General features: G+C 48.6%; 1 protein-coding gene across 1 annotated transcript; it reads left to right on the forward strand.

The window, feature by feature from the left end:
- The first annotated feature begins 1,547 nt into the window (after positions 1 to 1,547).
- RFX4 (regulatory factor X4) lies at positions 1,548 to 121,411 on the forward strand. The gene is made up of 18 exons (XM_081128166.1): positions 1,548 to 1,959; positions 25,724 to 25,810; positions 41,122 to 41,179; positions 48,757 to 48,880; positions 62,624 to 62,685; positions 66,722 to 66,935; positions 67,927 to 68,004; positions 71,568 to 71,731; positions 79,301 to 79,401; positions 81,381 to 81,439; positions 83,657 to 83,801; positions 88,094 to 88,188; positions 88,597 to 88,714; positions 97,136 to 97,255; positions 97,582 to 97,740; positions 109,359 to 109,521; positions 111,302 to 111,440; positions 119,865 to 121,411. Exons 1-18 carry the CDS (start codon positions 1,917 to 1,919, stop codon positions 120,135 to 120,137), a joined length of 2,202 nt encoding a protein of 733 aa, XP_080984292.1. The 5' UTR covers positions 1,548 to 1,916; the 3' UTR covers positions 120,138 to 121,411.
- The last annotated feature ends 1,054 nt before the right edge of the window (positions 121,412 to 122,465 follow it).

Raw genomic sequence — 122,465 nt, forward strand, 5'->3', positions numbered from 1 at the left:
AGGGAACAGCAAAGGCTCAGCTCCTTTCACATCCACGGCCTCGGTGGATCTCTGTGCGGGGACATCTTGGCCAAATCTGCCATTTTGCAGACGAGCGAGTTGGGGCCCAGAAAGATGAAGGAATCCGCGGAGTCTGGCTGGATTCGAACCCAGCGCCCCGGCGCACGGGCAGCGGGCTCCGTGCAGCCCGCGTTGCGCGCCGCCGCCTCCCCCACCGGGTACGGTGACCTGGGCTCGGCACGTGCTGGCCCCTCGCTACGCCCCCCCCACATTGTCCCCCGCAGCCCTGCTCGGGCAGGCGGGCTGGGGGGCTTTGCGAGGGACTGCGGGGGGCCGCGCCCAGCCGGGGCCGGGGTTAGAGACCCCCCTCGCCCGCCCGGGGACCCCGCGCCGCCCCGCCCCTTCCGCGCGGGGCCGCGCTGCCTCTGTCCATGGTCGCAGCCCCGCGTAATCCGCTTTCTCTTCCGCCCGCCGGCCCCATTCATATTCTAATCACAGCGCGGCCGGCCCGCGAGCCGCCGCTCCCCCGGCCCGCGGCGCGCGGCCCCCCCACTCCCACTTCCAGCCCCCAGCCCCTCGCCCCCTCTTTCTGCACTTTAAACTCAGCCGAGGAGGGGGTCCCTGGGAAAAGCGCGTCCCCACTTGGCCGCGCGGGCTTCTCACAAACTTCGCTGCTGGCGGGAGGTGGAGGGGGAGGTGGGGGCGGGAGGGAGGGGCTGAGACGCAGACAGACTGACAGACAGAGTTACGGGAAGAGGCGGGCAGGGGGGTGTCGGAGTGACCAAGGGGGATAGAGACAGAGAGGGACAGAGTCCTGGGGAGAGACAAAGAGAAGTGGGGGCAGGGGCTGGGCCGAGAAATAGAGGGACCCAGAGGACAAGGGAAGGGCAGAGGCGGAGAGGGGGAGACGGGGGCAGCGGGGAGACGGGGAGACCACGGGCCTGCAGGCGGCGAAGTTCTGGGGGAGCGGAGTCGGCCCCTCGCACCCTCCCTGCCGGGCGGCCTTCCCAACCCCCAGGTTGGGGGGGGGGGTGTCGTAAGGCTGCAGTTTCCCTCCCCCGCGTCCCCTCAGCTCTCTGTAGTCCACGCGTGTCCGCGGGCCCGCGTGGGAGGGGTCCAGCCCTACCTCCTCCCGCATTCCCAGGGCCCCCACTTAAATCCAACCCGGGAGCCAAACCGGGGGTGGGGGCACAAGAGGAGCGGGAAAGGATCGGGGCCCACTCGTGGCGCGTAGGCGACTCCCCAGGCTCCCCGGAGTCCGCTGCCCCCCCCGTTCCTGCGCCCCGCCTGGCCGGGTCCGGGGAGGGGTGGGAAGGAGAGAGGGGGCCACATCTAAGCCAATTTTGATTTCGCCTATAATGAGCGCGGGGCGAGGGCTGGAGAAGGCCTCTGGAACTTTAAATAAGAAAAACGTTGCTAATGCTATAATAGAAGGGGGAAGTCGGAGGGCTGGGATTGCGTCGCTCCGAGCCCCCCTTTTCGGAGGCGGCTTTTCTTATTCAAAACAGGCCCACAATGGGCTTCACAGTGCGCCTCGCCACGGCCCCATCTGACGAGCGGCCATTCATCAGGCCGGCTGGCCTATCAATGACATTGCTCCCATCGGGGCTCCTATAAAATGATGCTTTTTCCCATGAAACATCCGCAAACATTTTGACGGGTTTGGCTCTGCCCGGCTGGCCTGCCGAGTGTCCCCTCGCCCGCTCGCTTCCCTCTCCCCCTCGGCCGCGCTCTCCCCCTCCTCGCGCTCTCCTCTTTCTTTCCTGTCTGTCCCCCGTTATCCGTTCGCCCCGCTCTCCCCGCGCCTCTCGCTCCTTCTGCCCTGCTCGGTCCTTTCCTCCCCGGGCGGCCCTAGCACAGGGGATCCCCAAACATCAGGACTTTTGGGGGGCGCCTGTGCTGTCCATGGGAAGAGCATGCATTGTGGGTTACTGGAGGAACCCGACATGGATTCCACAGGTTAGTCCTACTGGTGGGGGTTGGGGGGAGACCTCGGGAGGGAAAGAAAGGGAGACGGGGAACTTCGGAAAGAGTTTGGAAAAGTTCAGAAAGGTCAACTTGACAGTGGAACCCCAGGAAATAACGGAAAGCGTGCAGAAGTTCTCAGCCCGGCACGATGTGTGCAAGTGGATGCGTGGAAGTGTGTGTGCAAATGTGTGAGTGTGTGTGCACGCGCGCACGCGCCGAGGAGCGCGCTTTCGCTCGCCCTGCACACAAAGTTACGTAAAGATTCGCTGGCTCGCGGCGAGCTCGAGGTGCCACTTGCGGCAACTTGGCGAGCCGACTGCCCCTTCCGGGCGCCGGGCCGCCCCCCAGGCGGGGGCCGCGGGACGGCCGTGCGCTGCGGGCTGGAGGCGAGGGCCGGGAAGCCGAGCGGAACGCCCGAGAGGCGGGGTAGGGAGAGGACTTCGCGCAGCGCCTCGGAGGCGGCGACCGAGGCTCGGGCTGGCGGAGACCCGCCGCTGGAGGGAGTGGCGACGGCGAACCCGGTGGTCCCGGGGAATCCGTGTCGGGTCAGGAGGTGGAAGCCCCGGGCTGTCCGAGGCCGGGTGTGGCCTCCCTGCGGGGAAGGAGCCCCCGAGGATGCGCGCGGCTCCGCGGTTGTGACTCTGCTGGAGGGCGCAGCGCAGCGCTGCGCAGCGCGGCCCGCGAGGCCTGGCGGCGGGGTCTGCAAACTGCTCGGCACTTGGGCGGCTGTTGGCTGTGGGCTGTTCGTTTTGGGGGTCGCGGCGATCTGTAAAAACTGAACAAGCCAAGAAATCTCTTTCAAAAGCCCGGCGCCTCCGTTCTTTCTCCAGCAGAGCCTTCGCCACCTCCCATTTCTAGCACCTTTGAAGAGCCGCCAAACTTCCAGACCCGAGTTTTGCTCCCGATGTCCCTTCCAGGTGGAAGGAGTCAGGCCGTCTACTCCTATCCGGGCTCCGCGGCGGGGCGGCAGCCTCGGGAGAGATGGGCTTGGGGAGGGGCAGAAACGGGGCGGTGAGCGAAGCCCGGGCCCAGGTAGCAACGTGACGCCAGGCTTGGGAGGGTGCGCGGAGCAACAAGTGCCTGGCAGCCTCTGCCTGCCTCTCACACACGCGCGACCCTTCCCTGAGCAAATAAACAAACACCGCACGGATGTTGCCCCACCTCCGCCCCAAAGCAGCTGGAAATGGGTGTGGGGAGGTGGAGGGGTCATCCGGGCATCGCCCCACACGGTCTTTCTTTGGTCCCTGTAGGCAGATTTCCAGCCCCCCACCTCCACCCCAGGCTTCTGCCCGGGCCCTGGTGGCAGGGACACCCGCACCCTTTGGGCCCCCTTTGGTTTTCCAGGGCAGTTGTCTATTTCTGATCCCAAGAGCCAAGTTCCTCTTCCATCGGGCACCCCCAAATGGGTGTGGACCCCCTGGGAGTGGGGACGGGCTGAGCTCCGCAGTCCTTCCTGTAGGCGACAGGCAAGGAGAGGGGTCTCCTCTGCGGGTGCGGGGCGGGCCCTGCCTGAGTTCTCTCCGCTGGCGGTAAAGGAGGCACCCAGGGAGGAAAAGAGCCCCTCCCTCCACGTTTTCAAGTCAAGCGCTTTCTCCACTGCGCACCTCCTGAGCACCCCAACTTTAGAGGCAAAGATCGTTGAACGAAACTAAACCCATGTCTGCACTGTTGGCGGCCAAGTATTTGCAACGCGGGGACTTGGGGTCTCCCCTTACCCAACACCCGACACGGCCCAGCCTGGAGGGTTAGCCGACCCTTCCACAGGCCTGGAGCGTTTCCGTGCGTTCTTGGGGCCGTGGAAACGTTCTGATTTGTTTTCCACGCAGCTGATGGTCGTGGGGGAACCTGGTCACTTCGCCTCAACTGCAAACGTCCCAAGTGGGGAAAGCGAAATCTCTCCCCCATCCACTCTCCTCTCCCTTTCGAACAACTGAGACATCTAGATGGCCATCCTGAACTCAGAATCAAAAGCGCTGGTAAACTGTGCCCTGGAGAAACGGCACGAGGCGTACCCGGGGGCATTTCCCTCGGGCTCGCAGGGCCGTCGGCCTGGGCAGCGCGGCTCGGCGCGGTCCGGTCCCGGCGCCTCCGCTCACCTCCCTTCGGAGAACTTAATCCAATTAGCTTTCCCCGCGAGTCTCCCTTGTTATGTAAAGGTCCTTGCGCCCCGGCTCGCGGAGGCTGGCGCTGCCTGGGGCGGTTCGATTCTGCTCCTTTTACAGCAGGTCGCGCGCGACCAGAACCACGAATATCATCGCCATCACTTCATTCCGAAAGGGCCCGAACCCCCGTTTCGCAGCAAGTGCTGGGGCGAAGTCGGGAGCGGGTAGGATCAGAGAGGCGGGCGAGCCGGGCCTCCGTCGCCTGCTCTTAAAAGGAAAATCCGCGCAAAGTGCCTGGGGCGCGGAGAACAGTTTTGCAGGGCCCGGGGCTCTAGTGGTGTGCCTCGGGGCCACTTCAGCTTGACCTGAGGAAACGCGCCCCTTTGTTCGGCGCACCGAGCCGGTAATATATTCCTCCAGTTTTCCCAAAATACTCAAGTGTGGGGCTAAGACAATGGCCCCGTCGGGGGAGGCCGGGGAGCCGGCGCGCGCCTCCCGGGCCGTCCGCTCGCCGGCCGCAGAGCCGGGCCCGGCGCACGGGCCTCGCCGCCGAGCAGGCGGTCAGGCCGCAGGGGCGCGTGGGGCCGTCGGGCCCGGGCGTGCGCACGTCTCACGCGGCCCGCGCCGCGGCCCACGCCGCGCGAACGCGAGCGCGCAGCCCCGCGTGGCCCACCCCGCCCCGCCCACGCGGGCCGCCCGCGGCGCCGACGTGTCCCCGCCCGGGAGAGCGTTGCTCAGTTACTGAAGGTACCCGAAAATTCGAGAACGGAGGGGAAAAGTAGGTAGAATTTTAGGTCCCGCAGAACTTGTGCGAACCGGGCCGGGGCCAGGTCGGTCGCCTACGCAACAGAAGGGTCGCGGCCGGTTAAAGGGGACGGCGCGTTAGAGGGGCGCGCGGGGCCTGCGCCGGGACCCCCGCCTCTGCCCGCTTCCCGTCGCTCCAGATCCCGAGCGGGGCGGCTGCAGGACCCCTGGAGCCGGATTTGAGCCCCGCGGGCCGCGGCGGCCCGAGGGCCGGCTGGCTCGCGGGCGCCGGCTCGGCAGGAGGCCCGGCCCGGCCCCGCGGGCCCCGAGGTGAGGACATTCGGTGGCTGCGCTCGAGGCCCGCGCGGCGGAGGAGCCCGGCTGAGAGCTGGGCCCGGCCCCCTCCGTCCTCTCCCAGGCTCGGCCCCAGGCAAGGAGCCGCCTTCCCGGGCCCCGAGACCAGGGCTGCGGGCTCCGGGGATCAAGGGGCGGCGGGGCGGGGGGTCTACGCTTTGCTCCCGCGCCCCAGTTAGACTGACTCTCCCTCCAAGTGTGTGTGTGTGGCCAGCGAGGGGGGCATGCGCGCCCCCACCCTCGCCACCTGCCAAGCGCCGGCGTCTGGGCTCGGCTGCAGGGTCAAGTGAAAGTCGCCGGGTCCCGGGGTCCCCCAGGCCCAGTGCTGCAGCCTTCGCCAGCGCGACACGGCGCGCAGGCCGGGCCCGGGAGCCCCGCACGCGACCCCGCGCGGCTGCGCTTCCCGACCGGGCCTGCGGGTCGCGGGGACCCGGCGGAGTCCGCAGGGGCCGCGGGGCCCTGGCGTTTCCGTGGCCGCGCCCGCCCCTCCCCGGGGCGTCGCCATGGAGACTGCTGGAAGTTGGTGGCGGAAAACAGACCCGGCGCAAAGCAAAATATTATGAGTGCAGTTGGGGTGACTTCAGAGGGGCGGGGGGCCGCAGGGCATGAGCGGGAGCCAGAGGCGGGGGCCGACAACAAAGGGCCGAGTGCGAGGAGCGAGGAGCTTGCAGGGGCTTCCCGGCCGCGCTGAGACCCGTCGGCTTCGCGGGGCGCGGAGTCTCATTTCTCTCCAGCAGCCGCACCTTTCCTCCGGCCCCCGCGCGCCCTTCCCTCCTCCCCGGTTCGCTTCCAGCCGCTCTCCCGTCTCGAGGTTGGAGGCCAGCTGGGCGGGGCGCCCGCCTCCCCCACGAGCCACGGGCTCGCCGGCGCGAAAGGTTCTGGCGTCTCTCCCCACGGCCCCGTGGAGCGCCCGGGGTGAATTCCTCACCCCCGTGTCCAGGCGGATCTGAAAGGCCGAGGGGACGGGACAGGGCAGGAACATCTCGGAGGGGCTGGTGGAAGGGAGAGCCTGTCCGACTCCTTTCTCTCCTTCCTACGGTGGGAAAACTCCGAGGTAGGACTCGGCTCGGCCAGTCATGCTCCTGCAGGAAACCCAGCCTTCCCAAGAGTGCTTTTCCTGGCCTGAAAATGCAGGGGAAGACAGCTCAGAGCCTGGGTTCTCTGGCGCGTTAAACATGTCCCTCTTCACTGCAGAATCCAGGAGGCACGTGTGAGCTGGTCACCACCCTGTGAGCTGTGGTCCGCTGCACAGTCAGTGAATCTCTCCCCAAACTAACGGTAAACTCAAATATTAGAAAATCAGTTAGGATTTTAAGAATCAAGAACCTTGGATAACCATTTAAAAGGGCCCATTATTTCCTTTCTCAAGGGCACCTGAGGTACATTCCTGAAGTCTTTGGTCAACCCCTTGTATCCCAAAGGAACTCACTATAAGGCCCTAGATTTCATGGGGCTGTATCCAAGTCAATTTAGGAAACACTGACATGCCTGTGGATGCTGGAGAGGCATAAACACTGGCCAGTGTGACGAAATGATGCCATCAAAGGAAAACCAGACTCTGTCCCCTCTCGCTCAAGCTTTTAGAAGAGGTGAGGCTGTTGTCACACTCAGCCACCCCTCCTGGTGATCATTTCAGCAGAGACCTCTTGCCTTCTGCCCTGTCTGTAAATGAATGGATCGGGCGCGATGATCCTGATGGCTGTGGCCTACCTAAACCACTACCGCTCATTTACATCTCTGCCTTCCTGTATGTCTACTGGCATATTTGTGAATTCTGCCCGGTGCTTTGTTTATAAACTAGTTTTATGGTCCGTGGTCCTCACAAGTGCTCCACGAGAGAGGCCTTACTGTGACCTGCATCAAGCACAGGGTTTCTCTTCCATTTCCAACATTGTAAGATCATGATCCTAAGTCAGGTTTTGTTTTGTTTTTTTGCCGTGGTGTCCTTGCCAAAAGGGCTGAGATATAAACTGATGGCATCACAAGTTGGGATACCAGGTGGCAGGTCTCCGCTTGCATAGGGCCCTGAGAGTCTATCCCACGTGTGTACAGGTCACTGGGGACACTTCACCCGTCTCTGCACGGCTCCAAGGCTCAGTGGGATAGAAAACACAGGAGGTGTCTCTGAGGTGGTTCTCACTCTTTTCACTCTATTTTACATGTCTTTGCAATTTTATTAAGGTTTAGGGGACCCAGAATGAACCCAAGACAGATTATTTGGAAGTGCCAGGTAAAAGTTAAAAAAAAATTCTTTGGGTGAGTTTATCAGAGGTATTTTTCAGTCTTACTGTCTGAGCACCTGTTGGGTGGTAGACCTGGGGGATGAACACCACCGTAGTCCCTACCATCAAGGACTTTAGAATGTGTCTGATGAGAGAAGATGGGGGCACATTGAGAGTGATGAGCACTCCAAAGGACATAAAAACTGTCCCCTTGGAGCCTAGAAGAAAGGGTGCTCTCTCTCGTCGAGTACCCACCATGTGTCAGCCCCGGAACAGGCACTTTGTCACACACTGGCCGTTTAAGCCTCACCACAGCTCTGTGTTGTCCCTTCCTCTGAGTCGTGCCTGGGTCACAGCTTGTATGTGGCAGAGCTAGACTGGAGACCAGACTGGGGGAGCCTGTTCCCTCGCTCCACCCAGTGCACTTCATCTGGGCACTGCTGGAGTGCCGGCTGGGCAGGGCTGAGGCGTGGCTCGGCCCTCAAGGTGGGTTTGAATCCCACTTGCCGAGAAGGGGAACGTGTGTCGTCTTTGGGCTCCGGAGAAAACCACTTCGATGTCATGTGATTCTGCACTTGAAGAGGAGTTTAAATGATGGCAGTGATGGGAGGTGGTGCATCATAGTGGCCGAGCTGAGATTTTGGGCAAATTTTAGCTACATTTATTCATTCAAGGAAACTATGTGTCTCCTCTGTGCCCAGCATTCTGCCACCTCTCTTCCTCCAGAGCATAAATTCTAGACAGACAGACAAGAAAACACACAAAAATAGGTAATTTCAGTTCATGAGCACACGAAGAAAATAACCGCCACCTGGAGCAGTGAAGACAGAGCACTGATGGGGAGGTGCTGCCTTTCACAGCCGCCCTTGCGCCACGTGAAGCTGCGGGCCTTTGGTCTGGAAGCTGAGTAATTGCTGAGCCTCAATTTTCTAACGAAACTGATATAACCACCTAATAGGGCCATCGAGCATGAAATGTGAGTGTGGTAATAGATTACCGTATACTCAACACTTACTGTATGTCTTCACTTTGCTAATAAGCATTTTTAATTTAAACACATTTTTTATGAAATGCCCACCTCAGTCCTATCGAGAAGGAACTGTTGTTAGTTACAGTGCAAATGGGCTAAAGGCAGAAATGAAAGCCAGTGAGGTGGTCCGTGAGTTTCGGGCTCCTGCGGGTGGGCTGTGAAAACACACCTTGGTTGCATGGGAAGCAAGATCAGTCTTAAGGGTGTGTGCCTAATTTTCCCAAGATAAAACCCAAGTAAAGTTATTTGTATTTTTAAGCTAACATTTATTAAATGCCTTTCATGTATGAGGCATGTACTCAGTGCTTTAAATACATTATTAGTTATATTTTAAAGTGTGTTATGGGTATACCATTATCCATTTTGGGCAGCGGGGAAACTGAGGAAGATGAAGCCCATCTGTGAAGGGGGCAAGTGGCCTCACCTATTCGAGGTCTCTACCCTTAGTCACAAGAGTGTATCTTCGCTACAGACATGAGGGTGCTGTAGCCTTTGGGATTCGTGTGAAGTTCAGTCAACATTTGACTCATCTGAACTGTCCTTAACATTTGCTTGTCTCTGAGGGTGCTGAGGCGCCCTTCATTCTTGCTCACGTACAGACACCTCGGTGAGAAAAACTAATGAGGCAAGAGCATGATGTGATGTGACAGAACGTGTAGCTGTTAGGTAACTCAACAAACTATAGTGCAGCCAAAGTCATTGACAGAGATGTGTTAGCATGACTTCCGGTGAGTGTGGTGGGGCTTAATGCAACAAACACCAGCTTAGCCACGAAAGAGGCCCGGGTTTCAACCCCAGCTCGGCCACTTTCTAGCTGTGTGGCCCAGGTGAGATCTCTAAGCCTCAATTTCTTTCTCTGTGAAAATGTCTATTCCTTACTTTCTTAGGTTGGTTTAGAGATTATAATGAGAGTGTGTAGGTTAAACTAAGCCCGGCTCTTAGGAAGCGCTCGGTAAATGCAGGTTTTATTATTACTACTAATAATTACCTGGTATTTCTACGCCTAAGCCTAGGTGTCTAATTGGGGAAAGGAGATAAGAATCCTGAAAAAATAAACTGTTTTTGCACATCTAGGTGTTTTCTGTTCGATGGAGGCATAGCCCCAGTTCTAACTTCAGGAGAAATCACTCTTTTCTACAGGGTTCAGGCTGAAGGATTAATTTCATTTCTCAGCCTTTCCCATGGAGAAGGAATTTGATGTGCTCCTGTTTGCCACGGTTTCATCCTCGTGTTTTCCGGGGTTAGAGGGAGTGGGAGATGTGTCTTTGTAGAGGCGGCACCTGTTGACTGGAATGGGAACCCGGGAGAGGGGCCCATAGATCCCTCAGAGGACATATGTTGCTCACCTCTGATGGGGGCCCCCCACAGCTCCTGAGGCCCTCCCAGTTCCGGAATGTGGTGGCCCTCATCCCCCACCCCCCAATACTTGTACACATCCCCGTGTTAAAGACTTGACCATTCATTTTACACTTGATTTTCAGGAAATGGAAAACTCAGTTTCACGTGAACCATTCTCTGAAACGCCTTTTAGCAGGATGCAGAGAAAGTGTCTCGTTCACTTGTATTTCTTGCCTATTTTTTAATGTTAGGAGAAATTTGTTTTGTTTCTGTCTTTCTAACTTGATTTTTTACCTACATGTGTTTTTTGAGTTTTTGAAGTGTTAGCAGCTTCCTCTGAGAGAGAGAGTGAAAGAAATCATAAAAAGCAGAAGAGAATTTAATTCAGTCATTATGTTTTCCATTGACTAGGGTCCAGATTTAGGCAACTAAGGCTGGATTGACCTGTGCCAGTCGATTATGTGGTTTCTGTGTGTCAGATCTGATCCGCAGAGCAAAATTACTGTAAAATATGTAATTTGTTTCTATTTTTGTGGTTGGTTAATCGTCAGTAAAACTTAAAAGCATAATCTGCCGTTGAGCAATCAGTAATTATTAGTTGAGAGGTGAACTTGGACATGTTGCGTTTATATTGTTGTGGTTTCTTGTTTGAATTTGAAGGGATAGTAAGAAAGTCTTTGAAAAGGCTGCAGCCCAGTGAAGGTTAGTTGGCACTTTGAGTCCTGAGTGTTCTCTGGCCGCCCAGTTGTCTAAAGGTCAGCGTTAGTTAGACACAACCTAAATGAGATTGCTGAACTGAGCGGACTTTTATTTTCTCGGAATGGAGAATTAGCACTTCATAAGCTCTGATCCCCTGAACCCATCGTGTTGGAGAAAAAGCACCATCAGTCAGTACAGGTGAACTGCTCTAGAAGTAGATTTTGAACTGTCATTTGAATATCAAACGTGATTAGTGATTGCTAATTACACCTCCGGCATTTCATTTTTTGAGGCACAACTGCATTTTGTTATGTCAAGGTGTTTGTTTGGACTCTTGCAAGTGCCGTGAAATCGTTTCAAGCTCATATGAAACTTTTGAAGAAGGGAGTATTTCTTTGAAGGTTGCAATTCTGGAATTCATCATCTTTAAAAATGAGCAGGAGTGATTTTTAGTTCCACATCATCTTTTTCTGAATGATTAGTCTAAATTCGGGATGTTGATACATGTAACTTATTTATAATTTATGAATTCTAGATCTCATGGGTAGGTCAAGTTCCCATTGAAATCATTAGGATTTTATAAAGTTTCAGAACTGGGACCATGACAAAGCGCAAACCTATTTCTGATGGAACTGAGTGGTTACTTTCAACATTGGCCCTGTTTTCTTTGTGGTGTCAGGTCTGCTGATAACACATCTTGAGTCAGGTTGGACTTAGGGACCCTCTGTAAGTTCTTCAGTCCACCAAAAAAATCAACTAATTTTACATCGTATGTAGATGACCATTAAAAAGGCTAAGTTTCTGTTTCTAGGAGTTTTATTTCCTTTACTGATGACTCCTTTTCAAAAGCAAAACAGTTTCTCCCTTCAGTGTCATAGAAAGTAAATAACGTTGGCTGAGAAAGCCCTGGGAGCGTACAAGAAGAACGGCTCCAGGGGCTCAGGCCCTTGGTTAAAACATTGCAACTTTTAAGCTTTGGAGGGACGATTTCTAAAGCGCTGGGCGTCTGTTGTGAGAGGGCCTTTGGTCTGCATGAACTTTTATTTTCAATTCATGGGCAGAGGTTTGAGGTCGCTGTGGTTGGGTAGGGGAGCTTTTCAGAAATGCCAGGCTTTTAGAAAAAACACACCAGCTTTTCTTCTCATCAAGCCTCCGTTTTAAAGTTTGAAAACTTTGCTGTGATTAGAAGAATAAATTATTTCTCGGCTGCGTTTGAGCTTCCTCCGTGTGCCCAGGCTGCAGGGCATTCTCCCTCTCAGCCGCCGCACAGGGCACAGCCGAGGGAGCCCGGGGAGCGGGAGAGCTGCCCGCCAGGGCCTGGCCCCTCACATCCAGGCGTGGGACCCGCACAGCGCCTGGGTGAGCCAGAGTACAGCCCAGAAAGCATGAAGGGCAGAGGGGTCCAGAAGGTGCAAGAAATGAGGAACCTACGAAAAGGATTCCCTGTGGATCTCGTGTTTTGTTCAAAGTTTTCCTTGGTATTGAAAGATATTTTAAAAGAGAAAGAGAAATGGAAACACCAAAACTATATGATTGTAGATGGTTCCTATTTAATTTAATAACAGTTTCAGGTGTACAGCATAGTGGTTAGACAATCATGTACTTTACACAGTGATCCCCCTGATATTTCCAGTACCCACCTGGCACCATACACAGTTATTACAATAATATTGACTATATTCCCCTTGCTTTACTTTATATCCCCGTGACTATTTTTTAACTACTCATTTGTACTTTTTAATCCCTTTACCATTTCATCCAGTCTGTTCTATGTAGATAAATAGATCATTTTTTAGAAGGAAGGAAGGACAAATAGGAAGGAAGGAAGAGACCCAGAGAGGATGGGACAAAGGAGAAAACAACATTGAAATCATTTTGGTATAATTGATGCCAGATTGACTTAATGAGTTATTTTCAAAATTATTACTTTTTAAAAAAAGTAAAAGTGGCTCCCTTTTAAAATTGGGTAGTGGGGATAATGAAATTTATAATCTTTTCCAGGCACTGTGCTAAATGTTAATGTATGTTTTACCCCATTTCATTCTCATGCCGAACCAATGGCATTATTGTCCCATTTTACAGATGAGGAAACTGAGATTCAGAGAGCCTAATTAACACGTGCAGGCGAAATAGCTGGTGTCAAACCAGGCTTTGAACACAGATTATTCTAATTTTGAAGCCAGGCTGCCTCCTTGCCTCCTAAAACTTGGAACTAGAAGGAAGGCCTTAGCGATGTCCTTCCTAGCTCACCTGCTCTACTGATAAAGACAATCAGGAGGTCAAGTCATCCCTGATCCTGGTGGGAGACAGCAGCTCACACTGCAGATCTTTGGAGCACACTGCCGCAGGTGTCAGTGGGCATCTGGCTGCCACAGGGACCCCGATGTGATTTTGGCAGCAGGCTGCTGACTGAGGATGCCCTCGGGCACTCCTTCCTGCTGGGGCACCTTCACGCAATGTGTGCCTTTCATCTGTAATCATTCTCAGAGCTTCTGAGTTCAGCCTGGCACGACCGCTGGGTAGTTCCCCCCCACACACTCCCTGCCAGTTACTCTGGCAAATTTGACATCTTACATCATCAAGGGATTCATATCTATTTACTTACAGACATGACTCTCCATCAAATAAGTTCAACACGAAAACCTTGGTGATAAAATAACAGTGTCTCCCGTTTGCATAGCATGTTGGCTTACAATCACTGTTACAGTCATTACTAGCAGGGATTTTGCCATCAGTGATAGACTCATTAACAGCTCTGGCCTCCCACAGGAGGCATGGGCTAGGTGTATGAACTCAGCACATTAGGTAACCGCTCTGAGCCTAAGTTTGCTTGTCAGTAAAGTGGGGCCATGCACAGTGCCCACCTTATAGGGCACTGTGAGGATTAGTGAAGTAATTCATGTAACGGCATCAGCATGGCGCCTTGGCACGTTGTCAAAGCTCAATAAACAGAAAGTGCTCCTGTGTTCCCCTCCTAGCTTCCAAGACCTGCCGTCTTCCCGCCCCCCACAAGGACCGCAGAGAAGAAAGCAGAATTTATACATCACTTCTGTGCTCAGTCTTTTTTAAATTTTATTTTTAAATTACAGTTTACATTCAACGTTATTTTGTATTAGTTTCAGATGTACAGCATAGTGGTTGAACAACCATATGTTTCACAGAGTGATCGCCCCAATATTTCAAGTACAAAATCTTACCATTTGTGACAGCATGGATGGACCTATAGGGTATTATGGTAAGAAAAGTAAGTAAGTCAGAGAAGGACAGTTATCATATGTGGAATCTTAAGAACAGAATAAATTAATAAAACAGAAACAGACTCACAGATACAGAGAACATTTTGATGGGTGCCAGAGGGAAGGGGGTTAGGGAGGCTGGGTGAAAAAGGTGACAGGATTGAGAAGCACAAATTGGTGGTCACAAAATAGCCGCCGGGATGTAAAGCACAGGTAGGGAGTATAACCAATGATACTGTGCTCGGTCTTTTCACAGTCAGTGAAAATGCCCTGCAGCGGGATCGAGCCTGACTGTCCTGGCGCCGCGTCCCCCGCGTCCAGTCCATCCTCACTGCGCGTGTTTCCTTGGCGCGTCTTCCTTTGTTCCCAGCGTCCCACCTGTGCCTCTATTACCTGCACAGTGCAGAGCACCCACTGGTGTCTCGCACAGGCCCGTGCTCCATGAATATCCACGGGATGCGAGTCGCTCCGCCTTCCGATCAGGGAGGGTGCCCCGGTGCAGGAGGCCGGCTCGAGGTCCACGCAGACGGGCCCTTCATAGCTCCGCAGGTGCACTGGCTCCTTCCTCCCTGCTGAGAGCCAGGCGTGGCGCGGGGCTTCATTCATTCGTTCCTTCCCCTCCCTTTTCTCCATCCTTTGCTCGCTCCTTGCTGGTCTGCCCTGCTGTGCCCAGCACCGTCGGCATGCAGGGAACAGTGGGTGACTAAGGTGCAGTCAGCTCTCAGGTGCTTATGTTATTTCTCCTAATCCTCACAGTAACCCATGGGGTGGATTTTTTATGATACTGTATCGAAGGGAATTGAGACCCATGTGGTTGAGTAATTTTGCGAAGGGTTGCAGAGCCGACTTAGTCACCTGTAAGGACAGGATTCGAATTAGTGTCCTCCTGGCTTCCAGGGCCACGTTCTTTTCATTGCACCAAGAGACCCAAGAGTCAAACAGGAGGAGTGACAACAGGGAAGGGACTAAGTGGGATGCTTTGTGGGAGGGCATGATATAAAAATGAAAATAGCTGAGAATCGTAGTGCTTATCACGTAAGCACTCTCTCTGCCTTCTTCACCTAATTCTCATGCAAACTCCATGAGGAGCTGTCTTACTGCCCCCATTTTGCAGATGAAAAAAACCAAGGCTCATGGAGGTTGAGTCACTCGCCCACGGTCATACAATGAGGAGATCAGACTTGAACCTGGCAGTGGAGCTCCAGAGTCCATGCTCTTGACTGTGGCACTGTCATTAAAACAAACAGAGTGCCCCTGTCATAGCGGGTACCTGGGAATCACAGTGGTTCCATGTATCTAGACCTGGCTCTGTGCCAGGCACTGTGCGTAGAGCTTTCCATGCCTCTGTTCTCTGAAACCTCGCACCAGTAGGATGAGGCAGGCACCCACCTTTTACATGAGGGGACCCTGAGGTTAGAGACTTTGCCTGGAGTCATTGAACTAGCAAGTACTAAGACTGGGATCCAGACCATTCATGTGCAGCGAGTTCCTGGACTCACATGCTTCTGTTCCTTCTCCTAGATGTTCTCAGGAAATGACTCAAAAGAGAGAAAAAATGATATACACCAAGTTGTTCATTGAAGCGTTATAAAAACAGGGAGCAGTGGCCCAGTGGGTCACTGGGTGTCTATTAAAGATACATGTGAAGACTAGCGACATGGGGAAAATCTGCACGATAGAATGTTCACTGGGGTCACAGTTCACATGTTAGAAGGGTGGGCTTGTGGGCAAATGTTTTTCTTTTAAATGTTTTAAAATATAATTTCTATGATAGATTAACATAGGAAAGGCAAAAGAGACGGATATCTTGGTGATTTATCTCAAAAGTTCAGGCTGGCTTGAAGTCTGTTTGGAGAAGAGGTAAAAACAAAAACAAAACAACCTAGGAAAGAAATGATGTCAAGAATCAAATAATATCAGATGCACAGTGGGTAGTCTTGGCTCCAATAATTTTTTCAGATTTTTATGTGTTTTAATAATATTGTAATAACAGAGAAACAAGTCCACTGACATTAGGAAGTAGTAGGTATGCTCCCTGCCAAAGTCAAGGGAAATAAAATTTTTGCCACCTGGTTATGCAGTTATGTACCTTACTCTGGTGTTCCCAGGGATATTTTCAGAGCAGAGCTCTGCTGTTACATTGAATTCATCTTCGACAGGAGATGGCACTGAATACCTTAGCATTAACCTCCTCTAGCCTGCAGGGACTGTGGTGAGCTCATGATCTGTGAACTAATGACATTGGTGTCCCCTCGGGGTTTCCTCGTTAATTCTTGTATTTTGTAAGCAGTGATGCCTTAGCTAATCTCTCTGCCCACTTTAGAGTCTTATATATTGAGTTTTTCTAAAGTGAGAAAGGGCAGTAACGTTACTGAGCACCTACTATGTGTTTGGTGTTATGTTAGACACAGCTTAGTACTCACAGTGAGACTTTAAGGAGTATGTAATTATGGGCGTTATAGCATATGTAATGATTAGGTTAGAGTCACATTCAAATCCTGTCCCAGCTGCTTACCGTGGTGTGATCTTGGGCAAGTTGTGCTGATGCTGTCGATGAAGATGATGGTGCTTGTATTACGAGGCTACATTCTAGGAGATGTCATTAGTGTCACCTTGGGCTCACCTGTATCATCCCATGGTTGAGACTCCAACTGGTGAGGAAGAGACACAGGGACACTAGCCACATGGATTGGCCAGGGGAGTGAGCACAGTTAGCCAGAAAGAGGGCAGGGTTCTCATCTTCTCTCATTCAGGCCTGTCTTTCTCTCTGGGCCTTGCTTTCCCCATCTATAAAATGGAATTATAATACCTACATATGAAGTAGTTACAAGGAAAGGTATGAAAACAGTTTGGTACAAAATGGTGGTTCAGAAAATGGTAGTTATTGTAACTCTAACAGACAAGGAAACTGAGGCGCAGTAAGGTTAAAGTATTTGGTCAAGTTCACAGAACTGGTGAGGCAGCAAGGCTTAGAAGTCAGGTCTTCTCGTTCTTTCCTCTGTATTGGACTCCCCCTAACCAGGGGGAGGGGCTTCCTCCCTGTGGTCAAGAGTTAGATTGGTTCGGGTACCAACACTTGCTAGTTCCTGGACCTGCGGGAAAGATTCCCCAGGATATGAATGTCTGTCGGGACAGCCAGCAGGGACACGTTAGGGGTCTAGAGAGGCAACTAGAAACAAAAAGAGTGACTGGTTTGGGCAGGTCAGAGAGCACTGAGGAGACAGGGCTGTTTAAAGAATAGTAATAAAAATAATACCACCTTGTGTTTAGTTAGCACGCTAGCCTTTATACAGAATGTGTTCCTATATCACCACCACCACCACCACCACCACCACCATCATCATCACCATCACCACCATCATCACCACCACCACCACCATCACTATCATCACCGTCACCACCATCACTATCGTCACCATCATCACCATCATCATCACCACCACCACCATCATCATCACCACCCACCACCATCATCATCACCACCATCACCATCATCACCATGATCATCACTACCACCACCACCATCATAACCCTCACCACCATCATCATCACCATCACCATCATCATCATCATTTGAGTCTCACTATAGCCTTATGAAGCAGATTCTTATCGGACTGATGTGGAAACTGAGCACAAGTAAAATGGGAGTTTAGGAAGGGTTTTTTTTTAAGGATTATATTAGAATTGGGAAAGAGATGGAAACAATGCTCAGATTTTTAAGGAAAAGAAAACTAAGAGGCGGCAAACCGACAAGGGTACTTTTCCTCTCTCCTGTAGCGCCCCGGGCAGTGACACCTGCGTGTACCATGCATTAGCTGACTCCACAGTAAACTCTAACCTCCCGTGAAGACAGAAACTGCGCCCTCTTGTTCGCCGCTGCTGTGTGTGTAGCCCAGGGCCTGGCATGTGGGACTCCGTGAATAGTTGATAGACAAATAGTGGGACGAATGGCTGTAAATGCCCCAGGAGGCTACCCTTCCTGAGCCGATGGAGTTCCCATCACCTGTTTAAAGCCCTTCGATAGCGTCTTGGCACACCTGGAATAAACGCGAAGTTCTCACTATGGCCAGCAATCCCCACAAACAGGGCCCTTCCCAGCTTCCCGCCTCATTTCCAACTTCTCGCCCCTCCCTGTCCCCCTCCCTCTCCTCCTCACGCACTCCAGGCCTGCTCCCACCTCAGGCCTCGGTACTTGCTCTGACATCGTCTGCCCCGAGAGGTCGTCAGTGTCCCTGTCACCTGAAACACCACCCCATCCCCGCCTGTCCCGTGCCATGGCTTCACGTCCTTCATTCTGAAGTCATCTTGCTTGTTTGTCTCTGTCTGCACCACAGAATCTAAGCTCCCTGAGAGCAGGGCCTTGGCTGCCACGCCCATCACCAGATCCTCAGAGCCTGGCAAAGAGTCGGTGCCCAGCCCATATCTGATGGGCGAGGGGAGGAAAGGAAACGGGCAGGGTGGGGCTGCCCCTGGGAGGCAGAGCAGGGGCCCCTTCCTGGAACCCAGTGGCCTCTGGGGCAGGGCCTGTGGTGTCACCATGGCAACCCACTGACCTGGGTTCTCCCCAGGAGAGGCCCCAGCTGCCCACCGCCAGGGCCCAGACTTTCCACCCGAGCCTGTGTGTCCCGTGTGTCACGCCCTGGGGAGAGAGGAGAAGGGGCTCAGAGAATGAGCAGGAGGAGAGCACCCCTTGGAGCGGGGGGAGACAGGAGCTGGCCACCTTGGGGTGGCCCCACTGGTAATGACCAGGGCCCCGGGCGGGCGGGGCGGGGTGGGGGAGGGGGGAGAGGGGCCTGGGGCCTGGCCCTCCCTTGGTAGCTGTGTGTGGGGCATGTCAACTCTCTTACATAGCATTTCTCAAGCCGTAGGTTCCTAAGATCGGCCCGGGCATGGCCCGGAGAGACTGTTGATAGAACGAGTGTGACTAACGCTAATGCCTCCTATTAAAACCGGGCGACACTTTCTAAGTCAGGCAGCGTCGTCTTCAGGTGTTGCATAAGCCAGGGGCTCCCTGTTCTCGCCAGCTGCTCCCCTCGGCTTGAAAAGCCCTTAGACTCCCGCTGCTCCCGCCCTGCAGGCGCTGGCCTGGCGCGGGGCCTCGCAGCCCGCTGACCTCTCCCGGGCCGCCGCCCCACCTGTGGCCCACCGCTCCGTGGGCCACGGGTCAGCGAACTCTTCACCTTTCCCAGGACCCACTTTGTGCCTTTGTCCCTGACGACGGCCCCCTCGTCCAAAACGCCCTTCTTTCCTCCTTGCTCCGGCAGATGCGGAATTCTTTAAGGTCCAGCTGAAATGCCACCCGGTGTGAGGCGGCCGGGCCGAGCCGGAAGCCCCCTTCTCTGTGTCCCCACAGCACCTTCTTGTAGTAACAGATGTCCCCCTGTCACCTGCCGGCTCCTGAGCAGGGTGCCAGGAGTGCAAACCAGCGTTGGAGGCAGGCAGACCTGCCCCAGCTGGGCCGCCAGCTAGCTGGGGGCTGCGCCCGGCTGCTCTGAGGCTGTCCCCTTCCCTCAGACCCGAGTCGTCAGTCCGGGGCTCTGCCGCTGGGAGGAGTAGAGGCGAAGCATGGGAAGGGGGCAGCCGGTGTGGGGACGGTGCGCAGTGAGAGCTGGGCAGGGCGGTGAGCCCTGGAGGATAGCCACGCTTTCCTCGCCTTTCCATGGCCCACAGAGCCAAGCGCCAAGGGCTCCCCCTGTGTTATTTTAATCTTCAGAGAACCCGGGAGGTAGGGCTTCAGGAAGGTTCAGAACCATCCCGATGTTACATAGCTGGTAGGCGGCAGGGCTGGGATTTGAAGTCCAATTGTTCTAACTCCAATTGTTCTAACTCCAAAGCCCACATCTTCCCGGCCTGCCTCTGTCTCTTTCATCTGCACCGCCGCCCCCTCGGTCACTCCACATCAGCCACCGGGCCTTCTTGCCACTCCTTAACTGGTCACGCATGATCCCTCCTCGGGGCCTTTGTGGTCCCCGCTCTCCAAACCTTTGAAGGCCTTGCTCCCTCACTGCACTGTTCCCCAGTGCTGTTTTTTCTCAGAGGCCATCCTGGGGCAGGGGGATCCCCTGTCTCCTGCTCTCTGTTCCTTCGCCCTACTTTACTTCAAACCATCACCCCAGCTCTGCGCCTGTCACTGTTCCCGGCTCTTGGGGAACTAAGCACTGAACAGGATAGACAAGGTTGTTAGAACTCACATTTTTAAGATGGGGACAATAAATAATAAAGAACACACAAGCATATAAGATATTTTCAGGTCCTGAGACCTGAGTCCACCAGAGATACCTTGCTATGAGCCCACACTCATAGCCATCAGTAAATCTTGTGGGGCCCTTAGAGCAAGCTTGATCCTTGTGAAAAGGTCAGATGATTTTTATGGATCCAGAATGAGGCTTCCGGTTAAATAGCATTTGTCCGTCTCTTCTGTTGGAACTTTACACTGAAGGTACTCAATCATCATTTGCAAGATGGATGGATGGAATGGATGGATGGATGGATGGATAATCTAAGAGAACAACTGGCCTGTGCTCGATATGAGGCAGCAAGAAGCAGTAGCATAGGCTTTGGAGACCGAAGACCTGGGTTTGAATTATGAGTTTAATCCTTCTGCCTGACCTTGGCCAAGCCACTGCCATGTTCTAAACCCAGTTTCCTTATCTGCGAAGTGGGATGAGTTTCCACCTCATGAGGTGGGCTGTGAAGCTGGGATCAGGTTCTGTGTGTCACTGGGTTCTGTGAACTTCAAGGATTACCTGCCCTTGGGGAACCATCTTAGCCGGCTCCTCCCGCCAGACCCATACATACACGTGAAGCCCTGCTGGGCCTCGGACTGCCTTGGACGTGCCATGACCCTGCTGCAGCTGCTTCCTGGTTGGTTTTTGCTGCTGCTGCAAAGGGAACCAAGCCGCCTGCAAAACCCAATAACCCTGTATGGCTCTGTTCAACCTCATTATATGAACTTGAGAAAGTCACTCCAAGTTCAGGTTTCCACATCTTCGATCCAAAGTGGGGAGACAGGAAGATCTGCTTCCGAGGAGTGTGGGTGGAACTCTCTGCAAAGTGAAAACCAACCAGGTATCATCAGCATCCTGCTTCCTGCCTGTGATCCCGGAGAGTCAGGCACAGGGATGCTTTGCAGCCCAGGAGCCCACACTCATAGCCATCAGTAAATCTTGTGGGGCCCTTAGAGCAAGCTTGATCCTTGTGAAAAGGTCAGATGATTTTTATGGATCCAGAATGAGGCAACTGGTAGCAGGAGGTTATCCAAGTATGAACTGAGCTCTCCTCCTACATCCAACACAGTGCCTGTATTATAGAATCCAGCACAGTCTGCCTTGTGTTAGGACTTTTGCTTCAAGCCTCAGTTTTCACCTCTATAAAGAGAGATATTAAAACATACCACATAACATTGTTCTGAGGTGTAATTTAAACTACATATGTGAAAATACCTTGGGTAGTACCTGTCACACAGTAGGAACTTAATGTTTTTTGAAAAAAGTAATGCATTCAATAACACATTTATTCTGCAACATCTATGGGGGCAGGCCCAGGGCTGGCCATGGGGTACAAGGTAGTGAACAAAAACCAGAGTCTGTGCACTCATGAGCCTGGAGAGCAGCATCTGCCTTACTTTCTTGAGGGCAGAACCCACTTATTCATGTCTACATCACTCACAGCTTCTCTTTGCTACAGCTTCTTATATCTAAAAGGCACAAAATATATGCTTGTCAAATTTTGCTTGTTTTATTTAAGCCAGGGGTAGGGAATCTTTTTTCAGGGGCCATTTGGATATTTATAACATAATTCACGGGCCATACAAAATTATCAGCTTAAAAATTAGCTATGAGAAAAGCTCCTAGAGTTATTGAATTTCGAGTCCCTTCTGCAGTTGCCTTGGCAGGGCCAGACCAAATGATTTCTCTGGCCAGATGTTCCCCACCCCTGATTTAGACAGTTGCCTTTGACTTGTACTTTTTCATGCCTATGTGGTAAAAAAGAAAATGATTAGGACGTCCTATAGATATGTGGACATATCTATCTATATGCTGTGCGTTCTTTGATATCACGTGTGGCAGTAATGTAACATTTATTGGGGCCAGACTCTGAGAAAAACTTGATACCAGGCACTAGGGGAGAGTCAAAAGAAATAGAATGAAATGGGCTCCATTCTACAGCTGTTTCAGTTCTAAACTGAAGAGCCTGCTACGTGTAACAAAAGCTGACAAAGAAATACATAAACGAATTTAGCAAAAGTTGTCATATGTGGGAGTTTTAGCAAAAATTCTAACGCAAGGCCGACTGTGACCAATGCTGCCATATTGGCACTGTGTTCTGGAGACTGTATGGGACATGGGAGGAGAGCTCTGTTCGTGCAGGGAGAGAGCATGGTGGTTAGGACCTGAGTTTGAATGCTGGTCCTGCCTCTTGCTAGCGGGGTGACTGTGGACAAGTCACCTGATCTTTCTGAGCCTTAGTTTTCTCATCTCTAAAACGCACATATTAATAGCACCTGCCTCATAGGGTTGTTCTGAGGATTAAGTACAATGGTGATGTAATGCATTTGCCTAATGCCTGGTCCACGGGCTCAGTATGTGGTGGCCTTTATTATTAAATCACATAATCATAAATAAATAAGACAGATGAACACAGTGTGCTATTAAAAGTTCAATATAAATGTCATTCCAGTTGAGTGATTCTTAATCTTTGCAAGACCCAAATCCATTGTTAATAGTTTTGAAGTATATAAAGGTTACTTCAGATGATCTAAATAGGGGCCTTCCAATCATGGAGCAGCCTGATTCACGGGACACGAGTTGCAGATACCACTGTTGAGGGTCCTGGGAGGAAGATGACAGAGGTCGAAGGGCACCTGTGGACCCAAGGCCCTGGCCATTTGGATATTGCAGGGTGCCAAGCCCACGCACTCTGGAATGCAGGCCTTTGGATGCTCTGAGAACTCCAGGTCTCCAGAACAACAGAAGTGATGGTTCTGCCATTCTGGGCACTGCTCAGATCAACCTCCACACCCTCTGAGAGTCCATGCTGGATGCTGCATGTTCAGGTGGACAGGATTAGCTAGAAGACAACCAGAAGCAGTGCATTGGGTGGCAAAGAAGTGGGATCAGTTTCTTCTACCAAAGAGCTGAAACGGGGGGTACTTTGACCAGAAAAAAGGAGACATGATGGCTGTCTTCCTATCTCTCTCATGTGCAGAAGAGACCAAGCTTATTCTGTGTTGATCTCGGGAGCAGAGCTGGGTAGCAAAATGCCTACAGGCATAGACCACGGAGTCAGAGATACCTGAGTGGGTGCAATGGGATGCGGAAAGGATCCTTGGTGAGATTTTTTTAATGGCACTTCCAACCCTCTCTCCCTTCTAGTAACCTTGCCTTCATCTCTCCAGTGTTGGGTTGAGCAGCGTGGAGGAGAGGCACAGCCATCAGGGAAGTTCTGACTTGAACTCTTGTGGGGGCGTTACCTTCTCTCACCCACCGGTAATAGTCCAGCTCCTCTCCACAATGTTGCCAAGAGTTCTTCAGAGAGTGCCCACCAGTCACTGGGGGGTGTCCCTGCAGGAATAGGCCCTTTTAAGGGCTCCGATTTTAACAGGCCTAATCCTGGCATAGGCAAGTGGGTGAGAGCGAGTGAGCGAGCATTTCTCTTAGTTCCCTGTTTCTGCTGGAGGGGCTGGGGGTGGTAAGTATGGTGATGTGCCCACACACTCAAGGGTAAGTAGGTATGAATACCTCGCTAGCAAGGCCAGGGACTGGCCCAGAACAGTAGACATGGCTGTTGGTGGGCTGGTTTAGTGAAGGAAGAAGCACATTGCAGTGGATGCCGTTTAAAATCAGCTGTGGCTGCTACCAGGGAAAATGTGCCAGGACCAAAGGGATTAGACCTGAGTGGAGGCATTTTGAGTCCTGAAAAGAGTTCTGAAGACATGTATTCCGATGCATCTTTCAATATGATGTGATGACAGACGCCCACCTTGCAACATCACGGCTCTAAAAACATGACAGGCCACGTGTTTCTAGGCTGTGCGTTTGATATCAGGAAGGGGCTGATATGTTGAATTTCTCTGCTGCTTAATGCTTCCTTGGAAATAGCAGATTTCCACCTCCTCTCAGCAAGCTGGTTCCTGTCCCTCCCCTTGGATATTCCCCCTACTTATCTACAGTTTTAGAAGCAGCTTTTAAAAGAGCAGTTTGTTGGAACATAAAATACAAAACAAACACCTGACGTTTCTCCCTGCTGTTTGAGTTTGCATGTCTTCCCCACCTCCACCCCAGTTTACTCGCCTGCCTGGCTGCTTTTTACAATATGTTAGGAAGGTGTTAACTAATGATCTCTTCCTTGGCTGTTTGAATTAAGAGGAATCATATTACTTAATCTCTCTAAGCTTCAGTTGCTTTCTAGGAAAAATGGAGATTAAAACCTTTGCTTTTGGAGTTGTCAGAATTCAGTGAGAACATATATAAAGGGTCTGGCATGTTGAAATAGGGGTCCAATAAGTGCCGGTTCCCATGTTATACAGACGGCAACAGGAGACTGCACTGCGCAAAAGCACAGCCATCGCTCTGGTCAGTTCTGCTGGACACTCCATACGCATTCCTAAAATCACCGCCACTCTGCAGAATCGCACGGTAAAAACCACAGAGTCGGCTGGGAAAATAAGCTAGGGCCACAACACTCAGAAGCTTTGTCAGTGACTCAGTAAAAACAAACTGATAAAAATGGTAGCACAGTTTTGTTAAATGGCTTAGAGATGCAGAAATACAATAAATAGGACACTTCATGTTGGAAAAGACCTGAAGTTTGCTTTTGGAAGTGGGCGTGGGAAGGGCTGCAGCTTGAGTTACCGGGAAGTGGTGTCAGTTGTCCGGACAGGTGTGGCTGGTGGTGCACTTAAGGTAACCGGCAGGTGCGTGAGGAGTGAGAGTGTGAATTTTGCATATCCCTGTGGGGCTCCGTTCAGCTATGTGCAGTTTTCTGCATCCACCTGCCCACTCTTACAGAAGAAATCCAGCGTAAGCAAACACAAAGTACGCTCCGTGCCCGCATCGTTCCCTAACATATCACTTGCGTTGGAACCCACTCTTATTTTCAGAACAAGCATTATAGGAGAGCTGCCTGCACTTGGCTGATGTTGCTGAATGAATGAATGAATGAATGAATGAATGAATGAATGGCGGATAGTCTGGAGGGTGGAATAGCATTATGCTACATTACAGAAAGTACACCTGTAGCCTTTGGGATGGATTTTAAAAACCATAGTCTTTTGGATTTAGAAGTGCTGCACAGCTGCCCTGGCCGGGTAGCTCAGTTGGTTAGAGTACTGTCCCGATACGCCAAGGCGGTGGGTTTGATCTCTGTCAGGGCACATGCAAGAAGCAACCAGTGAATGCCTAAATAAGTGGACTAACCAGCAAATCGATGTCTGTCTGTCTCTCTCAACTCAATCAATAAAAAATTTTAATAAAAAGATAAAAGTACTACACTACTCTCAGAGCTCATGCAGTGGCCCGTGGCCTGTGCGTGAAGGGCCCGTTCGGGGCTCGCTGGGCACAGGGAGGAGAGCTGCAGGCTCCTGCCCTCCTCCACTCCCCCAGCGCAGGGCTGCTCTGCTTTCCTCTCTATCTGTGTTTAGGGGGAGGGTTCTGCTGCTCATTTACAAGTCTGCAAACCACCACCAGGGATTCAGTTGACCAAATTTGGTTTTTCAAACCACTTCTCAAGAATGTATCTTCTTTTCAAAGAAAGATAATCCTCAGTTGGTACCACTGGGCAATGAATACTCCAGAATTAGTAGAATCTGACCAAGAATTACTCAAGTGGGGCCTCAAGTTACCATTTTGCCTTCATACCACCCAGCAAGTGGTGCACGTAGAGCTTCTTGTGAAATGCAGTTCCTGTTGGAGCAGTTCTCAGACGAAAATTGACGGGCGATGAATAAATCTAATGCATTTATGGTTTTCCTGCCTCTTCACAAATACCAGCAGCAAGTCTGCAATTTTGTGATTTTCTTTCTTTTTTCAGAGAGCTGGATCGAAAGATGTCTCAACGAAAGCGAAAACAAACGGTATTCCAGCCACACATCTCTGGGGAATGTTTCTAATGATGAAAGTAAGTGCTTGAAATTCAGTTTTTCAGGACGTCTAGACACGCCAGTGTCCTGATGGGAGAAACAGCGCTTCTAGAGTGCAGGGCTGGGGCAAGTCCCCTGCAACCACAGGCTCTCCGGGCATTGCTGAGGTGCCCAGGCCCTCCCTGTAATGCTCTGAAACAGGGAGTCCACTTAGGTGGATGTGGAAACGGAGGCCACTGCAGAAACTTTCTGGGACACATTCATACTGTCTGAGACCCCAGAGACCCCGTTACAGCGATGCTCAACTTGGGCAGATGTGGCCCCTAAATGGGAAAGGCCATTCTCTGTGTCACTGTAGGTGTGTGTTTTAGGTAGTGTGTCACAGGACTGTTGTTTTAGAGCTATGAAGGTCTTTGCTGTTGGAAAGTAAAAATGTCTCCTGGATCATGGACGAGAGAATTAGAATAAATGGAAGGATATGAACTGCTGTGTTTACACCGTCCCCAGGGTTATGTCAGACTGGGGCTTCTGGGTGCTTCATATTAAGAGCAGAAGACTACTGCCCTGGCCGGGTGGCTCAGTTGGTTGGAGTGTTGTCCTGTGCACCGGAAGGTCACAGATTTGATTCCAGGTCAGGGCACATACCTAGGTTGCGGGTTCAACCCCAGTCAGGGCATATACAGGAGGGGACTGATAGATGTTTCTCTCTCACATCGATATTTCTCTCTAAAAATCAATCAACATATCCTTGGGTGAGGATTTAAAAAAAAAGAACAGAAAACTACCTGGGACTTGTTTTTGCCCCTTAAGAACTACAAAAGGGGGACAGCTTATAAATGTGATTTCCAGCTGGGACAGAAGTGTCTTTCTCCCTTGGTTGGTAAAGTGCATCTCCATAGTTCAATTTTCTCAAAGCATGGGCCAGTGACAGCCACTCCATAATCCCCAAGGGTGTTTGCTGGATATTCTGATCAGCTTCCTTCCAGAACCCCTTCTATCATCACTATTTTGCTTCATTTGATAAAATTGAGATAAATTGAACATAAAGTACGTAAAACATGTGAATAGTTTGATGAGTATCTTTTTTGTTTGTTTGTTTTGTTTACATTTTGTATCCATCTGTGTAACCACCACCCAGAAAAGAGGTAGCAGCTTGGGAGGCTCCTTCATGTCCCATCCCTGTCAATAACTACTGTCCTGACTTTTATCAGTCTAGTTTGATTTTGCCTGTTTTTGAAACATCATGTAAATGGACTCATAAACTCTGTATTCTTTCATATGTAGCTTTTTTCACTCAATATAATGACTGTGATATTCATGCATGCTGTGTTATATAGCAGTTCTTTCTTTTTTCATTGCTGTATAGTATTTCACTGTATGCATATACCACAATTTACATATCCATTTAAATGTTGATCAATATTTAAGTTGTTTCAAGTTTTTGACTATTTCTTAAGCATCTCTGAACATTCTTTTTTAAATTTTACTTTATCGTGGTTAATATATATAACAAAATTTACCTTTTTAGCCATTTTAAGTACACAGTTCATTGGCATTAAGTACATTCACCTTGTGCACCCATCACCACCATCTATGAACAGAACTTTTTCCATCTTTCCAAACTGAAACTCTGTACCTATTAAGTAATAATTCCCCATCCCTTTCCTCCCAGTCCCTGGCAACTACTATTATACTTTCTGCCTCTATGAACTTGACCACTCTATCTCATAGAAGTGGATTCACACAGTATTTGTCCTTCTGTGACCAGCTTATTTTACTTAGCATAATATCATCAAGGTTCATCCATGTTGTATCATGTGTCAGAATTTCCTTCCTTTTTAAGTTTGAATGGCATTCCATTGTATGTATAGACCACAGTTGGTTTATCTGTTCACCCATTGATTGGCACTTGGGTTGTTTCCACCTTCTGGCTGTTGTGAGTAATGCTGCTATGAACTAGGGTGTACAAATATCTGTTCAAGTCCCTGCTTTCAGTTATTCTGAGTATATACCCAGAAATGGAATTGCTGGGTCATATGGAATTCTGTGTTTAATATTTGAGTAACTGCCAAATTGTCTTCTATAGCAGCTGTACCATTTTACATTTCCACTAGAAATGCACAGGAATTCCAATTCCTCCACATCCTTGCCGATACTTTTTTTTATAATCGCCATCCTAATGAGTATAGTGAAGTCTCATGGTTTTGATTTGTATTTATCTAGTGACTAGTGATATTGAGCATCTTTCCATGTGCCTATTGATTATGTATCTTCTTTGAAAAAATGTCTGTTCAAGTCTTTTGCTCATGTTTTTTAACCAAATTGTTTATTTTTTGTTGTTGTTGAACTATAAGGGTTCTTTGTATATTCTGCATAATAACCTCTTATTAGATATATGATTTTCAAATATCCTCTCTCATTCCGTAGGTTGCCTTTTACTCTGTTACTGTGCCTTTGATGCCCAGATGTTTTTAATTTTGATATAGTCCAGTTCATACTTCTTTGGTTGCCTGTGCTTTTGGTGTCATGTCTAAGAAATCCTTACTAAATCCAGTATCATGAAACTTTTCCTCTGTGTTTTCTTCCAAGAGTTTTATAGTTTTATCTCTTATGTTTAAGCCTTTATTTTTAGTTAATTTCTGTATATGGTGTAAGGTAAGGGTCCAAACTCATTCTTTTGCATGTGGATATCCAGCTTGCCTGACACCACTTGTTGAAAAGACTGTCCTTTCCCTATTGAATGGTCCTGACACCCTTGTCAAAAACCATTTAACCATATATGCAAAGGTTTATTTCTGGGCTCTCTGTTCTATTCTGTTGGTCTCTATATCTGTCTTTGTGCCAGTACCAAACTATTTTGATCACTGTAGCTTTGTATTGAGTTTCGAAATCAGGAAATGTGAGACCTCCAACATTGTTATTCTTTTTCAAGATTGTTTTGGCTGTTCAGGATCCCTTGAGATTCCCATATGAATTTTAGGATGGATTTTTCTATTTCTGCAAAAAATGTTATTGGGATTTTGATAGGAGTTTCACTGAATCTGTAGATCACTTTGAGTAGTATTGACATCTTAAAAATAGTAAGTTTTCTAATCCATGAACATAGGATGTCTTTCCTTTTATTAGTGTCTTGTTTAATTTCTTTCAGAAACATTTTACAGTTTTTCATGTGCAAGTCTTTTGCTCCCCTGGCTAAGGTTACTCCTGAGTATTTTAGTCTTTTTCATGCTATTGTAAATAGAATTTTCTTAATTTCCTTTTTTGGATTGTTTATTGTTAGTGTGGAGAAATGCAGCTGATTTTCATGTGTTGGTTTGTATCCTGCAACTTCATTGAATTTGTTTGTTAGGTCTGACAAGGTTCCTGTGTGCACATGAGTGGTCTTCTTGTCTAATTGCTCTAAGTAGGCCTCCCAGTACCCTGTTGAATAGAAGTGGTGAATGTGAGCATCCTTTTCTTGTTCCTGACCTTAGAGGAAAAGTTTCAGTCTTTCATCGTCCAGTGTGATGTTTGCTGTGGGTTGTTCATAAAGCCTTTTGCTGTGTTGAAGCCATTTTTCTTCTTTTCTTATTTTGTTGAGTGTTTTTATCATGAAAGAATTTTGTCAAATGCTTTCTCTGCATCAACTGAAAAGATCACGTGGATCTTGTGCCAATATGGTGCATTACACTGACGGATCGTTGTATGGTGAACTGTCCTTTCATTCGGGGAATAAAAAAAATCCCACCGTGTCATGGCGTATAATCCTTTTAACACACTCTAGAATTTTGTTTGCTGGTATTTCACTGAGCATTTTTGCATCAATATTCATAAGGGATATTGATCTCTAGCTTCCTTTCTTGTCGTGTCTTTGTCTGGCCTTGGTATCAGGACAGGGCTAGCCTCATAGAATGAGTTTGGAAGTGTCCCCTCCTCTTCCCCTTTTAGGGAGAGTTTGAGAAGAATTGGTGCTCTGGACATTCTGGTGGATATCTTCTTTTATGAACTACCTGTTCAGATCTTTTGCCTGTCAGTATTTTTAAATTTCTTTATTAAATCTATTGGGGCGACATCGGCCAATAACATCATGTAGGTTTCAAGCGAACAATTCTATAATACATCATCTGTATACTGCATTGTGGTAACCATCCAAGGTCTAGTCTTCCTCCATTTTTTAAAATTGCAGTTTGTCTTTTCCTTAATGACCTGTAAGAGTTGCTTTTATATTCCTAATAGGAGCTGTTTATCAGATAAAAGTATCACAAACATCTTCTCTCAGTTTGTGGTCTGCCTCTTCATCTTCTTAGTGGCATCTTCAGATGAGCAGAAATTCTTAATTTTAATACAGTCTAGTTTACCAATGTTTTCCTTTACCTCTGTGGAAGTCATAAAGGTATTTTTCATGTTATTATCTAAAAGTTTTATTATTTTACCATTTATCCTTATATCAGCAGTACATCTAGAATTTTTGTCTATGATGTGAAGGAGGAGTCATAATTCTTTTTTATTTTTTATTTTTGACTGATAGAGCACCTTTTGTTGAAAAGAACCCCTTTACCCACTGGCTGTAAGTCAGGAGATCATAGGCACGTGGGTCTATGTCCTGACCTTTATTCTGAATCATCTGTGCGTCTCTGTTTTGGGTCAACACCACAGTCTTTATTATTTCACTTTTATCATACGTTGTCATATCTGGTTGCATAAAACCCCTTCTTCAAGACTGTTTTGGTTAATTTAAGTTCTTAACATTTCCATACAGATTTTAGAATCAGCTTGTCAATTTTCACATGCACAAAAAAACCTGCTAGGATTGTCATTGAGATTACATTGAATCTGCAGTTAACCTGGGAAGAACTGACATCTTACCAACCTCAAATATCCAATCTATGTCTGTGACATTAGACCTCCATGTATTGAATGGCCTTTAGTTTCTCTCAGCAGTGTTTTGTAGGTGTCAGTGTAGAGGTTTTACACAGCTTTCATTAGCTTAATTCCTAGGAAATTGATTTTTTTTTCAGTGCTATTGTAAGAATTATTTTAAGAGTTTTAAAAATTGTTGCTAGCATGTGAAAATGCAACTGATTTTTTAGATAATGATTTTGTGTCCAGCCACTTTGCTAAAATTGCTTATTAACTATGAGTTTGCTTTTTAAATTTTTTTCTATGAACTGAATCATGTCACCTGAGAATAATGATAGTTTTCCATCTTCTTTCATTGTCTTTATATCTTTATTTCTTTTCCATGCCTTAGTGCACTGGCTGGGACCTCTAGTGTAATGTGTTGAAGTGACAGTAGACATCCTTGTCTTGTTCCTGACCTAAAGGGAAAAAACATTTACTGTCTCACCATTGAGTAGATGTTTGTTGTGAATTTTTTGTAGATACGATCAGATCCCTGGTTTGCTGAGAATAAACTGCACTTAGAAGTATTTTTAAAATTCTATTTCTATTGTCAATCGACTGTTATTTTGTTAAGAATGTTGGTGTCTATGTTCATGAGACTTTATTGACTCATGATTTTTCCTTTCTTACAATGTCTTTGTCAGGTTTTGGTCACAGTTATATAGACCTCATAAAGAAAAGAGGTGGGAATTCTTTTTCATTTTTTCTGAAGACTTTGTGCAATATTGGCATTATTTACTCCTTAATTACAAGGAAGCATTCAACACCAAAGCCCTCTGGGTTTGGAGTTTTCTTTGAGGAAAAGTTTTTAATGATAGATTCCGTTCTTAAAATATCAATAGGATTATTCATATTTTTTCTATTTCTTGTTCTGTTACTTTTAATAGTTATTTTTAAGAAATTTATTTCATTTAGATTTGCAAATTTATTTACATGACATTGTTTAAACTTCCCTTTTATTACTTCTGGTCATGTTTTTAGCATCTACAGTGATGTTCCCCTTTTATTTCTGATATTAGCCAGTTATGTTTCTCTGTTTTTCTTGGTTAGTCTTGCCAGAATTGATCAATTTTATTAATCTTTTCAAGAGTCTAACTTTTGGTTCTGTTATGTTCTCAATTTAAGCCTTTTTCTATTTTATTTATTTCTGTTCTTATCTATCCCGTTCCCTTCCTTCTACTTTCTTTGAGTGTAATTTTTGCCTTTTTCTAGCCTTTGAGATATCACTTAGATCATGGACTTGCCACCTTTTCTAAGATAGGAATTTAAAGTTATGAATTTTCCTCTAAGCGCTGCTTAACTGTATCCCATAATTATTCTGATACCATACTTTCATTATCATTCAAACTCATTTTCTAATTTCTATTGTGATTTCTTCTGTTATTCCTGGTTGTTGTTTTTTGTTTAAAGAAATCTTTTAAGGAATGTTATTTTCCAAACATTCTGTTACTTCCCAGCGATCTTTCTGTTACTGGTTTCTACTGTACTTCCACTCTGGTCAGAGAACACACTCTATGATTTCGGTATTTGGAATTGCTGAGACTTGCCAAGCAGGTGACAGTGCTTTCCCAGGTGATTCGAGAGAGGTCGTAGCCCCACCTGCCATAAAAGGTTCCATCTGCTGGCCTGAGTGAGAGCTGGACATTGGCATCAGGGAATCCTGGTTAAAAAGAAATGGAAAAGGAGAATAATCCGTATCCAAGACTGGGAGATATTTATAAACCCTCTTGGCCCACTCTGCTATGTTACAGATGAGGAAACTGAGGCTCAGAGAAGGGAAACTATTTGTTCAAATCGTGCTCAATCAGAACTGCTACCCAGGCCTCTTCCTGTTACGCGCCTTTTAGCGGGGATTGGTTAACGGGAGCTTCGGTGAGCGGGAGGAAATGGGGCATTTTGATGGAACGAAGTTTGGAAGGGGAGTGACAAATCTAAGTGGCATTTTCAGAAGGTTGATGGGCAGGTTGTCTGCAGGCGGGTTAGAGCCAGCAGGACACGTCGGGCCCCACTAGTCTGGTGAGGGGCCGGGGCTGTAAATCCAGGGCTGTGTCAGTGGGACAGACGGAAGTGGAGGGCCTGGGGTGACAGGATGGGCCCGAAGAGCAGGGACCCAGTGGGCTTCCTTGGGATTCCTGTTGCCCCACTTGGGAAGCAGAACAGTCAAATGTACCCAGATGGCCCACGTCCTGTAGCCCTCAGGTCGCTGTTTCCTTGCGGATTTGATTTATTTATGATTTATATATCCTGCATTCGGTGTCCTAGGTGAGAGCCCAGGGTCGCCCCTTTGCCCCTAACGGTTATCCGATTCCGTGTGCAGGGTGGAGGTGTGGGAGGGGGCTCTTTTCTTCTGAGACAGTCCAGACTGTGTCCCGCTCCCTCCGCTCTTTGACACCTCCTAACAGCTGCCGCGGTCCTCCTGTCCCGCCTGCCTCATTGAGAAGGTCGCTCTTCCTTTGCCCTCCCCAACCCTCCGCGGGCTCCTCGTGGCTGTGCCGACTGGTGGTGATGAGAGATACTTACAGCACAGGGAAGGGGAGAGTGGGAATCCAGTGGCGTGAGAGCTTAGACGTGGGGTCACAGTGGGCCGCACTTACCGTGACTCATCATCGTATTAAAATCTCATTGCACCTCGGGACTACGTATATGAATATTTGCTGTACTCAGCTCGCCCAGGTTATTATCCAATTTGGGGTCTTGTAACTTCACAGGAGGGGGTTCCGGAGAAGAGGAACTGTAGTTAAACGGTTTCACGTTCCCATCGCACAGCGGACAACCCCCACCCCCACCCCACCCCGCCAACCGCAGAAAGGTGTGCAGAGGGCTCCTGGAGCAGGGGCAGTGACTGAGAGTGGGAAGCCCAAGGGGAGCCCACAGAGAGCCGCCCACGATGGCCTCACAGATGGGGTTCCTGTGCTGGGTGAATGCTGCCCGTTTGGTCCTGGCTGGGAGCCGGGTGCAAGGCTGCTGCTGGCTGGGGGAGGCAGGGCCGTGCTCAGCTGGGACGAAAGACAACCCCAGGCCCCTCCCCGTCCTCAGCCGGCACTGCTGCCCTTTCTGTGCCCCAGAGTGTCTGTCTGTCCTCTCCTCTTGTGGAGAACTGGGGAGCCCCTCCTCTGCGCTTGGAGCCCGCGGCCAGGGCCCCTCTGCACCCCGAGTCCCTCGGTGGCCACAACTCCCCAAGGGAAGGAGCCCGTGTGACCGGCAGTTTCGCCAGCACTTGGCATGCGAGAGCCTGGCACACAGCAGGTGTGTACTGAGTAAAGGGACGTCGGAAAAGCAGGACACACTACAGCCGTGCCAGGCACAGGTGTCTGTAATTCGCTTTCGGGCTTTGGACTCCAGGACGGTGGAACCCTTTGAGTACTTTCTTCCTGCAAATGTTCCCTCCCCACTTGGGTCTGTAATTTGTTAAAACTTAGAGTATTTTTGAGTAGCTAATACATTTACAGGGTTCAGAAATCAAAACATTCCGTGGGTTCTCATGGAGAAGCCTGGGCCCCACCCCACCTTCCCACGTCAGCTCCCGAGTGGGGTGCACTTTTACTCATTTATTGCGTGTTTTCCCCGGGTTTATCCTTCTGGTATTTTATTTCTTTACGCAAATGCAAAATCCAGATGTGTTTTTTTCCACACAAAAAATGTAGCGCCCCATACACATTGTGACTTGCTCTTGTCCCTCAGCGACGAGCCTGGGATGCTCCCTGCCGGGCGGAGCACGGCGAGCACCCTCGTGCTTTGCTCGCTTTAATCTTCTCACGGCTGTGTAGCCTGCCGCTGCGGGCGTGAAGGGCCCCGCGAACCAGGGGGGCAGCGACTGGGCTGCCCCAGACCTTTGCTGGCACAGTCAAGCTGCCCCCGAGAGCCTCGCGTCGGGCGGTTCCCGCCAGGCCCGGGCGGGGCTGCGGGGCGCGGGCCGTGTGGGAACCCGGTGGATTCTGCACAGTGACCACACGGGCAGACGGCGCTTCGCACCGGCCCGCGAGGCAGGAGGCCGCCGGTTCCCACGCCTCCACACGGAGTTGCGTTGCCGTGGTTTGGGTTTTTGCCAATCTGATAAGTGAGAAATAATATTTTAGTGTCATTGCCATTCTCCCCGATGGAGAGTAATCGTCTTTCCCCATTTCAGGAACATTTGTATTTTTTTCATCGGCTGTGTGTCATGTGTTTTGCCTGTTTTTTCCTCTTGGTTCTTGGTCTTCTCCTCTCAGTTTTCTGAGGTGTGGAGCAGAGACCATTGTTCATGCTACGATTGCAGTTTTCCCAAGTGGGTCTCTGTCTTTGTATTTAGGGCGTTTTCCACCCCTCATAGAAGCCCTGGGTGTTTCATGCAATGAAATTTATCAGCGTTTTCTTGTACGGCTTTGGGGTCTGCATCAGTTAGAAAGGCCTCCCCTACTCCGGAGCGGGGAAGGAATTTACCCAGAGGAGGCGAAAGGCGGCAGGTGCGCAGCCCGTGAGAGCAGAGCTGCCAACATCGCAGTTTTGTTTGGGACGCAGCCCCGTTCCCACGGGGAGAAGGGTTTGCTGCCAGGGGCTGATGCCCGCTGCCAGAGGCCTGGGTCCAGCACCCTGACGGTCGGCTGGAGCCCTTTGCAGGGCCTGGGAAGGAGGTAGATGAGCGGAAACGAAGTGTTTGGCAGCCCCATGTTCACAGGTGAGGTCTGTCCAGGTGCAGCCAGGTTAGCATAATGAAAGGAAATAGAATTAAAACTTTGAAGTGAAACTCGAGACTGGCATAAACCTGAACCTTTTCTGGGATTTGAAAAGAAGTAATTAATTTAGAAACTTTCTCCCCCAGTGTGAAACTCTGCCACACGGGTTCCAGGCAGGAAATAGCCTAGAATAGGTTTCCAAATACGGTGAATCCACTCAGCATAGAGGCAGGAAAGAAAGGGTTAGGCAGAGAGCATGTCTCCCAAAGTCTTCAGCCCAGCACTTCAGGTGAATTAGGATGGAGAGCCATCAGGTAGGAGGGCCAGGCTTGGGTGTGACACGCACACCCTTTGGGGGAAAGAGGCTGGGCCTTCAGACCCTGGGCACGAAGTCACTGTGGTCTAGAAAGGGGCCTGCAGAGGTGGAAGGCACGTGTCTGATGGCTGAGCAGAGGGTCTGTGTTGGTACTGGGTGCACCAGTTCTTATCTAAATACTACCAGTAGCTGCCATATGCTGGGCACCAGGTGAGTCCAGTCCACCCCTCGGCTGTGCGGCCTTTGCACGTTAGTCAGACCTGCCAAAGCTCTGCTTCCTTATGTATAAACTCAGGATAGAAAAGGTCTCAGAGCACCGCGGAGAAACAGAACGGATGGCACAGGGAAAGCGATGCCTGGTGCCTGGCCAATATGCTATTATTATTGTTACAATACTCTTAAAAATGTATCTAGTTTTTAACGTATATCATTACATTTAATCCTGAACCCACCCTTGTGATGTAAGGACCCATTCTTTTAGGTAAGGACCCCTCAACTTGGGTGAGTCAGGCTCCCATACTGAGTTAGGGGCAAAGCTGGGCTTTGGATTCAAACCCAGGCCTGCCTGCCCTCAGAGCCAGTTCACTTTCCACTCCCTGGTGTCAGAAATGGGTCAGAACAAAGTTTAGTTGGGAAAAAATGCGACACAGTAGAGACAGGCATCGCCTGAGTTGAAGGCACTGTGATGGGGTCCCAGAACGAGAACCGTTTCTGGCTTCAGCCAAATGGAGCACTTGTGCTGTCCCCCAATCCCCAGGGTCCCTCCTCCACTCTTTCCTCATGTTGCTTCCCCCCCCCCCCGGAGCCCCGTCCTCCTCCCAGGGTCTGACCTGTGCCTGCGAAGGTGCGTGAAACAGGTTACAAGCCAGGATGTGCTGTGTGGCCCTCACTTGTTTGAAGTGAGGGGTCCATGTGTGTGCTTGGGTGTGAAAGAGAACATTGAAAAAGATGGGTAAATAGGACAGAAAGTTAACAGTAGTTCTGTCTGTTGAAAGGGGTTTGGATAGCCAGAGATTTCTGTTTTCTCTATATTTTCCAAATTTAAAAAAATGGACACGTATCAGTTTTTGCAAACAGAAAACAAAGTTCTGTTAAAAAACCCGACCATCTCTTCCAGGCCAGCCCAGGTCCCACCTCCGCTTGGGAACTGTGATGTCCCCGGTGTGTTTGCCTTGCGGGATCCCCATCCACCTGGTTGTCTTGCTCCCCTAAGTCCCCTGGAGCAGAGAGGCGCCCCCTCATCTGCTTCCCCAGCAGCTCCCCACTGAACGGAATTGCCCCAGGCCTCCCGCCCGCTGAGCAGCGGGGCAGCCTTACCAAGCAGCCCCTGCAGCTACAGTTTCTGAGCCCGTAGCCTCCGGTAAATTCATTTCACTTAATCTTCCCAGCCACTGCTCAAGGTAGGCATTTTATTATCCTCAGTTTAGAGAAAGGAACTGTCTTGAAGGGTAAACAGGATCGTGGGACTGTCAAACAGCCCCTCCCCAGCTCCTTTGCTCGCCCACCACACCCACCAAGGACCAGTGCCACAGCCACCTTGCTTCTGGGGAAGGTGGCGTGATCTTTACAGCCCCCACGTCTTCGTCTGTCTCTTGCCTTCTCCACCCTACCCCCTAACTTGGTCCCACCTTCCTTGTCATTTGGTTCCCATCTCTGGGCTGCCCTGGGACTCAGCTTACTTACTGCTTCTTCCAGGAAGCCTTCCTTCACAGGCCCTGCTTTTTAAAATTATTTATTTAATCCTCACCTGAGGATATATTTTTTCCCCCACTGCTTTTTCAGAATAGTGGAAAGGAGAGGGAGGGAGGGAGGGAGGGAGGGAGGGAGGGAGGGAGGGAGGGAGGGAGGGAGGGAGGGAGGGAGGGAGGGAGGGAAACATTGATGTGAGAGAGACACATCAATCAATTGTCTCCCACATGAGCCCAGACCAGGGCCGGGGATCGAGCCTGCAACCTAAGTATGTGCCCTTCGCTAAATCAAACCCAGGACCCTTCAGTCCGTGGGCTGGTGCTCTAACCACTGAGCCAGACCAGCTAGGGCCAGGTCCTGCTTTTTCATGCCACTTGGGTTGGCAGGCTCCTCTTTGCCCACCCATATCTCAGCATTTACCACTTCTTATGGAACTTGGCCTCTCTCTCCACTGTTGGTCTTTCTCTTTCCCCAACCAGAATCAAGGACAAGCATTTAATTTCTTTATCCCCAGTGTCTAGCTGGCACAAATCAGGTATTCAATGAATATTTATTGAATTACTTAATATGATCCCTACAATAGCCCTATAAAATGACCATTTTACAAATGAAGAGAAATGCAGCCAAGAGTTGAGCGGTTTGCCCAGTCATGGCACTAAGTTTTCGAATTGATTTTAGAACATGGGTCTTTGAAATCTAATCCAGGTTGGCTGAAATGCTGAAATTTAAAGAAGCAAGGGGTTGGGGGGACAACAACCCAGCCAGTTCCAGGGGGGCCCAAAATGTTAATCATGTTCCAGCATAAGCTAGGCAGAGGTATATTTAGGTTGTTTATCTACTTTTTCTTGTGTGTTTTTTTTTAATTCATCATGTTTTCCAATATAGACTGTTCTTTCTTTTCGATTATTTGCTTTATATAATTTCTAGGAGTTGGCTTGTGGGGCCAAGTGACTGGACATTTTAGATGGTTTTCAATATTATTGCCAAACTGCTTACCAAAAACATTGCATCAATTAACACTACCCTCAGAGAAGCATGAGGCTGTCAGTTTTACCATTTACACACCAGCATTGCGAGTTATCATTGTTTCAGATCTGTGTTCCCTTCAGAGATGTGAAGCTGCGCCTCATTCTTTCCTTTCTATTTCTTTGTGAACAACTGAGACTGAGCGTTATTCTTTGTGTCCATTTATCTACATTCTCGTGAGACTCATGTGTTTGTGCTCCTAAATGTACTATTTTATTTGAAGATTGTTGAAGACACTTGTGGAAGATGCTTAACAATTTAATTGCCAATTGGAAGGCACTGGTGGGAGGGAAAACAAAGTTAACTGAGATACCTGCCCTGCCTTCTTTAGTAGGAGCTTATTAAGTAGGATACTTAAGTCAGAGAGATGGATGTGTACAGAAATAATGATCTAGGCGGCTACCCTATTCAACTGAGAAATAAGTAATGGGCTGTAGAACAGAGTTAGGACCAACAATTCCTGACTTGGACTGCAGCAGGGAAGGCCTCAGAGAGGTGGTGTCATTTATCCTAGGCTGGAAAGGAAGAGAAATATTTAGAAGGAACTCCAGGTTGACGAAGCAGCATGAACAGGTACTGAGCCCACGCTGTACTGGGACATTTTGTCTCTGAGAACATTTAGTGTGTTTGTATCAGTTAGAATGGTTTTGGAAAATACTCAATTAAAAACAAGTTTTATTAACTAAGGAAAATGTCTTAGCTCACAAAACAAAGAGGCAGCTCTTTTTAGGCTTAGTTAATCTGAAGCACAACATGACATTCAGGATCCACAGTTTTCCCCCTTTCCTTTCAGTCTGCCTCAGGGTTGACTTTGTCCTCCGCTGCCCTTTCCCCGGTTGAAAGTTTGTGGCCTCAGTGCAGTTATCGTTCAAACGCAGGCAGGCCAGAATCCCCTCCCTCCCTCCCTCCCTCCCTCCCTCCCTCCCTCCCTCCCTCCCTCCCTCCCTCCCTCCTTTGTAAAACAGCAGACATTTGTTTTTTCAGCTTTGGAGCCCGAAGTTCAAAATCATGGCCCCCGTTCTTTTTTAAAAATATAAATATATCTTTATTGATTTCAGAGAGAGGAAGGGGAGAGAGAGAGAGAAACATCAATGATGAGAGAGTCGTCATTGATCGGCTGCCTCCTGCATACCCCCCGCTGTGGATTGAGCCCACACCCGGGCATGTGCCCTGACTGGGAATCGAACCACAATCTCCTGGGTCCTAGGTTGATGCTCAATCGCTGAGTCACGCCAACTGGGCCCCGTTCCTTTTATTAGGGAAAATATCTTTCTCCTAAAGTCTGACAGGCCAACCATGCCACATGCCCCACCTACTCCATCAGTGGCTAGATGACATAAAATTACCATGAAAGATTTAATCAGCATTCACCTCTGTAGGATTTGTGAGGGGATCCCCCTCCCTGAATGCATGGTCCCCTCTAAATCGGGGCTCCATTAATGTGGGAGCAGGTGAGTATGCACAGTTGTTGAGTAAGCAACAATATCTGCCACAGTGTTTAAGAGCAGACATTTTAAGCTGAATTATACCAATATTGATAAACTTTCATCAAGAAAATATATTCTGAACTCAACTTTATTAAGCTAATTTATTTAAAAATTTTTTGATACATCTTATTTCATTTTCTTTCATTTTCACTTTTGTTTTACTGAAATTATTTTCATGAGTACAAATTCTTTTCCATATAACATTTATACCACAGATCTATTTCAATAACCATTTTATAAGTCCTTATTAAATTCTGTTGATTGTATTTGTAGGTTTGGACATTGTTAATTTCCTTTTGAAGATATATATGTACGGGTCTTCTTGGGTAAAAGTTTGTGGATCAAGAACTTTTATTTTATATTGACTATCCCTATCGGAATCTTCATTAGGAATTGGGTGAGACTCTATGTATTTCTCAGCTCACCCCTGATAAAATTCTTCTTAGGTATGCAAAGATTGATCTGTTGTCCAGATTGCTGGGTTGCAGAGGTCAGCAAACTAGGACCCCACAGGCAGATCTTTCCTGATGCCTGTTTTCATAGTGCTGTTCGCTAAGAATGGTTTTCAAAGATGAATATTTGTAATCTATTTGATGATAGGGATTGTGAACTTTGAGCCCCAATTAAGAAAAAAATGTTACTTATTTCCCCCAAAATAATATCATTCTTCTCAGTAATAGACCTGTATTAAAAATTGTACTCAATTACTATTATTTTGAATTTTGTCAATAAAGTTTTGTGGAATTTGTTGTCTCTTACTATATAAATATTATGTAATATTCTTGATTTTTGCCCCTTGGCCTCCAAACCCTAAAATGCTAGCTATCTAGCCCTTTACAGAAGAAGCTGGCCACCCCCTGCTCTGTTCTGCGATCCTGCTTCTTCTGAGCACTCACGCTCTCCCTGCCTTTTCCTAACTTTCTGTTCCGACGGAGTTACAAGGGAAACATGGTTTGTGGGGTGAATAGGTTCTTAGGGTCAAAGCCATTGAGTCCGATCACCTGGGAAAATTGCCAGTTGGAGGGGTGCAGCCCTGGTGTTCAGTGGGGAGAGAGAGCCCCTCAAACTGTAACACGTTGTGTCAGATAAAAATACAAATACAAATCGGTGTAAGAGCTTTCTGTAAAAATCTGTTTCCTCCTTTTTTCTCACTAAAGTATATAATAAGTCTAAACTGTTGAAAAGGCCCACGTGTCATTGGCTTTCCAAGCATCAGTGTTTGAGGGAAACGGTGCCTTGAGAGCTGAGCAGCTTTCCGTGTCCCTACTGAGTCAGCCCCTTCTCCTTCCCTTTGACAGATGACGAAAAAGAAAACAGAGCGTCCAAGCCCCACTCCACGCCGGCCACCCTGCAATGGTAAGTTCCCTTTCCAGCAGGTCTCTCCACGGGGTGCTCGCCCGACTGCATCTCTCTGCCGATAGGAGGGCACGTCGGTTGGCTCTCTGGACATTGTCATGATCCCGTGACACCCAGTAGCCCGCCTGCAATCTATTGAATCTGCAGGTATGTGTAAAATACCCAATCTGGATCTAGTCTGGAGATTTGAATTTTCACATTTATTTTATTTTCGGGTAGATCCCCCCCCCATCGTTTAAACACTGGCAAGGGCCGAATTCCACATGGGTGCTATTAATTGATTTTAATGGAGTCCGTACTTCAGTTAATAATGTTGCAGCAGACGATGTAGAAACATAGGTCTGTGCACCCCACCAATCAGCCTTAGTAAATTAACACTTACTTGTAACCGCACTGCAATGATTTTTAACATTAATACGAATTATCTACTAGTGTGGCTTTCTCTTTAAAGTTTGGAATTCCTGGACTTGATGTGACATTTAGTGATGCTGTGTTGGCTGCACTCGTGTTTGACATTTACGGTAAATTCTCCTCTAAGAGCTCTGCTTAGAGATGTTGTGGCTGTAGCTGTACCTGAGAGTCACCCCTAGGAGGGTCCTGTCAGTTAAGGGCTATTTTTCCCCTAGCAGTGGGGCCCAGCAAACCTGAAGGAACTAAGGAATGAAGGGGAGGGAAAGAGAAGAGGGGAGGGAAAGAGACTGAAACCTATTTTGTGGCAGCCTCCGTGCTGGGCACATTGTACATGTGCCTCGCTTCATCCTCACAATTCTGTGAAGCTGTATTGCTATGCCCATTTCACAGATGAGGAAAAGAAAGCCTAGACAGCTAAGTCATCTGCCTGAATGTCCACACAGCCATAAAGTGTAGAGACAGGAACCTGGCTGGATCTCTTTAACTGCAAAGCCTGTGATTTGGAAGAAAGGCAGAGAACTATCAGGAAGGATGGAGGAGAGAGAACAGATCAGAAGGGAAAGCAGATGGGCATTAATGAGCAAATCGTATTAGATTCTCTAGTCTAATCCAGCCACAGGTGAGGGGAAAACAGCATTGGGAGAGAGCACTCAGGAACGTAACTCAATCTTCTCTAACAAGGGTCTCAACCGTCGACTTGTTTTGCTCCAAGGGTAGCCAAGGTTGTTTTCACGAGCTCCATTGCCAGCCTCTTGGCTGGTTTCCATCGGTTTGTCCCTATATTCTGTTTTCATTGCTTTCATTGCTGTTTTGCTTTATTTAAAATTCTACTCTGCGTCCCTGGTCAAATCACCTCTCTACGCTTCCCCCGGAATTATGGCTGCGCAAATTCCCATGATGCCAGGACAGCAAATGAGGCATCAACGTAAAGGACTTTGGGAGTGAGAGTTTCTAGAAATGCAAGGACTTGACAGACACTCTTGCTTTAGTAACTGGAACACGTTGTACATTTTAGAATAAAAGATTTGAAAGGGACTGTAAGAAAATCACCTTGTTCGTGTCTGTTTCCCTGTGATTCTCTGGCATCTGCCTGGTGACACGAGGCTATAGATGGTGTAGCCTCTTAAGTCAGACTTGCCAGGAATTAACTCGCAGCTCTGCTGCTTTCCAGCTGTGGAACTGTGGACAAGTCCCTAAACCTCTCTGTGCCTCAGTCTACTCCCCTGTGAAATGGGGACAGCAATGGTATCTACCTCATGGGGTAGTCATGAAGAGGAAGTGAGTTAGTACAACTGAGCTCCCCAGCCAGGACCTGCTGAAGCTATCCGAGTGAGCAGTTTTGCAGTCCCGTTAACATTTTAGTTTGTGCATCCAGTAATTCCACTTCTTCATGCTGACATGGAGAAGTACCCCCACAGGTGTGTAAGGGGCCACAGGTGACGATGTCCTTGGTGGCCCTGTTTGTAATGTACAGACAGGGAACAGATGGGGAGGGAAGGCCGAAGGAGGCGGTTTAGGACACTGAATGATGTCTCTGACAACTTCAATCATAAGTTATGACATTCAGCAAAATTTTTTTGTTTTGTTTTTTGAATCCTATTGTCTTTTCTTTTGGTAAAATACAGGAAAAAAATTTTCTGTTTTAGACATGTGTGCAAGGATGAGAAGTGGAGACTTTGAACCAAAGGCCCATGTGTACTACAAATAAGAAAACAGGCGTAAGATGAGAACAGAGGGGGCGATTATGCTAGGTGCCCCTGGCTCTCCTTTAAGAAGGGCTAATGCAAGCCTTCCTCTGTGTGCCCTCGATGCCACACATCGAAACCTTGCGAGGAGGCCTTGTAAAAATGTACACGCAGTTAATGACTCGTGCCGGCTGGCAGACCGAGTTCATTATCTCCGTAATAGCATCGGCTCAATTCAAATATGACCAGGTCGTTGAATAGAAGATCAGAAAATGGAAGAAGAGGGGAATTTTTTTGTGATCATTAAAAATACCCAGGTATAATGGAGTATTGTTCACCATGTCAGACTAATGATGTCCTCTAAAAGTGAGGAGGAAAGGGGGAAATTTCATCAGATCTGAGGAGAAATAATTAACTGCCTTTCTTTCCGCCATGCCTTGGTCGGGAAGCGGGCATTCCAGCTAGCAACGTCAGCACACGCAGGGACCCCGCGGACCTCGTGAGGTTTGGGGAGAGATGTCATGAAGCTATTCCTGAGAGCAGAAACTCATCAGACATCAGAGTTGCCCTTAATGCCAATTACCTCTGCGTCCTCGTAGAGCTCATTAAAATGCTTTACCCAGGCACCTTGAGGCAGAGCAGCTCTGGTGCCAGTAATAAAACACGGGGAGAAATGGAGGTATTTAGAAGGCGCTGGCCTTTGGCAGGTCGCTGCTTAATTAGCGCAGCCTGTGTGATCTGTGACTTACACCCATCTGACTCAAATAGTTGTTGCTGCTATGGGTTCATTTAATGAGATGTATTTTAATCTTGACCTTGTATTTTAACCCCGATCTCTTAGCCAGATTTAATGAGCAGATAAGCCACAAGAACAGCAAATAGAAACTGAGCTCAGGGGGCATAGGTAAGGTAACTGACGCTGGGGAGTCCGGGAATCTGCCCGGGAGCCTGTGCTCTTTGACACGGGATTTGGCAGCATTGTCCTTCCCCACAGCTCACCACTCCTGCATTCTTTAATCTTAGGGAGTGAAGCCCCCATTCATCCATTCAGCCTTGTTAGGAACCAAGAACCTGCCCTGGTTGCTCCTACCCATCTCCCATCTGACAACAGGAGACCCACACCCTAATGTTCTCTCTGCCCCTCGGCCTCTCCTTCAGTTCATTTCTTACCTGGACTGTTGTAGTTGCTCCTAATTGGTCTCAGTTGTTCATTCATTCATCCATTCATTCATCCAACAAATACTAATTAGCCACTGTGTGCCAGGCCTCACTAGTCCACCTAGTCCACCCACTGTAGCAGTGTCAGAGTGACCTTTCCAAAAAATGACTTTGATTATGCTATTCCCGTGCTTAAAATCTTAACTGCCACCCTGTCATTTTAAAGGCTCTTATACCTTTTATAATATGAATTCTGAATGGTTTGAAATGCATGTTTGTTGCATGTGCCTGTGGATTTTTCTCGCCAAAATTAATTTTAGGAACTCATTAGCAAAAACAAGCAAAAAAAGGCCATGGCCAGTGTGGCTCAGCTGGTTAAGTATCGTCCCATACTCTGAAAGGTCTCTGGTTCAATTCCTGGTCAGGGCACATGCCCAGTTTGGAGTTTGGTCGCCGGTCGGGGTGTGTATAGGAGGCGACCAATCAATGTTTCTCTCTCACATAGATTTTCCCTCTCTCTCCCCCCTCTCCCTTAATCTCTCTCAAAAAAAAAAATAAATAAAAACATGTATTTTTTAAAAAAGATTTCAAGATGAACATCACTTTAAAAAAAAAGCAAAAAAGGGATAGTTTCTCCCTCCCCACAGCTTGTCGTGCACAAAGTTCCTGCTGCCCACATTGTTGGTGTGTGTGCCTTCAACTGGAAAATGTTCCACCACAGTCTAAAGAATTGAAGTCAAAGCTTTTCAGAGAGAGTGATTAATGGAACTGTCGATAGTCTAAGATGAAACCTATGAAATGGATCTTTTTACACTCTTTTAATATTCAAGCCATTGCTGGCAAAAAGAACATTCTGAGCTTTACATTAGTGTTAGTTACTGTTGTTATTGATGGCATTATTATTATTCCTACAGCATCCTGGAAACACTCGGGCCTTCCTGCCTCTGAGTCTTTATTTTTTTAATTCTCTGAATATCCCTTCATTGCCTTCTGAAAATAATACTTTCATAGCAACTCTTCAGCTCCAGGGGTTGCTAAACTCTTATGCCAGGCCATATCCTCCACGGGCATTTAAAGCCTCTCCATACCCCTCCCCATGGTTCTTTCCTTTTAGATACTCCTTCACAAGCTCCCTTCTGCGCTCAGACCAGTGTCTCCATCACCCAAAGCACGTGCCACGTTGCCTCTCTTCCTTGCTGGTTCTCTTGCCTGACGCCCTGTCCCTCTACCTTGGATACCACAGTGGTGTAGTGAGACCAGCTCTCCCACTTACTACCTAGCTGCATGGCCATGGGCAGATGAGTCCCACTCTTGGAGCCTCAGGTTCCTCATCTAAAACATGGGTGTAACGCTTACCTCATAGGGCTCTTGTGAGGATCGAATGAAATCCTGATACCCAGAGCATCAAGCCCACCAGAGATTGGCTGCTGCTGTTGTTACAAAGTTGCAACCCCAATTCACCCATGAAACCTTAATCAACTGCTGTCACCTACCACTAACCTGCTTTCCCACCTTCCACTGTGCCTGTGGTCCACAGCTGGTAGAGCTTAAGCATTTTCAGTTCTGTGCATTGTCCTCTCCAGTTAAACTGCAAAGTGAACTAGGGTGTAGATTGTGTCTTACGTCACACAAGAGCCAACAGAAGCCAGACCAGGAATAGAAGATAGATTGGGTGTAGGAGAAGCAGGGAGTGGGGACTCTGGCCAGTTGGAGGGCACATGTAACTCTGGCCCATTGTTGTCATGCGGGAATATGGGCCCAGTGTTGCCAGATCTCAGCCTTTTCAGAAGAAGCCAGGAATTCAGATTCCAGTGTGAAATGTCCTGAGTTTTCAAAGCTGGGCCAACACTGTCCAGGCCAAACAAAGCTTGCCTGTGAGACCCCAGCTTGTGAGAGCCGTCTTATTCAGGTGGCCCCCGCGAGTTTGTGCGTATGCTTGTTGTTTAGACCTCTGAGCTCTCTTTTAGAGAGAGACAATACCATGAGTGGCACTTAGGGGTCCAAGTTATGCTAGAGGGCTGGTCCCCATTCACAGCAGACCTGTAGTTCAGGGTCATCCTAAGGAACCTAATCTCTGCATGAAACCACTTTCCTACAAAAAACACATTTCGAGTTCTGAGTTACGATGTTGGGGACACATGCTAGAATGGAAGCCCTTTCAGGACAGAGCCTTTGTTTTGTTCACTGCCTTTTCCTTAATGTTTACAATGCTGCCTGGCATTCAGTAAATATTGTTAAAGATTACCGGCTTCTTTATCCACCTGTCCACCATTGGCCTGTTTTCTGTGTGCAAACAAGGACCACATTGCTCATGGTGGCTTCCCCAGCACCAGGCAGGTGATGAGAGATCAACAGATATTTGTTGAATGATTATATGACTGAAACAGCCTATTCATCAGACACTCACTGAGCACCTGCTGTGTGCCAGGAATATGCTGGACTCCAAGGATGCAGAAGTGACTCAGACTCAAGGAATTAGGTTGCCCAGAAAGGGCTGCACAGAGTATTTCCTGAAACACTTAAAAACTGTCAGGAGTTACTCAATGTTCCCCTTCCCAGAGAAGGAGCAGGGGTGGGTGAGGGGACCAGGGACCATTCAGCACCGGGCTTCCTCATTCATCTGAGCGTCCGGGGTTTGTATACGTCCATGGGGTCTGAATACGAAAAGCAGAACTGACCTTCTTTCAGCCACATGTCAGAATGAGCCAAACGAGCGCTGCCCTTTTGAGTGGGCACCTCAGGAGGCTGTGTCTCATTCCACTCCAGTTACGACAGCCCTGGACCACTTCCTTGGCAAGTGCCCTCAGACAAAGTTAGAAGCCACTTGAGGACATTTGTATCATTGCTTTAGAATCATGCCTTATTTTCGATCCCTCACCCCCCCCCCCAAAAAAAAACACGTTTGGGAGAAAAGAGTTATTCCAGTCACTTTATCCCTCAAACTTGACTCCAAATGCCTTTGGGCTGTTTCCTAAAGTCCAGTTCATGATCAGAGGAGAACTGTTTTCTGTTGGTGAGTGGATTGGACAGTGTGTGCCCGGGCTCTGAAGGCGTCAGGGCCCAAGGAGAAGCCCAGCGGCCACGCGCCCCGGCAGCTCCACTGGAAGAAGTGCTTAACCTCCCGGTGCGTCTGTGGCAAAGGAGGCAGGATTCTACCTGCCGCCTACATTCTGGTGTTTGGGCTAAAGGGGAAAAGATCTAGTTTGCTTTTATGTTTCTGATATCTAGCACCCATTCAGGGCCTGTAGGAGCCCAGAAGCTTTTCGAAGGAAAAGTGGATGATGGTGAGGTCTAATATCTACTTACCAGCCTGGCCTGCGTGGCTCAGTGGTTGAGGTCGACCCGTGAACTAGGAGGTCGTGGTTCGATTCTGGGTCAGGGCATATGCCGGAGTTTCAGGCTTGATCCCCAGTAGGGGCCGTGTGGGAGGCAGCCTATGGTTGTTTCTCTCTCCTCATTGATGTTTCTCTCCCTCTATCCTGCTCCCTTCCTCTCTCTAAAGTCAATAAAAACATATATTAAAAGAAGTACTTACCGGTGCCAGGCACCATGCTGGCACATGTCACACATTATACCCGACCATCACAACGCCTTGTGAGGCAGTTATAATCTTCACCTCCAAAAGGAAACTGAGGCCTGAGATTGAGAAACTTGCCCAAGGCCACCAAGCCAGCAAGTGACAAAGCTGGGATCTGACCCAAGTTGAAAGTCCCTGCCATGAACCCCTGACCTATATATACTCATTAAGAAGGTAATAGGTGTAGAATCGTAGAATCCTTGTACAGCCGAGAAGGCGATCCTAAAGGAGCCAAGAGGTTCAGCTCCCTGCCCTGGGTAGAAAGCCTCCCTTCAGTCAGCAGGTGAGTGACTGTCCAGCTGCTTCCCCTGGCCGTCCCCACCCACTGCTCTTGTCAGCCAAAAGCGCTCTGTGATTGTGACACCCGTTAGAAAGAGCTACAGTGAGTGTGTGGTTTGAAACTTGGCTGAGCGGGGCACCTGCAAGGCCCTATATCATTTTTGGAGTTTTGGGGAACCTGATCCACCCAAAATGTAGCCAGGCCAATGTCAGCACCGAGGAGGAGGACTGGGAATTTGGGCTGAAAAAGTGACCAGCGGTCATACCCACAGCGGCCAGGAGTCCGATCCTGCTAACCTGCTGACTCCGTCGCGACCTTGGGCAGGTTGCTTTGTCCTTCTGAGCTTCGGTTTCCCCATCCGCAGGAAGGGGGCTATTTCTGAGGTGCGCCCGGCTCTGGGGAGGACCGGAGGAACCGTCCCTGTCTTTCTTGGGTTTGGCTCACTAGGCACTCCTTCATTCCCCAGGCTGGAGGACAACTACGAGATCGCAGAAGGGGTCTGCATCCCGCGCAGTGCCCTCTACATGCACTACCTGGATTTCTGCGAGAAGAACGACACCCAGCCCGTCAACGCTGCCAGCTTCGGAAAGGTGAGTCCTGCCTCCCCAGGTGCAGCCTCCCACCCTCCACGCAGTTCCTGCAAGTTCATCACGCGAGCTGGTTCTTTGTAAGTTACTTAACTTTGCTGCAACGCTTCACTGTAAAAAGTTTAAACACTTGTTAACAAAGAAACGCCAAACCACATCCCAAAACAAAATAATACCAACATATTAAAAACTTCAAGTAATTCAGGCAGGTGAGAAAGGAAAGAGTGAATGTCTGACTTGAATTTTCGCAGCATTTAATTTGCACGAAGGAACTTCTGTCCTCTGTGAGGGAGATATTGAACTCGCAAGTGTATGCCAGTGAGCCTGGGATGGGCAAACTGCTTGGCTTCATAATGGGTATGCCTGGAAGAAACTGGGAAATGGCCTTGGCTCATTAGCTTGGATGTCTGGGAGGTGACCACTGGGTGGGAGGCTCATTGTCACGTCACTGCAGGCCTGGCTGTTCTCTATCCATCTTATGATAAAAAGATATTCCCCACTCAGGGCTATATCTACAAAAAAAAGTTATCCCTGGTCATTCACATTTACCAGACCAAGGAAAACTGTCGGAGCACTCTAAGACTGATTGTGTGATAGGTAAAAATCTAGATTTTTACACTTCCAAAAAATACCCAATTTAGCTTGAGTCATTACTTCCCAATTATTTCTCCTTTTATTAGCTTCTTTTCTCTATGTCTAATTTTTACTGCTTCTGATAAAAAATAGGCGGACCTGTTCCTTTCCTTACCTGTGTTCTGAGTGCAGGCATAGCCACGACTGGAACAGCAGAAAGAGGCCAGTGTGTAAGGAGGTCAGAGTGTCAGGAGTTCCCTTTGCAGTCCCCCAACAGATAAATCATCAGCAGGAAAAAAAATCATCAGACCTTAGCCAGCCTCCCCGGAGAGTCTAAAACTGAGTGGCTGAGAACTGGCTCCCCTCAGTAAATGCGAAGATGCTCTGGTGTCTTAGGGAGGGGAACATGTTTTTGTGATGCACTAACACTATTTGTCCGAAGTGAAAAGAATTTTTTAAAAAGTCAATGGAGAAACCACCTTTGCCGGTTCATTCATTCACCTCTCCGGTCCATCTGCATTAGCTGAGATGGGCTGTGTGGCAGGCACCCTTAGGCAGCAGAGACCCAGCAGTGAACCCAGCATGGGTCCCCGTGTGGAGGGGCTCACAGGCCAGGGAGGGAGACCGAGAGCCCCTCAGCAGGTGGGAGAAGGAAAAGCAGACCAGGGGGTGCGTGGGACCCTGGAGCTTTCTCAGGTCCATGGTCCTGGAACTTTCATTTGAGTCTCCTCGCTCCCTCGTAGTGGCCACAGTGGAGAGTCCAGATCGGGCCTCTTAGATGGAGGGACAGGCTGGGTGAATTGAAAGACCCTCCTGGACTTATCCTTGAACCTCTCTGAGCCTCAGCCCTCTGCTGGGAGTGGGAATCAACCCCTCCCTTCTTCAGGGGGATGTTGCAGATACAAATAACCATTTGTTAGCTTAAATTCTGAAAAACAACAAAAACACCTCACCATTTCTAGAAACTCCAGTTTGCCTGTGTGAGGACCCTCTATTCCTTTTTCTCAAATGCTTTTATAACCCTATTGTCAGCTCAGTGTTTCTTTGACCTCATGATCTAGGTAAAATTGATTTAACTCTGTCCTTCCTCCCTGAACCCCACTTCTGTTCCTAGTTTAAGTCTCAAGCCTGCCACTGAGATTTCAGCAGATCCCAGAGCGCTTGCATTCTCGGGGTCACCTGGAGTTGGGAGTCTTCCTTCTGCATATTCCACCTCTCTCTACACCTGTGCTGCTCAGTACAGCAGCCACTAGCCACATACAGTTGGTAACTTAGTTAAATAAAGTTAATCTTTCAGTCACACAAGCCATATTTCGAATGCTCAATGGCGATGTGTAACCTGAGGCTACCATACAGGACAGCACAGACAAAACATTCCCATCATCAGAGAAAGTTCTGTTAGACAGCCCTGTTCTGGACCATTGTGAACCTGGGATGAACTGAGGGGCCTCTTCGCTTTGCACAAGACAGCCCTTGTGATCCTGGTATACTGGAGCTTGTAGGAGGGTTTACATCCCAGACTGTCCTATGGAACTTTTAACTCCAAGCAGGCAGCATTCAATATTTCAAATTGGTTTTTAGGGGGAAATTAGATTGGTAATGGTCTCCCCACCCAGCCTGTACTCGGGCTGAGGTGAAAGAGACATCAGTGCTGAAACCCCTCCCCCAACATCCCCGTGTCCCCGGCTGGGGTACTGTCCTTGACAAAGTGGACAGCAGCGACTGCTTTGGTGCAAGTAGGAGCTGAAGCAGAGAGCCTCTTCCCAGTGCTGTGGCCCGGCTCCGTTAGCACCGGCTTCCAGTAACAGTGTATTGACTCAGTCCCGGAATTAATGCAGGTCCCCAGAGAGTGCTGAGGCTCCTAGCCGCCGGGCTTCTCCTGCTCTTACTGTTGGCAAGGGTCATGGGAGGTGCCCGCCTTGGACTCACTTAACTTTCCTGAGTGCTCATTTCTTTATCTTTAGACCAGAATAGTCCCTCCCGAAATTACTCTAGGGATAACGTGGGACAGGGCTTATGAGAACATTTTTTTAAAACTGTAAAGAGCTCTACCAATGGAAGAAATCACCATTATCTAAAATTGGCCCCACTCCATCCTGGCTCCTCTATTTCCTCAGCATGCTTTATTCCTCTTTATAGCACTTGTCACTGTCTGAAGTTTTATATTTATATATATATATGTGTGTGTGTGTGTATACATACACACACATATACATATATACATATGTGTACATATATACGTATATGTATATGTTATCACTAATATATAGTGTATATTATTTATATTATATTGCTATATATTATAGTATATTATATATCTATATATCTATATATAGTATATTATATATAATTGCAAATATTATACTTCCCTATTAATGTAATATAATATAATAATATAATATAACATAACATAACATAATATAATATATAATATAATATATATTCGTTGCTGTGTTTTGTCTGCCTCCTTCTCTAGAATGGAAGCACACGAGGATTTTTTCGTTCACTATAAATACCCGGCTCCCAGAATAGTGCCTGGCACATAATAGACCCTCAGATATTTGTTAAAAGTTGAGTGACTTTTATGAGTAGTATTTGCCAGGGGCCACAGGAATCATCTGACATGTGTGAGTTTGTTTATCTCTACGGTACCGATATGAAACTGGCATTGTGCCCATTTTGATGAGCCCGTTTGCTGAGTAGGGGTGACCTTGTTAATGTACAGTGGCAACTGGCTGCATTTTTACTGACTTTGAGGAGCCCACCTTGAAAGCCCTGTGTCTGACCTCCCTGCCCCGCTTCTGATGGCATCACAGGGAAATCCCACAGCATCAGGCCGTACTCAGCCATCAACCCCGGCCTCGGTTAGATAATTAAAACTCATTAATGAAAAACTCAGCTGTGGAAAAATCCAGTTTGGTCCAAGTTAAAACTTCCCTCTCCCATCATAGTCAGAGCCTCTGTCTCCCTCCCGTTTGCTCAGAATTTGCTCAGTGAGCGGGTGGCCAGCCTTCTCTCTCTCTGGCTGCTGCAGCGCAGGGAAAAGGGCGCTTGGAGGCAGACACTGAGCCATTCAGTCTCAGACCAGCAGGTGCTCTCGAAGCTCCCTCCCAGCACTCAGTGCCCTCCGCTGTGGTCATCTTCCTGGGGCTGGGGGAGAGCACGTCCTTCAGCCAGTGGGGCTGAGCTCCCAGGGGCTCCTCCAGAGCCCACATGCTGCTCCCCTGGCGCAGGTAGAGTTTTTGTTTCAGAGTTTCCAAAAGACTAGTGGGAAACAGAAGTAATTGGTGGAATTAAAACATCCACGTCAGCTCCTGTGGGTGTCCCAGGGCTGTGGGTTGGGAGAGAACAGTGCTAGGTCCCTGGGGGTTTCCAGGACTGACCTGCTCCTACACCAGTTACCCTTGTGGGGGCGCATCTGGCATCTCCAAGAACCGGGGTAGAACACTAGGTGTGCGGCGAGCTGGTAAAATCTTGCAACACAAGAACAGAGCCACTGGGCGACTCCAGATGAGATTAAGAGTCAGTGGGAGTGAGTGGTTTTCCCAGGGTCCCGTGCTTAGTGGCAGGGCTGGCTTGGAAGGTTCAGGAAGAGCACTGAATGCCCACTCTGGAGCAGAGACACCAGTAACAGGTCAGAAGGTCGGAGCCCAGGAGGCTGGGGAGACAGAGGTCCTTGTATGAATTGAATTGATTTGTATCCTGCCTTTTCCCCATGAGGGCTTGAGGGTCATAGGCAGTTTGGGCTGTGGGTGGCTCTTCCTTGAATATCTGGCTTCTGCCTCTCTGCTCGCTAGGCTTGAGCAATGCAAAAACAAACAAACAGAAAAACACCAATTGCGTTTTGGGGATCTGTGCCTCCAGTACCCACGGATACCTGGAACGGAGATGAAGCTATAGAGTCCTCTCACTTCCCGTGGCTGCCCACTCCCTCGGAGTCCTTACAACCCCCTGCGCACGCCTCCCTCCCTGAGCTAGAGTCCCGTGCACGCCCTGGAGGGCCACAGCCGAGGACAAAGGAGCACCCTTAGGCTCCTTCAGGGATGGTCCTTTTCCAACTTTCAAGGAAAAAAATAAGTACATGGAACGTACCTATAACATTCGTACATTTGTTACTACTTTTTAAAAAGATTTTTAACTGATTTTTAGAGAGAGAAGAAGGGAGAGGGAGAGAGAGAGAAACATCCACGTGAGAGACGACCTTTCGGTGCGCAGGCACCGCCCAGCCAGCCGAGCCACACCGGCCAGGGCTTGCACGTTATTCTTAACCTTCAGTGTCTGCTGTGCGGTGTCCACATCCGAATGTCTCTGCGTCTTGTTTCAGGCGTCCTCAGCGTCACGCACTGTAAAAACTCTGAAATCAAATCGTTCAGGCTTGAGTCGCATCTCTACTGCCTAACAGCTGGGTGAGCTTAGGTGATTTCCTGATAGCTCAGGGCCTCAGTAAAGTGGGAAAATGATAGCAGCCACCTGAAGAATTGTTAGAATGGTGACTGTTAAAAGGACGTCCTTAGCACAGGGCCCGGTAAATATGAACACTCAATGCTCGTCAGCTAGAATTATGACTTCAGTTTATCTTCGCAGCATTTCATGACTCTAATACCTGGTGTTTTTAATATATCATCCCTAACATCAATTTTCGGCTCTTCTAGCTGCTCTTCCTTCTGAACAGTTGTGAGAACAATTGTTCTAAAAATGTCCTACATCACACACGCTGCCATCACCACCCTCACCCTCTCTTATTACTGTCTTCAGAATTATTCCATTTTTGACTTAACCTGCATCTTATGTAACTCACCTCATTCTAGCTAAATCGGTGAGTGATGACTGCCTTTCCTCAGACGCACGCATGTGACCGTCTTCCAGTCAGCTTAAGGACAATCCTGGGCTCACATATGGACTTTTGGACTCCTTGGAATTGTCATCCACGGCACCCCTCAAGGGACAACAGATTAACTGTTACCTTCCTAGCCCAGAGGGTTTTCATCCTTCATTAATCCATATGCATGATATGAATTTCCATTTCTCTCTCATTGTACTAGATAAGAATTTCTTGGAAATTTTGGAAATTTCTCTTGGGGAATTTCCTATGGAACCTGCAGCACTTTACCCTGTGGACCACCAGTGCCTGGCCCCCAGTAGGTGCTAGCAAAAAAACAAAATCATCCAGTGGCCCTGGCTGGGTGCCTCAGTTGGCTGGAGCGTTGTCCCGTACACCAAAAGGTTGCAGATTGGATTCCCAGGGCAAGGCACCTACGGGAGGCAATGGGTTGATGTTTCTCTCTCACATCAATGTTTTTCTCTCTCTCTCCCTCCCTCCCTCTCTCTAAAATAAAATAAAAATCAATAAACATATCCTTGAGTGAGGGTAAAAAACTTATCAGATGGATAGTTACATCAGCATAGTGAGATTATTTTGGCAAATATCCATTTCAGGATGGTAGCATTGAGGTGTAGGGTGTTTTAAAAATCCTTATTCATACCAACAGGCTTAATTAATTTTTCTTCTCTGGGAAAGGGGCTAGGTTCGTTGTCAACAAAGAAAGGGAGTATGCCACTTTCAGACTTAAAGTTGTGACAGTTAGAATCCCTTTAACCAACCTCTTTCCCTAATCGTTTCTCTCTCTCTCTCGCAGAAAACTGCGTTTGCTTTTTAAGAGCAGGCACAAGACTCCTCCAGTACAGTGTCGTGAAACAGTTATTTGATGTTGTGTGGATTTCTAATTTCTTGCTTTTTGAAAAGCCCGTCTTCTTTTTCCACATTCAAATGACCTCTCAAATAAGACCCACAGCTCTTACGTTTAAATTGTTTTAAGCATAGTCGACTCTCTATATACACAGGAGTTTGTCTTCTTCAGAGTACAGGAAGGTCTACACTTTCCACTACTTTGGAACTTCTTTGGGATCAGTTCTTGTTGGTGCAAATCTTTGCTTGCCGAGGGTAGATCGAATTTTTGGAAGCAACCAAAAGCCTTTTCTCAGAGCCGTTCTGATGACTAAATTTACATCTCACTCTGGGTGAAGGTCATATGATTTGGGTCAAAATAAAACAAATCCAGTCTGTAGTCGTGAGACCGAGGGTCCCTCCTGTGTGGCTCTGAAGATTCTCTTGAGGCGACACTAGAGAGTACGTCCAGGGTCTCCTGCACAGTCAGTGGACAAGTCTCTGGCTCCCACGGGTGGCAGCCAAAGTGAAGAACAGGAGAGAAAGTGGAACAAGATTCCTGCTTCTCCCACTGGCCGGAGTCAGTGAATCTGGGAGCCTCGAATCAGTCACCTTGGAGCCCAGCTTCTAGCCTGTGAAATGGGCTCATCATACGCTCCTCCAATGCTGTTTTTAGGATAAAATTTTAGAACCAAGTGTAAAACCCCTGGTCAGTGCGTTGTGCCTGGTGATGCCCAGTGGGTGTCAGTCCCTCCTCTCCCTCTTTCCCTGTCTTATCTTAAAGGAGGGTGGTGGTTTGAATATACCGGTTCAGGAATGTTTACCTAAAACGCGCTCATGCTTTTTGAAAACTGAACCCACAGAATTATGTCAGGAAAGCCTGCATGCTGAGTTTCCTTCAGCCTGAAGCAACAGACGGGGGGGGGGGGGGGGGGGGGGGGGCTCTGAATAATGTCCCCACCACCTAAAAAAGAAACCCAGCGGCTCCAGAGAGCGCGGTTCTCCTGGGATCCCCCACGCCCCACCCCAGCCCAGGAGCCCCAGCGCCTCTGCGGGGCTGAAAGGAGAAGGGTGGGATTCCCGAGTAATTAAAGGGCATTTGGGGGGCTGGCTGCTGCGGAATGTTAGATCACTAGCGAGAACAGCATGTGGCGTTCTTTAGGCAGCTTCATTGAATCCGCACACAAAGAGAGGGGCTGCCTGCCGTCTGCTCATTTATCAAACAGCAAAGCTCCGCGCCCACAGCCCCGCAAAAGTGTTGGACTGTTTGCCGAGTCCTGCTCCAGAAATTAGAAGCCGAACAGCCTTCGAGGGGCTGAGCCGACCCTGCGTTTTGAGACTCAAACTAAGTTGTGCTGGGCTTTCAGATTCCGGGACCAGTTGATTATTTGGTGAAAGGACAGGAGAATACTTTCTAATCTGCAGCTCATAAGAAACAGTTAAAAAGAGAAAAAAAAAAAGCAAGCCCCCGTCCCACAGGGTTGGTTGGGGCTGGAAGGAGGGGGCCTGTCTGGGAAGAGTCCTGACCTCCATTTAGGCAGAATGGATGCGGTTCCGCAGAGCCTCCCATCCCCCACCCCGGCCCGCCACAAAATTCCTGTCCTCTGAGCTCTTCGTGTGGAATTGCCGTTTCTCTTCTGCGGGGAGGAGGGGGGCATTTGGCCATCAAATATGTTCAGATCAAAAGCATTTTTACAAACAGAACTGAATATTCTAACCGCACAAATGTATTGCTTGGGACACCATACCCTACCCCAGAAGCCTGAAAAGGAGCTTAGTGAGGATCATCTGTGATGCCATCAAAGGACTGAGTATAGAGCGCTGGGTCTGTCGGTGAAGAGAGTGGGCTAGGAAAGGATGGTGACCAGCGGAAGACATAGTAAGGGAGGCAGGGAGGCGCTGACAGGTGTGGCCTCCTTGCTCCAGCCCCTCCCTGGCAGCTGGTCACCCCCCACCCCCCCATCCAGTGACAAGCCAATGAAAGCCCCGTTGAGACAGAACTTCTCCCAGCCACCCTTCCTCTACTTCTGGCTAATAAAGCCCAGGAGACAAGCCTGGGCCCCCTCCCTGACTCCCTGAATCCCAGACATGCTACGAGCCTGTAAGCTGAGCAAGTGTTAGTGTCCCCGTTTTAGACCTCAAAAACCTGATGTTCAAATAGAAGAAAGAGGAAAATATTTTTTTTGGGGGGGGCACTTTCAGTTTAGCACACTTTCAAAAGCGATAATACCCTTCTGCACTTCATGGAAAGCATGTGATAGTATGTTTTAGGAACCTCGAAATGTTTCTCCCCTTGAATCAGGCAGCTCCACATTTGAGAAACTATTATGAGGGGGTGAAACCCCAGCAAAATATCAACAATAAAAATGAAAATCATGACACAAGTGGTATTGCTTACAGCATTATTTATGTTAGCACAACGCCGGAAACAACTTCAATGGCCAACAAAAGAGGAACGATGCATTTATTGGCTCTCATTTATTGAATCAATGAATTAATGTACTGAGCCATAGTACCTCCTGCCTGGACTACCACAGTGGCCTCTGACGGGGCTCCCTGCTTCCACCCTTGCCCCCTACAGTCAGTTCTCCACACAGTAGCCAGAATGATTCTTTGAAAGGTAGTCAGATCTTGTCCCTCATGTCCCTGCTCAAAGCCCTCTAAAGTCTCCCCATATTATTTAGGGTAAAAGCAAAAGTGCTTACAAAGGCCCACAAGGCCCTCCACTAGCCATGCTCATCAACCCCTCCCAGCCTCTTGACCTCATCTTCTGTCCTGAGCACTTGCTCTGCTCCAGCCACATTGGGTTCCTTGCTCTTCCTGAAACATGTCAAACAAGCTCCTACCCCAGGGCCTTTGCACTGGCTGTTTCGTCTGTTTGCAGTTTTCTTCTTCCAGGTATCCACAGGTTTTATTCTCTCACTTCCTTTAGGTCATATGCCACATTTGATCACTGGGTCCTTTTCACCCTAAATAACACCCCCGCTTCCACATTCCCTATCCCCCCACCCTGCTTTTTTTGTTCCTCTTTGTAGCACTTATCTGATATAAAACGTGTTGACTTTTTATTTTTGGTGTTCTCCTGCTGATGTGATGTAATGTAAGCTTTCTAAACAAAGGCTGTTACTGTTTTGCTCAGTGTTCTATCCCTCAATGCTTGGCAAAGTATCTGGCCCATAGTAGAGTTCAATAAATATTTGCTGTTGAATGAATCTAGGCTATGTCCCATTAGGCAGCCTATGTGGTTACTGAGGCTGCAGCCCCGCAAACATGGGGAAGAAGAGTAGGAAATGAAGCTGGAGATCTGGTTTGCGTAGAGTCTCGTGGGCCTAGGCAAGGACTTTGTAGGGCTGAGCAGACTATTGACTAGATATGAGGATTGTGCAGACCACATAACTATCGTCACATAAACCAAACAAGTGGCCCAGGGAAGATTTCTGGGAGGAAACAGGTACAAGGTAAGATTTGAAGGATAGCCCAGCCGGGCGTGGCTCAGCGGTTAAGCATCGACCTAGGATCCAGGCGATCAGGGTTCGATTCCCGGTCAGGGAACATGCCCAGGTTGCGGGCTGCAGCCGATCAATGACTCTCTCATCATTGATGTTTCTATCTCTCTCTCTCTCCCTCTCCTTTCCTCTCTCTGAAATCAATAAAGATAATTAAAAAAAAAAAAAAAGATTTGAAGGATAAATAGACATTATGCAGACAAAGGGCATGGAGAGAAGGTTCCAGAAAATGAGAAGAGCCTGTGGGAAAGGCCAGGGCAAGAGAGAACACAGTGTGCTCATAAGCTTGAGAGATGTCGCATGGCCAGAGCATGGAGACTAGGAGAGGAAGATGGGGAGAGATGAGCTAGAATGAAGGCTGGGCCAAGCGGTGGGACCTGGTAGGCTTGGACTTTATCTAGAGGCTTCATAGAGGCGTGATTGTGTCGGGGCATGACTGGACACAGAGGCAGTGAGAAGACCATTGCAGTGACCCAGGCTCGAGAGCATGACCCTGGGACTGGTGGAGATGGGAAAGTGCGGGTAGAGTCGGGATACATTCAACACAGAGGAAGAATGGAACTTAGTCACAGACAGGACTATGGGGACAGTGCTCTAGCCAGCTGAGCTGCTGGCCAGGGCAGACTTGGATTTTAGAAAGATCCTGCTGGTGGGGCAGCAAGACTGGAGGCAGGGCTACCAGTTGGGAGGGCATGTCTGTGGTCCAGGAGAGAGATCCTGGGTGGCTAAGGCCGTGGCCGGGGAGAGAGCAGAGGCTGGGTTCAGCACATGCTCTGGGCATAGTCAACAGGACACAGGTGGTGCAGTGTCAGGAAGAGAGGGGAGCTGCTCCTGGTTCTGTCTTGGGTGACTCAGTGGAAGGGGATGCTGGCGGCAAATATGGTGAAATTGCATGTACTGATCCACACAGTATTCAAAGGGACTAAGTGAAACCCGTCAGCTATGGAGGGAATCATAATTAAACTGATCAGAGAATTCACAGGTGCTATTCCATGACTTGATAACCCTGCAAGATCACAGAGCAAAGGGCTGCAAACACGCTGATCTTACGTTTTATTGCCTCACGGAGGTAGAACAAGCAGTTCCAGCGGCCTGTCTCATATCCAGACCAGAGTCTGTGGCCCCTGGTACCTGAGCCGTGGGCCAGGCACTGCCTTTTGCTTTGTGGACACTGCGTGAGACACCATTTGTGGGACACCATCTGGATAAACACTTAGAAAGATTTCAGAACTCTGCTCATTCTCTTCAGTCAGATAACATTAAAGCTGGGCAACCAAATAAATGCCCCTTTTAAAAATTATCTACATATTGTTTGCAGGGTATAGGGATTGATTTATTTTTTAAAAAGAAAAAGAAAAAAACATAAAACAACCACTATAACATTATGGTATATTTTTGGTTCTTCTTTCAAAATTAGCTTGAACTGCCTTTGACAATTAGGAATATTTCTAGTAAGAAAATCCATTCTATTTGCATAAAAGTTGCTTTCTTGCACAAATGGTATAGAAACCCTTTTCGTTCTCCCCGGCAAACATCCACTTTTACTTGCCCATATTCCCTTTCCATTCCTATATTTGTACAAACATAAGTCACAGCCACAGCATAAGTGTAGTTCGAGTTCTGCTCTTTATTTAACACTGTGTCATAAGCATTTTCTGTGTTGTGACATAGCTTTGTTACCATCATTTTTAAAGCCTGTATCATATTTTATTGAGTATCTATCTAATCATTTATTTAGCCAGTTACCTACCACTGGGCATTTCTTTTTTTTTTGCAATTTTTCACTCGAATAGTCCTGCACATAGCTTTTTTTTATTTTAGTTTATTTTCTTGGAATTAATAGATCAAAAAGTATGAATATTTTTTTATTGTAAAAATGCTTCAGGAAAGGATCATACGAATGAACAGTGTTATCAGCCATGTATGCGTATTTCCATGCCCTAGACAGCACTCAATATTATCATTTTCAAACTGTCCGCTAATTCCAGAGCACTTAACACGAACGTTATTGTTGTGCCCGTTTGCATCGGAGAAAGTGCCCAGACTGAAATATAGGAAAACCTCTGCTTTTTCTCAGCAACTAGTGTGCGTCTGTCTCCTAGATACAGGGACTCTTGTAACTGTATTATCTTCTTTGCTTGGGTAAGTAGGAAACTCAGAACCCAAATCCTAACCCACTTTTAACCAAGAGAAGAGCCCCCGACCCCATATTTACATGCTTCCAGTATTTACCCTCAGTCTCTGTTGGCATCTCGCTGTCTGTCCGTCATTGTAGCTCTGTGAACAGCTGCTGCAAATCTCGGATCTGGAACCAGTCATGTGAGGAGAGTCTGGAGGGCTTACTTGGCCAGAGGTTAATAGCAGTGGCCCAGGGTGATGCGGCCACTGGACCTTGGTGTGGTCTTAGGCTGCATAACCAGACTGAGCGCAGAGAGCCCTGTCACCGACCCAGGTCAGACCCCATTCTCAAACTGCGTTTTCCTTGGGTCCCCTAAATGAGAGAGACATAGACAAAGTGAGGAGCCCAGGCCCTTAGCTTACAGGAGTTAGGACTGAAGAAACCAGGGGTGTGTTGCCTACAAAAGTGACACCATTAAAGAATTCAGAGAATTATGGCATTGACTTGTTCACCATCCTCACTGAGAGAGAACATTTTAGAAGCCCCTTTTTACCTTTGAAGTGGTCTCTGATGTTATCCTATTAGATCGATCCTCTAACCATTCTAATGGGGAATGCAGATTTTTTTTTCACCCATTATTGAGGTCTTACTAAGTGCCAGGCACTGTTGCAAATTATTTACATACATTTATTTACTTTTTTAGATTTTCACAAAAATTCTCTAAGGTAGGGGTTATTTATTCCCATTTTTCAAATGAGGAAATTGAGTCACTTGAATGTTAAATAACTTGACCAAGGAGCGTCCTGCTGACAAAAGGCTGAGCTTGGATCTGACCCAGGTGGCCCAGCTCCAGGGCCTTTGCCCAGAACCTGCACTATCCTGCCTCCCCAGACACCAGGGCTGGGGACCCCAAGGACAAGGACCCTTGCTGGTGTTTTCGCCTTGGCAGACGGCCCCTCCTCCCAGACTTCTGGCAAATCTATGTGGTCGTCCTGGGCAACACATTACTTTCTTCCACTCTGCAGAGGAATAGAGGGTGCCCTTGGGGACAGGGGTCAGGTGTCATTCATTCATTCAGCAAATAAGGATTGAGCTCTTGGCATATGCCAAGCCCTGCACCCGGTCCCTGCTCTCATGGAGCTTCTGGTCTACTGGGGGTGAGGATGGGGGTGGGGTGGCAAAAATGAGCTCTCAGAGGGTAAGTGAACAAGTTCACTTCAGAGAGCTAAGTGAGAAGAAGACGTACAGCAGGGCCCCGTGATGGCCAGGGACTGCCTTTGCGACCCTGCATTGGCTGGGCAGAGGGCCCGCACCCGGAGGCCCGCATGGTGTAAGAGAAGGAGCCCGTCTCGTGACTGAGGATCCGAGGATTGGGGTGAAATTACAACTTGGGCAGAGGAAACTGCAGTGCGAGGGCCCCCAGTGGGGAGCCAGCCCGGCTGTGTTTCGGTAGTAGGAAAAAAGCTGGGCCCTGGTGAGTAAGGGTGAGAGTGGGAGGAGACGAGGGCCGGGAGGTGAGCAGGGACCAGGTTGCAGAGGCCGGGGTGGGCTTTCATCGCAGGGGTGATGGAAGCCAGTGGAGGGCTTTAAGCAGGGGAGGGTCAAGTTCTGGGTCCACCGGCACCATCCCTACATTGAGTAGGAGGGTGAAGCACAGAGCCGCCCAGTGAGACCCCAGCAGGAGCCAGAGCCCCACCATCACTCGAGTGCTCCCCTCCTCACTCCCTGACACTGGTCACCTTCTCGGGGTCCAAGGGGCTCCTAATAAGTCATTGCAACCAAGGATATGTTTTCCTCCCTTCTTCAGATTGCCATTTGTGAAACTCGGTCACTGTGCTCCCAGCTCTTCCTGTCGGGTAACTGACTCTTGTGTTGACTTACAGATCATAAGGCAGCAGTTTCCTCAGTTAACCACCAGAAGACTCGGGACCCGAGGACAGTCCAAGTAAGCACCACGCCCTTCTGTCTGCCGAGGCCCCAGCCCAGGCCTTTCTTCCCCAGCTTTGTCCACAGGCCCGGTGGGAAACTCATGCCTGGTCAGAGCTCAGAGGAGCTTTGGACAGCCGGGCCTCTCTCCCAGGACCCCTGAGAGAGGCTGTCCAACGCCCAGGGCCAGCTGGCCCAGCTGCTTTAAGGAATCCACCATTTAGCCACCCTGCCTTTAGGCGTTTGTGTAAAATCGGCTTGAGCATTAGTTAAAGGAGCACCTCGTAGCTTTTTGGGCAATCTCCAGGCTACTTGGATTGTTGTACTGAGCGAACTCTCTGCCCTCACAGCATCCAGCAGCCAGAGGAGCAACCTGTCCTAATAAACCCTGAGGGGAGATCGAGTACGCAGGTGCAGCCGTGGGGTGCACAGAGCATCCTGCTCGCCTTTAAGCAGTTCTGTCGGCCAACTAACCACTGTTTGCTTTGCGCTTAGTGTGTGTCAGATGGAGGGCACTGAGCCAGGAGTACGGGAGCAAACAGGCCATGCCTTCATGGAGCCTATGTTCCGGTAGGGGAGGCAGGCAGGGAAAAGACAGTTCGGTTGCCACAAAGAGGGTTGTCATAGAGAATAACACCAGGGGAGTGGCCCAGGACAGCCTTTCTGAGGAGGTGACCTGAGGAGTGCGTGGACACCTGCCTACTAGGTGTGAGTCAATGGGAAGGGAATCTCTGGAGGCCTGTACTGCTCACACTTTACTAAAATCTGGATTTATAAGACTTGCCTCAGAGGGTGTTCACAAATTGTTGGACTTAAATAGGTGGTCCATGAAAAAGGTCTGGTGGCCATGTAAGTCTGATAAGCGCTGAGTTTTAAACAGGTTCCTTGGTGCAGGACTTCTCAGAACCTTTATTATGCTAATGTGCACAGTGACTCCACTAGAGGGTGCCTTATTATGCAACATTTCTAAGCGTTTTGACATGAAGTTGCAGGTCAGCACATACTGACTTAATAAAATACTGAACCTTCTTAAAAAACAATAGCAAGTACATAAGGCTTATAAGACTTGTGATGGAGATGATTCAAAGGCAGCATGTCCAGTACTATCCCCTCACTCCAGTACTGTCCCCTCTCTCCCCCTCTCTGCCATTGCTGGGCAGCACAGTCCCATCCTCCCGTGCGAGCTTAACTTTGGAGCCAAGTTAAGGGAAGTGGACGACCAAACTGGGAAAAACCGTTTTTGGTAAAGTTCTGAAAATACCAAGACTGATTTATTTGTGGGGCTCAAAAGCTTTGGGGGTGATTTCCAAAGAGACATACACAGAATTTTTTTAGCCAGGGACATTTTGGAATAAGTTTCTCGTAATCTTCCAAGGTGCCTGCTCTGGAGAGCAACTCTTGTTAATAATGAGAATTCCAGCGTCTGTTTTAAAACGAGGTTTCAGCCTTGGGAAAGGCATAGAAAACAAGAGCCAGATTCTCCCTTTCTCGTTGGCCGGTAAGCACAGCTGCTGGCACCCAAGGGGCAGCTCACACCGTTGGTGGGACATAGACAAGTAGATGGACGGAGAATGCTGAGTGCGTGGAAATGAATTCTATAGAGTCACTGGCTCCAGTGCATTGTTGCCCATCTCTAAGAGTAGAAATAGGTCGTGAAGAACATAAAAGTTTCCCGTCCTACATACACTTGGAGAAAGATTCCCTCTGTCTACCTCTGAGAGCCTGGGGTTTTTTGTTTTCTTTAACCCCAAGGTTGGCAAATTGGTCAATAGTTCTTTAAAAATTCCATATAATCAATTTCATTGTTTCCTCTCTGTAAGGATCCTCCAACCATTTGAAAGGTAGTAAGAAGCTCTAGTCTCCAATCTGCCGCTTGGTCTTACAGGAAAAAAAAATCCCTTAGCAAATGTACCTGGACAGAATAAATAGGGGTGGGGCCGGAGGTGGGGATGGCCAGTGGAGGGTGTGTTGACCTGCCCCACAAAGCTGAAATATATAGAAAAATTAAGAAGTGATCAGAGCAGTAACTTCCTGTAGTTGTGGATTTGGGCAGCATACACTCTGCAAAATCAAGAAATGGTCTGATCTGAATTGTGATTGCTCTCTTGGTCTTAAGAAGTCATGAAGGGGAACTTTGTAAAGTCAGGGAGGCTTGTCCTAACTGCCCTCCCACTGCAGGGCGCTTCTAGATCCCACGGAACCGTCCCCTCCCCCTCCCGCTGGGCCAGCTTGGAGCCAGAGAGGCAGTTATGACAGTTGGGAAGTAGAAGGTGCAGGAGACAGATCGGCTCCCCACAGAGAGAACTTTCTGAGAACTGTACCGACCTAAAATGAACTGGGCTGCCTTGGGAGGGCCTGAGTACCTCGTCCCAGGAGCCATACAGATAGAGGCGAGATGCCCACTAAGCAGAAATATCACAGAATGGTACCAGGGGGGACAGGGGTGGGAGAAGGGAAGGTTGTGTGTGCTTGTCTCTCCCCCCCCCCAGAGAAGCCTGTCCCACAACTCAGATGCTCTCTCATTTGTATTGTGTTGTGACTACCACCAACCATACTTCTATGAGTAGAAAAGAACAGTTAATATGTTGTTGTGTTTCTGAAAGTGAGGTCCATGAATTACTTAGATTAGCACTGCTGTGTGATTGTAAAAAATCTCTAGACCTAAATCAGAACCTTTGGGGGTGGGCCCAGGAGTCTGTATTTTAATATGTTCTGTCAGTGATTCTTACTGTCAGTAGTTTGAGAACCACTGGCGTGGTGGTTAAAAGCACTCTGGAGGTTCAAGTCCTGCCTCTGGCTGTTACTCGCTGGGTGATCTTGGGTAGGTTGTTTAAATTCTCTGGGCCTTAGTTCCATAGTCTATACAATGGGGATGATCATTAGTTCTAGCCTCAAGGGGTTTTTGTGAGATTAAATAAGGCAGTTTAGCACCCTGTGAGCTGCTGTGATGGGCCCCCCACTTACAATGGCAGTAACAGCAGCCCCTCCATGGCTGGGGGGCACAGAGCTGGAATGTAATGCAGGTGCTTAACGCAGCTGGCCAGCCGACCTCCAGCTGCTGTGCGTGAGGATTACCTGTGCTGCTTGGGCCCCATTCCCATGCTTTGAATCCGTCATTCTGGGAAGGGGCCCAGGAAGCCGTACTTTGGTTATGCTCCAGGAACGGCTCTGACACACACCCAAGTTTATAATAACGCTGTGCAGTGGTGTTAGCACAGCATAGCGGCTTCGCAGGGGACCAGACCTGTGTGCAAGAGCCTGTTCTTCCCGAAACAGCTGCATAGCCCTGAGAAAATGAAGCTTTCATGCCTTCATTTCCCCATCTGTAAAAAGACTGTAATAATCCTCATTTTGTAATATTATTTTACAAATTAATGTGGGTAAAGCACTTTGCAAAGTGCCCGACACAGAACAAGTGCTCAACAGTTGTAACTAAACTCTAAAATCTATAATCCAGACAAAACGCAGCCTCCTTCCATTAGTCTTCGTGGAAAATATTGCTACCATTAAGCCCATCTCATGTTGATAGAAAGCCCTGGTCTTTGCTTTATATTCAGTGTCAATAGAAGCACTGAGTTTATCTTTTTAAACATGCAGTTCTTTCAGACCACCATTTATTGATTAAGAAAAACAGGCCAAATGAACTCCTGTTGGTGGTTTGCAAGCATAAACACACCCTTTTTCTTGGGCCCTTGTAGAGAGGGAGACTCCTCTGCCGTGTCCCTGGGACCACGTTTATCTAACATTTGGCTAGGTAGACGAGACTAGGTACAAATGGAAATTTTTTTCATCCCCCTTTTCTGCTCTGCAAAGTATTTGACTTAACATTTTCTGTAGGAGGCAATTTTGGTTATTTTTACCTGTGTGATTGATGGCTGGCAACCTGGAACTCTGGTTTAATTCTAGACTCCAGAGATGGCAAGCCTTGCAGGAGAGTTAACTCTTCTCGCCCAGGGAGGATGGGCCCCGTCACCCCGGCCTTGCGCACCCCTTGCTCAGGAGATCCTGCCTGATAACTGCTTGGGCCTTTCTCTCTCTCTCTCGCTTTGGCCCAGGTACCATTACTACGGCATTGCTGTGAAGGAGAGCTCCCAATATTATGATGTGATGTACTCCAAGAAAGGGGCCGCCTGGGTGAGCGAGACGGGCAAGAAAGAAGTGAGCAAACAGACGGTGGCCTATTCACCCCGGTCCAAGCTTGGAACGCTGCTGCCGGAGTTTCCAAATGTCAAAGACCTAAACCTTCCGGCCAGTCTGCCTGAGGAGAAGGTGACCACATGCGAAGTGTTACTGGGAGAGGGTGGTTTTTCTCTTTCTTTTCCACACAACACGCGCACGTACACACACACACACACACACACACACACACACACACACACTTTCGTTGCCAAATGGTGAGTTTAAAAATACAAAGCTAGAAATCTAAGTCAAGTATGGACTTTCGTTAATAATGATGTATCAGTTCATTAGCTATGACAAATGTCCCATACTAATGTAAGATAACAATAGAGCTCACTGGGCGTGAGGCTAAATGGGAACTCCCTGCACTATCTTCAGAACTTTACTACAAATCTAATATTATTCTAGAATAAAATGTTTATCTGTCTACCTATCAACCTACCTATCTACCTACCCACCTACCAACCCACCAACCTACCCATCTATGATGTTCCTGTCTCATTTCACAAAGGAAGGGCCCCTCTCCTCTAGATGGCTTTTTTATAGGATTAAGCTTATTTTCCTATGTGCTGCAGAGAATATGGTGAAATCATGGTCCCACAGACAGAGAAGATTGTATAGGTATAGCGACTCAGTTTGAGCCACAGGGTGTCTGGAGGAAATTATTGGAAACACACATCTGGGGACTTTCCCCTGAGTCGTCACATCTCTCACCTGTGGGGCTTCTTCCACCTGTGACCCTGGGAGCTGGGATGTGGTGATGAACGACACATGCGTCCTTTCCTCAGGAAGCTCACAGCAAATGGGGACAGAGAGAGCAACCTGTGTTTTCCATACAGAGAGTGAATGTTCTGAGAGAGAAACACTCTCTGGTGCTGTGTGAGCACAGAGGAGGGAGCTGAGGGTCGGCAAACATCACCTAATGAAAGTGTGTCTCACTGGGGTCCTGCAGGATGGGTAGGAGTTGGGTGGACTTCATCCCCTCCACAGGGAATAAATGAGTTGAAAATTGGAATTCCAAGGGCAGCAGTAACATGTACTAATGTAGTCCTTTATTGTTGGTCCCTCCCCACCCCCACAGGTTTCTACCTTTATTATGATGTACAGAACACACTGTCAGAGAATACTGGACACTGTAATAAGAGCCAACTTTGATGAGGTAGGTCAACACCCATTGAGCTGTGGACACTCTGTGTTAAAATAGTATAATAAAACTGGCTCCTGTTTCATGAGCTCCTGCGAGGTGCCAGACCTTCTGGAAGCCCCTGATGCACATTTTCAGTTCACTTAATCCTCATAGTGATCCTGGGAGCCAGGCACCATTGTTGTCTGGTGACTAGCAGTTGGCATGGCCTTTTCCTTGATCTGACTAGTGAGCTGCATCCTGCCCAGTTGGTCCACTAGGAAGACAGTTTTGTCAGAGTAGCATTACATCCAGAATTATAGATTCCGAAAAACTAAAGGAAACCTTTTCTGTATTTTGGATTTAATTTCTCCTGAGGCTCATCTCCTGCGGTGCATTTGGAGCTGGTTACTGGTATCCTCCATTCTCAAGTCTGGTCCATGTGTCTGTCAAATCCCCCCAGTAGGGGACTGAAGTGGTAATCTAGGAGACTGACTTTAAATAATCACTTTCAGTCACTTCCCTCTGATTATTTTACCACTCACGCTTGCAAAGAGTCAGAACTTCTTCCTTCTGCCTAATAATAAGTTTCCACTTGGTAAATGCCTACATGATGCCAGGCATTTTATATAAGTTATGTGATTTCCTCCTAACAATAGGTAGACACCATTATCTCCATCTTATAAAAGCTGGAAGCTCACACATATTTAGTCTTGAGCTCCAGATTCTGTTGGCATCTAATTAGCCAGAGTGCTGATTTTCTGCCACAGATCTGTTTTCCAAGTCTTAGCTCACCACAACCCACCTGATCGCTTAAGCCACAAACCTCGATTCTTCTCTTTCCCTCGCCCCTCCTGTCCAGCCTGTCGGGAGGTCCTTTCGGCTGTACCTCCCGATCGAAACACTGCCTGTCCATTTCACATCTCATGTCCAAGTATCAGCTCTTAAGCTTCGCACTGTTCCCCTCCTTCCTTTTTCTTCTCGCTCCGAGGGACCAGTACCGTTGGACATTAAACGGTCTAAAATGCAAAGAGTAGGAAGGGAGGTCTGGATAAAACACGCCCTACAAAGGCGGCTCCAGCGACGGAGTGCTGATCAGGGCTCCCTGTGCCTCGTGAACAGATGCCTGCGGCAGACACTGCTTTTCCACAGATTTGTTTTACCACACACAGCCACTGGTCTTTTCCAGAATTTCTGCTAGGAACTGACTGCTCATATACTAGAAGGGTAGGGCTGCATGCAAGGAAGGCTTAGAAAGGCAAACAGATTCAGAATCTGCCAAGTCTTGGGAATCAGCTGGGCAGAGCTTGGAGTGGGAAGGGCAGGCAGGGAGGCCCAGTACCAGTGGAGGCCAGTGCCCAGGGACGAGCTGGGATTGAGGGACAACAGAAGGCTCTGTGGAGGGCAAGCTCCTTGTCCAAGAGATGTGGCTCTTTCCAGGCCCAGCCAGACCCACAGTCAGCTACCAGGAGTCCTAATGACAAGTGAGCAGAGCCACAGTGGGGATTCTGGCTGGGTGACATTGAGAACTTGGCGAGGGTGTGTCAAATGCCTAGGACAGTGCAGGGATTTCTTGGACCCAGTAGTGGTGGTGCCTCCATGATATAACAGTAATAGCTAACCTTTATTAAGCATCTACTACATGCCGAGCGCTATAATAAGTGCTTTTAAGGAATCTTTACCAAAACCTATGCAGTAAGTACTACCTCTGCTCCCGTTTCCCATGTAAGGAAACTGAGGTGTAGAGATATTATGCACCTGGTTGGTAGTGGGGCCAGGACTGGACTCTGGGAAACAGTCTTCACTCATCTGGATTGTCTGTTTGAATTTTCAACCTGGATGGAAACTTTGCTGTATTTTCACTGTCATGGAATTAATGGAACTGTGACTTAAGTTTCACAATTTACAAATATGACTTTATTCACATCTTTGATCATGTTTTTGGTGATTACCATGTTCCCTCTAGGAAGTCAGGGGACATGCTTTCCCTCCCATTCCCTGCTCCCCAAGCCTCTCATCCAGTGTCTGCACCACGACGTCCAGGCAGGCCATGGATGTTGGAGAAGTGAGATCAGGTCACCAGGTTGGGGTCAGGGTGGCCTGGTGAGAGGAAAGCAAGACCTTACTCCTCAGAGGGGCCTGAAGGACACTATATGCAGGTCCCTAGGGCAGGGGCAGAAAACTGGGAAGTAGGCAGAAGTTGAAGGAGAGACGGGTCTCAGGAATGGGGTACTGGGGCAGAAGCCCATTTACCATGTGAAGAACAAACGAGCCACAAGACTGATTGGTGGAGAGACAAGCAGACATGGGTCTATGTCATCAATTCCCTGACTTGCTGTTTGGCTTGGGACAAGTAGGTTAATGTCTCTGCAGAATGGGAGTAATGATTCTCAGCTGTAGTAGTAGTATGAGTGTTAAATGTGAGAACCTGTGCAAAGTACCTGGCATATAGTAGGCACTCAATAAATAAAGCTAATGCCAATAATAGTACCACCTCCAAAGTATTGGGCTGGGTACTAAATTACCTCCTGCATTGGGTCAGGACTGACATGGGGAACCAGGGATGTGGTGATGCTGTAGGTGGGAGAGCGCCCGTCTGTGGAGAAAATAATACAATGGTCCAGGAACCAAGTGGAGCCCATGAGATCACAAAAATTCAGTTATTCCCCAACTTCAAGATGAGCCACTCCTCAATGTTGGCAGAAGTCTAGATATTTTTTAATGTTACTCTATATACAGCCTAAGCGTCTTCTGCCATTTCTCTTCACTTCCCTTATCTTGTCCCACCCCTCTACCCCCTACTCTACTTTCTCCCTGACCTTCAAGTCACACACTGAAAGACACAGGGGTCGGCGCCCTCAGGGGGTTCTCTGCTTGGACATTCCCTCTACCACTTGTTCATCAACAAGGCAGCCTGAGTTCCTGCTGGCATCGTATTAATAACACCCCCCTGTCAGAGTGCCTGCCTCATTTCTGTTCTGTGCCAGTGGTTGGGGTTGGAGTGCCACGTAGCTTACCCACCAGATGTGACCATCTAGCATCCCATAATGGCACCAAAGGGCCAGGGCTCTTTAGGGAAATGGAGGAATTTGGATATGAAGAGGGCCTTGCACTTTCTCCAGTTTTTGGCACGCAAGTTTGAATCAGGAGATTTTTGCTTGTGGTACCTACTCTCTTCCCTTCCAGCCCGCATTCCTCTTACCAGCAATTCACAGCCGTCCCCTTTCTTTCCGGAACACCCAGGGGGCCCTGGGGCACCAGTGGGCCCAAAGAATAGTGAATTCAAGTAGTCTGAGCTTTTTAAAAACAATATCCCACCTTCCCTTCCTTAAACTCTCCCCAGACCACAGCAGGCATGAAGGGGCCGACGGGCTCACCTGCTAACCCTCTCCCAGGCAGAAGAGACCCCAGGCTGCCAGGCCACGTGGTTCTCCAGCAGTGGGCATGCGGCACACGTGGGCAGGGGGAGCCTGGGACAGGAGGGCCGTGCAGGGCATCCTGAGCCACACCGGGCTGGCCGGCCTGGCCTTGGCCGAGTCCCAGGGTTCTGCTGGGGGGGCCCTGTGTGACCTCACGCTTCTCTCTTTGGGTCGATACAGGTTCAGAGTTTCCTCCTGCACTTTTGGCAGGGAATGCCACCCCACATGCTGCCCGTGCTGGGCTCCTCCACGGTGGTGAGCATCGTCGGCGTGTGTGACTCCATCCTGTACAAAGCTATCTCGGGAGTGCTGATGCCCACGGTGCTGCAGGCGCTACCTGACAGGTGGGCACGCTCCTCGTCTCCCCCATGGCTGGTCCCCAGCACTTACTGGTCCGCTTCTCTTTTATTGACTCAAATCATGCACTGTCTGGGGGTCCTCCTTATAAATACTATTAACATTGTACTTTTTAAAATGAAATTTAGAGAAAAATGTTCAGAATTCAAACTGTATAATATGATGTACAGTGAAAAGCATCCCCCACTCTTTTTCTCCAGACACTCAGGTCCCCTCCCCAGAGCATCAAATATAATCTCCTTGGGGGTCTATCCAGATCTGCTATGCACATGTAACTGATACACATAATATACTTTTTCTCACCGAAACAGTGATACACTATCTATACTGTTCTGTACCTTGCTTTAAAAAACAAATATCGGTGATCAGGTTGGACTTGCCCATCCAAATGCTCTCTCCACTGTGCTGCTTGCTGCCCTCTGCCCTGGGGGCGGACCACATGGAGCTCTTCTCAGGGCTCCCTCTCCCCAGGCTGCCACCTGGGACCAGCTAATGGGGGGAGTCTGGTCAGGAGGGAGATCAGAGAGAGAAAAGAGAGGGAAGGCAGGAGACTGACTCTGCCTCCCTCTGTGTGAGGCTGCCTCAGGCTTGTCATGTCTCGCCTCCCAAGGGGCTCTGCTGCCTTCCAGGTTGTCCTTTGGGCGTGGAGGTGGGTCAGAGCCCTCTACCCCAGGTTGAAGCAACCTCCTTTATGGGTTCCTCTTTGCTTGTCTACACCTTTATGACTTGTCCCTTGTAAATAAACTCTCCTATTTCTAGTGGCATTTGTTTTCTGTTGGGACCGTTACAGAGAGCATCCCACATCAGTCAGTCTATAAAGAGCCTTTTCCCCTTTTTCATACCTGTGTACTGTTCCACTGTATTGAATTTAATCAGTGGTCTGATATTCCTAGTCTTGTCCTACTACAAGCAATGCTGTGATGAATGATATTTGAAGTGCATTTTTTACGTGGTGAAATGCATTCATTTCCTAGGACTAAAAGTGCCACAAACCAGGTGGCTTAAAATAGAAATTATTCCCTCACAGTTCTGGAGGCCAGAAGTCTGAAATTCGGGTGTTGGCAGGGTTGGTTCCTTCTGGAGATCTTGAGGAGGATCTGTTCCAGGTCTTTCTCCCAGCTCCTGCTGGTTGCTGCGAAGCCTTAGTGGGCCTTGGCTGTAGACAGATCACCCAGGTGTCTGCCTCCAGTCTTCACATTGGCTCCCACTCTGTGGGTCTCGCTGACTCTTAAGGACACTTATCATCGGACCTGAGGCCCACCCAATTAATTCAGGGCTTCATCTCAATAAGATCCTTTATTTAATCATGTCTGCAGAGGCCCTTTTTCCAAATAAGTCACCTTCACGGGTTCTGGGTAGACGTATATTTGGGGGACCACCATCCACCCTACTACATGGAATATATGTATGTGTAGGATATATTCCTGCGGCTGAATTCCTGGTTCAAAGGACATGTGACTTAAACTTTTCTCAGTAAACTTTTAATTTGCATTTCTCTTACGATGAGTGAGGTTGAATATATATATCTTCATATCTTTAAGAGTGATTTTCATTTTCTCTCCCATGAATTCTCTGTTGTTACCCTTTGACTGTTTTTCTCTTTGGTAGTTGATATTTTTCTCATTGATTTTTAGGAGCTCTTTATTTATTAGGGATATTAACCATTTATCTATAATAACAGTTTCAAGTATTTTTTGTTTGTCTTTGCTATACAGAAAATATGTTTGTGTAGTTGAATTTGTCAGACTTTGTTTTTATGCCTTCTGGATTTTGTATCATAGTTTTAAAAGCCTTCCGCTTTCTAGTTATAAAGTAACTTCCCCATGGTTTATCCCCTAACTTTATGGTTTAATTTTGTACTTCTGAATTTTTGTCAATTTGGAATTCAACCCGGTGTAAGATGTAAAGTATGGCTTCATTTTCCCCCCCAGCAGCCATCCTGTTGTCCCAATACCAGATGTTAATTATTCCAACTTTTTTTCACAGATTTGAGATGCCTTCTTTTTTCTATAGTAAATTTTATAGGTATTTGGGGCTATTTCTAGACTTCCTATCCTATACAGTGTCCCAGACCAACAGTATTTTCTGCCCTTCCCTGGCCACTTGAGGCTTTTGTTCCATAAGGGAGAGCCATCCGGGTAGGGCTTCATGCAGTGCCTGCTGCCCTCCTCCAGGCCTGCACCTCAGAGACGGGCTGTCTCCTTTCTCCTCTCCTGCCCCAAGTCCTTCTGAGCATCTGGCCAGCTCAGACCCCCACCCCTTCCTTTCCAGCTCTGTAGAGCATATTGAAATATGCTTTCCGGTGAATAAGTGACAGTGTCATAGAGATAACCATGAGTCATGCACTCTTACTTGTAAGAAACGTAGATCATTCTCAAACTTGGGCTTTTTGCCTCTCGTGACCTCCCAAGGGATGCTGGAACAGTGGTCGTTAATAACGACTGGTTTAGCAGACGTAAGAAGCGTGTTTGGTGGGGAGGGTGTGGGAGATGGGTGGGCAGGGAGGGTAAGACATCAGTGAAGCAAAGAGAAGCCTGAGATTCTAAACCCATGGCCAGGCCCCTGACCTTTCAAGCAGCAGAAGGCCCTGGTCTGGGCACAAGGAGTCATGGCGTCTCAAGGTCATGCGCTGTGTGGGCATTTTCATCACCTGGTCTGCAGTAAGGTAGCGGTGGTAACCCTGGGCTCTGGGACCAGGTAGAGCTGGACTTAAACCTTGGCTCTTGCACTTACTTGCTGCATCCCCTTGGGCAAATAACTTCTCTGGGCCTCAGCTTCTTACCTCTTTGCTGGGAATGTCAATAGCACCTACTTGCTAGCGAGGAGTAAATATAAAATGTGTGTGAAGTGTTCAGTGCAGTGTCAGTTGTGCTCGTTAAAAGGTTGCTGTATTGTCACTGCTTTGCTGTTGTACCAGCATCACTGCTGGAGGTCATTCAGGCACTTTCAAGTGTGGAATTAGGATGCAGGAGGAGGGCGGAAGCTGGAGCCACAGATGTGGGAGCATCTGCTCCAAGGTGAGGAGAAGGGGTGTCAGCAGGAGTGCAGGGCGGGCCCCGGGAGCACCAGCCTGGGGAGGGGCTCAGAGGAAGTAGAGCCGGGGAAGGAGACCAGGTAAGTCAGCAGGGAGAACGTCAGGCCGTGGGGTGTACACTGCTGGAGGAGAGCATGTCAGAAAGCAGGGTGTGGTCAGCACCACCTGCTGCTGCAGGAAGGTGGGTGGGCTGGGAGGCACCTCTCAGACCAGGTGACCAGACAGGCCAGCTCCTTCTGCACTCGAGCAGGAAAGCCTGAATGTTTAGGTTACTCCTAAAAGTCCCACAGTCCCACGTCTGAGTCCCAAAACAGAACCCTTTCCAGGCCGAATCCTTCCTTGCTTTTCTTCAGCTTAATAAAGTCAAACAATTGCACCTAGTGAAAGGCCCCATCCTGCTGCTTACTTTCTGCTCCTAGACAAAGGCCAGCTCCCCCATTCCAGCAGCAAGTAATTCCTCCTGGATATATGTCGTGGATGGAGAACAGCAAGTCCCCCATCCCTGACGGTCCAGCTGCCGTGGGAGGCTCACTCTAGACACACCCTAGGTTCTGACCTGTGTTAAGAGCTTCCAAACGTTCTGAGATGTCTCAGAAGTTGGATCCAATGTGCAACTAACTGATATCATATTTGAACCTTTGCTTTATTTTTTTAATTATTGAATTTATTGAGGTCACACTGGTTCAAGGATTATACAGGTTTCAGGTGCACAGTTCCACCACATACCATCTGTACACGGGACTGTGTGCTCGCCACCCCAAGTGAAGTCTCCTTGAACTTTTGCTTCACTACACGGGCAGGGCTTTGGTTTCACTCAGAATTCGACATTTATTCAGCACCTCCTGTGCCTCAGGCACTCTGCTGGGCATGGGGCGCACAGTCCCTTTCCTTTCAGGAAGATGTACTTCATTCTTTCCTTACACACCCACATTCACTCACCAGGAATCCTGTTGGTTCTGCCTTCAAGATATTTTAATCTGACCATATCACATTATTTCCAGTTAGCACCCTCACCCGCCCTCTTGCCTGGACTATTGCAGTAACTCTGCACAGATCTCCCTGTTCTGTCCTTGTCTTCCTACAGTTGATTTTCATCACAGGAGCCAAAGTAATCTTTAAAACATATGGCAGGATGGAGAGTGCTGAGATAGTGGGGGAAGCTGAGAAACTGGGGACAGCGGCAATTTCACATATTGTAGTCAACACTGAACAAACCTTTGAAGTTGGCAAGGAAGGGAGCCAGGCTGCTATCTGGGGAGCAGCTTTCTAGGCAGAGGGAGCAGCGAGTGCAAAGGCCCTGGTGAGGCTGGCAAGGGCCTAGAGAAACAGAGAGGGGACTGGTGCCCATGGGAATGGAGTGAGCCGGGGGCAGGGGACAGGAGCTGAAATCAGAGAGATAAAGGGGGACATTTGGGTAGGGCCTGATGGGAAATATATCTGAGTTCTGTGTACCTGGGGATTGGGAGCCATTCATTCATTTGTTTCACTTAACGAACATTTCTTATGTGCCTGCTAGGTGTGTGGCACTATGCCAGGTGCTGAGGATACAGTGGGACATACAGTCTAGTGGGAAAGATGGACATTGATCAGATAGTCACACAAGTTAGTGTATGGTTACCAACTGTCACATCTGCAGTACCCTCGCAGAGGAGTCATTGGGGGCTCTGACCTGGTCTAGGGGATTCAGAGAAAGTTTCCTGTGGAAGTAACATTTGGTCTGAGATCAGGTGTAGGTAAGGAGGGGTGGGATGCTCTTGGATGAAGGATGCCAAGGACACGGGCCCTGAGGGGGCAAAAACCTGGGCAGAGGCCAGTGGGCCTGAAATGCGGACGAAGGGAGGAAATGCTCAGTGAGGCTGGAGAGGAAAGTAGGCTAGAATGTGAGCTTTGGTGGTCCTAGTGAGGATGTTGGCTTTTACCGTAAAGTAACGAGAAAGCTCTGAGGAGTTTTAACCACCGGGGAAATAGGTCAGGATTGCAAGTGCTGGGCAAAGCCCTCTGGTGCCGTGGAGGATGGGCTGGCGGCCTGAAGGTGAGCAGGCCAGGGGAGACTCTGGAAGCTGTTGTGGGGGCCCCGGTGAAGGATGGGGACAGCTTAAAGTGGGAGACAAGGGAGGAAGCTGGGTGAGGCTGCGAGGTAACTTGAAGGTAAAATCTGTGATACCCGTCAGTGGGAAGAGAGACTATTTGAGTCTCAAAGTAGTTGCACTAAAAGAAGAACAGCCAGATATTATAAGCTTCATAATGTGATGCAAGGGGCAGCCACCTACCAAGTTTTCTTCCCTACAAAAAATAAAAATCGTAACTGAATGTAATCAAGTCTTTAGACCTAACTGCTAGTTTATAGAAAACACATAGGTTAAATGCACCACGAGGAGAAAATCAGAATGTGAGACATTGCAGGGAACAAAGAGCGTGAGGAAGCCCTAAACCAGTGGCATGGTGTAGACTGAAGACATAGGAAAGGCAATGTTATGTGTTTTATGCAATGTGTGGACCTTGTTTGGATCCTGATACTAACAAGCTAAAAGATTTCTTTGAGATCGAGAAATTTGAGTGCAGACTGGGCTTTAGAAAATGTTAAAGAAATACTTTTCATTCTGTTAGGCACACTAATGGCATGGTGATAAATTAAAATGGCAAAATGTTGCTAATTATTAAAGCTGAGTCATTGATATTTGGAGGTTCATTATGCTTTCTCTCTATCCTGGGGTATGTTTGAAATTTTCATAATAAATGAAGTTATTAAAAACAAAACTTCATGGAAAGTGGAGTTCCCACTGACGTAGGGAACACGAGGAAAGAGCCGGTTCTGACGGGGAAATGATGAGTTCAGTTTGCACAGGTTGAGTGGGACGTGAGTTTGGCGTGGGACTTCTGAATGGAGGGTCCTGCGTGCAGTTGGTGGGAGTTTTGAGGACCTCTGCTCTGGAGATGTGGCAGTGAGTAGATGGTGACTGCCGTGTGGGCTCGGAGAAGCTACCCAGGGCAGGAATCAAGAGTGGTAAGGGGCCCAGGCCTAGCCTTGAAAGAACTGGAAGATGCAGTGGCCAGGCAGAGGGGGCTGAGCGTTGTGACTGAGGAGGAGCCAGAGGATGGGGTCACACATGCCAAGGGAAGTAGATGTTTCCAACAGGAGGAAGGGCTAACAGAGCCTGATGCCGCCAAGATGCCAGGCAGGACGAGAGCCAAAATGAGTCCATTGGGTTTGCGTCATGGATGGAGGCTGCCATGTGGTTGAGGGACAGGAGTGAGGTCAAGAGTGAATGGGAAGTGACGCAAAGGAGACGGGGTGTCTAGACGAGCTTGAAGCCGTATGTCTGTGAAGAGGAGGAGAGGGTGGTGGCTTGAGGAGTGAGGAGATGAGAGGGTTTTTGTTTTGAAGGGGAGCCACTGTAGGGTGCATTAGGATGGAGAGAGGAGTGGCCCAGGCCGAAGGAAGAGGTGGGCGTTAGGCAGAAGTGGTGGCAGGAGGGGATGAGATAGGGGCTTGACCCCTTGATTCTGTGGAGAAGTAGGAGGTGATGCCGCCTGCTGGTGGAGTGGGAGGGTTTGGGGGCTGGAGGTGGGAGTCTTGGGAGAAGGCTGGAATTTGCCGCGGAAAAGGGTAGAATGGCTGAGCAGAGAAACATGGTAGGAGCACCCAGTGGGCGGGGGTGCTGATCATGGTGTGGCAGGGGAGTCGGCAGGAGGCTGAACCAGGGCAGGGCAGGTGGTGCTGGTGGAAGGCAAGGATGGTGTGGGTGTCAGCGTGGGGAGAGGTCCCTGTGGCCCTCATGACTAAGGAGGACTTCACGGAGGACCCTGGACCTAGAGCTATGAGCACGCGATTTTGATTGTGGGACCCTGAAAATGGTGCCCAATGTCCTTTCAACTCCAAATTTCCATCTCATATTATAACCTACTCCCCCCCTACACACACACACCTTTTACCCCTCTAGTCCCTTCCCACCTCCTGCTTCAGAACAGCCCTTCACTTTCCAAGTCTGATATGAGTTCAAGGTTCATGTCAGGGTTGTCTGCAAGTTTAAAACTCTGCTGTTGCTTCCCAGTCCCCACCAAAAAGCAAGCAGTTCATTAAGCCTGGGCCCAGACTGGGTGGCAGATGACCGAATGCTGCTGGGTCCCCGTCTGGCTGGGGAGCTCAGGCAAGACTGGGCAGCATGCGGAGGAGAGGCCAATGGCAAATCGGTGCTCTGAGGCTCACTCGCCACTGTCTTCACCCCTCACCCGAGGCTCTTCAGAAACACAAAGGATGGTGCTTTGCTCACAGAGAGTCCTGGATGCCTCCCAGCCTCACAGTGGGCTTTCCCCACTCGTGCCTGCGGGGTCCCTGTCGCCCAGCACTGGCACCAGAGCACATTCCGTTCATGCCTTTCTCAGACCCACCAGCTCTCTGCAGGGCTGGGGCCACCAGCCTCATCTCTGAAGTTGCTTCTGTGAGTAGTACCTATTGCTTACAGCCCAGTGGAAGGACTGGGCAACACACGAGGCATTTAAAATGTATCCTTTGTCTTTCTAGCTTAACTCAGGTGATCCGAAAGTTTGCCAAGCAGCTGGATGAGTGGCTAAAAGTGGCTCTCCACGACCTCCCAGAAAACCTGCGAAACATCAAATTTGAATGTAAGTACTGAGCATGGGAGCTGCGGTGAAGGGGGAAATCATTTTCATTCCAGACACATTCATAGGTTGTTAATAAAGTCATTACAACAATAGCAGCTACCATTTACTGTGTGTTACTACAAAGCACCAAGTATGCTTAGCGCTTTCCATACATTAACTTATTTAATCCTTACAAAATGTTTATTGCAGGTGGCACACCTATTTTCATAGAAAAGGGGACAGGCCCACAGAGGTAGTGAGGAGCAGAGGCAGGATTGCTCCCAGCTCTGTCAGTTACACCAGAGTTTCTGCTCATCACCTTCATGTCCTATCTCGCCTAGTCCTCATGCCACTTCTGTGGCGTAGGACACAGTGTTCCTGTTCTACAGATGAGGCTTCAAGAGGCAGAGAAATGTGCCCACAGCCACACAGCTGCCAGGAGTGCAACTCCAGTCTGTCCGACCCCCAGACCCGGAGATTTCCCCTGAGCTCCTGCCCACAAAATGAAAATGGTGATATCAGGAGACAGAAAATAGCTCAGGAACTCACATATTTAATTTTCTGCCTAATGAGAAAGCCAATTTAATATTTCTCAAAGGGGGTTGGGACTGCGAATCTTCTCTTTGCTGAGCGTCACCCCGCATTGCCCAGCATTGGTTTTGCCTGAGGAAACTAGTCCGATTTCTGTCTTGATGTGTCTGCACTTGTAGAAGACTCACGTGCTGTTAAACAAAGATGAAATGATTTTCAGCAAATAAAAGTTTTAAGATATATGTTTCTTAAAGCCCCATTTGAACATAGCTTGCCATTCTTGCCCCAAATCGGAGCCCCCAGGAAAATGAAGGGGATCAAATTACCCTCGCTCCCCGGGCGCAGGGAGCCCTTTCAGCCGCTCCGCGGCCCCTGCCGCGCCCACCGCCTATTGATAAAGCCCGCTTTATTTCACGGCTCTCAGTTCTTTTCTTTTCCCGGGCACTAAATTCCACATCACAAAGTTAAAGAAAAAGTAATTAAGGGCAAGGATTAACGATTGATCAGCCTGGAAAATTAGAAGTTCATCTGCCCCCCATTCCTCCACCCCACGCCCTATTTTTCAAGCCAAGCTGGCTCTGAGTACAAATTACAATAATCCCAGTTCCACTTCTGATTGTTTCTTGACCAGTTCAAAAATTAATGAGAGAATGCCTGTGCTGGTTTTAATTATGCTGACAAAACAAACCTGTTGAAAGTTGGCCGTGAGGAGCTTTCTTAGACCTTCCACCTGTGGGTTCCTGGAGACACCCACTCTTCCCTGGGAGCCTTGGGGTGCACCTCAAAAGCCGGCAAGGAGTGGAAACACCCACCATTCCAAATAACTAAGAATGAAGACCCTGGGCAGGCACGTGGCTTGTCTGTTTCTAAATCCACGGAAACAAGATCACCCCACTGCAGATCATCAGTTACCGCATCAGTGTGGGAAACAGAACCATCAAACACGCAGCAGGTCCCGGAGCGCCTTTGATGAACCTGACAGAGTATGAACGCAAAGCCACGTTCAAGGTGCAGCCGGGCTCCAACCTGGGAGCAACCCCTAGCAGCGCACCGCCGAGGCTCAGTCAGGTTCCTATTGGATGGACCACTTTTTAAAGGGCCTTGTTCAAAGCTTCCACTGGATTCCTGCAATTATTTATGGGGAGAAGTGATTGAGCTTGCAATTAGCTAAATGAAAGACAAGTAAATAATCGCTTTTACTCACGGTTGATTGACATCACAGTTTCTCACACCTGCTAGTGTGACTTTGAAACGTATGCCCCAAATATCACCAATTTAGGAAACAGTTGTCCAAATGGGAAAACAAAGAATCCAGAGCCGGGTTGTGCCATGGGCACCTATAATGGGGTTAGGCAATGAGACAAATTCAGGTAAATAAGAAAGTTACTTTTTTAAATCTGCTCCTGGGAAATCCTGAGTAGGACCATAAAGCCAGCAAATATTTCAAACCGCCTCTTTTCTTCTTTCAGTGTCAAGACGGTTTTCCCAAATTCTGAGACGGCAGACATCACTGAATCACCTTTGCCAGGTATGTGTCCTGAGCTTTGTGCTCTAACTATCTCCAAGTCACTACAAATGAGGGCAGATGCACAGGACACCTCCCCACAGGATGTCGGGTGTGGCTGGGTTATCTCTCACTGTTATCTTTAATTTCTACATACAAGGAATAAAAATGTTAGCCAATCACTAAGTAGCTTCAACTAACACACAAAACCATTTCTGACATCAGTTGCCTCTTAACCTGTTCTAGGTTCTCAAGTTTGTATTTTCCTTCTGTAAATTGGGTTTTCTCCGCCACTGTTGACTTGTTGGGCTGGATAATTCTTTGCCGTGAGGAGTTGTTTTGTGCATTGTAGGTGTTTAGTAGCATCCCTGGCCTCTACCCACCTGATGCCAGTAGCACCCCCAACCCCCCAAGCCCCACCTGGATTGTGACAATCAGGAATGTCCCCAGACACTGCCAGTGTAGCCTGGGGCACAGTATGCCTGGTTGTGACCCACTGAATCAATGATTCAAACAGATATGGAGGATGACTTGTTTGTAGTTTTTGTGTCATCCAAAGAAGTTCAAAGCCACGAAGCATATTAAATATTTAGCCAATTTTATTTCAGCCTGCCTGTTAACATTCATTAAAATATTAATGATCTAAAAGCAGGAGGAGCAAGCTGGTGGCTACAGGTCAAATCTGGCCCTCAGATGTGTGGGGTTATTTTTGTTTGATTTGCATATGTTCAAAAAAATGTTTTACTCAGTCACTAATAATTGAAACTTGCAGATGACAGCTGAACACCCAAACTTTCTGTAGAGCTGACATCCCCAGAGCTGCACATCCCAGGACAGTGATCAGCTGGCCAGGCTGAGCTTCTCTCCAGTGGCAGGGTCCTCATCTCCCCCGCATTCTGTTACACTTCACTCATGTGTCACCTGCCTGCCTGCTTAATGTGTTTGGGTTTGCAACCCCTCCTTTCTAATCTTGGTTCTGGGTTGGTGCCAGCTATTGAAGGTCAAGGTGGGTGGGAGGGAGGGGCTTGTAGTTAGAGTGGCCTGAGGCAGCCTTCAGGCTAGGAACCAGAATGAATGTATAAGCCGACACCCACACACCTCACTGTTCATGCTCTTCCCCTGGTGTAAACAGCACAGGGAGTGATTTAGAGACCCAGGGAAACCCTTCGAAGCTCCTGCAGGCAGGTGCGGAGGCCACACCTGCCACTGTTCTGGGACGTGGCAGAGCCTGACAGATTAATGGGATTCAGTGAAGAAAACTAATACTGGCAAATTAAAGACACACTGCCCTATTTCCAAGGGTGCACACCTTGGGTCACATCAGGGAACTAGACTTGGTCTTGGTGCGTACCTCAGGGCTCAGAAAGTTTAGGAAAGCCTTTGGCCCTTAACGCACAGGAAGGTAAAAGCACCCACACTCATGCCTATGGGTGAACATGTGCCCGAGCGCGTATGCACACACACATACACACATTTATTTATATGAAAAATATACGCTGTAGAATTCCTGGGGTCAAAGCTATCCTAGCCCCAGGGTCAGCAGGACCATTCCTGGGTCTGGGACTGTCACTTCTCAGGCTCTAGAGACAGAGAGCTACTGAGCACAGAGCTCCCGTCCCGCAGGCTTGCATGGGAAAGCGGGCAGGTCTCGGCCTCATCCCATTGTTCCGCGGGGTCAAGACCCAAGGGTCTGTGAACAGGGGTTGGGTCTGGCCCGGCGGAGTCTGGCCAAGGCCACCTTGAGGTCATTTTTGTTGTTGTTAATCCTCAACCTGAGGATTTTTTTTTCCATTGATTTTTTTAGAGAGAATGGAAGGGAAGAGACAGAGAGAGAGAAACATAGATGTGAGAGACACATGGACTGGTTGCCTCCCGCATGCGCCCCTACTGGGGCTGGGGAGTGAGCCTGCAACCGAGGTATGTGCCCCTGACCAGAATCGAACCCGCAGCCCTTCAGTCTGCAGGCCGACACACTAACCACTGAGCCAAACTGGCTGGGTCATGAGGCTGTTTTTTAGCGAGAAAGGGAAGTCAGTGTGAGAGAGCCACAAGAGAAAACAGTGTCCGGATCTTCTGAGTTATGGGCTCACCTACTTATTTGCTAAAATTGAGTTTTCCTGAATTTCAAAGTAGTTTGCAAAACGCCATTGGTAGGTTCATTTAAAAGGCTTAAAGGAAATAAGGTTCAAGGGTTCTCACCCACCAACCCTGAGCTAATGAGCTGACTGGATTGGATCGCAGGCCTCGCGAACAGTGATCCACAGCGCGGACATCACCTTCCAGATGCTGGAGGACTGGAGGAACGTGGACCTCAACAGCATCACCAAGCAAACTCTGTACACCATGGAGGACTCCCACGAGGAGCACCGGAAGCTCATCATCCAGCGTAAGACGAGACACTAGGCCTTGTGTCTTTTTTATTTTTATTTTTTTAAAAGAGAAAGTATCCTTGATATTTGTGGCATTCCCACCCTGCCCTTCCCCCTAGGATCCCCTCCCTCTCATAGTGTTCCTGTTAAATGGGCCGGCCCAGATGGGAGGGCTAATGGGCGTAGGACACGTGTCGGTATTGCTGGGGAACACGGGTCCTGGTGCAGCTGGGCAGCACAGTGTCAGCAGCAGGCCTCCCATGTGGCCCTCAGTGCCAGACATAGCCCCACAGGTGGCATGAAAAGTGAGAACAAAGCTCTCTGCCTCTCTCAGTGTATGTCAGCCCGACCCAGCCAGATGAGTCAGCCTTCGTACTGGCAGGTGGACCTTTTGATCACCTTAAATGTTTGAGAAGGGGATGGATGGGGATTTGCTTCTGCGAACATATGTTCACGTCCATGTGGGCGAAGACTGAGGAAATATTGCTCCAGATACTATCCTGATGTGGTCAGGTGGTTCTCAGTAGTAGTGGACATGGGAGGGGCAGAGAACACCACCATCACTACCTCATCCTTGCTGTTCCCCAAACACCCATCACAGCCTGGGCTCTGGGCACCCACAGCCTGGGAGCCTAGACCAGGGTCCTTGCTATGACCTCACTTTGCTCTGCCTTCCTTTCTCCTGCCTTTGCGGAAAAGGGAGCGTGAGAGAGAGAAGGGTGTCCACACTCCTCGCAGCTCTCAGAAAGGTTGGTGCTGAGTGTGTCCAGGTGGTGGGGATATAGCAGCTGCTACACCCTCACCTTCTGAATGGGGTGAGGCCCAGGATCCTGATACTGACATCGTTCGAGATGCTGCAGAGTGGCTGTCCCCTGAGACAAGGGGCCTGTTCTCCCGAGAGCCCCTGGCCCCTCGGGTTCCCAGTATGTTCCTTCTACACTAATGTCAAGGGAAACTTTTTTTATCCTGTCTAAGCGTGTGGTGTTGATAACCAAATAAAGTTCCCCAGATAGTCCTACTTAGAGACTGTTCCCCCGTTCTGAATGCTTTTCAAAAGCAGATGGAGCAGGTGAAACGTTGGACCATGTGGACCTTCCCTGGGCTTCTTTCCTCGTCAGCCCCAGAGCTCCTCTCAGGCTCTTCTCTCTCCCCTGTGCAGCCCCTGCCTTCTTTCCCCATTAAGAACTTTAGAGATAAAGAAATAATTCAGCTTATGCCAGGTCCCGGGTCAGACCCACCATGCGCACGATCTCACTTGCTCTCCACATCAGCCCCATGCAGATGTTCTCTTATCACCCCCACTTCACAGATGAGAAAACTAGCCCCAGGGAGTTAGAGAACCTCAGCCAAGGGATACTAGACTTGGACCTTGAACCCAAGTCTAGTCTCAGGTTCCCCACCAGGAACTAGCACTGTCACTTGGCAGAGGAGCTGAGGAGACAGAGGAACGAGACGTGGGCACATCTCAGAGGTTCCTGGATCTTTCGAAGTTCTTCAGTCGCACTTCCTCTTTTTCTTTTCCCTGCTCCCCTCTAGAGGTCCATGGAAAGCATGGCTCTGGGCATCTAACAGTGCCAGCAGTACCTCTGATGGCTGGGTCCCCAGGGCCGCCTCCTGGGCCAGGCTTGGAGGAGGTGCCGGTCATGTCTGTGCAGGACTCAGCAGATGAGTGGGGACCAAGAGCATCCGACTTCGTCATCCTGCTAACCATCCTTAGAGACATTATACTCAGCTCTCCTCCCCTCAACACCTTTTGTGGGGAAGGAATGTGACCCAGACTCATAGGGGAAACAGTCAGCATCACTTATATTAGGGACCCGCAAGGCTCTGAGCCTTTGCCGCAGTCCCACAGAGGTCCTGGTGGTCTCTCCAGGAAAGAACCGTGTGGGGCTTTCTCTTCAGGCTCCCTTAGACCTGGGGTAGGACGATGCCCTTGAAGGGTGTGATTGCATTCTTCTAGAGGACAGGGTAATGCCTTTCCGTAAAAGCCAGTGGGTGCTTGCCAAATGCCTGTCCTGGGCCAGGCACTGTGTTAGTTGCTGGGCAAAGCACAGCGAATGCGATGGGCAGTGCCCTTCCATGCAGGGCTTAGAGCTAATAGCACATTAGAAGTTGAACAAGAAATTGACGTGTTGCGTCTTACCAAAGAGGACACGCTATGCGATGCAGTGCCAGGACAGGGGGATGGAGGGAGGGCGCCATGTCTGCAGGCAGATGGCCTGGCACAGGGGCATCACCCCTGCACCCCCAGACAGCTGGGAAGTAGGCCCCTGAACACAGTGAGCTGGATCCAAGGTCAGCTTGAGCAGGGTTAGGGGCAGCTGTGTGCTGCACTCCCCTTTCCTTGCAGGCAGGTGATGACAAGTCTGTGGGTTCTTGCTTCAGGGGTCACCGTCACCCCGGGATGTCAGTCATGCCAGGGAATGAGAGTCTGCTTACTTAAATTAAAAAGCACTGGGATTTGCGGATGCTGGTGCAAATGAATAAGGGGTGCTGTGGTAAGAGCACGGGGTTGGGATGCCCAACAGACTTGGATTCGAACCCTGGCTCTCACACACTGACTTGGCTTCTGAATCTGTATAAAGGGGCTAATGCAGAGGGATTAAATGGGAGAGTATGTGCCCTGTGCCTGGTGCACAGTGTAATATAATTATATGAAGTGGTTAGAAGGCAAGTACTTGAGTCAGACCATGTTTTAAACTTGCCTCTGCCATTCTCTAGCTATGCAACCTTTGGAATGTTACTCATAACATGGAGCCTTGGTTTCCTCGCGTGTAAAAGCTGGGTAATAATAGTACCTACCTCCTTAGGTTGCTCATCCATTCATTCAACAAACACTTGAACACAAAAGGCACTTGAGTAGCTACTATGTATCATGCACTGTCCTAGGCTCTAGTCTCACTACATTCACATTCTAGGGATGGTCTGAGGTTGAATGAGTGTGTCCACGTACGTCGTTTAGAGGGTGCCTGGCGCATGGCAAGCACTGGATGACTGTTAGCATTTTCGCCGCCGCCGCCACTGACTGAAGCACAGTCGCTCAGACACACAGACAGTGGTACAAAGTGAAAGAACACAACCCACGAGAAGCTCAGAGACTGGGCCCAATCCCCTTTCCGTCCCTAACGTGCCCTCTGACTTCGAGTGGATCATTTCACGTCCTTAAGACATAGCTTCCTGGTCTGTAAAATGAGGCGGGTCAACTAAGTGACCTTTCCCAGCCCCTTCTCACTCTGCAGCGCTAGGCCCTTCTGGTGGCGCAGGAAGCCGACCCCTGTAGCAGCCATCAACTAAGTAAAATAGGACAAATTGGCCATTCCAGTGAAACGGGAAAATAAAAACTGCTCAGGCAAATGAAAGCTGCAGACGTGTGGCTCTTGAATTGTGGGTAGACTTATTGAGTTGCACATACCAAAAAAAAAGTAATGCAAAGAGGAGTTTCAAACTGGAGAGCACCACAGAGGTGCTTCTGTTTCCCGTTGTGCTCCACCGATTACAAGGTACTTGCTGATTCGGTTACCTGGCCTGCAGCTGAAGACGGGTGCGAAGGTGGTACAGTTACCTGCCTTTCACCGGTGCAGAAGCTGAGGGCACAGACTGCTTCCTTTGTCCCACGCGTATTCATTAAGCACCTACTTAAGTAGTGCCCAGTGCTCCTTAAGCTGAGCGCTCAGAGCTGGGTGGGCTGCTGCCCGATATGGTTGTGGTTTAGCAACATTTGAGTGATCAAATGTGCCCTCTCCGGGGGCATAGAGCAGAAGAGCAAGAGTGCCCTGTCCATTCACGCGAGCCTGCACCACTGGGTAACAGCTGCATCTCAGGCCAGGCCCCAGCTACTGAAGACAGCGGACAGGAAGAGGCGGGAGACGCGCACATCCACACGCACACACTACAGCACGGGCTTACGAGCGCCATAGTGAAGGCGGGGTGCAGGAGATGCAGGGCTGGGAACATACAGAGGGGCACGATCGGCTCTGCTGGTAAGAGGCACGAGGAGGGTGGAAAGAATTTCAAGAAGGGTAGTTTCAGCTGGGCCACGAAGAGCCAAACAGTCCAAGTGGCGGGAAGTGCCTGGAGAAGCAGGACCTGGGGGAACGGCAAGGACTGTGGGGTGGCAGGGTTTAAAGCACGCAGAGGCATGGGAGGTGAGCCCGGAAAGGTGAGATGGGGCATATTTTTCTAACGCCTTGAATGCCCTGCTAAGACTGGGGGGGTTTTAGTTTTTTCCATTTTATGCCCTTGTTCTTTTTAACATGTGTCTCTGTTTAGACACAGTGGGTGACGTGTGGGGCTCTCCTTTGTTTGACAGTGTATCAGGAGTTCGACCACCTGCTGGAGGAGCAGTCTCCCATTGAGTCCTACATCGAGTGGCTGGACACCATGGTGGACCGCTGTGTCGTGAAGGTTGGTAAGCGGGAGCCAGGGGTGCAACCCTGGGCCCTGTAGCCCCTCACTCACCTTTGTGACTGGTGGGTAGCTCAGAGCCCCTCAGGGAGCCACCTGAAGGTTCCCCTGCAGCCACGAGCCTCAGGGTGGTGAGGTGGGGCGGGGCCCCCTTCAGAGGGGTGGGCTGCAGGCCTCCTCCCCTGATTCAGCCAGGTCAGCATCTCTTTTACCTGTTACGTACATTGGGCCTTGACAAAATATTTCATTTTTTCAAGTGTATTTTTGCTAATAAAAACAAAACGTTGAAAACCACTGCTCCATACTTTGAATTTGGAGACCTTACATAGGCCTTCCCAGCAATTTCCAAAGAGAGTGATAAATGAAGGGTCAAGTCCACCACTGTTACAGTCATTCCCTTTCTTGTAGGTGGCTGCCAAGAGACAAGGGTCGCTGAGGAAAGTGGCCCAACAGTTCCTCCTGATGTGGTCCTGTTTTGGCACCAGGGTGATCCGGGACATGACCTTGCACAGTGCCCCCAGCTTTGGTAAGGCCACCCCGGCCCGCCCCCAGGGCTCTGTGTGTCAAGGTCGCCTCTCAGGGTCAGCCACAGTCTTACTGGTTGTCTCTGAGGCCACAAGGACATTGCCCTGAAGTGTATCTGTTCTGGGGGGACCATATTCTTAGAACTTTCAGGCAGAAAGATGACATTGTGAGTATACAAACCTGAAAATGAGAGGTTCGCACACAGGCAGTATTTGAGTTTAGAGAGGAATGAATAGCAGTGGCTGCTCTCCGTTTGCCAGATGTTCCCAGAGAATGCTGCTTCCATGGGACAGTTTTGCAGGATTCCAAAGTGTACAAGTCCCAAGACTGGGCCCATGAAGAAGCCTCTGAGTTTGAACATTTGCAGCTGGCTTGACACTCCCGGGATGGGTAGACCATCTGAAGTTTTCTTTAAAAACGTGCCCCAGTCTGATGCCTAGAAGTGGATTCCCATTTATTTTCCTCGTCTTTACTGACCCTCCCTTCCAGGGACATCCCTCCCCTCAGCCTTCAGCTACCGTTCTCCATGGCACGGGGACCTGAAATCCGCCCAGGGGTGCTTGTTACAGTCTCTGCGGGCAGGAACCTAACCACCGACTTGGGGTGGACGTTGTGTTCCTTTGTGGGACACAGAGTGGAGTATGCATTGAGTCCAGGTCATCATTAGCGAAGTGAGGTGGGACTCTGAGGCATTGTCCAGACACTGGAAACCTCAAAATGCTTTGGCCTCAGTCTTCTAGGCATTTCAGTGAAAGGCTGTTGGTAAATGTCCTGGGTAATTGCTTCAGCTCCATTTTACTTTGCAAGTGGAGATGTGGTTTCAGTTCTCATTATCTCCAATTAAGCCAATCAGCTCTGCGGTTTGCTCAGGGTTTAATTTGACACTTTTCCATCCAGCTTTCTATGGTCTTGTCACCATTTTCCAGTTGTGCTATACAACCAAGTGAATATGTGGTGAAACAAAGAAGGCGCTATTTTTTCTAAACAGCTCCGTCCATGAAAGGCTGTGTTTACCCAGTCGGAGAGGCGTTTTGTGGTGGGTTTCTTTAATCTCAGCCTTGGGAAGGTCTCTGAATCTGCCTGCACTGTAGCTGCAGATGGAAATTCTCTGAGCTGTGGTGACTGCTACCTGGCAGTGCCACCAGGCCTGGCGTCTTGATGGCTTCCAGCTCAGCGTTGTCAGTGTTAGGACCTGCTACCTCTGGCTCTGGGAAATCGTTCACGCAGAACTGCTTTCAGTTAAGCGGGTGGTTGAAAAATATTTGAGATTTTTTTCATTGTTTCAAAATCAAGGAATCAACAATATCACACACAAATCCACATCCACAAAGCAAGCCTCCTTTCCTTGCCGTATCTTCATTCTTCCATTTGTGTATGTTTTCAAGTACCCTCTTTAGGTGGGAAGCGATTTACTTTACAATATTTTTTGAAATTCATTTGTTTTTACTAAGTTAACAGTTAATCTGATAAAGGTAGTTTGGACAGTAGAACAAGTAGGGTTTTATGAATAGGTTGAATTTATTACTAAGAAATATTGTTCTTTAAAAGGTGTTTATTTCTTTTTGAACCACACACAGTTTTAGGATATACTGGAAACCCAGACAAATGGCAAAAATGATCATAAATCTTTTAGAAAATGAAAGAAAGAGATTATACCCCAGTATCACTTCTGCAGTATTTTTCGACCCTATATGGGTTGAAATACCTGTTTCCAAGGCCATTTTGCAAATGATCTGAAATGTCCCCACTCATCTGACTCATTGTCGAGTTTTGCAGCTTGGGGTGACAGGCAAGTTGAAAGAATCTACGGCAGACAAAAGCCCAGCTCCCCCTTTCTGCCTGTATGTGTCAAAGACACAGTTGGTGGCTGTGTTTGGGTCATGTGTTCCCTGTATAAAAACAGCTAATTAGGAAAAAGAGCCCTCTGTTCCCTGGCCCCTCCCCCAGCCCAAGGGGCCAGCTCCGTGTATCTTATAACTCCCTCACGGTCCTTGTCTCGGTGAATGGTGTGGGGTTTGGGTGTCAGCGTAGCAGGCTGACCGTCACAATGATCGTGTGGAATATGACAATGATCCGTGGGGGACTCTATCACCTCTTCCCAGAACAGCCCCTTTCAAAGGTAGTTGACTCCTTTCTTCTCCTTAATTCCTTTTCACTCTTTTCTCCCTAATTCCTTTTCACTGAAAGAGCCTATGCTGTGAACTAAAGTAGCCAGACTTTCTTTGCTGCAAGCAGCGGTTTCTAGAAAATTAGTCCACGAAGGTAGACTAGCAGGCAATGAACTTTGAGTCCTAGTAGAGAGGAGGAAATTAGAGCTTTTACTTAAAAAACAAACCATATTTTCAGGTGCCTGCTCTGGTCTCAGCTCTTAGGATGCCTGGGTCCCAGTCAGCTCAGGTGCCTTCGCCCTTTCCCTCTGGCTTTCCACCAGCTGCCTGGATCTCACAGGAACTCCTGGAAGGCAACAAGAGTTCCTCGAAGTACTCTGCCCAAAACGATTAGAAAGAAGCCCTGGGTTCGATGGCTCAGGGAGCAGCCCTGTGTATGATTCCCCAGGGTTTCCCTTTTTTACACACTTGTTTTCAGGTCTAGCTTCAAAGTCCACTCGCTCGGGCGAAGCCGGGGAGGCCACGTGGGAGTGGTTCTGTCTGGGAGCAGCTGCCAGACCAAGCGGCATGACCATGACCGAGCCCTCCAGGCTGCTTCTCTGTGCTTAGGTGTCCTGGCCTGGCTCTCTTCCCCAGAGCCTGCTAATTACAGGATCTTGATGTTAGAGGTGTCACTCGGGCCTCCCCAAGCACTAGGAGGCAGGAATCACTTTCCCTGTATGCAGGGGAGGAAGCAGGGACCCAGAGAGGAGAGGGGACTTGCCCGTGGACGCCCAGGAAGTTGAGTGGAGCTCCCCCTGGCATCTCTGCTGTGCTAGACCTCGTGTCCTCTCTGCTAAGCCACACTGCCACTGCCTCTTCTTTCTCCAGTGACATACTAATAATAAAAACAAAATAACGTTAACTGAGAGCCTAGTATACATGGCACTTTCTGGTTTAATCCTTATGACCACCTGGGAGGTCCCCTCTGCCTGCCATCAATGGGACAGATGAGGGACCTGAGGAGAGCATGAAGCCAAGTCAGGACAATGACAGTCATAACAAATCTAGGAAGCACATGCTACCACTTAATGCTCACATTAACTCTGCAAGCCAATAATGACAGGCGCCTTTTACAGAGAGAGAGAGGGAGGGAGCTTGAATTTTTTGCCCAAGATTAATATGGCAAGTGGTGGGGCTCTGCTGCACAATGTAATCTGCCTGACCGCAAAACCCAGGCTTTTTCAGTGACCACAATTAAGACAAGTACCCTGGGCTTGGATGCATGGACAAAAAGGCTAGACAACTTTAGTTAATCTTCATGATGATCTTTTTAAAAGATCCATATGGATGGATTTTTAAAATTTTTGAATTTATGAGGAAAAAGGAACAATAATTAGACTATCATGAGTCATAAGAGGTACCAGAAGACAATGGAATAATATCTTTTAAGTGTTGAGAACAAGGAACTGTCAACCATTATTCAAGAGTGAAGGTGAAATAGAGACGTATTCAGTTATACAAAGACTAAGAGACTTTGGCACCCATAGAACGTCAGTTAAAACAAAACAAAACTATGAAAGGATGCATTTCAGTGAGAAGAAATGTAAAGCCACAGTGAAGGTCTGCAATACAAGAAACAACAATGTTCTAGTTATTTTTGCTGTGTAACAAATTACCCCAAAGCTAAGTGGCTTAAAGTAATCATTTAATTATTCTTATGGGTTCTGTGAGTCAGGAATCTGGACAAGGTACAGCAGGGATGGCTCTTCTCTGCTCTGTGATGTCTGGGACTTTGGATGGGAAGACTCAAAACTGGTAGTGAGTTGACAGCTAGAGGTATCTTCCCTCACGTGTGTGGTGCCTGGGCTGGGATGACTTGGCGACTAGGGCTGCAGAGCAAGATGCCTGCAGGTGGCCCTTCCACATGGCTTAGTTTCCTTGCAGCGTGGTGGCCTACGAACAGTTCAGCTTCTCACCTGGTGAGCTCAGGGCTCCACATGTGAGTGTTCTAAGGAGGAAGCTGCATTGCCTTTTATGACCCAATCTCAGAAGTTAAGCAGTGTCACTTTCTCCGCATGTGATTGGTTAAAACATTCACAAGCCTATGGAAACGGAAGGGGGTGTGTAGACCCAAATTCTCCCTGGAAGAAGTGATAAAGAATTTGAGGGCCCCATTTTAAGATGAGAGAAATTTTGAACTATGGAAACATTCAATTAGCTATTGATTCTAATTTGAAAACTAATTTTTGTGTGTTTAAAAAGAGTAAAACCAAATTCTAGGAAACAATAGAACATGGGTTGGTGGGAAGAGAAGCTTCAAAGAATAGTCAAAGCATGCCAAGGTCTTGGGATGCTAAATACAGCTAGGTGGTGAGTACACCAGTGTTCATTTTTTAAAATAGGTTTTTACTGATTTTTAGAGAGAGGAAGGAAGGAGAGAGAGAGAAAAACATCAATCTGTTGCCTCCCACATGTACCCTAACCGAGGATTGAGCCCACAATCTGGGCCACCTTTCAGTGCATGGGCCGATGCTCAACCAACTTGAGCCACACCGGCCAGCGCCCAATAATCTTAATGATTGATTTCTGCTTACTAAGGACACTGTAGCTTTTGTGGAGTCAGGGACTATGCAGCTTTAAGTTTCCATTCTACTTGGAGCACTTAGTACTATAGTAGGCAGGTAGCAGTAGCTCTGCAAGCTCTTGTTGTTTGAAAGATGATTGAAAATTATCAGGCCAATTGGGTAACCAACCAGAGTCATTAAGGAAGGGAGCGTGAGGCCCCAAAGGGACACTTCCCCTGGAGTGCTGGGCTCGAAGTCCAGCGCTGATGTTTTCAAGCAGTGGGTCCTAGGCAAATTCTTCTCCTCATCAGAGCTTTGTTTCCTTGTCTTATAAAACAGGAGGGTTGTTTCTTTCCATCCTTGTTGACTTAGAGCAACATGTCAGGAAATATTTCTTCATTTTGGAGATTAGTTTCCTTTTAAACATTTGGTGCTATCTTTTGACTTCTTTGACTTCATGAACAAAAGAGAGGGGGGATCTTAAAACATTAGTAGCAAAAGGGACCTTAGAGATAATAACAGTAGTTGGCATTTATTAAGCACCTACATGTGCTTGTCCTCATTATGGTGCTTCTGTGCCATAGGCTTTACTGTCCCTTGCTTAGAGGGCCATGCTGCAGAGTGATTGAATCAGACGGCCATGGGTTCAAGTCCCAGTTCTGCCACTTAATAGCTGTGTGACATTGGACAGTTACCCCTCTAACACTCTAAGCTTCAGTTCTTCCTTTGCAGGAGAGCATCACTCATCGCAGGGAGCTGTGATGGGGGTTACTTGCAACAATAACCTATAGTGGCTGCCACAGTGAGGGGCTCACTGAACGACTTAATTTGTTTTTCACATTTACAAGGAGTAACTCATCTAAGGTCCCAGTTACTAAGTGGCAGAACTGGATCGTGGTCCACAAGACCCATTTCGGGGAAGTGGCTGGAACGTTTAGTTTTGGAGACTGCATCTCACTGTGACTCAGCAAAATCCAAACCTTGCTGAATTCCAAGTGGGGTTAAAAAACAGACACAGCCCCCTGGGATGGAGGAGGAATGTGCAGGATGGGAGGCTTTGGCCTGGAGCCCTGTGGGCACAAGGGTGGGAGGCTGTGGCAGGCTCCCTAGAGAGGGTAAAGGAGTAGATGCACATGACCTGTGGGCATCCACTGGCCTCAGAGTTGAGCCAGAGATTTTCCTCTGTAGCTTTGCTAGGCCACACTAATCAGTCTACCTGAGATGAAAGGGGTGGGGTAGGGGATGCAGAAGCCAGGTATCATTAAGGAGAAAATTGATGAATTCCACCAAGGAGGAGTCATCCAAAAGCCCCCAACTGGCCCCATCACCTTTTTTTTGAGACTTGAAAGGGCATATAGTTCACAACTCAAATGGCCCATACAGGGACCAAGTCCTTTGTGCCATCTGGGTCTTCTATGAGGAGATTGGACTAGGTGATCTCTAGGGGCATGGGAACAGATTTCAGAGCCAGACCAAACTGAGGCAAACCCCTGCTCGATTACTGCTGGGCAGACCCATTTCCCACCTATAAGAGGATAAGATCCCCTGTCTCTCAGTTTGTTGTAAGGATGGGACCTGGGTGAAGTACTTAGCAGAGTCCTTGGCACATAGTATGCAGTCAGTAAGTGGTGAGTGTGGTGATGATGATGATGATGACAGCGATGATGACATTGATAATAGTGGTGGTGGAGACGACAGAATCACAAGAGAAATAAAGCCAGAGAGTCTCAGGAGGCCTCTAAACAAGCACACTAGAGGGTGTGGGGGAGGAAAAATTATCCCCTTTTTCCTCTTAGAGCTTCTGGGTGGCCTAATAATAAAATTGACATGAGACAGATCAACAGGAAAAGAAAATAACAAAATGTAATGATGTGCGTACATACAGGGATCCATAAGAATATGGGACCCAAGGACAGACCGCGCAGTTGAGGCTTATATGCCACCTGGGCTCAGAAGAAAGGGGTTGTGGTTTGGGGCGTCAAGGGCAGGAGGGCAATTCATGTGGAGTTGAACAAGCAGCCATTTGGTGAAGTGTTCGCTGGGCCATCTTACGATGCACACAGGCTTATTTCACTGCGTAACACCCTCTAGGCCCATCCGTGTTGTTGCAAATGGTAGGATTTCATTTTTTATGGCTGAGTAATATTCCACTGTCTGTATGTACCACAACTTTTTATCCACTGGTCTATCGATGTGGAAGCTAAAGAACAAAATAAATGAGCAAACAAAACAGAAACAGACACAAAGATGCGGAGAACAGACTGATGGTTGGCAGAGGGAAGGGGTTGGAGGGATGAGTGGAGGGCTTAAGATGTACAGGTCGGTAGTTACCTAATAGTCACAGGGATGTAAAGTTGAGCAGCACGGGGAAGATAGTCAATAATACTGTAATAATTCTGAATGGTGCCAGGTGGGTGCTTGAATTATCCGGGGGATCACTTTGTAAAGTATGTGATTGTCCAACCACTATGCCATACACCTGAGACTAATATAAAATAATATTTGATGTCAACTGTAATAGAAAAAAAAATTTTTTTTAAATTGGGGGGAAAAGGAAAACAAAACACTGGGACACAGAGAGGACTTTGGTCAGATGGGCCTTGCTAGCTCCCCCGTGTCACACACTCGCTCGTACTAAACTGGTCGCCTGTGACACTGCCTCCCTTCCTGGAGCAGGTCCTCTGTCTAAGTTCTTTCAGGTAGTTGAAGTAAGGTCAGAGGTTCTGACTGAGTCTTTTGTTTCTTAAAAATAACCAGCATACAACAGTCCCCCCAAAGAGGATATTTTGGGGTGGCAAATTCTGCTCCCCCTCAGGAAAATTGGAAGAGGAGGCCCTTTGTCAAGGTGGGGGGTTTGGGGCGTTTGATGGGACAAAGGATCTATGTGGGGGTGCCCATGGAGTTGGAGACACGGGGCTGGAGCTGAAGGCTGGGCCCATAGCGACAGCACCACCTGCAAGAATAGATGGTTTCAAAATAATATATTATCAATTTTGTCACCTTGCGCAAGTACTTGACTTGCAAAATAGGAATGAAAATACCTACTTTACAGGGTGGTTGTAGAGATTAAATTAGAGAATATATGACCTTGAGATAGAAACTGGCATTTTGGAAAATCTTTTAAATGGTTGTTGACATCCCTTTTTATGGAATAACTTCCTTTAAATTGAGAATGGAGAGAGCTACTTGAAAATACCAAATCTTTTCAATTTAATACTTTTCCAAGAACCATGTGCTAGATGGAGGTCTCAGAAATCAGAAACATTTAAGGAAATAACACAGTCTTCCCAAATTTAAAATTTTAATTCTGCTCCTGGAATTGGGTAATTGGCAGATATCAAGGAACTAGAAGGCAATGTCCCTGCCATGGACATCCTTGAAGTCCAGTTGGGAAACTGAGGTATGCTTGTGGAAGAAATAAGACTGGAAGACACTGTTTCAGTAGATGCTGAACAAAGCGAAGGTGCTCAGATGAGGCGGCGGTCAGTGCGCGTGTGAGAGCTCAGAGCACTTGGTCAGATGGCTCATAAGGGGGAAGACCCCCTCGCCACAGCGTGTAAATGACCCTTACCTATGCTGAGCACTAGGTGAGGTTGAGGGTACAGCAAAGGGGAGCGAGCTGTGACCACGAGGAGGTCATCACTGGGTGGGGAGCAACAGCCTTGGACAGGTCATTCGACCGCAGTGTCACCTGTGCTGTTGGCCAGGCGAAGGGGGTGGACGTGAGCTGACACGACTTACCCTTCTGCTTGCGTCTCCTCTCACCAGGGTCTTTTCACCTCATTCACCTGATGTTTGATGACTACGTGCTCTACCTGCTCGAGTCCCTGCACTGTCAGGAGCGGGCCAACGAGCTCATGCGGGCCATGAAGGGAGAAGGAAGCACTGGTGAGCCAGCCCTGCCCTGGGCGCTGCCCTCTTGCCGTGTGATTTGTACCCTTCCTTCTGTGCCCTGTGTTTCTTTAGCTCTGTGTCCCCAAGAATGTAGTTATGGGGAGCAGGTGAAGTGGTGTGAAACCAAGCGCATCCCGCTCTTTGTGGAGTGGGCATGAGTGGGCATGGAACTGCCTTGCGGGCCTTGATGGCGATGGGAGACCAGCGGAGGGCTTCAGCCGGGAGTGACATGACGTTAGAAAGATTTCATCTTGTAAAGCCCCTCACGACAGCTGGCCTGGGCCTTTGGCCCTAAGAACCGCCCTTTCCCCCACCCGCAGCAGAAGTCCAAGAAGAGACTGTCCTGACGGATGCCGCCCCGCCGACCCCGTCGCCAGCGCCGTTTTCTCCGGCACAGTCCGCCACGTCGGTGGAAGGGCCGCCCCCGTCCTCCCCGGTCAGCAGCCCTTCCCCCGAGTACGCCGGCCTCAGCACCACAGGTAACGGGAGGTCCCTCGGGGCGCTCAGTGGGAAGGTGATGTTTAAAGCAAGAGCTTTCTGGATAAACATTCGTGTCCCTCCAGCCCCGCCCTCCACAAGGCCAAAACCTGAGTATTTTCCTGGACTTATAGGTGACTTGCAGCTATTCACTGATTCGCTTGTACATGTTCCTTATGCTTCTGTTTTCAAGTGGGCAGACTAAGTACATGGTAAAATCACTACCACATCCCAAAACCTAAGTCATTAAAATGATATAAAACATAAATTAATAAACAGCCATTCTTTTTTTAAATATATTTTACTTATTGATTTCAGAGAGAGGAGAGAGAAATAGAAACATCAATGATGAGAGCCATTGATCGGCTGCCTCCTGCACGCCCCCCACTGGGGAGCGCGCCCACAACCCGGGCATGTGCCCTGCCCGGGAATTGAACCCTGGTCTCCTGGATCCTAGGTCAACACTCAACTGCTGAGCCACGCCTGCCGGGCCACAGCTATTCTTGAAAACAAGAAAGGGAGCTCTCTGCGAACCACAAACAGAGAGGCAGCTCTGGAGAGTGGGGCAGACAGAAAGCCATATACCAAGCATGACAACCCTTATCAAGACAGGCAGTGATGAGGTGCCAGCTAGTGCTGTGGGGTCCCCAAGGAAGGAGAGAAGCTGGTCAGAGGTCTCAGGGAAGACTTCACAAAGGAGGATGATTTCAGCTGGAACTTGACTTTGACAAAGGTCTGCAGAAGGGCCGTTTGGGCAGAGGCCAGTATGAGCACACGCACAGGGTGGGGAAGCGTGGGCCTTTGAGAGAATGGTGACCTCTGGCTCCAGTGTCACATGTCCTCTCAGGAGTCACACAGGTGGGGAAGGCAAGCTGGAGTCACATCCTAGAGGGTCCTGAATGCCAAGGCAAGGTTTGGAAAAGTGATGTTACAGGGGTAATAATAGCTACTTGTTAGTGTCCAAATGTTGATTTACGACATACAAAGGACCTTTGCATAACTGTCTCACTTGATATTCACAATAACACTGCAAGGTAGATACTGTTCCATTTTATGGAGGAGAAATAGAGGGTGAGGAAGGTTAAATTCCTTGTGCTGGGTGCAATAGTCAGTAGTAGACAGAAATAATTTCATTCAATTCAGCAAATCTCCTTGCTCACAAGACTTGTGGAAATGTTACATTGTATGTGCAATATTCAGTAAGTGTTAGCTAATATGTAATAATAATGAAAAGGAAGTGTGTGTGTGTGCGCCTCAGATTTTCTCACATGGCTGCAATCAGATGAGGTACGACAGGCCAAAGTGCTTTGTTGGCAGCAAGGTGCTCTCCAGACAGAAGGGGTTACTGTTAGGAAGGCCTGTAAGGTGAGCTACCACTGAGAATGCGCGGGAGCTAGAGCGAGAGGCAGTCCGTTTCCTTCCCACCTGAACTCGGCGGACAGGAGAGACGCCTTCGGGCGAGGGGCAAGACTCAAGGCAGCCTTGAAAGACACGAAGGGCTCAGCCAGCAGAAGAGGAGCGGGCTCACAGGAACAAAGCAGGACCACCCTCTGCTGGATGGGCCCCGGGCGGGGTGGGGCAGGTGGGCGGACCAGTCTCTGTGGCATGGAGGGCCTGCTACGACTGTGGTAATTAAGTCTTTATCTTTCCATCCCAGTCTGCTCTAGTAGTCTCCCAGTTACCCAAGCACCAGCTCTGGCAGTCAGCTTCAAATCTTTCCTTTCCCTCAGCTCCTGCGGTAGGATCAGCTAAGCCCCTCTAACAAACAGATCCAGACATGGAAGGAGTTAACAGAAATAAAAATCTGTTTCATGGTTGCAAACAGTGCTGGCAGGGTATTTAGGTTGGAGAGGAGGCACATGCTCCTTCAAAATTAGGCTCCACCATACCCCAGGGCAGTGGTTCTCAAAGTGTGGTCCATGGACCAGCAATATCAGCATCTCCTGGGAACTTGTTAGAAATGCTCAGTAATAGGTCCCAGGGATTTGCTCAACAAGCCTCCAGGTGATTCTAATTCTCACTGTTTTGAGGACCTCCGCCTTAGGGCTTTGTCAAGCCCTGGCCTGAAGGTGGCACGTCAGTCCCACTCATAACCCATCACCTAGGGCTTGGTCACAGGGCCTCATGTAACTGTAGAGGGAGCCTGGAAAATATAGGATCGTGTGTCCCCAGGTAGGGAAGAGGGGATGGACTGAGGGGAGACACTGGCATTTTCCAGCACACCTCCCAAGTCCAGTGGTTCCAGTACCGATCTGGACCTGCCCATCCCTCCCACCCCGCTGGTGCCATCTGGTTCAGGCATCCCCACCTCTCATGGACTCAACAGTGACTCTCAAGCTGGTTGGTTACCTGCCTCCAGAGTCTCGTCTATCCGCCTCCACACTGCCCGCTGGGCTTATTTCCCTGAAGCTTATGCCTCTTCAGAGTGCTGGGGCCCAGAGTTCACTGCCTCACACCAAACCCTAAAGCTCTCATTGTCCACATCACCTCCAGGACTGTCCTCCCATCCTGTGGGAAACAGTCCTGCTCATCCTTGACGTTTGTTTCCCTCACCCTCCGGGTTAGAATCTTGCTCGAGACCCTCATAGCATGGGCTCAATTATATACTAGTTCTGCTTAGAACAGGACTGTTTTCAGAGTAGATGAGAACCCAGTTTTATCTTTGGAAGACCAAATAAGTAGGGTAAGACTGCCCTATTTAGGATGTTGTCTTTTATCCATTCATTCACTCACACATCATCTATCATTTATGCAATAAATATTTCTCTTGTGGCTTCTATGTGCTAAACAGTTCAGAGGGCTGGTGGTGCAAACAAGGGAATCGTGGTCCCTGCCCCCAGGGTGCCGATTGTGTAGCGGTTAGGATTCTGATGACAAACAATGTAAAGCGATGAGCTCTGGCTTGGGCGAAGCGTCAGGGTGTTAGGCGAGCTCAGAAGCGGCCTCCAGCCTGTATTTGGAGGGTCTGGGAAGGCTGAATAATGGGAGGGAAGGTGTTCCAGGCACAGGAAGTAAGCAGTACAAAAGCCCGGAGGCTAGAGAGCATGCCGTTTTCAGGGAATTTGAGGTGTATATTCCAGCAGTCTTTTGATTATTTCCTTCCCCAAAGCTTCCTCTCCCCAGAACTGGAGCTGCTCAGAGGGGAAATGAGCAGATGCTGAGGAGCCACTGAGGTGCCTGCCTCCTCTGTACTTTGCCAGAGGCAGACTTGCCAGCAGACTCAGCGGTCCTTTGTCAGGAGCTGCTGGGGAGCCTGGACTCCTCAAGACTTGAAAAGTATGGTTGATGGAACTGGCATGAGATGGAGCTTTGATTTCACTCTGGGTGCACAGCTAGAGACAGTTCTCTTCTATGCAAATTTTGATTTGAACATCGCCAAATTTTCTTTACATAGATGCACCTCAGATCATGTTTTGTTTTCTACTTTGAAGAGAAAGAACTTACTGCCCCCACCCTCACCTCCCCCCAGGTTCTCTCCTAGTGGGTTGTTGCAGTTCCTGCTTGGAGGGCTCAGGAAGAGGAATTAATTATAACGAACAACCTTGTTCAGTGACAGTAAAAAAGGGACAGGAAGTGAAGCACTGTTCACAGCTCTTCAGCTGCTCAGGGGTCTTCCCAGTCTAGAATTACGGGGTAGCCACCCCCAGTCCCCGGCCTCCCTGGGAAAGGAGCAAGGGCAGAAGGAACAGCCAGGAGCCACTGACCTGAGTCATCCTGCCCCAGACCCTGCCCCCAGCCTGGGAGACACACGCAAGCCAGTCAGTGATAACATCCTTATAACAAAATAAACAGGGAAATTATGCAAATAAAACAGTTCTGCATTATGAAGCAGAAACAATGTGAGTGGAACCTTTCTTGCCCTGTAGCAACATAACAAACAGTCTCTAGGGAAACGGGACGGAGGAGTGTGGAGCGAGGCTTCTGGGATCTTCGGACGCTCAGCCGGCCAGTGAGCCGCCTGGCTTTCCTCCTCGAGGTGTGGCAGGCGTGATAGGCAGAGCCTCAGCAGTGTCATAAACGTGTGCAGAGGTTTCTGTGCAATGTGTTCAAGTCATAAAAGTAGCTTCTCAGAAACACAAATGTGAACCAGCTTCTCCTCAGATGACTATAACCTTTGAAGATTTTGGCACATTCCAGCTTTGTTCTCAGATATCTCCAGGGGGCATTAAAAATGTCATCCTACATAAAACCAGGTATAATATTTTTGTCAAGTACCACTTTTGAATACTCCATCGGTAAATTAGACTGGCTCTTGGCATGTAGTGTGGGTCATGGTCTTGGAGGAAACATAAATATAATTTCCTAACAACATGTATGGTTTTATAGGCATTACATTATAAAGCACAAATTACTTAGTTAGGATATGTGCCTAAATAGTAAGAAACCTCTTACGGCAGGCTTCTTAAAGTGGGGGATTTATGTGATTTTTCATTAGACAACATTGTAAATTGGGAAGCAATTATGCATCTTATAAAATGCATTTGCCATGTTTCTTTTTTAAAAAGGTTAACTCAGCATATGGTTTTCATGGACAGTTAACTTTTACTTCCATCTTAAAATTATTGCTTGTTTATATACCATTACTTTCCAAAAAGGATCTGAAGTGGTTAACAAAGAAAAAATAGGAAAAAAAATGAAGCAAAACCAATTTTTTTAAAAAGAACCCAAACCAGGAAGCAAGAAATAAAGAAGTGGGTAAACAAAATAAACTCTTGGCTAAACCAGTTTATTAACACCTTCCGTGAAAGTTTGTGTGATCTAATGATTTGCTGGGTTTCTAGCCCACTCGGAATGATAGTGCTCAGACGAGGGACTTATCAAGTCCAACTTACTGAGGGTCAAGCCAATCAGGTGTCTGTGACTCTTCCACAAATTAGTGTCTCACTTTTTTTAAAAAATATATCTTTATTGATCTCAGAGGGAGGAAGGGGGCGGGGAGAGAGACAGACAGACAGAACATAAATGATGAGTTATTGATCGGCTGCCTCCTGCATGCTCCCCAGTGGGGATTGAGCCCACAACCCCGGCATGTGCCCTGACCGGTAACCAAACCCCAAAACTTTTGGTGCATGGGACAAAGCTCCAACCAACTGAGCCATCCGGCCAGGGCCCTTTGGCATCTTTCTGATACAAGGACTAATGAGTACACAGTGGTAGAGATACGGAGTGTGACTCCCTAGGAATACGGCCACTCTGCTTGTCTATGTCTAGCTCTGTGTCCACACCTGAATACATGTATTTCTAAATATGTTTCCTTAAGACTGTATTTAGTAATTGTTTCCAAAATGGAAAAAGAAAAAAAAAGAAAGTGAAAGGAAAGGAATTTCAGGCACCAAAAACTGAACCTGAGGCCCAGCCGATTTTGATTGGGCAAGTTCGATTCCATGGCAAAGCCCTGGTGAGAGACTGGTTAAATGTTGTTCCATTTCAGCAGGTCTCCACAAGCAGGTACCTATGATTCCCATATGTCCTCCTTTGGTCTCCTAACTGTTTGAGCTTGCCGCCCCCCAGATGACCCAGCAGAGTTCAGAAACCTTAACTTTCTTTAAGGAACTCCGGCTCTCTCCCTCCTCAGGAGCATGGCAGGTGGTACCAGACTGGCCTGCCCACTTAACATGACATTGGGCTGCAGTTCTTCAATGTTATTTAAAGCAAAATCTTAAGCTCCCACTCCATCCGGGTCAGGCCACCAAAGGGTTCTAAGACCTTGTTTATGATGCCATTTTAAGGATTCTTTCCTTCAACAGTGACAATAAAAGTTAACTATTAAACTCGTGTTTTCACCTCCCCACCATGGGTTCCCTCCAACACAAAACCAGCGAAGTAAACCATTGAGATGCCAGGATGCCTAAAGAAATAGGGCAAACTCCTCATAAACAGCCCTGGCTGCAGAACATGCGGCCTGCCCGCTGCGTTTTCTCTGTCAGCAGGGGAGGTAACCAGATAACTGGCCCCTGCTCTCCCCAGATAGCGAAAGCCCGGTTATCCTGAGCGCGGCTACGCTGGCCGGGTACACAGCCGCTGCGGCCCTGCCCCAGCCCCACGGCCCGTCCAGAACTTCCCTGTCGCTGCCACTGAGTCCCTCCTCCATCCCTGCTGCCTCCTTTTCTTAAAGGAATGAAATCAGGAAGGAAGCTGGGATTGAAAATAGATGGTTAATCTGCTCCGACTTCACACCATCAAGATCTCGGCTTGTGCTGGGCCTTTGGATTTGCTCATTCATTCATTCCGTGTATTCTGGGGCCAGACTGTGAATCAGCATCTCCTTGGGAACTGATTGATTTGCTGCTCCTGCTCAGTTATGTCAATTAGAGTTTGGCCATGGGACTGTTGATAAAGTTTAACTCAAACAGATGAGTTTTTCACCTTCAGCAAGTATTCCCCTTAAGTAAAACTACCTTGAGGATAAATGATAGTCAATGGGATTTATATGTATATATAAAATACCTTCTTTCCCTGCCTCAGTCTTGAAGGTTTGTTTAGTATCACATATTGTCAAGCAACACTGTTCAAATAGAACTTCTTGCGATGATGGAAACTTTTTTTACCCAAGCTGTCTAAATTAATAGACACTAACCACATGTGGCTACTGAGCACTTCATATGTGGCTAGTGCAACTAAAAGCAACTTAATTTAAGAAAAAAAAAAATCTTTATTGATTTCAGAGAGAGGAAGGGAGAGGGAGAAAGAGAAACATCAATGATGAGCAAGTCATTGATCGGCTGCCTCCTGCACGTCCCCTACTGGGGATCGAGCCCACAAACCCAGGCATGCGCCCTGACCAGGAATCAAACCCTGATCTCCTGGATTCTAGGTCGACACTCAACCACTAAGTCACACCAGCTGGGCAAAAAAACTGAATTTTTAATTGTATTTCATTTTAAATTTAAATACCCACCGATGGCTGTTGGCTACTGTTTTATGACAGAGCAGCTCTAGAGTCTGGAAATATGTAAAGGAGCTTGTTTCTCAGGAAGGTACTAACAAAAGGCTAAGATTAGCTGTAAACCTAAGCAACTTCTGGGATGGTTCATAGAATCCTAGTGAGGAAAAGGCTTAGTCCAAGATCTGAAGGAAGGGCATGGCCAGGAAGCCTGGGAAGTAGTCTAAATTTTCACCTGCATGTATCAAACTCACAACTCTGACTTTTAATGGCCCTCAACATGCAGGGTGCATGACAGGAGGCAGTGTGTTTCCAAGCCTTGCCACTCAAAGTGTGGTCCATGGACCAACAGCATGGTCATCATTGAGAAGCTTGTTATAAATGCAGACTCACTAGTTCGACTCCCAACCTGTCAAATCAGAATCTGCATTTTAGCAAGAATGATTCAAATGCACATTGAACTGTGAGAAGCAATTGTTGTGGAAAGGTTTGGAGCTGGTCTGGTCTGAGTTCAAATCCCAACTCTGCCACTTACCTGAGCAAGTCTTGGGCCTCAATTTTCTTACTAAACAAGACACTAATAGTACTTACCTCAAAAGGTTATTGTGAAGATTCAAAGAGTTGATGTATAAAAAGAAACTAGCGTGAGGTCTGGTTTATGTTGGATGATCAATCATTCATTCATTTATTCAACAACTCACTACTGTGCCTATTATATTCTGAGCACCCTTCCTGTCCTGTGTTTAAAATCCCAGGGATAAAAAACAAAAAAAAAAACTGGGGCGGGGGGGGTAATGTTTCATTGGGGATGGAAAGAAAATGTTCCTCTCTAGCAATTTCAATACAACACCATGAACAACTTTTCTGTATAGGATTCTCAAATCCTATAGGATCTTTATGGGATTCTCAAACATCAGGGGCTCCCCGCTCTGTCCTCGGACTTTCAAATCAGGGTAGAGGATGGCGGGGGGAGAACTAGAGAAAGTTAGGGAATGAGACAACTTGGAAAGGTTTGTTATGGTTTTATCAACAAACAAAAAGAAGTTAGAGCTGTCTTAAAAATTAAGCACAAACTGTTCACTGCACAGATTTTCTTTTATTAGTTTCCTTAAGAAAGAAGAAGCCGCAGTTCTCACTGGAGGTCCCACGGGTAGGAAAGGGAGGGAATGCAGGGTGTTCTTTTCTGCTACCCCGGCAGAAAGGGTCTCTCACCCAAGCCAGTAGGTGTTAATCTGCTTAAGCCTGCCTGAGTGGGTCTGTTAGCCTGCTGGCACATGGCCATTTAGGGGTTTTGTTTCCCAGACCACAGGAGCCCATTTTTCCAAGAGTTCCACTAGCTTTTTGTTTGATAACGTCTATTTCTAGCAGCATTTACTCCCTCAACAACACATTCAATGGAACAGAAATTTACTGAACACCTACTATTAGGCAGACCCTCTGTTGGGGACACAGATGAATGAGGAACAGTTGCTGTGCTCCAGGAGCTCACACAAAGTAGCTTCTGCTGCATTCTCTCAGGTGCCGGCTGTTATCACCGCCTCTTCCTACTGCTGGGGGGGCGGGGTGGGGGGAGAGAAAATCCTCTGGCTTCCTTAGCTGCCCCCTTTCAATCCCCACTGACCTCACTGTGCTCCCCTGAGGTCCCAGGGGCATCAAGGGTTAATTACTTGCTGGCTGTGGCTGGTTCATTGTTCTTGCAAACTTCCTACCTCCTTCCAATTCCATTTCCAATTGTAAAATTTGCTTAAGTTTAATATTTTTCTTTTCACAGAGGCAATACACATTCATTATAGAAAAATACAGATAAGCAAAATAAAGAAAAATTTAAAAACCATCCTCAATCCCACCACTAAGAGATAACCTGTTTTAATAAAAATTATACATAGGCTGTTCAAAATGTAGGGGAAGGCATCACACAAAGTCCAGTCATTTTCCTTCCAGTCTTCTTGCAGGTATTAAAAATGATGCCTAACACACAGTCTGCTAAAGTCATCTTTTGAGGGCAAATACAGTGTAGGTGTGCAAACTAGGAAGGGGTGCTTTTAGCCATGCTGGTGAATAAGGACTCCAGGCATTTTACAGAAAAACCTGGTTAGAAGTTTGCTGTCATTGACTGAATTACTGCTGCTATTCAAATACTTCATCCCTTAGGATCTGAAATGGGAAATAAGGACATTTCTCTCTTAAGCAAGTCTGATATAAGAATACCCAAAGTTGTGATGCAGAGTGCTTGACCGTCCTTGCCGGGCCCAGGCTCTGCCACGTCATCTCAGTTAATCCTCACGATAGCCCTTCAAGATAGATACTATTAGCCCCATTTCACCGGCAAGGAAAGAAAGGCTCCTAAAGTTTAAGAGGCTGGGCCAGGCGCTTACAGAGTCCGCGGCAGAACTAGCACCCAGAGTGAAGGGACTATGGTAGAGTAAGTGGGAAGGGTGTGGCAGACCAGGGTTGAGAGCCCCCTGGGCCACCCACTCACTGCGGGACCTTGGGCGAGCTGTTTAACATGCCACGGCTCCCTGAACTGGGCTTTTGTGCAACGCCAGAAGCCTGCAATTAGTGTTGACACAGGAACAGTCTTGAAAATCAAGACATGGGGTCCGTTGTAAGGGCATCTGAAAGAGATTCCTGTTTGTTCTGAGTTCCAAGGACAGTATACTCCTGAGGATTTGTTTACCATCCTATGGCTCCTAACCTGTCAGCTCTCCCGTTTGCTGTTGGCTCCTGGGAAACTCTGAGCCAAGTCTAAGGCCCACCTAGAAAGAATTTGGACCTTTAGGGAATGCATGTTTCATCTCATTCCTGAGTGCACTTTTTGCTCCAGTTTTGTTTTAATTTCTACTTTCACTGCCTGGGGATAATTTTTCTCCTGAGGGTGTCTATAATGCACTTAGCACAGTGCCTGGCCTATATTAGATGCTCAACAAATGGTGTCTCCTTTCATGCTCTAGGATTGCATCTGTGTCACTTCATAAAAAATAAAAAAAAGACATTATTTGTATTCCAAAACATTCTCCAATTTACAGGAGGGTTCAATAGAAAGCTCTTTTAAACATGTAACTAACACATATATTTAAAATAGGGCACTATTTTCACAAACCCTTACAGGTACTCCTTACCGCTCTCTGTCCCATAGTTGGCTCAGTGCCTACCTACCAGCTCTTCACTTCCTCCTGCTCCGCGTCAGTGCAGCTACTCTTGTGTGCTATTTGCAAAGTGTTTGGGATGGAATGGGCTGAATTTTTTAAATGAAAACCCTTTCTCTATCTTTCCAGAGGAATTTTAAGATAGAAATGGTATGCTGCAGAATATACAGAATTGGTGAACCAAGTTTTCTCTTTTATACTTCTTTTTTTAAAAATTTTTTGTCACTTTACTCATTTTTTTTGCTTTTAGAGAGAGAGGAAGAAACATCAATGTGAGAGGGAAATATCAATCAGCACGCCCTCTACTGGGGGTGGAGCCTGAAACCCCGTCATGTGCCCTGACTGGGAATCGAACCAGCAACCTTTTGGTTCACTGGACAATGCCCAACCAACTGGGCCACACTGGCCAGGGCTTCTCTTTTATTTCTTAAAATTGGCCTCCCTTAACCAGTTCTTTAGTTTTTCATGTACCTACAAGGGGGAGTTGAATGCTATTTCCTCTACCTTCTAAAATTAGGTTTAATCATTTCCACGATGTCAACATTCTAGAATTTATCAGAAATTAAGTTGATGAGTTTCTTGTCAAGTTTATTAAATACCATAGGCATATTTATTATTAGCGATTTCTTAAATCATTTTTTTACTCTAACCATCTCATAAAATTCTTAAGCATCTTTAGTATTTTTAATTTTGTCAGTTTCTTTTCTCAGTCCCTAGCACTTTCAAGGTATCCAATTAAAAAGTAAATTAGTGGAATTAATAATATGTATGGAATAGGTCACGGTTAAGGTCACTGTCTAATAATCTTCAAAAAGACCTGGGCAAGCAGAGCTCACTAATCTACTTATGTTTACTTAAAGCAATTTGTTGGATCCTTAACACCTGTTGAGTTGAGTGCTAAGAAGTTATTTTGCTAGGCCTATGGAGCTTCGTTGCCCCAAGCCTTCTTTTGTTCTCTCTCCTTCCCTCACTCCCTCTTTCTTTCTTGCTATCTTTCCTTTTCCATTTCTTCCTTTTAAAAACTTTATTGAAAATACTTTGGCCTCCAGGCTCTGTGCTAAACACTGGGGGATACAATAGTGGGCAAAATAGACAAGGCCTCTACCCTCATGGAGTTTATAGCCCGAGGCAGGGGTGGAAGATAGGCATTAATCAAATCACATTCATTAATGGATGGATGTAAGATTACAAATTGTGGTAGACACCGTCAAGGACTATAGTGCAGTGTGGGGCCGGACCCAGTCTGGGCCTAGGAGACAGCTTGTCTATATTGAGATATGAAGCATGCACAGGTACTAAGGGAAGCATGAGGGTTCCAGGCAGCAGAAACAGCATGTGCAAAGGCCCTGTGGTGCTGGGAGTCATGGTACTCTGGAAAAAAGTGAAAGAAAGATATTATGGCTGGATTGGAGAGAACAGAAGCAGGGGATAGGGGATGCTTCTGGTGAGGTCAGCAGGGCCAGAGACATATGCTTTGTAAAGATTTTGGCTTTCAGCTCAAGAGCCATGGGAAGCCACTGAAGTGTTCTAAGGAAGAGCTGGCAGTGCGAGAGCTGTACTAGGACTGATGCATCTTAATTTGTCTCTGCAGGACCGATGCAGTCATACACGTGGTCTCTAACCTACACAGTGACAACGGCGGCAGGGTCCCCAGCTGAGAACTCCCAACAGCTCCCCTGTATGAGGAGTACTCATGTGCCTTCCTCCACCGTCACACACAGGATACCCGTTTACCCGCACAGAGAGGAGCACGGGTAAGTGACTTTCCTGGGATGGCGCCTTCTAAATTTGATTTTAAAGAGCAGGGCTCACTTAGCAGTTGTTTTCTCAAAGGGCAGGAAGAGGGCCACCCTTTGCTGAGTTCTCACAGTGTGCTCAGCAGTCCCCGAGGTGGGTGTTAGTGACTCCACTTTGTAGATGGGGACACTGAGACTTGGTTGATGAAGTACAGCTCCTCAGAGTCACACAGCTGGTAAACGTGGGGTCCAGACGGAGCAGCTGTCTGCTCCAGAGCCTTTGCTCCTTCAGAGTCTCAGCTGGAAACTCCCATTCAGCAGTCCCCTCGGCGGCTCCGTGTGCACTTTGCAGCCTTATAAAGCTTCACGGTAGGTCCCGGTCTTTTATGACTGTTTGGAGGAGGGCTTCCCCACCTGAGAGCTGGAGGTCCTGGAGGACAGTGATCATGAATGGGGTCAGGGAACGCCTGTGGGTTCCAGTGGTGCTTTGGACCCTGTATTGTGTAGTGATGTTGCTGTGATGAATCATCTGCAAAGCCATTGAAAGTTGTGGCCTGAATCATAGTAGCTCTTTGCCATTATGCGTTGTCTTTATCAAAAGACACTAACCTTGCAGTGTCTAATGCAGTGATCTGAAAGACGCTTATGATGTTAAAAAGTGTCTCACCCTCAAGGTGAGGCTCTGCGGTGTGGTGCAGTGAGCCTCGCAGCCAGGTTCCAGCAGTCCAGCTGCAGGGAAAAACACGAGGGGGAGAAGGAGCCGGAAGGGGAGAGGGAGGAGAGGGAGGGGGAGGGGGAGGGGGAGGGGGAGGGGAGGGGGAAGGGGAGGAGAGAGGAGGGGAGGGGGAGGGGGAAGGGGAGGAGAGAGGAAGGGGGAGGGGGAGGGAGGAGGGGGGAGGGGGATGAGCGAGGAAGGGGGAGGGGGAGGACCTCTCAGGTCCCGTCCTCTCGGTGGCCCAGCATAGTGCAGCAAGGTGGCAACCCTGAGGGTGGGCATCCTCAAGTTATTTCCATTGCTTCAGGTGCCCCCGATGCATCTGTAGGGCAGCCATTATTTTTCAGGAGCCTCTTTGAGTATTTCCCCACACATTTAGAATAACCTTTGAGAGCTTTTTGACCCTGCAGGAATGGCCAAGTAGACATCCACATGGTCATCCATCTGCATCTTTGCTGTGAGGTTATTATTAAAGCAGTGATAAGACCATCCCGTGTGCCCATAGGGTTGGCTTTAGGGAGTGTCTTCACACGTGTGACCCTCCGAATCAGCGTGTGCAGCACGTGCAGATGGGAGAACGAGGCTGTGAGCAGCCCAAGGTCCCCAGCTGCAAAGTGTGGAACCAGGCCGAGAGCTGGGGTTTCTGACACCTGGCTGGCCAGGCCGTGGTGTTTGCTCCCAGGACAGAGCTCACAGATGAGACTCTGTCCTTCCCCATCATGGGGAAGCTGAGGCCTGAAAACAAAAACACAGATCCCACAGCAGCTGCTTTTTTTGCTCTTGGACTTCAGGCTATAATAGGGGGTTTTAAGACAACAGGTGCGGAGGTTCCATCACTAATTAGGTTTGGCGCAGGACTAGCTTTTGTTCCCTCAGCTCCTGGTGCCAGGGGAGAAGGCAAATCAACCTGGGAGTTTAATTTACCACAACAAAGCCACAGAGTGGGGACGCTAAGACTGGGGGAAAAAATGGGGGAAAAAGAGAGAAGAAGGAAAACCAGAGGAGGCGCATTCTTGACGATGTCACACTGATCTGTTCCTCCTGCTATTGCTCACCACAGTCAATGTGCTTGATGCGTTTTAGATACACGGGAAGCTATAACTATGGGAGCTATGGCAACCAGCACCCCCCGCCGATGCAGAGCCAGTACCCGGCCCTCCCTCACGAGGCAGCCATCTCTGGACCCCTGCACTACGCCCCTTACCACAGGAGCTCTGCGCAGGTGAGTCGGTGGTCCCACCCGCTTGCCCAAGCCCCAGGCCAGGTCTAGTCAGCGTCACACAGTTAATAAGCACCTGCTGTGTACTGTGTGTGCAGCCCGCGTGTCATGAGGAAAGAGTGGCCTTTCCCCCAGCGTCATGTTGGTTCTTCAGTGGCTGCCCCACTTGCTTTCACGCACGTGGGTGCAAACAGTTGTCTTTAGTTCCGCCCTCTCTGACCTCTCTGATCCAATCCGATCAGCTGCGATGTCTGTTGCCCCTTTTCGGGCAGCCCCCTCCGATTGGACCTCGGGTCTCCTTCCCATCACCATTCTCTGGTGCAGACCCTCATCGAGTCCTGCCGGGACTGTTATCTCCTGGCATTCTAACCAGTGCCTCGGTCTCCCCCATGTGCTCCTTCTCAGTGCAGCCCCCACAAACACTCTTACCAGAAGAATCCTTGAGGCGGACCCTTTATCAGATCATTCTCAGGCCACACGTTGCCTTTGCCCCTCACTGTCTAACAAACCAGATCAACCTCTGTGGCCTGTGGTGAATGGGAATTGTGGCTGTACCTATAACTTCTGTGCTGGGCACTATACTTGTCTAAGACACTTTCCTGTGCACTGGCCCCAGGCACAGCTGGTCACCAGTTCCATTCAATTCTACATCCTCAGTGTCTCTGCACCCCCGCTGTCCTTGCCTCAGCTCAGGTCTTTATCTAACCTAGATGACAGCAAAAGCCTTCCCATTGGTCTCCATGGTGCCAAACTTGTCCCACTCTGGTCTAGCCCCTACACTGATGCTAAGGGAGTCTTTGGGGGAAAACCCAGTTGGTCATAATACTCTATTTTGTGTGTCATCGCTTTCAGAGTCAAGTTCAATTCCTTAGCATGTCTCTCAAGACTCAGTACCATCTGCCTGCCTCTCTGGCCTACAAAGACCCCTACCCCCATCTCTGCTCCAGCCAGGCCAACCCCTGTGCAGTCCGCCATGTCTGTGCCGAGAAAGCTGCTTCTGGCTCGGATCCTCTCCCCCAGCCTCTTCTGCTTGCTGTTCCCAGCAAGCATCTCAAGGTCTTTGTGGCACTTTCTGACACTCGCCCCTTCCTTCCTCCAGGACTTTATTATGTCCCGCTCCTCTGTACTTGCATTGAACGCTGGGCTTTCCTCTATTAGTAACACTCCTCACACTATTATCATTGCTGGCTTTCCTGACCCCCACAGGGGACTCGAAAACTCCTTGAAAGCAAAAATTAAGTCTAGCATCCCCTGGCCACAGGACATGCCATCTATCAGAAAGAGCAGCTTGCTTTTACTGAGCATGTGCCGAGCACTTTGCACATCCTCACGGTAACCCTTGCAGAAAAGAAAGGGAGAGGTCTCTTGCTCAAGGACTGAACCCGGGCAGCGTGGCCCAGCTACCCAAGCTCTTACACTACCCTGTTGCCTCTCCTATGTGAGCATTCGCTGAGCGATTGTGGAACAGAAGAGTGAGCAGGCGGTGGGGCAGCATCAGCAACAGTGTGGGGTGCCAGGGGCGCTCGGGGTTCGGCAGGTGTGGGAACCATGGTCGGTTTGGGAGCCTGGGAGTGACAAGGTGAGACCCATGCTTAGGAAAGACAGCTCTCGCAGCACTCACTGCGTGAACCAGAAAGGGGCTGGGAGAGGCAGGAGTGAAGACGAGAAGGCAGGACGTGAGCCGGGTGGCGGCCGCAGTTGCATCAGCTGTCAGTACACAGACTTGCCTCTGAGGAGGGTACAAGGCGAATGTATCCACAACACTAGGCGCTCGGGGCCAACGGGCGTCTGTTTTGATTTCCATCCGAGGTGCCAAGGGGAGCCCTGGTATAATCCCCAGATAAGCCAAGAAGTTGATTCCACTAAATCACCACCTGGGGCATTCATTACAGGTCTCCAGCTGCGTCACGCGGAGATGCAGGCTCCTTGGGTACTGCTTCCCTTGGGAGCAGAGTCTGCGCTCCTCTCTGTGACTTAGAGCTGCTGCTGCAGACACAGTATCAGCAACTCATTCATTCCCTCCCTCATTCCTCGAGTGATTGCCAGGTGCCTAGTATGTAGCAAGCGCTGCTCTAGCCTTGAGAATACAGCAGAGAATGGGACAGAAACGTGCCTGCTTTGGGAGAGCTGATGCTCCAGGAAGAGACACTAGTCTAAGCAAAGGGGCGAGATCAAGCTAGTGTTCCAAACCCCCAGCTCCCGGCATTATCTTCCCTCTTCACCCCCTCGTCCCTCGTCCCTCCTCATGGAATTTCTGCAGCTGGTGTTCTGGGATGATATTTTTAAAGCCATTGCTGTAAAAAAAAAAAAAGCCAGGGTTTCCTCAAGGCCCATGTGGTCCCTGGTGATGAAAGATAGGTCTGCAGCATCCGCTCTGGAAGCCACAGCATTCCCCGACTGGAGCACTGGCATTAACTGTGGGCCCAATGGAAAGGCAAGGACTAAAGGAAAGCTCAGGGTGGAGCGCTTTGAACCCAGGGGAGGATATCTTGTGAGAGGTGACAGGCCCTTGGCTGGCCTCTTCACCACCGTGCCCTGTGGCCCTTAGACAAAGTCTCTGACAACCTCTGACCCCACCACACAGCACACTTTGCACTCTGTGGCTTATGCCGTAGTCTTCATTTAGAAAGGGGGGTGGGGAGAAGTTAATTTGTCACATCTCTGCCAGACTAATGAGTGAGGTCAGTGCTTCTGCGGAAGGTACGCCAAAGACAAAGAATCCTTCGTTTTGTTTTTCATTAACATTTATGTATCAAGTGCTGTTTTAGGCACTTTCATTTGGGCACTTAATTCTCACTGCAACCTTGAGAAGAAGGCATTTTCCTCCAATTTTTAAAGATGAGGAAACCGCTTCAGAAGGTAGTCTGCGCCAGGTCAGGCATCCAGTACGTGACACAGCGCAGGCCCCGAAGCAAATTCTCCAACTCCCAGCACCAAGCCCCCGCATGGACACTGCACTATGTGTGTATTGGAGGGTGGGAGGTAAATTCAAGAGGCTACTGCAACTATTCTCAGTAAGTTTCAAGTTTCCAAGAGAAGAATCACACACCCAAGATACCTTATTTCTTTCCTTTCCTAGTACTTTGGGTTAAGGTTGAGCATATAGGGGAAAGCCAGCGCAGGATTAATTAGTTGTATGTGTTCTTAATATGTTTTTATTGATTTTAGAGAGAGAGGAAGGGAGAGAGAGAAACTTTGATGTGAGAGAAAATCATCCATCGGCTGCTTTCCATCTGCACCCCGATCAGGGATTGAACCTGTAACCTGGGCATGTGCCCTGACAGGGAATTGAACCGGTGACCTTTTGGTGCACGGGATGACGCTCCAACCAGCTAGCACACTGGCTAAGGCAGGGCTAATTAGTTTCAACTTTCCAGAGCAGAGGTCAAACTGTTCCAGTCCTCAGTACTGAGTGTCACACTTCAGTATATCAGACTCACTGGGGAAAAGACCGGTCTGAAGAAAAATTGCAATTACGGAATTTGGTTAAAGAATGAATGCCATTGGCCATCCGCTCAAGAGTAACTGAAAGTGACCTCTGCAAACACATGCCCGCCAGGTGTGCCTTGAAGAGCTGGTACAGTTCCTCGCTGTGCAGGAATTGTAAGCACCCGCGCACGTACATGCTCAAAGCAAGCTGCGGTCATTTGTGCCTGGCCTAGAGTGCGTGCGCCCTTGCTCATATTGCTGCTTTGCACAGCACATGCTTGCTTTCGGGTAATACGAAGGTAAATCTCCAGCCCTACTTGAACTCTCGTAATTTCTAAGGAGCGAGTCCAGACGAACGAGGCTTCACAGTGTAAGGTTTAAATTATTTCAGGAAACACCCTTGTGGCAATGACGCTGCCCTCGTTCACATCCGAGTAAGTGAATGGGGGATCTTGTCAGCTGCACCTTCCCAGGCCCCCATTCTCATGCCGGCCCGAAAGAGAACACAGACCAGGCCCAGCACACGGCTACAAAATGTTTCTGAGCCTCACTCCACACATGTCCATGGAGCCTCCACCCTCTCCGCAGCCATGAATGTAAACTGGGATGTAAACTTGAGCTCAAAGCCATTTGATCAGCCAGAAGCTGTGTGGCTAGAAATACACTTAGAATGGCCTTGAGAGCTGTCCCTTACTTCTCACCTGGATGGCCAAGGCCCGGCCCAGCCTGCCAGTCACGCAGCACTCACAGTACCTCTGTCTCAACCCAGATCAGCCCCGGCCCCGTGGGTCCTTGACCTCAGAGGCCCCGTGACTGCTGCAGAATTTGCTTAGGGTGCTCTGCGTTGGGATAGCATCCTGGGCCAAAGGGAATACAGATCAGTCAGGCAAAGTGGTGTAAGATCCTGACGGTAGAGCCAGGCTTCCTGGGTTCAAATCCCAGCTCTGCCTCTGATTAGCTCTGTGCCGCAATTGCCTCATGTGAAAACGGGGGATAGTGATAGCACCTATTTCATAGGGTTGTTGCAAGGGTTGAGTGAGTTAATAAAGGTTAGATCAGGGCCTGGCTCACAGTTGGCACTGCTTGTATACATTATACCCTTTGTTAGCTTCTGTGTAATTATAGTTAGTGCTTTTCTCCCACACTGCACTCGCTCTGTGAGGGCAGGGGCCAGGTCCTTTTTTTCTAACCATATATTCCCGGACCCCAGCCCAGGTTTGCCCCTTAGTGGGTCCTCAGTAAACACTTGTCAGTGGAATGAATGAATGAACGAACGAGTGAGTGAGTGAATCCTTACTCTGGTACAAAGTTGCTGTGTGACCACCCACAAGCAGGCCATTTCCCCTCTCTTGACCCCAAGGATGGGTAGGACCAGATGGCGAGTCACTAAGGCGCTCCCTGCCATTCATGACGTTATGATTCGAGGGAGATTATTAGTAATAGCTGACGTGTTGCGAACACTTTCTGCATGGGTGTGCCAAGTGTCTCACGTGTATTAACTCAGTCCTGACCCCGAAAGCTCAGCAGATACAATTGTCTGGCACGGGCGTGGGGGCTCTGGCCTCTTCCAGAAGCGGCTGAGAGGAAGCCTGTGGGGCCGGCCCACTGGCAGAACCGTGGTGCGGCGAGAGCCGCCTTTCACAGGAAAAGTTTGTGCTCCTGACTGGGCCACCCTTCACCCCTTGCTCAAGGAACAGCCCATTTGGTAAGGTCAGGGATAAAGGGCTCATTCTTCCCTCGCCATGTGCAGGAAAGTCAGCCCTTGGTGTGGGGAGTCGTTTCTCAAAATAGAACGTCCTAATATGGTTCCAAGGAGGCCCACAGTCAGGCACGGCTGAGACGGACTTAGCCTCAGCCATGTGACTGAACCTTTGACACGCACACACAAACACGTGCCCGCAACCACCCCTCACACACCTCTCACAGGGCAGGCACTGGAGACTGAGCTCCATTCTCACATCCAGAGCAATAGCGCGGGATCCGACCCAGAAAATAGCAACTTCCTGTTGTGGGCCCTCAACAAAAAGGCCTTTATTCTGGCCGAGCTCTCGGACCCAGAGGTTTGTGCCCAGCCTGCTTAAGGGCCCGGCGTGAAACCGGATGTGAAGTGTGAGAGGTGAGGCGGGCGCCACGGGCAGACTAAATAGAAGCTTCATTGGCGGCGCTAATCACCAGGCGGAGGCAGAGGCAGCGAGCGCTCCAGCCCCTCGCCTCTCAATGGGCTCTTCACCGCAGGGAAAGCGAGTCACTGACTCATTTGCAATTAGCTGACCTAACGGGACAGAATTTTCCAGGCCGGATTCTGTGGTAACAGAATTTTATTGTCACATTGGAGATATTTTGAGCCAGTCTCATTTCCAGGCAATTACTCTTTTGAGTCTGTGACACAACCCCTGGGCACAGCTGCATCTGGGGTCCTCAATTAGGCACAAAAGCCACACTCTCTCGGGTTCTGGGGGAAGGAGGTTGCGAGTCCGCACTGTGATGTTTTACCTACACGAGCCATGGCCGTGAGGACGGTCAGAGCCAGCAAGCTGCGGCCTGATCAGAACTGTCACACCCTGAGGTCTGCAGAGGACGGGGAGCTGAAAGGAAAGGTGACGGAGAGGTTAAGGTCAATGGGCTGCATGTCCACTGCAGAGCGCTCTTCCTCTCTGTGTAATTCAGCGGTGGGCCAGGCAGGCGAACGTGGGGAAGCGTGACCCTAGGATGGGGTTTTACGCCAGCCCTGCCACTGGCTGGCCATGTGACTGTAGGCAGGACGCTTCACCCCGGGTACTGCTTTTCTCAGCTGTATGACACGGAGCTGGATTATGGGATCCCTAAGGTTCTTTCTCGTGCTGACATCTCACCAAGTAATAAGTTACTCACCAAATAATTACTTAGCACCTACTGGGTGCCAGGCATGATTCTAGATGTCGGGAATATGGTGGCAGACATGAGAAGGCCCCCTGGGAGCTTGTGACTATAAGCCAGAGAAAGACAGCTGCCAAGAATGACACCATTCCGACCTGAGGGGCAGAGGGCGGAGCGTTTAGCTTCTTGAGATAGGATGTTCAGAAAGGTGCTCTGAGGAGGAGGCATTGGAGCTGAGATCTGAAGAATGACCAAAAGGCAGACACGCAAGGAGCCTAGGGATAGGTAGGGGTGGTAGAGCGCGTGCCAGGCGGAGGAAACAGGAGACAGTTCCCTGGGTGGGAACCAGCCGGGCATGCCACTGACCCGAGAGGAGGCTTCCGCCAGGGCGAGCCTGTGGAGTGAGGCGACAGGCGTCCAGGGAGCTTACGGGAGAGACCATCAAGAGGGGGAAGCAACCTGCTGGAAAAAATTAAAAGACCGTTTTGCACTATTGCTTAATGTGGGCTGTGTAATACCTGGGATCTTGTTTTCCTGGGCAGGGCCCAATCTTACTGAGGTCTCTCTGGGCTTTAGAGTGGGTCCTGGGCTGGAATTCCACTGCTCAGGCCTGGGGTCCCACATGGCTGCCGCACGTACGGGGTACCCTTGGGCATCGTGAAAGCCTTGGTATGCTGTCAGTCACCTTGGCAACAGCGCTGGCTGCCTCCTCCCGTGAGTTCCCAGACACCACCCTCACCCCACTCCCTCTTTCCTTGCTGCGCTCGGCTGTGGAGCGGCTGCACTCTGCTGTGCAGGGCGCGCTGTCCCCGGTAGGCCAGACCCTCTGCCAGAAGCTGGATCCCTCCTTCTTGACCGATGAATTGCTGGTTCTCTTCCCATGCTTCAGGCCTGAGAGCCTCCCCCTGCTTCCCTCGGGCTCCCCCTCAAAGAGGCAGAATGGTTCCCTTTGGCCCCCTCGACTTCAAGCAGCAGCCATTGTTGTCACAACCCCTTCTCCGGCTGTCTCGGCTTCAGCCTGTCTGTCTCCCTCACAGGAGGCAGCCTCCCACCTAATCCCTCGGGGCTCCACTCTCCAACTGTCAAGGAAGACAGATGGGGAGCAGAAGAATTCACACATTCCCACTCTCTCTCCCCTGCTCGCTCTCCTTGCCATCCTTGCTGACTGGTTCCTGTCCTGCCGGGTGGCCCTCGGCACAGCGAGGAAATCTTTGTGTTGACTGGCCCGCAAACTGGGCGCCTCAGAGCTCCTCCCTGTCTCCCCTCTGATTGTACTGAAGGGCTTATTTGCATAGCTGTCTTGGGAACTGAGAAAAAAGTAAAGAACACTTCAGAGACATTTCTCTTATTTCTAATTCTTTCTAGAACTGCTTCCCCTCTTCTTGCAGCTACGAGCACCTGTGTTTCTGACCTGCACAGAAGCACACCCTCCCCCAGGTGGTTCATCCCGACTCCTCCCACATTCACACACACCAAGCCCAATAGTCTGCCACTTCCTGCCTGAGTATCTTCCAGGACTCCAGTGACTATGAACCAAAAAGATGTTCTTCAAATGATAGGCACTAATAATAACCTTTGAAGCTGTTGACTTGCTTCCTCTCCAAAAGCCTGCTTTTAGGCTGCAGTTCATAATTGAATTCAGCTGTAAAATGCTATTTTTAATAATGTCATTGTGTTTTACTTGGCAGTACTGTTCTCTTGGGTTGATTGAGTGGGACCTATCACATCTCCATAACTAATGATAAAACAACCATCCATCCATATCTACTTGGACATGCTGTTACTCATGTTCCCTCTCTCTCTCTCTCCCTCTCTCTCTCTCCTGTATCACTCCTGTGTTCCCAGTAGGGCTATTCCTTCTTTTGGGTTTGACTTCCCAAGACATTCCAGATTAAGAGCCTAGAGTCTGTGTTGCTGGTTGAGTGAACACCAGTCCAGCTCTGGCCAAGATCCTTTGCATTTCTCCTGTTGGATACTTCCTAGACCAAGGTTCGATCTTTCAGAAGTTCACTGATTGTGTCCCATTGACTTTCACTAATAGCATCTTAAGAAGTTTAACTTAAACTATGAACGTGACTGATAATGTGTATATGTAACTTCAAGCAAATTTTAACTTTGTGGAATTTCTTTCCCCTCAACAAGTACCCTTTTAATAGCCCCACTTCCCGGATGGAACCTTGTTTGATGAGCAGTACTCCCAGACTGCATCCTACCCCAGTCACCCCCCGATGGCCAGAGGTGCCCACAGCCAACACGTGCTACACAAGCCCGTCTGTGCATTCCACGAGGTATGGAAACTCTAGTGACATGTACACACCCCTGACCACGCGCAGGAATTCTGAGTATGAGCACATGCAACACTTTCCTGGCTTTGCTTACATCAACGGAGAGGCCTCCACAGGATGGGCTAAATGACTGCTCTCATAGGAACCCATATTTAATATTAATAAGTATTAATAATAATAAACCCATTCAGCCCTCCCCCAGAAGACTTTATCTCTATACATTATAACTCGTGAACCATTCCTAGGCATCCATTTTCCTGACGATCGTGAGGCTGGGATTCAGTGTGGGATGAGTAAACTTTAGTTCAGAAACAGGACCCACTATAGTCAGTGAGGTTGGGTTCCTGTCGCCAAGCCAGACTTGCCTTTCTGTAGAGCACTATCAGACAGGCCATCGGTGCCTTTTCCCTTTGTTCCATGACTTGGCTTTTGTTGCCAGCCTCTCCCTGTAAGTTACTTATTTTCCTGTTGACAAAAGCTCTTTAGTCTTGAAGGATGGATACTGGAGACAGAGCCTGGTTTGTGTTTTTGGATGGGCACATAATTTACCAAGAGCATTCGCCTTGCCATCTGTCTGTCACCTTACTGTACAGTGAACAGCCCTCAGATACGTTCTACGTAGCCTTTCTTCTTGGTGGTGCTTCCTGGAGCACCAGCGCTAAACACAGGTACCTGGCAGCTCCAGATTCCCTGTTACGCTCGTGTCTGTCACAGTCCCTGTGTTGGAATGTGAGCACTGTCTAGAGGCAAGGAAGAGGCCTGTTCTGTATGCCTTAAGTTGACTAAAGTTTGTAGGGGACTAGTTCTTCTACAGGCTAGTATTTGTCCTAAGTTTGCACAGTGGCTAGTGTCAGCAATAGACAGGGAGTGGTTTCTAAATTCCGTGATAGCATCGAGTACCACACTCTGCTGTATGACGTTGTGAAACTGGATGGACCAAACATTAACTCACCGAGCACCAAGTGTGAAAGTGACTTGCCCGGTTCCTTCATAAGACTATAATTTCCGACACTTTGATAGAAAAAAATTTCAAAGCTGTGCCTTTGAGCCTATACTATACTGTGTATGTGTGGAAATAAAAATGTATTGTACTTTTGGAAAATTTTTTCATAGGCATTTTTCTGTCAGATTTGTAGCAATTTGTGAGGTTTGTTAGAGCTTAACATAGGTTTTCTTTCTGTATTATAAAAAGCACCAAGCAATTATGGTGGACCTATTACCCTATGGGTAAGAAATAAATAGAAATATGACATCGGATGTTTTAGCAATTGTTCTGTAAATAAAATCTTTGATCACACCCACTCTGTGTGATAATCATGTCTACAGCTAAAATGGAAATAGTTTTATCTGTACAGTTGTGCAAGATATGAATGGTTTCACACTCAAATAAAAAGTATTGAAATGACCTGCTTCATTTTGCATTTGATAAGGCCCGTGTGTGTGTGTGTGTGTGTGTGTGTGTGTGTGTGTGATATAAATACCATTCTGATTTAGGGTGTAAGTAGGCAAAACAAAACTAAGTGGTCCTATATGGTCATGCTTATCCAGTTCATCGTCATCTCAATAAAACAATCGTTAAAATGTGGATACTATTCCCAGGTGCAGTCCTTCAGCAACAGTTTAGTACCTGCACACTGACTGAAGTTTGTAGGGGACCCATTCTACACACAAGGACTTAAGTCTGCACGGTGACTGACGTCAGCCAAGGGCAGGGGCTTCTCAGCCCTTAACGGGAATGTTGTTCTTCAACACCAGGATCATTAGGATTTGGTCCCCTGGCGCTTAGTTCACTGTGCGTTAATGATCACTGGGTGTAAAGACATGTCAAGTGCAGTGCTTTAGATGCTCATAAACTTCAGGAACAGACAGTAACATTACTGAATGCTCAGTAAGCATCAACAGATTCTTCCCCAGCCCTGCATTTGGATCCTGGGGCTGAGGATTGAGGATACACAGGCAAAACGATGAAATGTTTTGCCCCAGAGTCTAGGATCTATGAGAGAGTCAGAGCCAAAGATTTCCAGAAATGGCAGTAGTGATATGTTAACTAAAAGGCAGGAGAATTTGACAACTCAATTTGCATTTTGAAAGATTTATTTTTAAAGCCAAGTTTTCACTTGCTATTACATAACATATTTGTACCTGAAAATGATTTTAAGATTAAAATGATATATTTTACATAGCATCCCCTTTAAAAATTTAGCTATGTTGATCTGTCAAAAGAAAGTAGGTGCTGTATTTCACTCTCTGAAGGTAAATTAATTTGATCTTTGGCCACGATCCATTATTTGGCTTTATATGAGGAAAGTAAGGGGAAAGAAGAATGAAATTTCAGATTCAGTCACTGTATAAAACAGACCTGAGGATGCCCAGACCTATTGCTCTTAAAATCCAGAGCTAGTGCTCCAGAAATCAAAGGGTGGAGTAAGTTTGACTTTTGACATACTAATCATAAAAA

This window comes from Miniopterus schreibersii, assembly GCF_964146895.1.
Source record: "Miniopterus schreibersii genome assembly, chromosome: 2".
NCBI classification, from domain to species: Eukaryota; Metazoa; Chordata; class Mammalia; order Chiroptera; family Miniopteridae; genus Miniopterus; species Miniopterus schreibersii.

Excerpts from the sequence above, each read along its gene's own strand:
- RFX4 (XM_081128166.1), top strand. The coding sequence starts at position 1,917 with ATGCATTGTGGGTTACTGGAGGAACCCGACATGGATTCCACAG. Across the intron at positions 25,811-41,121 it reads GAATGTTTCTAATGATGAAA|ATGACGAAAAAGAAAACAGA; the intron begins GTAAGTGCTTGA and ends TCCCTTTGACAG. Across the intron at positions 81,440-83,656 it reads CACTGAATCACCTTTGCCAG|GCCTCGCGAACAGTGATCCA; the intron begins GTATGTGTCCTG and ends ATTGGATCGCAG.